The sequence below is a fragment of the Delphinus delphis genome, chromosome 5, assembly GCF_949987515.2.
Source record: "Delphinus delphis chromosome 5, mDelDel1.2, whole genome shotgun sequence".
In the NCBI taxonomy this organism is placed as follows: Eukaryota; Metazoa; Chordata; class Mammalia; order Artiodactyla; family Delphinidae; genus Delphinus; species Delphinus delphis.
In genome coordinates, this window is record NC_082687.1 from 68,496,675 (window position 1) to 68,610,510 (window position 113,836).

Here is a 113,836-nt window from a genome sequence, read left to right on the forward strand (position 1 = left end):
CTGTATTATATGGACAATAAGAAACAACTATCCTTAGTGCAGCACTGCTCAGTCTATTTCCAGGTTCACTTGGCCCCCAGTACAGCACTGTAATCACCCACCATTTGGTAGTGGGCTGGATGGGGACCAGGAAAGATGAGATAAGTCAGCTGGCCTCTGTAACTTTTGCCTTTTGACCTTTTGAGTCTTCTCTTATCTAGACCTAGGTTCAATAGGTCACCAGACAAGGCTACTCAAAACTTTGTAGCCTGCTACAATATCAGTTGGTTGAAAGAAGACACAGTCAAGACTTTAATACAGGTTATCCCTGGGTGCCTTTGTTTCATAGGCAAGGAAGACCTGAGGGCTAAAGTGTTACTTTCTTCTAGAGCTACAAAGCTGCCTGATCCTGGAATAGCTCCAATTCATGATAAGTGGGGAGCCTAGAATGTACCCTTTATTCTGATTGAAGTCAGCCTAGCATTTTTTTCTTCTTTGCTTGTGTTTCTGCTACTCAATTCCCCTTTTACAAAATAAAATTGGGGCTTAAGCTGAGAGTATACGTTGCAGAAGAGAGCATGGTAAGATTTGTTCCTATATAGTAGCTACCCATTTTAGGTACTTTTGAATTGAAATATAATCTACAGGTACTGTTGTCAGGCACACATTTGATTTCTCAAGTAAATGTCAGTCTGATGTTTATTCATGCTAGATTTCTTAAAATTGCAAACAGGCACTAACTTTGTCGTAAACCTATGACAAGATGTGTAATAGGCAATGCGTTCTGATGTATAAATTCCAAAATTGAGGGCTTTAACTAAAGTTTACTAATCTTAGGGCATTAACAAGTATTAGATTGAATTAGATAGTTTTGCTGATTTTGTAGGTAAAATATTGCTGAACATTGGCAATTTCATATGGCTTAACCTAGTAAGGTGAGAATTTCACCAACCTTAAATCACTCTTTGCTCCTTCCTGTAAGGAGTTCATCCTTTTTCTACCCTGATAACTAGGCTGTTTGTTTCTTATTTACTATACCGCTTACCATCCTATCATTTGGTAACTCACAGTCACCTCTGTTCCCTTGATTAAAAATGTTATGAAAGGGTGTATAGAGTAGGCTGGGTAGCCTTAGTAGCCATTTTATATATATATATAAAATATATATTTTTTCAGGCAGAATTTTTTATGATGAAAAAGAGTTTTTAGATCTTTTGGCTAAAATTGCTAGACCATGAAACTGAGATCCATGAGTCTGGTACTCTGATTTGCAACCCTGGGCAGAGAATGTAACTTCTTGGTAGTTTGGGTTTCTCATTGGTAAAACAGTGTTCATTACCTGAACAGTGTCCGTTACCTACTTCAGAATATTGGTGTTCAAGATAAGCAACAAGAATTTGCCGTGTAGCACAGGGAACTATATTCAATCTCTGGTAATAATCTACAGTGGAAAATAATCTGAAAAAATATACCTGAATTACATTGCTGTGTACCTGAAACTAACACAATATTGTAAATCAACTATACTTCAATAAAAAAAAAGAATGTTGGTGTTCAAAGACTGTGTTAAGTTTTTCAAACTTTTAACAATTAGCAGTCAGAGTAAAGAAAAGAGTGTTCTTTTTTTTTTTAAAATAAATTTATTTATTTTTGGCTGTGTTGGGTCTTCGTTGCTGCGTTTGGGCCTTCTCTAGTTGTGGCGGGCAGGGCTACTCTTCATTGCGGTGCGCGGGCTTCTCATTGTGGTGGCTTCTCTTTGTGGTGGAGCACAGGCTCTAGGTGCACAGTCTTCGGTAGTTGTGGCTCACAGGCTTTAGAGCGCAGGCTCAGTAGTTGTGGCGCACGGGCTTAGTTGCTCCACAGCATGTGGGATCTTCCCGGACCAGGGCTTGAACCTGTGTCCCCTGCATTGACAGGCGGATTCTTAACCACTGCGCCACCAGGGAAGTCCCAAGAAGAGAGGGTTCTTGTGTTCACCTTCAAGGAGACACAGAGAAAAGGGGCTTAACTTGCAGCTACGAGTTTTATTTTAAAAAGATATTTTTAACCCAGAGTTGGTTCCTTTGTGATTCTTATTTCTGAATGGGTCAGTTCTTTTCGGTGTGGAAAATGGCTGGGAGAGTGAGCTGGAGGACTCTGAAATTTTGTTTCATCTTCGTTTTCTACTTTAGAGCATCAAGCCTATTATTTCTCCAGTTTTTTAAAAAAATTAATTAATTATGTATGTATGTATTTTTATTGAAGTATTGTTGATTTACAATGTTGTGTTAGTTTCAGATGTACAGCACAATGATTCAGTTATACATACTTATATATATGTATTTTTTCAGATTCTTTTCTCTTATAGGTTATTACAAAATATTGAGTCTAGTTCCCTGTGCTGTACCGTACATCCTTGTTAGTTATGTATTTTATTTATAGCAGTGTGTATATGTTAATCCCAAACTCCTAATTTATCCCCACCACCTTTCCCCTTTGGTAACCATAAGTTTGTTTTCTATGTCTATGGGTCTATTTCTGTTTGAATATAAATTCATTTGCTCTCTTCAGTTTTTGGTATTGAGAGGTTGGTGTCCGTCTTTTTTTTTTTTTTTTTAACATCTTTATTGGAATATAATTGCTTTACAATGGTGTGTTAGTTTCTGCTTTATAACAAAGTGAATCAGTTATACATATACATATGTTCCCATATCTCTTCCCTCTTGCGTCTCCCTCCCTCACACCCTCCCTATCCCACCCCTCTAGATGGTCACAAAGCACCAAGCTGATCTCCCTGTGCTATGCGGCTGCTTCCCACTAGCTATCTATTTTACAATTGGTAGTGTATATATGTCCATGCCACTCTCTCACTTCATCCCAGCTTACCCTTCCCCCTCCCCATATCCTCAAGTCCATCCTCTAGCAGGTCTGTGTCTTTATTCCCGTCTTACCCCTAGGTTCTTCATGACCTTTTTTTTTTCCCTTATATTCCATATATATGTGTTAGCATATGGTATTTGTTTTTCTCTTTCTGACTTCATTCTGTATGACTTAACTTCACTCACTACAAATAACTCAATTTCGTTTCTTTTTATGGCTGAGTAATATTCCATTGTATCTATGTGCCACATCTTCTTTATCCATTCATCTGTTGATGGACACTTAGGTTGCTTCCATGTCCTGGCTATTGGAAATAGTGCTGCAATGAACATTGGGGTGCATGTGTCTTTTTGAATTACGGTTTTCTCTGGGTATATGCCCAGTAGTGGGATTGCTGGGTCGTATGGTAGTTCTATTTGTAGTTGTTTGTTTTTTTTTTCCTGTACGCGGGCCTGTCACTGTTGTGGCCTCTCCCGTTGTGGAGCACAGGCTCCGGACGCGCAGGCTCAGCGGCCATGGCTCACAGGCCCAGCCACTCCGCGGCATGTGGGATCCTTCCGGACTGGGGCACGAACCCGCATCCCCTGCATCGGCAGGCAGACTCTCAACCACTGCACCACCAGGGAAGCCCCTATTTGTAGTTTTTTAAGGAACCTCCATACTGTTCTCCATAGTGGCTGTATCAATTTACATTCCCACCAACAGTGCAAGAGGGTTGCCTTTTCTCCACACCTTCTCCAGCATTTATTGTTTCTAGATTTTTTTGATGATGGCCATTCTGACCGGTGTGAGATGATATCTCATTGTAGTTTTGATTTGCATTTCTCTAATGATTAATGATTGTGTGGTGTTTTCTTAATAAGTTCTCTCCCACATTTCAGTAACCTTGTGGTATTTACCTCCATATTTTATGAATGAAGGAAACTGATGATATTCACAGGTTAAGCTGTTGTAAAGTAACTTTCCAGAAAATGGAGGGCCTGATTGGATGACGGGAGTTCAGTCATAGGGAGTTGCAAGGGTGTTTCCGAGGTGTCGGGTTGGGCGTGAAGATGGTAGACTTCCTCACTGGCAGTATCAAGTTCCCGGCTGTGCTCTTCACATGACTCCTGTTGCCTCTGTGGTTTGATACACAATGACTTCTTGTCAGGGTGTGGTGGAGGGCAGGGAAGAAAGGGCTGTTGTCCATTCAACTTGTCTCAGGTAAGAATGTTCAGGCCTTTTCTGAGTATCTTTGGTTTTCAGAGAGTTAAATTTTGTTGGATTTTAGAAGGCTTATTAGTCTAGGCATGGATAGTCTAGACGTGGGGCTCCAAATATAGGGCTGAGAACCTTATACAGGTGAGCTCTGCCCTGAGGGGCAGCTGTGTAGGGTAGGTTAGCTGAGTAGGATTAGCTGTAACTGGGTGGGTTTCCTTCCTCTTGTGGTTGAGACAGGAGCCATAGGGAAGAGAAATGTGGAGCATGGTAGTGTAGGTATCAGAGAACATCCTCGTGGCTCTGGTGGCGAGGATGCTTGATCAAGATTACATCCTTATTAGAGCTGGAGATTGAATGCTATCCACCACTATGGTAATGCACTTTGTTCACAGTCTACCGTGCCTGTGTGCTTGTCTGTTTTGTGTACCAAGATCCTGAGGCAATTTAAATATCAGCCTAAACCAGCCATGCAGGCGATGAAATGTACTTTTCCTGCTGAGATATTTGTTCCCCTGCAATCAGATAGCAGAAGAGTGTGCCAGCAAGCTAAGGGATGGCAGGGAGGGACAAAGGAGTGAATCATCATCATCATGGCAAACCTTGATTAGGTTTTCTTATGAAATCCAGGGACATGGAGGAACAGGATGGGGCTGGGGAAGAAGAGGAGGTTGAGCTTTCATGCCCTGGGCATTTTTAGTCCAGGTGCATGGAGTAACATTCCTCGGCTCTAGCTGTGGTCAGAGTAAAATCTGTTTTGGTAAATTTGGAATGACAGCCTTCTTGGATAATTAACATGTCGCATTTTATTGCAACTGTTTATTTTCTTCCTTCAGAACCCTGGGATCTTCAATGGCAGGAGAAACAGTGATCAGAAGACCGAGATGAATTTTAACACTCTTCTGGAAGAGATTCTTATTAAAAGGTCACAGCAGAAAAAGAAGACATCACCCTTAAACTACAAAGAGAGACTTTTTGTGCTAACAGAGTCCATGTTAACCTACTATGAGGGTCGGGCAGAGGTAGGAGACAATCAAAGTTTACTTTGTTGCTTTCCATGTTGATACTGTTTTATAATACTGACATTCCGCATACCCTCCAAATCTTATGGAGTAAGCTTTAGGTTAATGAAGTTAAGGTAATGATTTATTATCATTTGGATTGGAAAGATAAAGTTAAGGATATGGATAGACATTTTTCACAAGTCTGGTAATTATGGGGTTAGTATATACATGCGTATACAATTTTATATCGGCCTAGTGAATTAATGTATTAGAGAAAACAGGTCCCTACATCAGTTTTAGATCCTTGTGGAATTCATTAAGTATTTTGTGTACATGGCTCTTTTCCATAAACTATCATATTATGTATAAAAGTCTTCTTTAGCACATATAAACTGTCTATGTTCATCACTTTATATGAATATTTCTTCATTATTAAGTGAAAGTTACTTAAAACTGCTTAGTGATTGGGTGGAGTTGACTGACAACAGAACTGTTCAACTTTTTTTTGTGATAAGCAGCTAGTGCAAAGTTCCTTTGATGGGAGCAGAGGGCAGTGGCTCCCTAAGAACCTGGCCAATGAGCAGGTGGCAGAGGGGGGCCATGTTGTCAGCCAGCTCCTGGCTTTTCAGTTGTTTTAGCCTCTGGTTCTACCACTAGATGAGGTGCATGCATATAGAGTGGCCTCCGACCCATCTTTTTTTCTCCTGCCATCTTGGGAGTGCCTCATCTAGTACTGCAGGCCCAGCCACGTTCCTCCCTTTTAGAAATTTTCTTGGGTTCTAGGGAATGGCTGGGAGACTGTGTTGCCCTTTTTGACCACATGCCATTGTCTACTTGGTTACAGTAGATTGTTGGTGATCTTGATGTTTGATTTTAGTTTATTTTATTCTGCTATTTTCCTAGAGCACCTTCCTCAGAAATGGATTTACTCTTGTTTTTGTTTTGTTTTACTTCCACTAATTTCTCCCACTGATTTCTCTGTATTTTGGTTCCCCCAATACAGACAGAATGGCATTGCTTCTCGCTGGTGGTCCTCAACAGAGTCCTTAACTCTGTCATTTCTGCTCTGGCTTGTCATTGTGACCTAGTCATTGTGGAATTTTGCCTGTTCACGTAATTTAGGACTATAGTCCTTTATCCACCTTCCTAAACCCCAAAATGCTGAAGACCCAAACTTCAAAAACTCTTTCAGTTGCAAAACCTGACCTTAGATGAAGCTATTTTTAGTCTTTATCTTAGTGTGATGTGTGTGTGTGTGTGTGTGTGTGTGTGCGCGCGCGCGCGCGTGTGTGCAGAATTAGTATGTGTTTAATTATGTGGGGCTGTCCAGTTCTTGCTGGGAGTGTATATGGTGTATGTGCTGTATTACATTTATGAAATCTGAAAAATTCAGGATTCCAAAAGGGTTTCAGATAAGACTAGAAATATGAATTATTTTAAAATCTAAAATAAATTTTAAGGGGAAACATTAATAATTTTTTGCTGTATAATAATGATTTGTCATAATTTGAATAATATCATGAGAAAAGAATAGGAATGTAACAGTAAACATGGGAAAGTGTGGTCCTTTACTAACCAAAAAAACCCTCAGAATCCTATATTACCTGCTTAGAAACATGGACCCATACAATTGAAATACATTGCAATTGTTAAGTCACTTTGAAGATGGTAAATGATAATACAAAGATGATACAAAGTTAAAAGTGCCCTAATTGCTTTAGCTTAAGCAGAATAAAGAGAACAGTGGAAACCCTCGTATTTCAGAACCTGACCCACTGTCTTTCCTGGCAGCAGCCTCCGCCACCATGAGAACCAGAAAGGACAGAATGAAGAGGTTGTCGCAACATGTAACAGCCCAGCCTCTGACACTTAGCATTGATTTACTGTGTAGCACAGGGAATTATACCCGATATCTTGTAATAACGTGTAATGGAATATAATCTGCAAGAAACCTGAATCACTGTGCTGTACATCTGAAACTTATACAATATTGTAAATCAACTATACTTCAATTAAAAAAAACAAGAAAAAACAAGAAGAATCCATCTCCTTTCTGGCTACTGCTGACTGGCCCAGGGAGCCTAGTCCCGTTAGCTAGTCCTGCCTGAACCCCCCTCCTCCCATGAGCTGGGCATTCTGATCCCTCCTGGATTCTTTTCTTGGGGACTGATGTTCAGTGGCAAACTTATGACCTTCAGTTGAAAATATGGTTGCAGATTTGTTTGCCTCCCACAGTTAAAAAGAAATAGTTAACTATATTAAAAAGTCAGGAATTTTAAGATAAGAATCTGAATTCTTGAGACAATAAAAGTTCTGATAGTACTAGGCAGAATTCCTTCTTGACAGCTCTCAGCCTAGCTCCTAGGTAAGCCCAGTAGCACTTCGCTGTTATGTTTCTTCCCTGTTTGGGTTAATCTGCCCAGTTCTCTGTTTTCCTTGGGTAAATGTTCTTGTTTTCATCTCCCTCGCCCTAGAAGCTGTGATCTGGAAAGGGCTGTAATGTGGGTAACCCACATTTTTTAGAACAATAAACACCTTTATTATATGAGCTAAGATAGGAGGGAAGAGGATTTATTTGCCTTTCTGGGCCTTGATTTTCCTCAGATAGAACTCCAGCTCCTTTCCCTCTAGCATATAGTGATCTGCTCAGCCACACTGGCCTGCTCTTGAAGTGATGCATGCAAGAAGCTTGTCCTGCTGGAACTGCTCCTATAGAAGACTGCTGATTTTGGCATTCTTTTTCTTTTTTCCTTCATTCATTCATTTATTTTTGCCTGCGTTGGGTCTTCGTTGCTGCCTGAGGGCTTTTCTAGTTGTAGCAAGCAGGGGCTACTCTTCGCTGCAGTGCACGGGCTTCTCATTGCGGTGGCTTCTCTCATTGTGGAGCATGGGCTGTAGACATGCGGGCTCCAGTAGTTGTGGCATGGGGGCTCAGTAGTTGTGGCTTGTGGGCTCTAGAGTGCAGGCTCAGTAGTTGCGGTGCACAGGCTTAGTTCCTCTGCGGCATGTGGGATCTTCCCGGACCAAGGCTTGAACCAGTGCCCCCTCCACTGGCAAGCGGATTCTTAACCACTGTACCACCAGGGAAGTCCTGACATTCTTTTTCCTTTCGTCATATTTCTTTCTGTTTTTTAAAAAATTTATTTATAGCAGTGTATTTTATGTTGAAAGTTTTTTTAAATTAATTAATTAATTACTTTTTGGTTGCTTTGGGTCTTTGTTGCTGTGCGCGGGCTTTCTCTAGTTGCGGTGAGTGGGGGCTACTCTTTGTTGTGGTGCGCGGGCTTCTCACTGCGGTGTCTTCTCTTGTTGTGGAGCATGGGCTCTAGGGCGCGTGGGCTTCAGTAGTTGTGGCACATGGGCTCAGTAGTTGTTGCTTGCGGGCTCTAGAGTGCAGGCTCAGTAGTTGTGGTGCAGGGGCTTAGTTGCTCTGTGGCATGTGGGATCTTCCTGGACCAGGGCTCGAACCCGTGTCCCCTGCATTGGCAGGTGGAGTCTTAACCACTGCGCCATCAGGGAAGCCCCCTTTTATCATATTTCTTCTGAATATTCTTTGATCGTTTTTTGTTTAAAATCTCTTCCTTCTCAGGAGTCAGCTTGGCCCCCTTCTTGTGGCCCAGGGGCAGTGCACAGTGGGACTTGTACCACTACCGGTACGGTGTGCTGTCAGTGAGCATGATGCAGTTCTTCACCAGGGTCTTGGTACGGACCAGTTTGTTGTTGGATGCATTGTAGACAACATCAATGATCCTTGTCTTGCGTGTACAACACTCCGAGCCCCAGGAGAAGTTCCCCACGTCTAGCCTCAAAGCCCGGTAATTCTTGTTGCCCCTCCTTGCACATGGACTGTGTGTATGCGGCGGGGTCCAATCTTGGTGTTGGCAGCAGGGCGTTCCAGCTCATACCTCCACTTCCTGTGGTGAGGCTTTCTCTTGTCCCCGGTCTTGCGGCTCTTGTGCCAATTGTCCCGAGAGATGCCTACGTGTGGAAGCAGGGGGCAGGAGCCTCAGCCAGGGAGCCCTGGGCTGGGCCCTGCCAGCCCAGTGCCCAGAATCAACAGGTATTAAAAGAAAATATTTTGTTAAAAGTGTAAGACTTGTAAGACTCTAAGTGGATTAGAAAAACCATGGGGGCCATTCTGCGGTAGCCCCAGAGATATTTATTTTAGTTGTTCATAGTTCTGTTTTTAAAAGAAATACTGGGTAGGCTACTGATTGATCTAGTAGCTATGATTCCTAGTTTCTTTGTAGCAATTCAGTGACATTCATCCTTTATTAAAACTCTCAGTTAATCACAGAGTCAGACATCAATCTTTTCCTGGTTCTCTGGACCCCAGCTCCTTCGATAGGATGGCAATAAGCTTTTACTGAAAATTTTCCTATTAAGTACAGTTTATCGTACTTTTCAAAGTATGCTAAGAAATTCTGTTCTAGACGATGAGAAATTCAGTCAAGCTGTTTCTTCCAAGTCTCATGTAAAACTTGTGTTTCCGTTTCTGCTGTGGGCCATTCTTTGGTTTGTCCTCCTTGCTCTTTCTCAACTAGCTTATGTTTCTGCATCTTCTAGTGAACCAATAAAAGATCTTACTGACGATTTATATTGTTTGCTCTTCTTATAATAACACAGAATAAAGGAAACTGCGCTCTTGCTTTCTGGTCAGGGAGCTAAATGACACAGGGGTTAGACCACTCGATGTTCTGCTGGGGCCTCCACATGGTTTTGAGATGGAATCCAGGGACGAACAGGACTGGAGTTTAATCAGAAAAAAGGCCTTTTGGGGCTTCCCTGGTGGCGCAGTGGTTGGGAGTCCGCCTGCCGATGCAGGGGACACGGGTTCGTGTCCCAGTCCACATGCCATGGAGCGTCTGGGCCCGTGAGCCGTGGCCGCTGAGCGTGCGCCTCCGGAGCCTGTGCTCCGTCACAACAGTGAGAGGCCCGCGTACCGCAAAAAAAAAAAAAAAAAAAAAAAAAAAAGAAAGAAAAAAGGCCTGTTAAATAATGGTGAGAAAACAAGGAATGGAGAGATTTTTATATGTTTAGATATTTGAATACAAAAATTTCGAGTAGCTTGTAAATCTGCAACTATTGTTAGCTAAGAAATCAGGACATTTTTATAATTGGACTTTGGTATTACCAATTTTGTTGGTTTCTTGTCTGTAACACTCCTCTGTTATGAAAACTGACAATAGTTTATAAGGTTGAGGAATAGGGAGACTAGTTGTGTTAGGGATCCCCAAGGCTACCCCCGGGTTCAGTAATTCACTAGGAGGACTCAGGGGACTGAGCGCTGAGTTTAACTCACTGCTATGATTTATTTCAGTGAAAGAAGAAAAAGCAAAATTAGCAAGGGAAAAGGTGCCTGGGGCAAGTCTGGAGGAAACCAGTCACAAGCTCACAAGAGTCCTTTCTCAGCAGAGCCACAAAGGGGGTATATAATTTCTCCATTACCGGATTGTGACAATTGTGAAATGTTTTCTAACCGGGAACCTCGTTAGAGACTCAGTGGCCAAGGTTTTCATTGGAGGCTGGTCACATAGGCACCCTCTGTCTAAGCATGTACCAAAATTCCAGACTCCAGAAGGAAAGCAGGGGTTCAGCATAAGCCAGGTTGTTTGTACAAACAGGTTAGGCCCAGTGAGCCATTCTTATCAGTGCTGGGAATGGGAGAGCCCTCCCCTCTCAAAGTGCGAGTTCCCAGAACCCAGCCAAGGACCAACCTTGTAGGCAGCATCATAGGCCTGTCATGTTAACTCTTTCGTGCACATTAGTAGTAATTATACAAATTATTGAGTACCCAATACAGGCCAGGCACTGTGCTAAATAAGTACATGCATTATTTTCTTTATTCCTCAAAACAATACTGTATGAAGTCTTATTAGTACCCCCATTTCAAAAATGAGTGATACGAGGCTCAGAAAGTTTAAAAACTTACACAAGGTCAAATACTAATGAGTTGCAGGGCTGTTTCTTCAGAGCCTGTCTTTGAAACAACCTTGATACTCTGGGGAAACTTAGGAAAAAAATCTATTAAATCTCTCTATAATACAGATGAAGTTTTATTTTAAAACTTTTGAGGATATTTTTATTACTTTCAGCTATGATTTTTTAAAAAAATTTCTTTGTGGTAGAAGAAAATTAACGTCAGACAAAACGGGGATTTTTGTCTGATTCTGCCACTATCTAATTGGACTTTAGAAAACAGTGTTCTTCAATTGTTTTTATAGTTTAGAAATTGCTTTCATATAAATATATTGTCTCTTTACACCCTTAACTCCCTTGCCATCACTGTTTCAACCCAGCACACATCCGATCTATTTCGAAGTCCTGTGAATTCTCCTTCCCTTCATTACAACCTTATTGCAGCTCCCAACTCCATTCTCTTGGTGGATTACTGCCCTAGTTGATTTTACTTTTGGATCTTCATCTTTCAACTATAAAACCATAAAAGGGATTTTTAAAACTTGTAGATTTGCATCTGCTCTACGATCAAGTTAAAACTCCTTAGCTTGGAATACAAGGTACTTGATGGCCTTTTTCCTTGTCTTCCCTCTCTCCTTCCTCCATCCCCAGCTGTCTTCTACCTGCAGTTACTCTTTCACATTGTGCCTTTGTTACTATTGTTCAATCAACTTGAAGTGATATATTCCTCTACCTGCCTACCAGGATCTGTCTATCTATCCATATCTATTTTATCCATCAGAAATGTGTTGAGTGCCCAAATAATCACTTACTCATCTTTTCTGACTCAGCTCAATCCCCATCTTCTCTGAAGCCTTTCCTGTATCCCTCCCACCAGTGGTAGAATCCCCAGCCCACCTCAGCCCTTTGTGCCCTGTTCATATTTTTATCATGACATCTTGGTTGCTTGACTCTATCTACATATCTGTGTCCCCCATTGGACTTTAAGCTCTTTGAGGGCAGGGTTCATAGCTTTTCTATCTTCGTATTTCTGAGAGTTTAGTGCAGAGTTGAGTGCTCAATACACGTTGGATGGCTGGATGGGTCCAAAGGAGACATGGGGAGACCTCAACCCTTAGAAGCAGGCAGGGCAGATTTATCCTATGCAAACATCATGAACAACCAGAAAGGTTGTCATGCTGCTAATAAGTAGAAGGGTCAGGATTTGAGCCTTGGTATTCTGACTCTAAGTTCAGTGCTCTTCCTATAATGCCTCCCTTATTGTTTTATTCCAGTTGTACTGAAATCAAACATTCTATGTGATGAGTTGTTTGAAAATTTAACCTTTTACCCAGGTTAACTGTCGGGATAGTGGAGGTAGTTATAAGATGATGGCACGAGTCTCTTGAATATCCTGGGCAACCTCTCATATTTCTATAAGGCCTTCTGGGGCATATAGAGTTGTTTTCTTTACCACCCCTGGAACCTGGAGACTCTAGTGATATAGGCGTAAGAGCTTATTAAGGTTCTGAAATGATCAGATATTTCTCCCTTAGTTGTATCCCTAGACTAGGTGGACTCCCAGTGGGGAACATAGGTTTACAAGACCTTTCTAATTGCTGCCTGAAGATTTATATCTTCTGGCACTTTCTAGGATTCTGGGGGGCGAGTGTGGGGTGGACAAAATAGTTTCTTTTACTATAGGACAATTGGAAGTGTTTGCATCAGACTTTAGAGGTTATCAGACAATTCACTAGCTTGTAAAAAGTGGGACAGCTCTAGATGCTCTGTAGACGGTACAGTGGTTAGTGTACTAGGGCTCTGAAAATTCTCTACTCTATTATCTGATGAAAACTCATTTTCTTTTTGGCAGTTGAGTTTCCTTGTTTCCGAAATAAGGTTGTATCAACTTCCTGTCTTGCGTCTCAGTTTCCTCTCTGGTGTCTCTTTCCCCACTTTTGATTCATATCTGTTTTCTTATTTTACTGACCTGACCTTCCTCATCACTTAAAAGAGCCAAGATGCAGGTCTGAAGTCCTAGGGTCTGATTTACCTTCTTAATTTGACAAATTATCCATTTTCATTTAATAATGTTCACTGTTTTTTTCCTCTAGGAAGCAGAAACCTATTTAAGATAGAAAAGGGGGAGAATACCATTTGTTCCATCCACACTCCAAAAATATTTTTGTAACTTTTAATTTTGCTATAGTTCCAGCCTCACAGAAAAGTTGCAAGAATAGTACAAGGAACTCTCAAGTAACCTTTACTCAGATTCACAAATTACCTATGGTTGCCCCATTTGCTCTGTCATTCTCTTGGTCTCTTCCTCTTCATATGCATGTTTTCCGAACCATTGGAAAGTAAGCTGTAGACAGTCCCCTTTTGCTGTTAAATAATTCATTGTGTATTGTCTAAAAATAAGGACATTCTCTTTTAGAACCACAGTACAATGATCAAAATCAAGACATGTAACGCTGATACAGTAGTATTAAGTGGTCCAGAGTCCATAGTCAGATTTCATTCATCATTCCACTGATGTCTTCATAGCTGTTTCTCAACCTCCCCTCCTTGCCCAAATCCAGGATCTAATCCCTGATCACACATTGCATTTAGTAGGTCAAGACATAAAGTTTGTAAATGTCCATGGTGCAAAGAAGAGAAATGCATGGAGGAAATACTGTCCTTTGTCGTTTCTTGTAAAATGCCAACTACATCATGAATACTCAGTGATTGTATGTCAGAGTCTGCAAACATGAAATTGGATTTGAAAATCATTAGAGTTGTTCTCCTACTCTCATTCTCATGGTCATCATTAGGGGCTGAAGATCACCTTCCTGCGAAATAAGTTATTTTAGCCTGGTCCACTGAGATGAATATTAATCACTTTCTCTCTCCCCCACCTCAATTTTAACTTTTTATTCTTCTGTGTTAAATAATTATGAGTCATGTAAAGCATTTTTTGGAGAACAGTACAGTATGAGTAATTTCTAGTAAATGAAGAGGGAATTTAATCAAAGGTTTGGTCCTCATGCTACTTAAAAGTAGAAATAATAAAAGGATTCTAGATCTCAAAAAATACTCTTGGATCTGGCTGTGATAGTTGTGGTTTATTCAGTGATGATTTGTATCATGATGAGAGAGACAAAGGCCTTAAGAAAAATCAGCATTTCTGTTCATACATGACATTACCTAGTTTATTTTATTCAGAAGACTTAGCTCTCGGCAATTTTTAGTGTTACCAAAAAGGCAAATTTCCATCAGAGTTTTATATAGCTATTTTAGGACTGAATATATTCAAAAAGCTGTGCTGTAGGCACTGAAGGCAATTATGAAAAGAACAATTCCTAGAATGTTTGGGAAATGGCCGTATAGCTGAAATAAACAGCATTTCCTCCCCACCCCCTTTTCCCACCTGCCTCTCTTGAAGGAAACTTGTCTTAAACAGAAGTACGTGTCACTTGTTGATTTTAAAAAAAAAGCACTGTATCTGACATCATGATTTTCGTAAGCTGAGTTTTGTTTTTCTCTGCATCGTGAACTGCTGGGCTGGGGATTCTTAGAAATCTTTGAAGCTAGTTCTGTAATTAGTAGCTTCTATTAAGTGTTTGTTGATGAGGATAGGTATGATAGCACTTACCCTGAGGAACAGTTAAAAAAGAGACCAAATTATATGAGTAGAGGAAGCATTGGTGGTAAAAGTACAGACTATATAGATTTTTGGTGAGGGGTGGGGTTGGGGAGGGATTGGGAAAGGTCTCCATTTGGCTGTGGGTTGGAGTATGAGCAGTGTTGGGCAGAAGGAGCCCATTCATGCCGTGGGAACATCATGTGCAGAGGCCCTGGGGTGGAAGAGGGCTTGGTGTGTCTGTGAAACTGTTCTGTTCTAGACCTCCATAGATTTATATGCTGATAATTACCCATTCATGGGGATGATTATTTGTTAGTAATGAAGAAGTCGTACAATTTTAGAGCTGGAAGGAACTTTAAAGAGTAACCTTCAAGTCTTCCACTTGTGGAAACTGAAGGTAAGGAAATGATTTGCTCCAGGTCACCCAGTAAGCTGGTTGTTAAGCCTGGATCAAAACTCAGATCAGCCTCTCTGATTGCACTGCCTTTGTTTTGGCAAAGATGAGTTTGGGTTGCCCAGGTAGGTGAGGGCACTTACACAGCTTAAATAATATGGTTGTTCACAGAATGGACTCCATCTAGTGACTATTCAGACCCCTTTGCTTGAAATACTTGTCACTTTTTTGCCTTTGAAGCTTTGCTCTTGCTGTGCTTAACAGTTGTCCTTCTGTTCATCCAATTCCCATTTCAAGTCCTCTTTTTTCTTTAAATTTGAAAAAACTTTATTTTTTAAAAAAATTGAAGTATAGATTTACAATGTTGTGTTAGTTGCTGGTGTATAGCAGAGTGATTCAGTCGTGTGTGTATATATGTATCCTTTTTGAAATTCTTTTTCATTATAGGTTATTATAAGATATTGAATATACTTCCCTGTGCTATACAGTAGGACCTTGTTGTTTATCTGTTTTATGTAAAGTAGTGTGTATCTGTTAATCCCAAGCTGTTTCTGTTTTGTAAATAAGTTCATTTGTATCATTCTTTTAGATTCCATATAGAGGTGATATCATATGATGCTTGTTTTTCTCTGTCTGACTTACTCTTAAGTGAGAGACCTTGTTCACCTTCCCACCCCCCAGTTGTAAATGCCAGCCCCTTCAGAATTACTGTTAAATTTATATGTATTATTATTGTTATTGCCTCTTTAAAGTCACCAACTACATAATAATCTCCTTGAAGGCAGAGGTTGTTGCCTCCTAATTTCAACATATCACACAATATCTTGCACCCATTGCCTGCTCAAAAAAGTTTTTGTTGGTAAAAATTACAATAGTGATGATCAGTTAGTATTTCAAGTAAGCAAAAAGATCTTTAGCGACATTGTGATAGTTATTTCCCATGCAGTTTTGTTCCATTTTAGTTGTTGAGAAGATGCCTTATTTAAATTTTGAATCAAAACTGTGTTTTTATTTAGTATTTATTAGTATTAAGCTCTCCCCCAAACTAAAATGTGGACATTATTGTAAACAGCCAGAGTATGAACTGTCAGAAGAAATCACATGGCCATTTGAGAAAGTGAAACTACATTTTGAGTTGTTTCTAAATCCATTTAGAACATGGTTTAGCCACTGGTCAGGTACACGTAGAGAATCACCTATAGAAGGGCACTTAGAAACACCTGGGTTATTCAGTAATTCCATGACTCTCTTAAGAGAACTCTTGATGTTATTAGCCTTTGGGTTTTGTGAATATACTGTACTTCTGAGATAAATATTATCTCATGATGGCTTGATGATTGCTACTTCAGATAATTAAAAACATTGTTATAGTCTTCTTACCAAAGCTCTTCATTTACCTTTTATTTTTAATCATAGTCAACTGCCTATAATATTTGCATGATACCACATTGGTAAACACCTGAATTGAAAAATTGCACAAAATATGTGCAATATAGTTGTTAAATAAAATTAAATGAGTAAGTAAGAGACTTAAATGAAATCTCTAGTGATTTTTAATAGACTGCGAGAAAGGAGTTCCCCCCTGCCCCCCGCCCGCATCATCTTAGTTGTATGTGAAGACTTTTGGAAAAGTTCTGTCTTTATTCCAAGTAATCACATAGGTATAGCTGTTCCTTAATTTTATTTGCCACTGCAAAAAGTAACATGGATAGGTGCAATTCCCTGCTCATTAGATTGTAACATGTGAATTTTTCTCCTTTTAGGGGAATATATATATATGTAAAATATATTTATTTCATGTATATATATTTCCTGGCAAAAGAGAGTCTGTGCACTTACCTGTTTCATGGGACTCAGCTCATTTGTTTTCATTCATTCATCATTTGTACAGAAAAGATTTAGTGAGTATGTACAGTATGGTAGGGATGGAGGAATTAAAAGATGAATGATTCTGGTTTTGTTAAGCTTACAGTCTGATTAAGTTATACTTCTGCCTTTCTGGATTCAAAATGGCAAACTTTCCTATACTGCATCCAGTCTGTTTTGAAGGGGGCCTCTTGAGACCTGGAGTTATCCTTGTGTGCCACTGTTGTTTGCACTCACCCATGTTTTTCTGGATTACCTGGGAGTCTTAACTTTCCTGGCCCTTGTGTTTCCCTCTGTTCTTAGACTTTACATAGCATAGAGTTCACAAAAGTACAGGGGTTTTGCACACCTACTTGCAATGCTCTGTTCTCCATAGCATCTCCATAAAGTGTATCTGTAGATAACCAACACATTTGCCCACCATCTACTTCACAGGTGAAGACACTGGGGAACAAACAACCAAGTCAGGTACCTTCTCTGAAGTGACATCCCATCTGACTAGCTGAACCAAGATGTCTTATCTTTCTGGCTAGCGTGCTGTTAAACCACACTGTGCTAGTTTAAGGAAGGGGGACTGCCTTAAACAGTGTGTTCACTGACCACCTCTATATATACGTTTCCTTCCTCCTTCCATTCTTTAGCTTTATATATAAGACCTTAGAAAGGGTGTTTTTTAGCGCTTGTTGATTTGTGTTTGTTTTTTCCTCACTGCACCCCTGTGAGGTGGTGGGAATTCTATGCATTTCAGTAAATCAGAGTTGTACAGAAAAGAGACCCACGAAAAGAACATATTACTGTGAATGCTTAGATGAAAGAAATTGAAAGCGTTAAACTGAAGTTGTAACTCTTAAAAAACTTTAAAATGGGTTTGGTTAAATAGTTCATTTCATAAATACTTTAAATGATTCTTTGCAGAGAAAACTCACAGGTAACTTAATTAAAGATGAATTGATTCACATTCATAGTCTATCCCAGCAAGTAGAGAACAGTGTCACAGTTGAAGAGAATTCCTAAAATCTACTGCAGTAATTAGTTCAACACTTTTTAAAATAATAAATAAGTAAGTTAAACACTTAAAAAAATAGTAAAGTAAGCTGATTTTTAGGTTAACTCAGTTCTGACTAGGATTGATTACAGTACAATATCAAAAAAAGGGTAGAGACTTGAATTTTCTTGGAAAAAAATGAGTAGCTTGATGCTGAAGATCAAATATGTAATTCAGAAATTACTTTTTTAATATATATTTAAAAATTTTATTTTTTTATTTTTTGGCTGCATTGGGTCTTCGTTGCTCCACGTGGGCTTTCTCTAGTTGTGGCTAGTGGGAGCTACTCTTTATTGCGGTGTGCGGGCTTCTCATTGCGGTGGCTTCTCTTGTTGTGGAGCATGGGGTCTAGGCACGCATGCTTCAGTAGTTGTGGCACAGGGGCTCAGTAGTTGTGGCTCGCGGGCTCTAGAGTGCAGGCTCAGTAGTTGTGGCGCACGGGCTTAGTTGCTCCGCGGCACGTGGGATCTTCCTGGACCAGGGCTCGAACCTGTGTCCCCTGCATTGGCAGGGGGATTCTTAACCACTGTGCCATCAGGGAAGCCCCAGAACTTGTTTTTAAACAGGGTCATTCTTTTATTTTCAGACGTCACACTTAATCACTTTCTAAGGATAGGTGTTATGACTAAAATATGTGTAGGAAACAAGACCAATTTCCATTGGATCAGATAATGTGTTTCTTGAGGTTCTAGAGTGAGCTTACCAGCAGTTTTCTGTTCCTTCTTCATTATAGGGAACTTCTGTTGTGGTCTGAGGTCCATCTCTGAGTTAATCGAATTCCTGTGAGTTAGAGAGTAGACTGTGGACTTTGGAGCCAGATCGTCTGGGTTCAAATCCTAAATTTGTTACTTATTAGCTGTGTGACCTTGGTCAAATTACTTGATCTCTCTGTGCCTTATTTTCCTCATCTTTAAACTGGGGCAAATAATAGTACTTCCTCACAGGTTTTTGTCTGGAGTAAATGGATACCTATATATGAAGTAGTTAGGACAGTTTCTGGCGTACAGTAAGTGCCATTGTAAGTATCAGTGGTTATTAGTATAAGCAGTTTCCATTGTCACCCACTTTTGTCTTTTTTGTATAACGTGTTTCAGAGTTTCTGCTCTTGCATCTGGCTTTTCCCAGATATAGACATTTTTTGCAATAAGCATAACCATTTCATTCTCCTAGTAAGTCACTAATCACAGGTGATTCATTCTTTAAATTGATCTTTGCTGCTTGTGGTCCAGTTACATTGTGGAGCTCTGGTTACTGGTGGAAATGCATACCTTGGGGTAGGGCTAGTTCTCATTCTTGGCACCTCTGAGCCTGTGTTGGTGGAACTCTCATCGGGTCTGCTCTGGATGTTTCTCTCTGGTTGTTTGTCCGTGGGCACATGACAGGGTGCTGATTGCGATAAATGTGTGCTGTTCAGTTTTACATTTTGTAACGTCAGAGGTGGATCTACTGGTAAGCATTAGAGCCTTTCAGTTCCGTAGCCCTTTCTAATGCCCCTGGAAGGGCCCTAGCGCTTTCACATTCATAATTTTGCACTGAAAAAAAGAGAGTCTTCTCCCCAAAGTGTGTAAGCCTCAGGCCACTCAAAACCTGGATCTGTCTCTGCAGAGCATGTGAGACTCTATTTGTTCTAGTATCTGATAATATCTACAAATTCTGCCAGTGAAATACCCCCAGACATCTTCACTGTAAAACATCTAAAATATAAGCATATTTATAGTTTATGTTCTTAAAAGCTTTTTTTCTAGAACAAAGTGGTGTATCTACTTTAATCTGTCAAATTTATTTTCCTTTAATAAAAGTTTCAGCATTGTTGTTATTTTTTATTTATTAATTAATTATTTTATTTTATTTTATTTTTTGGCTGTGTTGGGTCTTCATTGCTTCACGCGAGCTTTCTCCCATTGCTGCAAGCGGGGGCTACTCTTCGTTGTGGTGCATGGGCTTCTCATTTGCGGTGCCTTTTCTGTTGCAGAGCAGGGGCTCTAGGTGCGCGGGCTTCACTAGTTGCAGCATGTGGGCTTCAGTAGTTGCGGCGCACGGGCTTAGTTGCTCTGTCATGTGGGATCTTCCCGGACCAGGGATCAAACCTGTGTTCCCTGCATTGGCAGGTGGAATCCTAACCACTGGGCCACCAGGGAGGTCCTCAGTGTTGTTTTTAAAACTCCAGTACTTTTCTTGTTAAATGTATTCCTGCATATATTATGGTTGTAGTTACTCTTGTGAACAGGTGAATTTTCATGATATGTTGTAATTAGATATAGTTGATATATAATCAAGCTCTAGATTTTTATAAATCTATTTTGTAACCAACCAGTATACTATGCTATTTCTAAGTATTATGTATTTTCTAAGTATTACAATTTTCTATTACCAACTTTGCTGTAAAAGGGTTGTTTTCTATTAAATTTAACCCAAATTATGAGAATAAAATAATTAAAAAAATATAAAGAAAGATAAAAGCATTTTAAATTCTAAATGGGAATACTCGAAAGGCCATGTGGAGGCCTGGGGGAGGGCGTTCCAGCAGGGGAATCCAGGAATGTAACACCCAAAGGGAGACAGGAGCAGCAAAGAGGCTGAGGGGCTGAAGTGGAGTGGGATGGGGCGTAGGGAGGATGTGGCTGGAGACCTGGGCAAGATCCTGCATGGATCACTGCGGACCATGGAAAAGACGTTGGATTTTTTTTTAAAAATTTCTATTAAAAAATTTTTTAAAAAATGTGATACAAAGATTTTGGAGGGTTGGGAGTGGGGAGTGACAAAGTGTGGCTCTTACATTCATGCACGTTAAGATGCTGGGGCACAGTAGAGCATGAATTGGCCATTAGAAGGTATGAGGTTTAAGTTCTGGCTCTGCTAGGCAGTGTAATCTTTTTTTTTTTTTTAACATCTTTATTGGAGTATAATTGCTTTACAATGGTGTGTTAGTTTCTGCTGTATAACAAAGTGAATCAGCTATACATATACATATATCCCCATATCTCCTCCCTCTTGCATCTCCCTCCCACCCTCCCTATGCCACCCCTCTAGGTGGTCACAAAGTACTGAGCTGATCTCCCTGTGCTATGCGGCTGCTTCCTACTAGCTACCTATTTTACATTTGGTGGTGTATATATGTCCATGCCACTCTCTAACTTCGTCACAGCCTACACTTCCCCCTCCCTGTGTCCTCAAGTCCATTCTCTACATCTGCATCTTTATTCCTGTCCTGCCCCTAGGTTCTTCTTAAACATTTTTTTCTTTTAATATTCCATATATATGTGTTAGCATACAGTATTTGCTTTTCTCTTTCTGACTTACTTCACTCTGTATGACAGACTCTAGGTCCATCCATCTCACTACAAATAACTCAATTTCGTCTCTTTTTATGGCTGAGTAATATTCCATTGTATATATGAGCCACATCTTCTTTATCCATTCATCTGTTGATGGACACTTAGGTTGCTTCCATGTCTAGGCTACTGTAAATAGTGCTGCGATGAACATTGTGGTACATGACTCTTTTTGAATTATGGTTTCCTCAGGATATATGCCCAGTACTGGGATTGCTGGGTCATATGGTAGTTCTATTTGTAGTTTTTTAAGGAACCTCCATACTGTTCTCCATAGTGGCTGTATCAATTTACATTCCCACCAACAGTGCAGGAGGGTTCCCTTTTCTCCACACCCTTTCCAGCACTTATTGTTTGTAGATTTTTTGATGATGGCCATCTGACCGGTGTGAGGTGATACCTCATTGTGGTTTTGATTTGCATTTCTCTAATGATTAGTGATGTTGAGCATCCTTTCATGTGTTTGTTGTAAATCTGTATATCTTCTTTGGAGAAATGTCTAGTTAGGTCTTCTGCCCATTTTTGGATTGGGTTGTTTGTTTTTTTTTGATACTGAGCTACATGAGCTGTTTGTGTATTTTGGATATTAATCCTTGTCAGTTATTTCACTTGCAAATATTTTCTCCCATTCTGAGGGTTGTCTTTTTGTCTTCTTTATGGTTTCCTTTGTTGTGCAAAAGCTTTTAAGTTTCTTTAGGTCCCATTTGTTTGTTTTTGTTTTTATTTCCATTTCTCTAGGAGGTGGGTCAAAAAGGATCTTGCTGTGATTTATGTCATAGAATGTTCTGCCTATGTTTCCCTCTAAGAGTTTTATAGTGTCTGGCCTTCCATTTAGGTCTTTAATCCATTTTGAGTTTATTTTTGTGTATGGTGTTAGGGGGTGTTCTAATTTCATTCTTTTACATGTAGCTGTCCAGTTTTCCCAGCACCATTTATTGAAGAGGCTGTCTTTTCTCCACTGTATATTCTTGCCTCCTTTATCAAAGATAAGGTGACCATATGTGCGTGGCTGACCATATCTCCAGGCTTTCTATCATGTTCCATTGATCTGTATTTCTGTTTTTGTGCCAGTACCATACTGTCTTCATCACTGTAGCTTTGTAGTATAGTCTGAAGTCCAGGAGCCTGATTCCTCCAGCTCCATTTTTCTTTCTCAAGATTGCTTTGGCTATTCAGGGTCTTTTGTGTTTCCATACAAATTGAAATTTTTTGTTCTAGTTCTGTGAAAAATGCCATTGGTAGTTTGATAAGGATTGCATTGAATCTGTAGATTGCTTTGAGTAGTATAGTCATTTTCACAATGTTGATTCTTCCAATCCAAGAACATGGTATATCTCTCCATCTGTTGGTATCATCTTTAATTTCCTTCATCAGTGTCTTACAGTTTTCTGCATACAGGTCTTTTGTCTCCTTAGGTAGGTTTATTCCTAGGTATTTTATTCTTTTTGTTGCAGTGGTACATGGGAGTGTTTTGTTAATTTCTCTTTCAAATTTTTCATCATTAGTGTATAGCAATGCAATAGGAATGCAAGAGATTTCTGTGCATTAATTTTGTATCCTGCTACTTTACCAAATTCATTGATTAGCTCTATTAGTTTTCTGGTAGCATCTTTAGGATTCTCTATCTATAGTATCATGTCATCTGCCAACAGTGACAGCTTTAACTTCTTTTCCGATTTGGTTTCCTTTTATTTCTTTTTCTTCTCTGATTGCTGTGGCTAAAACTTCCAAAACTATGTTGAATAATAGTGGTGAGAATGGGCAACCTTGTCTTGTTCCTCATCTTAGTGGAGATAATTTCAGTTTTTCACCATTGAGAATGATGTTGGCTGTGGGTTTGTCATATATGGCCTTTGCTATGTTTAGGTAAGTTCCCTCTATGCCTACTTTCGGGAGGGTTTTTTTCAATCATAAATGGGTGTTGACTTTTGTCAAAAGCTTTTTCTGCATCTATTGAGATGATCATATGGTTTTTTTCCTTCAATTTGCTTATATGGTGTATCACACTGACAGATTTGCGTGTATTGAAGAGTCCTTGCATTCCTGGGATAAACCCTACTTGATCATGGTGTATGATCCTTTTAATGTGCTGTTGGATTCTGTTTGCTAGTTTTTTGTTTTTTTTTTCTGTGGTACGCGGGCCTCTCACTGTTGTGGCCTCTCCCCTTGCGGAGCACAGGCTCCGGGCGCACAGGCTCAGTGGCCATGGCTCATGGGCCCAGCTGCTTCACGGCATGTGGGATCTTCCCGGACCGGGGCATGAACCCGTGTCCCCTGCATTGGTAGTTGGACTCTCAACCGCTGTGCCAGCAGGGAAGCCCTTCTGTTTGCTAGTTTTTGTTGAGGATTTTTGCGTCTTTGTTCATCAGTGATATTGGCCTGTAGTTTTCTTTCTTTGTGACATCTTTGTCTGGTTTTGGTATCAGGGTGATGGTGGTTTCAGACAATGAGTCTGGGAGTGTCCCTCCCTCTGATATATTTTGGAAGAGTTTGAGAAGGATGGGTGTTAGTGCTTCTCTAAATGTTTGATAGAATTTGCCTATGAAGCCATCTGGTCGTGGGGTTTTTTTTGTTGGAAGATTTTTAATCACAGTCTCAATTTCAGTGCTTTTGATTGGTCTGTTTATATTTTCTATTTCTTCCTTGTTCAGCCTTGGAAGGTTGTGCTTTTCTAAGAAATTGTCCATTTCTTCCAGGTTGTCCATTTTTTGGCATATAGCTGCTTGTAGTAATCTCATGATCCTTTGTATTTTTACAGTGTTGATTGTTACTTCTCCTTTTTCATTTCTAATTCTATTGATTTGAGTCTTCTCCCTTTTTTTCTTGATGAGTCTGGCTAATGGTTTATCAATTTTGTTTATCTTCTCAAAGAACCAGCTTTCAGTTTTATTGATCTTTGCTATTGTTTTCTTCATTTCTTTTTCATTTCTTTCTGATCTGATCTTTATGATTTCTTTCCTTCTGCTAACTTTGGGGGTTTTTTGTTCTTCTGTCTCTAATTGCTCTAGGTTATGTTAGGTTGTTTATTGGAGATGTTTCTTGAGGTAGGATTGTATTGCTGTAAACTTCTCTCTTAGAACTGCTTTTGCTGCATCCTGTAGGTTTTGGATTGTCGTATTTTCATTGTCATTTGTTTCTAGGTATTTTTTGATTTCCTCTTTGATTTCTTCAGTGATCTCTTGGTTATTAAATAGTGTATTGTTTAGCCTCCATGTGTTTGTATTTTTTACAGATTTTTTTCCTGTAATTGATATCTAGTGTCATAGCGTTGTGGTCAGAAAAGATACTTGATACGATTTCAATTTTCTTAAATTTGCCAAGGGTTGATTTGTGACCCGATATATGATCTATGCTGGAGAATATTTCGTGAGCACTTGAGAAGAAAGTATATTCTGTTGTTTTTGAATGGAATGTCATATAAATATCAGTTAAGTCCATCTTGTTTAATGAATCATTTAAAGGTTGTGTTTCCTTATTTATTTTCATTTTGGATGATCTGTCCATTGGTGAAAGTGGGTGTTAAAGTCCCCTATGGGGACTATGGGGCTTCCCTGGTGGCGCAGTGGTTGAGAGTCCGCCTGCCGATGCAGGGGACACAAGTTTGTGCCCCGGTTCAGGAAGATCCCACATGCCGTGGAGCAGCTAGGCCCGTGAGCCACGGCCGCTGAGCCTGTGCGTCCGGAGCCTGTGCTTCGCAACGGGAGAGGCCACAACAGTGAGAGGCCCACATACCACCAAAAAAAAAAAGTCCCCTAGTATGATTGTGTTACTGTTGATTTCCCCTTTTATGGCTGTTAGCTTTTGCCTTATACATTGAAGTGCTCCTATGTTGGGTGCATAAATATTTACAGTTGTTATATCTTCTTCTTGGATCAATCCCTTGGTCATTATGTAGTGTCCTTTGTGTCTTGTAATAGTCTTTATTTTAAAGTCTATTTTGTCTGATATGAGAATTGCTACTCTAGCTTTCTTTTGATTTCCATTTGCATGGAAAATCTTTTTCCATCCCCTCACTTTCAGTCTGTATGTGTCTCTAGGTCTGAAGTGGGTGTCTTGTAGACAGTATATATATGCATCTTGTTTTTGTATCCATGCAGCCAGTCTGTGTCTTTTGGTGGGAGCATTTAATCCATTTACATTTAAGGTAAGTATCGATATGTATGTTCCTATTCCCATTTTCTTAAATGTTTTGGGTTTGTTATTGTAGGTCTTTTCCTTCTCCTGTGTTTCCTGCCTAGAGAAGTTCATTTAGCATTTGTTGTAAAGCTGGTTTGGTGGTGCTGAATTCTCTTAGCTTTTGCTTGTCTGTAAAAGTTTTAATTTCTCTGTCAAATCTGAATGAGATCCTTGCTTGGTAGAGTAATCTTGGTTGTAGCTTTTTCCCTTTCATCACTTTAAATATGTCCTGCCACTCCCTTCTGGCTTGCAGAGTTTCTGCTGAATGATCAGCTCTTAACCTTATGGGGGCTCCCTTTTGTGTTATTTGTTGTTTTTCCCTTGCTGCTTTTAATATTTTTTCTTTGTATTTAATTTTTGATAGCTTGATTAATATGTGTCTTGACATGTCTCTCCATGGATTTATCCTGTATGGGACTCTCTGTGCTTCCTGGACTTGATTAACTATTTCCTTTCCCATATTAGGGAAGTTTTCAACTATAATCTCTTCAGATATTTTCTCAGTCCCTTTCTTTCTCTCTTCTTCTTCTGGGACCCCTATAATTCGAATGTTGGTACATTTAATGTTGTCCCAGAGGTCTCTGAGAATGTCCTCAATTCTTTTCATTCTTTTTTCTTTACTTTGCAGTGTAGTAGTTATTTCCACTACTTTATCTTCCAGGTCACTTATCCATCTTGTGCCTCAGTTATTCTACTATTGATTCCTTCTATGGAATTTTTAATTTTATTTATTGTGTTGTACATCATTGTTTGTTTGCTCTTTAGTTCTTCTAGGTCCTTGTTAAATGATTCTTGCATTTTCTCTGTTCTATTTCCAAGATTTTGGATCATCTGTACTATCATTACTCTGAATTCTTTTTCAGGTAGACTGCCAATTCCTCTTCATTTTTTTGGTCTGGTGAGTTTTTACCTTGCTCCTTCATCTGCTGTGTATTTCTCTGTCTTCTCATTTCAGTTAACTTACTGTGTTTGGGGTCTCCTTTTTGCAGGCTGCAGGTTTGTAGTTCCTGTTGTTTTTGGGGTCTGCCCCCAGTGGCTAAGGCTGGTTCAGTGGGTTGTGTAGGCTTCCTGGTGGAGGGGACTAGTGCCTTTATTCTGGTGGATGAGGCTGGATCTTGGTGGGCAGGACGGCGTCCAGTGGTATGTTTTGGGGTGTCTGTGACCTTATTATGATTTTAGGCAGCCTCTGTGCTAATGGGTGGGTTTGTGTTCCTGTCTTGCTAGTTGTCTGGCAAAGGGTGTCCAGCACTGTAGCTTGCTGGTCATTGAGTGGAGCTGGGTCTTAGCGCTGAGATGGAGATCTCTGGGAGAGCTTTCGCCATTTGATATTACATGGAGCCAGGAGGTCTCTGGTGGACCAATGCCCTAAACTCAGCTCTCCCACCTCAGAGGCACAGGCCTGACACCCAATCAGAGCACCAGGACTGTGTCAGCCACATGGCTCAGAAGAAAAGGGAGGAAGAAAAGAAAGAAAGAAAAAATAAAATAAAGTTATTAAAATAAAAAATAATTATTAAAAATTAAAAAAGGTAATAAAAAAAGAAGAGAGCAACCAAACCAAAAAATACCCTACCAGTGATAACAAGCACTAAAAAGTATACTTAAAAAAAAGAAAAACGGACAGACAGAACCCTAGGACAAACTGTAAAAGGGAAACTATACAGACAAAATCACACAAAGAAGCATACACATACACACTCAGAAAAAGAGAAAAGGGAAAAAAAAATATATCGATGCTCCCAAAGTCCACTGCCTCAATTTTGGGATGATTCGTTGTCTATTCAGGTATTCCAGAGATGCAGGGTACATCAAGTTGATTGTGGAGATTTAATCCACTTCTCCTGAGGCTGGTGGGAGAGATTTCCCTTTCTTTGTTTGCACAGCTTCTGGGGTTCAGCTTTGGATTTGGCCCCGTCTCTGCGTGTAGGTCGCCTGAGGGCGTCTATTCCCCCCTCAGACAGGACAGGGTTAAAGGAACAGCTGATTAGGGGCCTCACTCAGGCCGGGAGGAGGGAGTGGTACGGATGTGGGGCGAGCCTGTGGTGGCAGAGGCTGGTGTGACGTTGCACCAGCCTGATGTGCGCCGTGTGTTCTCCCAGGGAAGTTATCCCTGGATCATGGGACCCTGGCAGTGGCGGGCTGCACAGGCTCCTGGGAGGGCAGGTGTGGAGAGTGACCTGTGCTTTCACACAGGCTTCTTGGTGGCTGCAGGAGCAGCCTTAGCGTCTCATGCCCGTCTCTGGGGTCCGCGCTGATCGCCGCAGCTTGCACCCATCTCTGGAGCTCGTTTAGGCGGTGCTCTGAATTCCCTCTCCTCCCGCACCCCCAAACAATGGTCTCTTGCCTCTTAGGCAGTTCCAGACTTTCTCCTGGAGTCCCTCCCGGCTGGCTGTGGCGCACTAGCCCCCTTCAGGTTGTGTTCACGCAGCCAACTCCAGTCCTCTTCCTGGGATCCGACCAAAGCCCGAACCTCAGCTCCCAGCCCCGCCCGCCCCAGCGGGTGAGCAGACAAGCCTCTTGGGCTGGTGAGTGCTGGTCGGCACCGATCCTCTGTGCGGGAATCTCTCTGCTTTGCCCTCCGCACCCCTGTTGCTGCGCTCTCCTCGGTGGCTCTGAAGCTTCCCCCCTCTGCCACCCGCAGTCTCCACCAGTGAAGGGGCTTCCCAGTGTGTAGAAACTTTTCCTCCTTCACAGCTCCCTCCCAGAGGTGCAGGTCCCGTCCCTATTCTTTAGTCTGTGTTTTTTTTTTTCTTTTGCCCTACCCAGGTACGTGGGGAGTTTCTAGCCTTTTAGCAAGTCTGAGGTCTTCTGCCAGCGTTCGGTAGGTGTTCTGTAGGAGTTGTTTCACATGTAGATGTATTTCTGATGTATTTGTGGGGATGAAGGTGATCTCCACGTCTCACTCCTCTGCCACCTTGAAGGTCTCCCCCAGTGTGATCTTGAGGAGGTCAGTTATCCAGTTTCTACCCTAAAATGAGGAAATTGGATTATGTGATCAATAGAATCCCCTTCATGGCTAAATATGATTCTCAAGTCTTCAAATAATTATAAATATTCAACATGTATTAGCAGTGGTTGTTGGCTGTGTGGAATAGGAGACCTACCCACCCCCCCCACCTCCCCCACCTTCTGCTCAGTCCTGAGCTTCACCTCTGTCTCTGGGCGGCCAGGTTTCTGTGTGTGTGTAGTGGTGTCACAGTGTTTTTTTCAACATGCATTTCCCTGATTACTAAAGAGGATGAGCACATCTACCTATTTTCATTGTCTATTGGCATTTACTCTCTGTTGAGAACCCATTTAGATATTTTTCCTCCGTTGTTTTTTAAATTTAATTTAATTTATTTTTATTTTTGGCTGCATTGGGTCTTCGTTGCTGTGCACAGGCTTTCTCTAGTTGCACCAAGCGGGGCTACTCTTGCTTGTGGTGCATGGTCTTCTCATTGAGATGACTTCTCTTGTTTTGGACCACGGGCTCTAGGCATGTGAGCTTCAATAGTTGTAGCACGTGGGCTCAGTAGTTGTGGCTCATGGGCTTTAGAGTGCAGGCTCAGTAGTAGTGGCACACGGGCTTAGTTGCTCTGCGGCATGTGGGATCTTCCCAGACCAGGGCTTGAACCCATGTCCCCTGCATTGGCAGGCGTATTCTTAACCACTGAGCCACCAGGGAAGCCCCCTCCTTTTTAAAAAATTAGGTTTTCTTCCTTTTAAAATTTATTTCTAAAAGATATATATATTCTGAATCAAACTCATTATCTGTATATGATTTGCAAATACTTGTTTGTACTTTGTGGCTTGCCTTAACTCTCTTAATGATATCTTTTTTTCTTACTGTGTTAAATACACATAAAATAAAAGTTACCATTGTAACCATTTTAAAGTGTACAATTCAGTGGCATTACGTATATTAATAATGTGCAAAAACCACACTGTTTAATTCCAGAACTTTTTTTATTACTCTAAACAGAAACTGAGAATGTTCCACGTGCACTGGAGGAGAATGTGTATTCTGTTGCTTTTTGGATGGAATGTTTTGTATATATCTGTTAAGTACATCTTGTATAAAGTATCATTTAAGGCAGATTGTTCCTTATTGATTTTCTGTCTCGATGATCTATCCATTGATGTAAGTGGGGTGTTAAAGTCCCCTACTGTTATTGCATTGTTTTCCTTTTAAGTTGGTTAATATTTGCTTTATATTATTAGTTCCTCCTACGTTGGGTGCATAATTGTTTATGATTCTCCATCTCTTATACAAATCTTTATTTTAAAGTCTATTTTGTATGATACAAGTAAAGCTGCCCAAGTTTTCCTTTAGTTTCCATTTGCATGGAATACCTTTTTCAATCTGTTCACTTTCAGTCTGTGTGTATCCTTACATCTAAAGTGAGTCTCTTGTAAGTAGCATATATTGGGTTGGCCAAAAAGTTCGTTTGGGTTTTTCTGTAACATCTTACAGGAAAACCCAAACGAACTTTTTGGCCAACCCAGTAGATGGGTCTTTTTAAAAAATCCATTCAACCACTGTATGTCTTTTGATTGGTGAATTTAGTCCATTTACATTTAAAGTAATTATTGTTAGGTATGTACTTATTACCATTTTGTTAATTGTTTTCTGGCTGTTTTTTTAATTCGTCTGTGTTCCTTTCTTCTCTTGCTCTCTTCCTTTGTGATTTTATGACTTTCTTTAGTGGTATGCCTAGATTCCTTTCTCATTATCTTCTGTGTATTTACTATAGGTTTTTGCTTTGTGGTTACCATGAGGCTTACATATGACAACTTATATCTATAACAGTCTATTTTAAGTTAATAACAACTTAAGTTTAATTGCATTCTAAAGCTGAAGGTTTTTACTCTCTACCCCAGACTTTTTGTTTGTTGATGTTACATTTTACATTTTTTTATCTTGTGTACCTCTTAACTAGTAATTGCAGTCATAGTTATTTTTACTACTTTTGTCTTTTAACCTTCATACTAACTTTATAAGTGATTAATCCACTACCTTTACTATATATTTACCTCTCCCATGAGATTTATTCTTTCGAGTATTTTCTTGTTGCTCATTAGTGCCCTTTCTTTCAGCTTAAACAAGTCCCTGTAGAATTCTTATACATCTGATTTAGTGGTGGTGACTCCTTTAGCTTTTGTTTGTCTGGAAAACTCTTTATCTCTCCTTCAATTCTGAATAACTGTTGGGTGAAGTATTCTTGGTCGGAAGTTTTTTTTCTTTAAGCACTTTGGCTGTATTGTGTCACTCCCTCGAGGGCTGCAAAGTTTCTACTGAAAAATCTGCTGATAGTCTTATGTGAGGATTCTCTTATACATAACAACTTGCTTTCCTCTTGTTGCTTTTGAGATTCTTTCCTTGTCTTTAACTTTTTTTTTTTTGCGGTACGTGGACCTCTCACTGCTGTGGCCTCTCCCGTTGTGGAGCACAGGCTCCGGACGCGCAGGCTCAGCGTCCACAGCTCATGGGCCCAGCCGCTCCGCGGCATGTGGGATCCTTCTGGACTGGGGCATGAGCCCGTGTCCCCTGCATCGGCAGGCAGACTCTCAACCACTGCACCACCAGGGAAGCCCGTCTTTAACTTTTAGCATTTTAATTATAGTGTGCCTTGGTGTAGGTCTCTTTGAATTCATCTTATTTGGAACTCTCTGAACTTTCTGGATCTGGATGTCTGTTTCCTTCCCCAGGTTAGGGAAGTTTTTAGCCATTATTTCTTCAAATAAGATTTCTGCCCCTTTCTCTCTCTCTTTTCCTTCTGGGAGCCATATAATGTGAATGTTAGACTTTCTGCTATTGTTCCATTCATCCTTAAGTTATCATCATCACATTTTTTCTTTTCTTTTCTTTTTTTTTTTGCTGCTCTGGGTGAGTTTCACTGTTTTGCCTTTGAGTTGACTAATTCTTTCTTCTGCTTCATCTAATTTGCTGTTGAATCCCTTTAGTGTAATTTTCAGTTCAGTTATTGTATTCTTTAGCTCTGTGATATCTATTTGGTACTTTCATATATTTTCCATCTCTTTGTTGAAGTTCACACTGTATTCATCCATTCTTCTCAATTTGGTGAACATCTTTATCACTGTTACTTTGAACTCTTTATCAGGTAAATTACTTATCTCCATTTCATTAAGGTTTCTTTTTCTGAGATTTTATCTTATTCTTTCATTTGGAACATATTCCTGTGTTTCTTCATTTTGCTTGACTCTCTGTATGGATTTCTGTGTAGTAGCTAAAACAACCACCTCTTCCAGTCTTGAAAGAGTGGCCTCGTGTAGGAGATGAACCTTGTCATTCAACTTTGCCCCAGCTCTTGGTTGTTTCTCAAACCTTTGTGCTTGTCCAAGCAGCCTATCATATTTTTAATGGTGCCAGTATTTGAGGATATGCTGAGACCTGTCAGTGTCCCAAAGGGGAGGATATTCAGCACTTAGATTCAGGCTAACTGGAAGCCAGACTCACAGGTAGCAGGTTTTAAAACTATGCAAATATATACAGTTCTATGGACTGCAAGTGTAAGACCTGCTGGCCATCAGAGCCAGGTGGACTGAAGGTGTCCCCTGGGTGGAAGTTGCAAAAATTGGGGCTCCAGATGAGTATATAAGCTATTTTCTGGAGGAAGCCTTTTTCTGGGATAGATCCTCTGTTAGGCCACAAAACAAGTCTTAATAAATTTAAGACGAATGAAATCATATCACGCATCTTTTCCAATCACAGTAGTGTGAACCTAGAAAACAGTTACACAAAGAAAGCTGGAAAATTCACAAATATGTGGAGATTAAACAACATGCTACTGAACAACCAGTGGGTCAAAAAAGAAATCAAAAGAGAAATTGAGAAATGTATTGAGACAAATGAAAATGGCAATATAATATACCAAAATTTATGGAATGCAAAAGCAAAAGCAGTTCTAAGAAGGAAGTTCAGCAATAAATGGCTACCTTAATAAGCAAGAAAAGCCTGAAATAAATAACCTTATTTTATACCTCTAGGAACTAGAAAAAGAAGAACAAATAAAGCCCAAAGTTAGTAGAAGGAAGGAAGTAAAGATTTGAGCAAAAATAAATGAAATAGAGACTAAAATGATAATAGGAAAGATTGATGAAATTAAAGCCAGATCTTTGAAATCCGCCTGCCAATGCAGGGGACATGGGTTCGAGCCCTGGCCTGGGAAGATCCCACATGCTGCGGAGCAACTAAGCCCATGTGCCACAACTACTGAGGCCTGCGTGCCTAGAGCCCGTGCTCCACAATAAAAGAATCCACTGCAGTGAGAAGCCCGCGCACCACAACTAAGAGTGGCCCCCACTTACCGCAACCAGAGAAAGCCCGCACGCAGAAACAAAGACCCAACGCAGCCAAAAATTAAAAAAAAAAAAAAATTTATATAAAAAGAATATATAAACAAAATTGACAAAACCTTAGTTAGACTCATCAAGGAAAGAAGAGAGAGGAGCTCTTACAACTGATACCACAGAAATACATAGAAACATAGAGACTACTACAATCAATTACAGACCAACGAATTGGACAATCTTGAAAAAATGGATAAATTCCTAGAAACATATACCCTACCAAGACTGAATTATGAAGAAATAGAAAACCTGAACAGATTATTAAGAAGGAGATTGAATCATTAATCAAATACCTCCCAACAAACAAAAATCCAGGACCAGATGGCTTCACTGGAAAATTCTACCAAACATTAATAGAAGAATTAATGCTAAACCTTCTCAAACTCTTCCAAAAAATAGAAGAGGAAGGAATTCTTCCAAACTAATTTTACAAGGCCAGCATTACCCCAATATCAAAACCAGACAAGGATGTCAGAAGAAAAGAAAGTTACAGGCCAATATCCCTGATAACTACAGAGGCAAAAATCCTTAGGCTGTAAGCTCATTGACATAGGTCTTGGTGATGATTTTTTAAATCTGACACCAAAAGAAAAGGCAACAAAAGCAAAAATAAACAAATGGGTCTTCATCAAACCAAAAAGCTTCTGTATAGCAGGACTTCCCTGGTGGTTCAATGGTTAAGAGTCCATCTTCCAGTGCAGGAGATATGGGTTCCATCCCCAGTCAGGGAACTAAGATCCCACATGCTGTGGGGCAACTAAGCCCACGTGTCACAGCTACTGAGCCCACACGCTCTAGAACCTGCATGCTCTGGAGCCTGTGCACCACAACTAGAGAGCCCAAGTGCTGCAACTACTGAGCCAGCACGCCACAACTAGAGGAGCCCCCACACCACAATGAAGAGCCCATGCACCGCAACGAAGAGCCCACATGCCGCAACGAAAGATCCCATGTGCTGCAACTAAAACCCAGTGCAGCCAAATAAATAAATAAATATATTTTTTAAAAAGTACCTAAGTTACTTAAAAAAAAAAAACCCAAAAACCTTCCGTATAGCAAAGGAAATCATCAACATAATGAAAAGGCAACATACTAAATGGGAGAAAATATTTGCAAATCATATATCCGATAAAGAGTTAATATCTAAAATATATAAAGAACTCATACAACTCAATAGCAAAAAAGAAAAATCCGGTTAAAAAATGGGCAGAAGGTCTGAATAGACATTTTTCCAAAGAAGACATACAGATGGCCAGCTGGTACATGAAAAGGCATTCAGCATCACTAATCATCAGAGACATGCAAATCAAAACTGCAATGAGATATCATCTCACACCTGTCTGAAAGGCTATTAAAAAAGACAAGAAATAACAAGTATTGGTGAGGGTGTGGAGAAAAGGGAACCCTTGTGAATGTTGGTGGGAATGTAAATTTGTGCAGCAAGTATAGAAAACTATATGGAGGTTCCTCAAAAAATTAAAAATAGAGTTACCATATGATCCAGCAATTCCACTTACGGATATTTATCTGAAGAAAACGAAAACACTAACTCGAAAAGATGTACACCCCTCAGGGTTCATTGCAGCATTATTTACAATAGCCAAGATATAGAAGCAACCTAAATGTCCATAAATGAGTGAATGGATAAAGAGATTGTGATACACACAGAGACACACACACACACACACACACACATACACACACACACAGACACACACACACACACACACACACACTGGACTATTACTCAGCCATAAAAAGGAAATCTTGCCATTTGCAACAACATAGATAGACCTCAAAGGCATTGCTAAGTGAAAGTCAGAGAAAGACATATAGAGTGATTTTTAAAATATGTGGAATCAAAAAATAAAAGTAAAAAAAACAAGTTTATAGATACGGGGAACAGATTGGTGGTTGCCGGAGATAGGGGGTGGAGGGTGGGAGAAATGGGTGCAGAGGTATTTAAATATTTAAAAAATAATAACATAAAGTGATAGGGGCAAAAAAAAAAAAGGAATTACAATAAAACTTAGGATACATAGTTTCCCTTATTTTATATAAAAAAGTAAATCCAGGGCTTCCCTGGTGGCACAGTGGTTGAGAGTCCGCCTGCCGATGCAGGGGACATGGGTTCGTGCCCTGGTCCGGGAAAATCCCACATGCTGTGGAGCGGCTAGGCCCGTGAGCCATGGCTGCTGAGCCTGCGCGTCTGGAGCCTGTGCTCCACAACGGGAGAGGCCACAACAGTGAGAGGCCTGCGTACTGCAAAAAAAAAAACAAAAGTAAATCCATTAAGGCAGTTTTTGAAAGTACAAGTGAGCTACTTTCCATACATTCTGAGATAACCCATTGGTTCCTAAATTGCAATTAAATTTTTTCGGCACTAAGGTTCATGAACATTATACAAAAGAAGCCTAAATGAAGCTGACTTAGTATGTCAGCTTGTAGCTTTCATTTCCTCTATGAGGACACTGACATACCACTAGAAATATTTTTTGATCTGTTTTTATTTAGAAGGAAGTTTAATTACATTCTTTGCTAATAGTTTCTAGTCTATGAATTTAAATTAACTCTACAGATAACATCCTGCACTTCTACCTCTAACTTTTGATAGTCTCTAAGACTGTCAAATATAAGAATGGGGAGTCAGTAAACCCAAGGTCTAGTGTTTATTTGGTCTGTGGAAACAGGGAGTCACATAATTACTCTGAACTTCAGTGATCTTATGCGTAAAAAGGGGAGGGTGCGGTGGGAGGTGTAGCATCTGCCTTACCTATTTCATGCAGTTGTGAACATCTACTTAAAAATTGGTGTTGAAAACAATTTGTATCTTTTAAAAAATTAGCTATCATTATTATTGTGATTCTGAATTGATTGTCATTATAAGTCATCTGAAAAGTCATAAGGTATAATATATTAGGTCGTATAAATCCAGATGGCACAAAATTACGTAATTAACATCTGAAAAACTGCATATAGTTTTGGTCATTCCTCAAGACAAAAAAACTGGAAACTAGCTGGAAACTATCAAGATGGGTCATTAAAATGTTCAGCCGGAAGGACTTCCAGTGTAAAGGAGTAGACTAAACACGATAGAATCCTAAAGACTGATACGAGGAAAGCCAACAAGGGAAAGCAATGGGTCTTTGAAACAAACAAACAAATGAACCAACGAACAACCCTTGTGCTCATTAAGCAGTCCCCCTTCCCCCCTCCTCCCAGCCCCTGGCAACCACTAATTTGCTTCCTGTCTCCATGGATTTGCCTGTTCTGGATATTCCATATAAACAGAGTCATACACTATGTTACCTTTTTTTTGTATATTGCTTTCATTTAGCATAATGTTTTCAAGGTTCATTCATGTTGTAACGTGTATCAGTACCTCATTCCTTTAAAAATTTTTTATTTTAATACAATTTTTAAAGGTTACTTTCCATTTACAGTTATTGCAAAATATTGGCTATATTCCCTGTGTTGTACATCCTTAAGCCTATCTTACATCCAGTAGTTTGTACCTCCCACTTCCCCACCCCTGTACTGCCCCTCCCTGTCTCGTCACTGGTAACCAGTAGTTTGTTCTCTGTATCTGTGAGTCTGATTCTTTTATGTTATATCCACTAGTTTGTTGTATTTTTTAGATTCCACGTATAAGTGATACCATACAGTATTTATCTTTCTCTGTCTGACTTAATTTCAGCATCATGCCATACAAATCTAACCATGTAGCTGCAAATGGCAAAATTTCATTTTTTGTGTGTCTGAATAGTATTCCATTTTATATATAGACCACATCTTCTTTATCCATTCATCTGTTGATGGATACTTAGGTTGTTTCCATGTCTTGGCTATTGTAAATACTGCTACTATGTGCATGTATCTTTTCGAATTAGTGTTTGTGTTGGTTTTTCTTTTTCAGATATATACCCAGGCCTCGTTCCTTTTTAGAACTACATAATGTTACATTATAAGGATATACCACATTTTGTTTATTCACTTCTCTGTTGATGGCTATTTGGGTGGTTTCCACCTTCTGGCTATTTTGAATGGAGCTGCTGTGAATATCCAAGTACAAGTTTTTGTGTAGACATATGTTTTCATTTTTCTTGCTGGGTCATTGGGTAACTATGTTTAACGTTTTGAGGGACTGCTAGACTGTTTTCCAAAGGGGCTGTGACATTTTACCTTCCTACCAGGAATGATTGAGGGTTCCAGTTTCTCCACATCCTCCTTAAGACACTTGTTAAAATCTCTCTTGTTGATTGAAGTCCTCCTAGTTGGTGTGAAGTGGCATCTTATTGTGGTTTTGATTTGTATTTCCCCTATGGCTAATAATGTTGAGCATCATTTCATGTAGCCTATTGGCTTTTTTGTTTTTTTTTTTTTTGTGGTACGCGGGCCTCTCACTGTTGTGGCCTCTCCCGTTGCAGAGCACAGGCTCTGGACGCGCAGGCTCAGTGGCCATGGCTCACAGGCCCAGCCGCTCCGCGGCATGTGGGATCTTCCCGGACCGGGGCACGAACCCACGTCCCCTGCATCAGCAGGCGGACTCTCAACTACTGCGCCACCAGGGAAGCCCAGCCTATTGCTTTTTAAAATGCATATATGCTTGCCGCCTTTGGTTAGGCAATAAAGCTTGTCTGGCAGGAACTTCATTTTTACTTGATTTTTTAATGAAGGGGACAGTGGTGTGATAGTAAATGTTTAGCAACTGGGGGTCAAGGGGGAAGCCCATATTTTTAGTGTTTGCTACTTTCCATGGTTTACGTACTCCTACTGTGGCAGATTTCCAGCCACCAACATGACATTGAAAGTGGAGCACGGAAATGGTGTGCACAGTAGGCTCTCGTGAGCTGGCACAAGCTGACTCCAGCACATTAGTGGAGGGAGGAGTGGGTGAAGTGAAACTCATTAGGGCTGCCTGGTGTGTACAGGCTGGGCCCTGCACATCCGTAGGGGTGCCATTCACATGTTAGTCTAAAGAGAAAAGCATATAATGTTCATTGAGTGTCTACCACATACTTAATCTTCACAACAGTCTTCTGAGGCAGGTTTTACTATCTTATTTTCAGAGAAATCCAAGGCTTAGGGAACTTTATTAACTACCTCAGTGATTCACAGCTAATAAGTATCATCGTTGGGGTTTAAGTCAGGTCTTTCTTACTTCAAAGTTCATTTCAGTTTACCAGCTGTTTTGGAGAGATGGAGGGATCTCTAAGGCCACCCCCCAGGTTTGATTAATTGCTGGGGGGACTCATTGGACTCAGCATATTATCGTACTCATGACTCATTTATTACAGCAAAAGGATACAAAGTAAAATCAGCAAAGGGAAAAGGCACATGAGGCGAAATCCTGAGGAAACCAGGCATGAGCTTGCAAGAGTCCTTTCTCAGCGGAGTCACCTTGAATGTGCTTAAACCTCCAACAGTGAGTTGACAGCACATGTGAAATAGTGCCTACCAGGAAGCTCATTAGAGACTCATTAGGGGACCGGTTGGTTAAATAGGCACCATTTGCCTAGCATGAACCAAAATTCCGGACTCCAGAAGGAAAAGCAGGTGTTCAGCATAAACCAAATTGTCTGTACAAACAGTTTAGGCCCAGTGAGCAGTTCTTATCAGTGCTGGGAATGATGGGACCTTCCCAAAGTCAGAGTTCCTAGATGCCAGCCCAGGCCAACTGCAGAACCGGCAAGTAGGCCTTTCTAAGAGTAGCAGTCTCGAGCCTGCTGTGTTAACTCTTTTCTGTATGCTAACCAAATGCAAAAATAGGAAAGAAAGTTGAGAAAGGGCAGAGACCATGTCTGCTTATCAGTATATCCAGCTTCCCTTCCCAGCGCCTGCGTCAAAGTTGATGTGAGCTGGGTTTCTAATAATGATGCGCTGAGTTGTGCAAATCCTCAGTGATACTCAGCCCCTGTGTGTGTGTGTGTGTGTGTGTGTGTGTGTGTGTGTGTACCATCTGTAAGGCCTCTGTGCTGGAAGGGCTCTCTGGGTTCAGCCAGAACCTCCAAATCACGATTCATTATAACTGCTTAGCCCAGACATCTCTGTGTAGCTTCACAACCCCAACTCTGACTTCTCAGTGACTGTTCTCTCTTGAAAGGCCTTCATTTGAAGTACTGAGGTCTGCTATTTGTATCTCCAATGGAAATATTGGTTCTTTTCTTCCAGTGCCCCAGACACCTTGCCTCCAACTCACTTTTACTTCTGTGAACTTTGACTAAAAGTGGAACAGCTTCCTCCATCTGACTTCCTCTGTGTCATGGTTACATGTTGGGGTCACACCTTCTTTTGTTCTTATGTGCACAGACTGACTGAATTGTCTACATTGTGTCCAGTTGTTATAAGCACATTCCCAGGGGCTCTGCTCTAGAAGAACAGTACTGGAAGAGAGCAGACCAGGCTGACTAAAACCCGGTTCCTTTCATTCTGAGTCACCAGACAGACCAGTCAAAGAAAGAAAACAACTTACCTTTCTTTGGCCATTTCCCTCAGCTCTCAAGTGAAGTAGTTATTATCCTGCTTATGGCTTTACATCATTATGTTTCCACTAATTAATGTTATGGCTGGAAATATTCTTTTCTGGAGTTAAGGAAAGCAAGCTTTCTAACTAAAACAAGAAGCACTGATTCTGATGTTAGATGGCCAGTGTTCCCGTTCCGGGCTCTGTCACTCAGTAGCTCATATGAAGCTGGACAAGTGAACTTAACTGCTCTGTGCCGCAGTTTCCTCATCTGTGAAATGGGCACAATAATAGTTATTACCTCACAGGGTTGTTGTGGGAATCAGTTGAGAGAACGCCTCTAAAACATGCACTAAATGAGTTTAAAACACGATCTGCCATATAGTGAGTCTTGAAGTAAAGTTAGTAACCTTGCTGTTAGTGTTAACCCTCGGTATAGAGAAATCCTTCTTTTTGACTTCTCTTGTTGCTCTGAGTCCATAAGATTCCTGACCCTCAACCCCACACTCCTTTAAAACTTTTAACTGACAGCAGAAAATTTAGGATAATTGAAAGGAGTTCCAGTATAGTGGATGAAGCCTGCCTACCTTCAAACAAGCCATGGTGGGCTGGAGCCAGGCAGCCTGGGGTCCACCTATGACTCTGGCTGTGAGAGGAGGAACACCTACCGGGCTCTTGATTCTCGGGGTGTCGGGGGAAGGGGATGATTCCGCCTCTCCCATCTGCCCAGAATGTAGCCCCTCCAAAGTCCCTCTCCAGTCTCGGAGCTCGCTCCCACCACACCAGACTCTCAGAACATTCTGCTTCTCCTGTTCCTTGCTCCTCTCTCCTTATCCTCTGCCTGGCCCGTCTTTGTCTGTTAGACCCTGCTTCCATGTTCTTACAGTGCCACATGGAAGTGATCTCCCTGCCTCTTTGATGGCCCCTAGCCCTTCTGGTTCATATAATGAGTAATGGCGTTTATCTCCTGGGGTGAACTCCACGGTCTTCCTGCTTCCTTTCTGGCTACTGGTTCTTGTCTCCTTCAAGAATCAGCGTTCCTCAAGGGTCTGTTCTCAGGCCGCTTTTCTCACTCTGCACTTGCCTTAGGAGACACCATCCATTCCAGTGGCTTTGGGTTGGCATCTATGTGCGAATGACGTCTCCACTATGTTTCCCAGCCTGATGTCTATTCTGAGGCCTCAGAGTTTCCATAGGCATCTCAAATTCAGAATGTCTGAAAAGAAACTCAGGATGTCCCTACCATCTCTACCTCAATAACTGTACCGTGGTCTACCCAGCTGCTTGTGCCAGATACCTGGAAGTCAGTCTGACCTTACCCCTCTCCTTCACCCTCTCTCATGTCTGGACTCTCAACAGATTTTGCTGATTCTATCTTCTAAATATAATCTCAGTCCTGCCACTTTTTCCCATGTCTACCACCACCATGATCCAAACCACCCCTGCCTCTTCTTGGATGAATACAGTAACCTCTGTACCAGTTAGGATGGAGTTAGGCTATATATCACACAAACCCCCTAAATAATAGTACAATAGCTTAAATAAAACAGAATTTTTTTTCTCTGTCAAGGTGGAAAAAAGACAAAGACTGGAGGCAGGCTGTCCTAAACTGGTATGGTAGATGCAACCCAGGGATCTTGGAGCCTGTCTTTCCCTTCTATCATCCTAGTTTATATCTTTTATTTTGGCCCAAGACTTTTGCTGGTGCTGCAGCCGTCTTCTCTGAATTGCAGGTTGGAAGAAGGAAGAAAGAAAAGCAAGAGGGTACTTCTCCCACCTGAGTCGATTTTCCTTAACAGCCTTCCCTTACGTTCCATACAGACTTCTGCCTGTATCTCATTGACTAGAACTTGGCCACATGGCCGTACTTCGCTGCAAAGGGAGCCAAGAAATAGTCTTTTATTCTGAATATTAATATACACAACTAAAAGTTAGGGTTCTGTTACTGCTGAGAAGTGGATTGTGGCTAGACAACTAGGGATCTCTGTCACATCCTAATAGGTTCCTCTTTCTACTCTTGTCCTCTCCAGTCTGTGGTCCATAATGGCCACAGTGATCTTTTAAAAACACAAATACAATCATGTTCTTCTCCTGCTTAAAACCCTTCAGAAACTTCTCATTATCCCTTATTTAAACCTCACAAGACCTCAGCAGGCCTTTGGTCCAGTAGCCTGCCCATCCGCCTACATTCATCTGCAATTCCTTCTCTTCCTCACTTGTAACCTTCCAGCTCACCAGTCTTTGTGCTCCTTAGAGGCTCCTTTCCACATTACAGCATGTACTTTAGCTGTGTCCTCTGTCCAGCATCCATGCATCCCCTCCCTTGACTGACTAGCTTCTTCAGGTTTCAGCTTGAATATCACTTGCTCAGTGCAGCCTCTCTGATCTTCCAGGTTAGATTCGTTTTCCATGTATAATATCATCTTGTGCTTTTTACCACGTATCTCTGTTCAATAAATTATTAGTACAATTGTTTTTTCAGTCTCTGACTCTTAACTAATCACAAGGCAGGTGAAAGCATTGCTTAGCCCAGTACTTGACCTGGGGTAGATAATAAATGATTGTTGAATGATTGAATGGGATTTAGGTTCAAGGATGGGTATGGCGAATTTATTCTGTATCATGTTAAAGAGATATAAATGAAAGACATAAAGAGAAGTGTCTTGCTACGTAGTCAGAGATACTGAATCAGGCCCAAGTGAGAAGTTGGGACTAGAGAAGTGAATTTGAAATCATCAGATCTAATCCATTTAATTCTCTTTATCCCAGAAGGAGTTAGCTTCCCAAGGGGATGTGCAGCAGGCTTTAAAGCCAGACAGATTTGCTCTGAATCCTGGATCTTTCATTTACCAGCTGTGACATTGGTCAGTTGATAAAACTCTCTGAGTCTCAGTTTCTTTATCTGTAAATGGAGAAAATACCTACCCTGCAAGGCCATTTGTATGCAAACAGAATATTTCAAACTATTCTGTCTGTTTGGGCCAAAAAAAAATTTAAGAAGGAAGATATTTCTACTTTAAAAACAGAGGCAATGGAAAGCATTATCCTTTTTATCATTTCCTGGTTCCTGAATGCACATCCTTTTTTTTTTTTGCATGTTAAGTTTTATTAAGGTTCAAATACAAACCGAAAAGAGAAAAACCATTCTACCTAAATTCTATATTCAACTACCAGTTAAACAAGAAAAACATGTTATTCTATTATTCTGTTTCTTTTACAACCAGTATAAAGTCAGAAGAATCAAGACAGAGTCTTTTTCCAACAGGAGCAGAATTAAGTCTGCTGGGTCAACGAACTATTTGCCAAACAGCTGTCTGGTCATTAAGCGTTCTTCAATTTAGTATTCATGTTTACTATGATTAATCTCTATGTTCTGCACTGTCTTCAAGGTAACCTAAATAAAATCTCAAGAGCCGAAAGGTCCATGGAAGCATAAACCCAAGTATTTAGATTACAGAATGATTGAGGAAGACAGCAATGTAAGTGCAATGGTTTTTAAAATTTAGTCAGTACTCTGATGACCTGCTGAGTGCACATCCTTTTGCACAGTGAAAATCAAGATTGCCTTCTCGGTTTAGGGGCAGAGGGCTTTGGGACTTTCTTGTAAGCTTTTTTTTTTTCAATTTACCAAATACTTCCAGAGTGCTTACCATATGTCATGGTCTTATGTGCTTTGCAAGTATTAACTTTAATCCTCTGAACTTTATAAGGTAGATGCAGTTATCATTCCCATTTTACAAATGAGGAAACTGAAGGACAGGGAGGTTGAGTACCTTACCCAAGGTTGTAGAGCCAGAACGTGGCAGAGCCAGGAATCCAGCTGAGACTGTCTGAGTCATACTTACATTAGTCTTTATATTCAACAGAAAAAGAATTAGCCCTCAAGAAAGCCTAAGAAACTGGTAGAAGTATTCCTTTGTAATACTACTATTATACTTTGAAGGAAGAGAAATTTTTGGCCAAAGGTGTTCTCTGCTGCTGTGTGTAAAGGCTGTGCGTTACCAGAGATCAACTGTTTCTAACGTAAAAAGGAAGTGCGTATATAGTCAGTTGCTGATTCATTATTGGTTTCATACTGTAAGACAGCTAAAATAGCCTCAAAAGGCAAAAATAGCACAGTCACATGAAGCATCAACCGTCCTTTTTAAAAACAGAATTATCAGACCTATGAAGTAAAGGTTAATCTCTTTTTCTGGATGAAAAGAGTGGATGTTGGTGGATACTGGTCATTTCTAGTATATCCTCCTGTCGTTTTAGGGAATTGATATTTGTCATGACCCAGGGAAGGATCTCATTCATGCCATTTTATTTTCTAAGATACAATCAAATTTGACATCAGTTCTCAGAAGATCTTTCCTAGGGTCTAGAAGGTAGGTGTGAGGGTCTTTCCTTTAACAGAACTAGTGACTTTTCCTTTGTTTTCCCTAAGGACTAATATTTTTTTCAAATAATATTAATAGCTAATTTTATCAGGCATTTACCATTTGTCAGCTTTGTTTTGAGAGCTTAACATGAATTGACTCTTTAATTCTTACAACAAACTTATGAAGTTGTGGTGCTATTAGTCACCCCATGGTATAGCGAAAGGAACTAAAGCACAGAGAGGTTAAGTAGCTTGTCTGACGAGACACAGCAAGTAAGTGACAGAGCTGAGATTCAAACTCAGGCATTCTGGCTCCAGTCTTTGCTCTTAAGCAGTAAGCTCTTGTTAGAGTCCTGCTGGTTCTTAGTCTGAAGAGGTATAAGATATGTAAAACAAAGTAAAAATGGTTTGTCCTTTCATTTTTGTTTTTCAGAAGCTACCCAGGTTTCTTCCTCCAAAGACGAATAGCACACCAAGTAACAGAGCCAGGCTTAGTTTTGTGTTTTTAACCGCCTGGGTCCTTGCATGCCAAAATATAATCATTCCAGGCCATGGTTCCTCATTGCCTTGAAGATTAAGTGCAACCCCTTAGCCCTATATACAGAGCCCTTCATAATGTGGTCCCTTCTCACCCTCCCAGCCTCCTGTCCTGCCTCTTCCACTTTTCCTCCTCAGTACATCTGAACATACAGGTACACTGACATCCCTAGATCTGCCGTGCTCTTTTGTAACCACACACCTTTGCTTATGATGTTCTAGCTGTTGGTGATACTTTTTCTCCTTTCTTTGCTTGGAAAACTCTTGTTCATGATTCAAGGCTCAGTCAGCTCAAAGAGACACCTTCTCCGTGCAGCCTTCTCTGACCATTCTTCTGGAAGAATTAACCTCTTCTTCCTTTGTGTCCCACTGCATTTTGTTCGGGAAAGAACTTTTCACACTGCCTTATGAATAATCATCTCTTCCCAATCAGTTGGAAATTCCTGGGAACAGGAGCAGATACTACGTAAATGTTGACTGTGAGAGCTGGAAGGGTAAGGAGGTGTAGGGGAGATAATAGAAAGGTCTGAGGATATGTGGGTTAATTCCAGACTTTGTTTAATATCCTGTGTATGGAATGTAAGACTTGATTTGGGGACATAAACTATTCATTGTGACCTACTTCCTTTCATAACTAGGAATGAAAAGTTTACAAAGTGCACAATTGTGATATCCATGAAACATGCAACAATGAAATAACTATCAATTTGGCAATTGAAATAGTGTGTGATTTAAAAGAATTGAGCTTACTCTAGATTAACTGTCTGATGCTTTAATTTGGTTAAGTTAAATCTAATTATAATTCCAACATTTTCCTGGGTTGTCCACACCAAATATTGATTGAGTTCTGGCTGTGCTGGGTGCTGGTGGTGAGCACACCAGGTGGGTGCTGTTCCCCTACCCATCTATTATGGACATCAGGTACCCAACAAGAGTTTCACAAATGATAACTGCATTTATGATATGCAGAAGTTAGAAAAAGTACAGGCTGCTTTTATTTCAGAGTGTGAGGTATGTGAGTAGGACCAAAATGTTCTAAGGGTACAAATCTATTAAATGGAACCATCTGAAATTACTAATATTTGATCATTTTTGACAACAAAAATAGCAGTTTCTTCTGGTTTGACCTAATATTACCTTAGTGAATTGATGAGAAAAGCCACCTTTCTTTCTGAATCCACTTAAAAGCCTGTGCTTGGTAATATGGTGGTTTCAGATATACTCACTGGAGTTGCTACAGTAACTCCTACAAGTTCCTTGAAAGCCTTGCGAGGCTGGTTGCCGTCTAGGTGGTGTGATGTGGTCCCTCAGAGAAAATCAACCAGATAATGCCCCATCACAGGTGCTGGTGGGCTCACGGTGAGTATAGCCTGGCTGCTAGGCTGTGAGGATCTTGTATTTGGCATTGGGGAGCATCTCTTGGAATGGCCATGTATTCTGCAACATGGATTAATTTTTACTAGATTATTTGAGGGTTAATTGTATTAGCAGTAGCAAACTAAGAGGGATGAATAGTTTAATTATGGCCCCCAGCTGTGATAGTCAATGAAGAGTAGAGCAGTGCAGCCTAGAGTTCTGTATCTTCTCCATTTGCCCTTGATCAATTGGTTTAACCTCAGTGCCCCATTTACCTAATTGTAAAATGCAGATGCTAAATAACTCGTTACTTGATCAGGATCAGTAGATCTATAATTAAAATTGGAGCACTTAGAGATTGATGGATGCAGGGAGCTGTATAAACATGACCTCTGAGAGCACTGTGTGAACATCAGGGATTGTGTTGATTCTTCTTCTGAATCCAGAGTAACACCGTACCACAAGGATAGCTAAAGCTTTAGTAGTCGTAGTTAAGCAATTTGCCCATCTGTACTTTCTACCCGTTTACAATGGACCCTTTCTATATTCTCACAAAAAATTTTTGTAAGTAGATCCAACTACTGCTTTGATCAGGATTTTTTAAAATGTGATGGGAAGAAGTATTTTTTAGACTTTTCAAACATACTCAAGAGTAGACAGAATAGTGCAGTGACCCCCATGTATCCAGCACTCAGCCAAATAACCCCCAGTCATCCTCCCTCCCCCCACTTCCATTATCTTGTAGCAAATCCTTCCCACTCTCATTATCATATAGAAATCATACCATTTCTTCTACAGATGCTTCAGTATCTACCTCCAGAAGACAGAGTCTCCATCTTAACCTTTATACTATCATTACACCTCAAAACATATCAACAGAACTTCCTTGATGTCATAAAGCATCTTAACCTTTATACTATCATTACACCTCAAAACATATCAACAGAACTTCCTTGATGTCATAAAGCATCTTAACCTTTATACTATCATTACACCTCAAAACGTATCAACAGAACTTCCTTGATGTCATAAAGCATCTTAACGTTTATACTATCATTACACCTCAAAACATATCAACAGAACTTCCTTGATGTCATAAAGCATCTTAACCTTTATACTATCATTACACCTCAAAACATATCAACAGAACTTCCTTGATGTCATAAAGCATCTTAACCTTTATACTATCATTACACCTCAAAACATATCAACAGAACTTCCTTGATGTCATAAAGCACACCCAGTTAGTGGAAGAAATTGTTTTAAAAATAATTTTATCTGTAGAATGTTTGCAATTAAGAGGTCGTTTTACCAAAGTTTTGTTTTGTGTGTTACAAAAAAGCCAAAGTTTTGTAACACAAAGTGAATATCCCTATAGAAACCATAGTAAAAGCAGTGATTGGCACCTGTTAGGCCTCCAGAAACCTGTGGAACTAGGCAATTTTGTATATTTCTCTCTGGATATCTTACTGTGGGGAGAATTGATGGGCAGTTCATCTTTCCTTATGAGAGACCTCAATCCAAGATACACATTTTCTCTTTGTTGCTGCTGTTCTCCTGGTGATTCCTTCTCCCCATGCCCACCTGCTCACCCTCCTCCCATTCACCCCCAGCCCCTAGGCCCCAGTAGAAACAAAAGGAAGGAACTTTTCCTAGGACGACCGATTATCTTTATAGGAAAAAAAGGAGGGATGTCGCTTTCTCAGGGGCAGCAAGCAGTCTAGGGAAGCTACTGTTATAGCCCGTTGAATATTTTAAAGGTATTTAGAAAACAAACTCCAGGGTGATCCCTTTAACACTGGAGAAAACTAGAGAAATATTGTATATGGTCCAGTGGAAGCTTATTTAAAGACCAAGCTAATGCTCTGGTCTTGCAGGACCCTAGCAGAGCTCGGTTCAGTGTTAAAGAAATCACATCTCCAGTTCATACTTGTCTGGAAACACCTTTGTGGTCCACTCACATCAGACAAGCAGACAGATTTTTCTTAGTGGTGGAACTGGTCCGGTGTGGGCAGTGTGGAGGTCAATTTCCCAAGAGGCTATGAGCCTCCCAGCCTTTTCCCTGCCCAGAAACTCAGTCCTGCGTATATATCACGGGTCAGCCTCCTAGTGTGAGGCTGTGTGGGGCAATTGCCACAGGGGTTTCCCACTCCTGGGGCTGTGATTTCTCTGGATTCATCAATCCCTTTGGTCATGATGGGGATACTGGGAGTGGGGATGAGAATCGTACCCCTACTCGTGCTGCAGCTGTGGGTTCATACCACATGCAAAAGCCACAGAGTTTGCCTCGTGTGTTGGCATTACTAATTGCCTCTGCCACCTACCACCCATCCTGGAAATGGAATTTTCTATTTTGCCCTGTTTGCTGTCTGTAATTCTCACCCACCAGAAACTCACAAAGCTTCTGTCTCCCAAGTTCCTCTTGATAAGAGATCACTTTCGTGTGATTCTAGTTATTTCCACTTTCATAAAGATATAAAATGTCATTTAAAAAAAACCCTGAACACACGAAGTGTCTACTGGAGAGCCTCAGAATGCATGCGTGCACACACACACACACACACACACACACACACAGAGGCACACAGAATCCCTAGTACAGAAGCAAAGTTCTACTAGTCACTGTTAACCGTAGAAACTTGAGAACTGAAACCTAGGTTAAAGGACCTTCCTTCTCTCTTTTTTCTCTGTTTCTTCTCTTTTCCTACTTAAACAAACAGACAAACAAAAAAGGCAGAGATTTGCAGAGACATATCCAGGGATTACCATCTCTGTGGTTGAGGAGGGGTCCCTTGATAGAGTTGTGTCTCAGGATTGTAACGTGACAGTTACTCTGTTAATTGGTATTCACACATGCAGCAGTGTGCTTTGATTGAACAGAGGGGCAGAGGAAGGGTCTCTTAGGTCCTGGTGATTTGTGGCATGCCTATGCCCCCCTGGGATGGCATATGTCTGAGAGAGCAGGGGCAGAAATAAAGCTAGCCGAAATTATTCTCTGAAACAGCATAGTCACAGAAAAGTGGTGGCTGTGACTGGATATTGTGAAATCAGACCTAAGGAAGGCCTCCTGTCCACTTAGCTGAATCGCCTCCTGTTCGTTTATGTCCTCATTCATTCATGCACTTATGCAAAAAGTTGTTGGGCACGTGCCAGGTGCTGAGGAGGAGGTGGGTGTGTCTTCATTGACCTTCCAGTTGGTGACCTTTACCACGCCTGCCTCGAAGAAGCAGATGCTGAGAAAGGAAGAAAGAGGAGTGTAGAACCGGGCACCAGCTTTGGGGGAAGGTATTAAATTAATTTTATTTTTTAACCAGAAATTCATTTAGTACTAGATGAATCAGGTGAATGGATAAGTTGTTTCTAAATCAGAATAAATACTAAGGCAGAGCCTTTATTTAATTGAGAGCTGATTGATTGCCTACTTCTGGCCCATTATGAAGTTATGTTGCTTAATTTTTATACCTATTTTTTTCTTTTGTCATTGCGGTTTTCCTTTTTTAAGTCTATGATTTGTAACACTAAATTATTAGCAAAGAATTTCTTAGTTTCCAAATGTTCCCAGATGTCAAGGTCCCTGATGGCCGCAGCCATATTTTTTTCAGCTCTATTGAGGTTATAATCAATATATAGTTAACTGCATGTATTTAAATTATATTATTTGAGGAGGTTTTTTTTATGGTTGTTTAGATTGCCTACCTAGAATTCTCCTTTATATCTCTCAGTGAGGTTTTCTATTTTTCTTCATATATGTTCTACTCATTTCTTATAAAGTTTATTCCCAGGTATTTAACAAATTTTATCAAAATTGTAGAATTTTTGTCCTTTTATAGGACATAAGAAAAAGTAACTTTTCCCTTAACCATTCCTGTTTCTTACTGAAATAAGAAAAATATCCATCAAATTTCTACTGTTTATACTGTAATAGGAATTGCACCAGAGACAGATCATGTAAGGAGACTTATAAGATTTTCAGCAGTTTAGAGTATTGAATTATTCCTCCTGCTGGAACAATGAGTATTGTGCCCAGCACTAGAAATTTTTGGCGTATACACACACACACACACACACACACACACACACATTTATAGTTTGAATATAATTACAAAATTTTTTTTATCCCAAAGTAGAAAATAATTTACAGTAAATATTTTCTGGGGGGAAAAAACCAGATACAAATCTGCCTATGACACTTATGTGACTTTTATTATTTTATATTACTGAACTACTATCATTTTCACGGTATAGCTACCTGTGCCTAAACATGTATATAAGCATCAATATGACTAATATAACATTTGAAACTCACTAACTTCATTGTGTAGTTTGTAACACAAGCAGCAAAGGAAATGCTATTTTTAGTATTTAAGGAGTTTTGATATATGTATACACTTGTGAATCTATCACTACAATAAAATAATGAACATATCCATTACCCCCCAAAATTTCCCCATGCTTTTTGTAATTCATACCTCCTCTTTCATTCCCACTATCCCTAGGTAATCATTGATCTGATTTTTGACACTATAGATTAGTTTGCATGTATGAGAATTTTAGAATAAACTCATATAGCATGTACTCTTTTTTTTTTTGCGGTATGTGGGCCTCTCACTGTTGTAGCCTCTCCCGTTGCGGAGCACAGGCTCCGGACGCGCAGGCTCAGCGGCCGTGGCTCACGGGCCCAGCCGCTCCGCGGCATGTGGGATCTTCCCGGACCAGGGCACAAACCCGTGTCCCCTGTATCGGCAGGTGGACTCTCAACCACTGTGCCACCAGGGGAGCCCTAGAATGTACTCTTTTTAAAAAGCTAACTTCTTTCACCTAGCATATTATTTTGAAATACATTCATCTTTTGTATCAATATTGCATTTCTTTTTATTACTGTGAAGTATTTCATTGTTTGTCCAGTCACCTGTTGATGGACATTTGGGTTGTTTCCAGTTTTCAATTAATACAAATAAAGCTTCTGTGAATATTCTTGTACAAGTCTTTGTGTGGTCAGATGCCTTCATTTCTCTCGGGTAAATACAGTGGCCATATTTTTTAATCTCCATGTCTCTTGTGCTTAGCACATTTTCTAGCAATTATTAGATGCTCAGAAAATATTGTCCTAAGTAGTTGCTGGACTTTTCCTGCATTTCTGTGGTAATCAATAGATAGGGCCTAATTACTTTAAAAAATAGCTTCTTTCTCTCTCTTTTTTTTAACACCTTTATTGGAGTATAATTGCTTTACAATGGTGTGTTACTTTCTGCTTTATAACAAAGTGAGTCAGCTATACATATACATATATCCCCATATCTCCTCCCTCTTGTGTCTCCCTCCCACCCTCCCTATCCCACCCCTCTAGGTGGTCACGGAGCACTGAACTGATCTCCCTGTGCTATGCGGCTGCTTCCCACTAGCTATCTATTTTACATTTGTTAGTATATGTAAGTCCATACCGCTCTCTCACTTTGTCCCAGCTTACCCTTCCCCCTCCCTGTGTCCTCAAGTCCATTCTCTACGTCTGCATCTTTATTCCTGTCCTGCCCCTAGGTTCTTCATAAACATTTTTTTCTTTAGATTCCATATATATATATATATGTATATATATATATATATATATATATATATATATGTTAGCATATGGTATTTGTTTTTCTCTTTCTGACTTACTTCACTCTATATGACAGACTCTAGGTCCATCCATCTCACTACAAATAACTCAATTTCGTTTCTTTTTATGGCTGAGTAATATTCCATTGTATATATGTGCCACATCTTCTTTATCCATTCATCTGTTGATGGACACTTAGGTTGCTTCCATGTCCTGGCTATTGTAAATAGAGCTGCAATGAACATTGTGGTACATGACTCTTAAAAAATAGCTTCTTAAAATATTGTTTTATTTCAAGAGAAAGAGCGCTTCTGCTATGATCCTAGTTCCCTAGTTTGCTCTGCAATATTTTATGCATTATAGCTTAATTGTCTACTCCTAGATTTTTTGAGTTCTTGGAGTGTTTGTTGAATTCCTCTGAGGAGAGAGTAGAGCAGCATTGCTATGTTACCTAAAGACACAATGTAAAAGCCAGTAAAGTATTTAAAATATCTCCATTAAATCCTCTGATATATTTGTGGGAAAAAAGGGTTTAAGTGCTGAAAAATTTTAGAAATCTTTTATCTAAAGGCAAAAAAATTATACTAATAACATATTAGTGATTGCGATGGGCTAGATATTGTGTCGAGTGCTTTATGAGTGTATCACAATTAATCCTCACAATAATCTAGGAGATAAGTTATTTTAATAACCCCATTTTACAAATGAGGAAATAGAGACTAAATGAGATCAATTAATTTGCATTGGGCCACAAAGCTGGCATTTAAATGCAGGTCTGCCTGATAATGAAGGTGTGCTCTCAACCATTATGACACATTGACTCTGCTGTGTTAAAATATTAAACAATACTCAAAATATTTTGGCATGTTCAGTAAGTTAAAAAAAAGTCCATGTAGGTAAGTAAAGAGAGCCTTGAGTCTAGCAATAAAGTCAATTGTTGTACGTATTATTCACATAAATATTTCTAAAAGTTAATTGACTTGACAAGTTTCTTTCCTAATAACTTCAGACTTTGTATTTAAAGTCACTTTTGGGACTTCCCTGGTGGCGCAGTGGTTCAGAATCCACCTGCCAATGCAGGGGACACGGGTTCGAGCCCTGGTCCGGGAAGATCCCACATGCCACGGAGCAGCTAAGCTCATGTGCCACAACTACTGAGCCTGCGCTCTAGAGCCTGCGAGCGACAACTGCTGAGCCCATGTGCCACAACTACTGAAGCCCACGTGCCTAGAGCCCGTGCTCCGCAACAATAAAAGCCACTGCAATGAGAAGGCCACACACCACAGCGAAGAGTAGCCCCCACTCGCCGCAACTAGAGAAAGCCCGCACGCAGCAACGAAGACCCAACGTGGCCAAAAATAAATAAATAAATAAATCTGTGACTCTATTTAAAAAAAAAAAGAACTAAGCTAGGTAAATCAGTTTTAGACTTATTTGAAAATACTTACATTAGTAAGTTTTGCTTTCAACTATAATAAAACATACCTGGTATTAGTTTTTAAAAGTTCCCTTGGGTCGCAGAAGGGAGTTGGCATGAGGGTTGCCAGAAGTATAGAAAAATCGTAAGAGTAAGTGATCACTCAGGGGGGAATAAAAACTCTAACTTTGAATACAGTGAAAAACTATCTCCAGAAACCTTATAATTACCTATATCAGCACAATCTTATATGAAGATTATTGTGTGATTTTGAAAATGAAATTTTTTGCCTTCAGATTCCTTATAATTTATCCTGTTTTTATTCTGGATGTTATCTTAGAAACCATAATCTTCATAATTAAGCCATGCTTATGTATGTAACTACTGGCTTCTTAATGTTAAAGTACCCTTTTTATGTGTTTGTTTAGTGTAAAATCACTTTATAAAATGTAAAGCCACTATGTCAGTTATTATTATGAGCTGATTAAAAGGGAGGAAAACAATACTAGGATGCCACGTTTTTGGTTTTGCTTTCTTCCGCTTTTCACTAGAATTTCGTACTTAGCAAAGAGGGGATGTTTCATCATAGAATCACCAAGTTGGAAATGCCTTTATTTTATTTATTCTACTTCTCCTGATACCAGAAAGATCTACATCAAAATTATTCCCAGTATCCTCAAAAAAAAAAAAAAGTCATATCCATCTTGAGGTTTTCTTTCTTTCTCATGATTAATGTGTCCTGCTGCCCTTGAGGCCCATTCTTTTAACTCTTTCTTTTAACTCTGTTCTGAGTAGAAAGGGAAAAGAACCTTCGTGTATAAAATAGACCTTTGGCTCATTGGAGATTTTTGGTAGAATACATCATTTTCTTTCTTTTTTCAAGGGTTGACTAGAACTCTTTTAAGTCTGTATCATAGTTCTTTGGTACCTCTGTGCCTCGCTGATGGTAGAAGAAAGGAAGCCAGAATCAATCTTTAATCAATGCGGCTGAGTGAAGAAATGATCATGATGGAATACAGTGAATGGCAGTAGTAAGCTTTGGTGCTGTCCGTCTGCTGAGGACTGCAAGATCTAGGAATTCTATTTTATATTTTATTGTATATAACATATCTTTTGTCTGTATTCTCTGGATGGTCCCTTGTCACTAAACATGCCACGTCAGCAGCCATATTTGTGTTTGTATTTATGGTCTGTTTTTTTTTTTTTTTTTTTTTTTGCGATACGCGGGCCTCTCGCTGCTGTGGCCTCTCCCGTTGCGGGGCACAGGCTCTGGACGCGCAGGCTCAGCGGCCATGGCTCACGGGCCCAGCCGCCCCGCGGCATGTGGGATCTTCCCAGACCGGGGCACGAACCTGCGTCCCCTGCATCAGCAGGCGGACTCTCAACCACTGCGCCACCAGGGAAGCCCTATGGTCTGTTTCAATTGTTGTGTCCTATGGAGAAAGAACAGAGGCTGACTAAACAATTTAGTGGGACCAAATGGAGGCCTAATGATAGGCTGACAGCGTGTGTGCAAACAGATGTGCGTACTTCGATAGTTGGAAGTAAGAGAGGGGAGGAAGAGGCCGTCACATGGCACACAGTATTGCAAGCCTGAGGACGCCAGACGAACTGGTTTGGGGAGAGGGATTCAATTCCAGCAAACACCCCAGCCGTCACATTCAATCAAGTAAGCTGTTAGTTTAAATCTTATTTATTGTCCAGTTTGTTTGCACTTAACTTGTGAACTCTTAACATTCTTATAGTTGTTAAGAGTTATAAGCATGAGAAATTTCCACTGAGTTTATGTTTGTACTTAGTTAAGTGGTATCAAGTTACTAAAGTGTGCGTGGCACTTAAGAATTCAGGGTTGGAATTAAGAGTTCAGGTCCTGGTTTGTTGTATGACTTTCAGCCAGTTAATTATACCCTTTAAGTCTTGATTTCTTCATCTGTAAAATGGGGTGACAAGAGTTCCCATAATTATGTGAAGATTCATTGAGTGACCATGTGAGAGGTGCGTATAATGCCTGGCTCAGAGTGAATGCTCTGTAGTTGTTAGGTTTTGACATAAAATAATTTTCTTTTTCTAAAATAAGAGTCCAGAAATATTCAGGCTTGAGAGACCGGGAGTCAGGTAAAAGCTTTTGCGATTTTGAGAGATCTGGGTTCAGTTCTGGCTCAGCCTCTTAGCCAGTCTTGTTACCTCTCAGACGCTCAGTTTCCTAACAATTTCCCAGGGTTGCTGTGAAGACTAATTAATAGTAAATGCTGCCATTTAGGGAGTGACTTCCCTGTGCCAGACACTGTACTGAGCACCTACGTACCTTATCTTTATTCCTGCTTATAGCTTAATGAAGTGAGGAGTATTATCCTATTCCTGAAGACAGAGGAACTGAGAGAAGGCAGAGCGTGGCTGGGCTCAGGATCTGCCTGCCTCCAAAGCCCATGCGCCTGACCTGAGGTCCCTTTGCAATGCACAGGTGATTCATCCAGTAGATTCCTTCTGTGGCAGGCAGCTGGGAATAGCCACATTAGGAACAAAAGTTGTGATATAAGGGAAAGGGAGGGATCCTTGTAATACTGGAGGGAAACTCTTACTGCGTGTAATGGGTCTCAGGATGCCTTGGGAGAGGGGTGTAGAAAGGAGGACCTGAGTCTGGGTGTTCTGTAGATACACCTGGGGCCAGCCCTGGATATTTGTATACAATTATAAAAAATTAGTTTAATTTAGGATTGTTATTGATATTTTAAAACGTATTTTAATTCTGGAAATTAAAGGAAAACTGTGTATCTTGTAAGACTTGCCCAGGGGCAGGATCTCTTTCACCTAAATCCCAGTTCTGCCGTTCAGTTGATGTGTGGTTTTAAGCAAGTCATATTTCATCTCTTTGTCTAGTTTCCCCATTTAAGCTGGTTTACAAATGGGTGAAATGGCCATTACTTACCTCTTCCTAATTTGGTCTCAAATAACCATTTTGGTGTCCTTTCCTACACTTCCCCTGAACCACCCTGAACTTCAGCCATAATGCATTTCTTCCTGTTCCCTAAATCAGTGCTTTGTTGTTTTTGCTGCCTGAATTCTCTTCTCCACTTTCTCTAAAGAAAAACTCCTACTTATCCTTTCAAAACCAAAATATCAGTTTTCCTCCCAAAAGCTTCCCCAGCTTTTCCTGGCCCAATCACTGTCTCACTCCGTAGTATACCATGAGCGCATGACTTCGTCTTTATTGGATGATGAATCACTTCCCTCTTCCCCTTCCACCTACCATATGGTTGTGAATTCCTCTTGAGGAAACCCTCAGCCCCCTTGCATAACGTTGAAGCTGCAGCACACAGTGCTGTGCTTCGTGTCTGATCAGTGTTTGCTGGCAGGATAGGTAAAATAATGAATGGCCAACTTAAGCGTGAACCTTTATCTGCAAACTTCATAGCAAAGTATTTGGATTAATAAGCCAAAATATTAGCATAATACAATATATGATATATCATGGAACATGTATTTAGGGGGCATAAGCCAGCCCAGCATACCAGTCATCTCAAATTTTCCTGTGTGGATTGACTGACATCTGACAGCTGCTTTTAGTCACAGGGGCAAGTGGTGAGTGGAGACAGGCATCTCAGAAGCCGACCACAGTCTGCTGCTCAAGAAAGAGAGCCAGTAGGTGATAAATGACCCCAGAGCAGTGTCTGGAAAAACTCCATGATGTCAACAGGGATTTTCTCCAGAGTTGGGGGATTCAAGGTCATTTGATTTTCTTTGTGCTGTTAGTATTTTCTAAGGTTTCTACGGTGAACCCGTGTGACTTATTAATAGGAGGATGGCGCTCTGGAAGTTTCTTTTGCACACTAACTGGCATAGGCCCAGGAGCAGGGTAGGTGGCCCTGTCTGACCAGACCCTTTGGTACTGTGCAGCAGGTTCTTTACAAGCTGGTCCCTGCTCACCTTTCCATCCTGCCTCATGTACCCTGTCCTTCAGCCACACTGACCTTTTTTTTCCACTTATTTATTTTATGTGGCAAACACTCATAGATATGATACTACAGGTCACTCTTCTAAGCACTTTGCAAATACTAACTCATTTAACTCTCATAACTATCTAATAGTATCCATGAAGTGGATACTATTATTATTTCTGTTTTATAGATGAGGCAACCTAGGTCATTCTGGAATATGTGTTTCATCCCACGTGCTGTGCTGTTCATTCCCTCCCTATGATATTATCGGAATTTCTTTTCTGAAATTATCGTGTAAGTCTTGGTTCCTCTATGTTCTCTTAGCATCTTTTTAATATTCAGTACTTACTACGTTGGATGATAAAGTTGCTGTGTATGTCTCTCCCACAGGTAAACTTGGGCAAGTGACTTAATTTTTGTTTCTTCCGTCTGTCAGATGTGTCTAATAACACTTATCTCACAGAGGATCTGAGGATTAAATGGCTCCATATTTGGACCGTATGCTCAGGAAATGAGCTTTTCCTATAGGGGCTTGATATATTCCTTGACACAGTTGCTGGCACAGAACAGGTGTTGTCCTGTGGGAAACTGAGTGGAAGGGGCAGAAGGAAAGCCTGGGTGACCCAAAGTCAAGGCCACTGCAGGAGAAGAGAGCGGAGCACCCCCAAATGCCTCGTTAACAGCTTGAGCGGAAGACAGCTGAGCGAAGGCTCTTGGGTTTGGTCATAGGTGGTGTTTTTGAGAACAGCTTTAGCAGGTGTGACGAGAGGGGAGGCAGATCGCAAGTGGTTAAGGAGGAGTGGGTGGGAAGGAAATGAAGACTGGTGGTGTAATAATCTCTCTTTCAGCAAGGGAAGAACAGAGTTAGGGCAGTAGCAGGGCCAGAAGAAGGTTCTTGGTATGGATGGCAGAGGCCTGAAGGTGTCTATAAGCAGGAGAAGTAAAATCTCAGGCCATGCTCAGAATCCAGGTTGCCCCCTCAGGGACTTGGCTCCATTAATTTTGTCACCTGTTTGCAGCTGGGACATCCAAGGTCTGGGGAGCTTTAGGACCCCAGCTTTCAGTTGGGATCCTTGGGTAATGTGTTTAACCTGTCTGAGCTGCAGTTTCATCATCTGTAAAATGAGAATTTTGTGAGCATGAAAGGAAATGACATCTGTTAAGTGCTACTACAGCGTCCTTAGCTGTTGTGTCCTTTTAACCTTCTCATAGAGGCAGGATGACAGAGAAGAAAAAAGGGTAAATCTTAGGGTGCTTTAGACCTGCAGAAGGAAGAAGTTGGGGGTGTGCTCCTGGGACAGCTGTTCTCTTCTCCATGAAGTAGGGGAATGGGAAGGGTTTGTAGCTCTGATCAGACTGGTGGGCTCCATAGAGGCCACCAGGTTCTCTCCACTAGAGATACACAGAAGACCTGAGGACAGCAGCGAAGGCCTGGCTAAGCACAAAGAGGACAGTTAGGATTGTTTTGTGACCTTCTGCAGCCAGGCACGCATGAGTCGAAAAAGGTGTGCATAGAACTGGGGGCTGACGGAAATGCCGGGGTACGGGGATTCGTGTGCTGGGGGGTAGGTGGCAGGGGGAGAGAGGGAGGGTGGGAGGATACACTGGTGAAATGACAGCCAGACGTCACATGGGAGCTGATGGCCTGGGAGGGTTGGCAGGTCTGAAGGTCACATGGTCACAGTGAGGATGCAGCGCTGGTTACTGGGAGCAGGGTAGGGACCCCAAAGATTGTGGCCAGAGGGGAGTTTCAGAGTATTAGATGAAGCAATTTTGAATGACTAGGGCCAGGGGAGGGCTGGGTCACCCAAAATAATCCAATGTTCTTCATCTTCATTTCTCTACTTTTCTTCTGTTCTTTGTCATATGACTATCTACACCCCCTCCTAAAATAACCTTAGTCTTTATACAGCTTTTTGTGTGGGATGTATCAGTTAATATAATTCAGTAAACATTTTTTATTTCTTCATTGTATTTGTAATAATTTTTCACGGATACGGTATATCAAGTTATCTTTGCACATACTACTTTGTATCTTCCGGATTTTTCCCTGGGATAAATTCTCAGATGTGAGATTACTGTGCTCAAGACTGAATGATTCGGAGGAGGGAGTCTTGGTATGTCATTAGTTACTTGCTGTAGGGAGATTTGCATTGAGCAGGGAGGAAGGGCAATAGGGAAGGAAAAAAAAAAAAGAAAAAGAAAAAGAAAATTCAAATATAGACTCTGAATGGAGGCTTTGTGTGAGCGCCCTGTGTCCATCTCACATCCTCCTGAGTTCTGTGTGCTGGAGTGGAAGATGTAACTGGTGGAGTTTGCATTTGTGATTGAGTGTTTGGTTTGGTCTCTGATGCTTTCATTTTCGGGGGAGAGGGGGTGGCTGTCATCAAGAAGTTGAAGAAGTTGCAGTGTGTGTCTGAGAGGAAGGCACAATCAAAGGGACTCTCTTTCTAAACAGATCTAGAGCTTTTGGAGGAGGGCAAGGACAGCAATTTCATCTTTGGAAATTAAAGAACTTAATTATTTTGATTACAATCCTCAGTGTTAGTATTTTGAATAATTTTAACAATATAGGGAGACATGATTTAGATAATTATTAAGGAAATCGTAATATTTTGAATCAGTGATTTTTTTAAAACAAATATTATTATTAATAACATTTTTTCCTTAACTTATGATTGGAATGGTTCTCCTTTTTTTTTTCTTTTAACAGAAAAAGTACAGAAAGGGATTTATTGATGTGTCAAAAATCAGATGTGTGGAAATAGTGAAGAATGATGATGGTGTCATTCCCTGTCAAAATAAATATCCATTTCAGGTGAGCTGGCATATTTTTGTGACAGTGAAATTCTGGGCTTTTAGTCATGCTTACTATTTGACGTTAGTGTTTCCTGTCATTGCTTTGTTGATTGATTTCTTTCAGCTTTGTTGAAGTATAATTGACACATAAGAATTATATATATTTAAGGTGTATGATTTGATGTTTTGGTATATGTAAACATTGTGAAATGATTGCTACAATCAAGCCAATTGACATATCCATCACTTCACATAGTTGCCATTTTCTTTTCTTCCCTTCTTTTTTTGTTTTCTTTTTTTGGTGGTGAGAATACTTAGCTACCTTCTTAGCAAATTTCATATATGCAGTGTTGTTAACTGTAGTCCCTATGCTGTACTTTAGATCTCCAGAACTCATTCATCTTGCATAACTGAAACTTTGTACCCTTTGACCAACATCTCCCCATTGCCCCCCTTCACCTGCCCCTGGCAACCACTTTTTTGCTCTCTATTTCTAAGAGTTTGTTTAAAATTCTACATCTGAGGTCATGTAATATTTCTCTTTCTGGTTTATTTTGCTTAGCATAATGTCCTCCAGGTTTACCATGTTGTTGCAAGTGGATGGATTTTCTTTTTTAAAGCTGAGTAATATTCCACTGTGTGTGTGTGTGTATGTGCGTGTGTATCAATTGTCTTTATTTATTCATCTGTCCGCGGACATCTCCTCATGTTTACCCACCTGAGGCTCTCAGAACCCGCTCCCTTTTGGGTTTTCATAGAGGCTTCATTACATGGGCATGATGGTTCACATCATTGGCCATTGATGATTGAACTCAATCTCCAGCTCCTCTCCCCTCCTCAGAGGTGGGGGGTAGTGGGACTGAAAGTTCCAACCCTCTAATCATGGGGTTGGCTTCACTGGCAACCAGCTCCCATCCCTAGGGGCTCTCCAGTAGTCACTTTATTAGTATAACAAAAGACACCCGTATCATTCTCAGCACAGGAAATTCCAAGAGTTTTCTAGGAGCTCTGTGCTGGGAACCAGGGGAGAGACCAAATATATATTTCTTATTGTGAATCACAGTATCACAGGTATGAAAGTCATGGGCCAAATGAGGCAACCACAGCCCCACGTCCCTCTTAGAGCTTTATCTTTACTTCTTTATCACATCTCATTTTCTGTCTTGTAGCAAGGTATTTGATTTATTTTTGTATCTCATGTAGTCCCAGCAAAGTGCTAGTTGGATGAGTTAATCACTGAGCAGAATATAGCAGTATTTGTTCTATGGTGTTCCCATTGCTGTTTGACCGCACTTATTTGATTAAAGTGAATGAGAAGGGATTGTCAACAAAAAATTAATCAGTTGATCTAAGAAAGAAATGGAAAATTCTATTCAAGCCAAATTTGAGGATTATAACCTGGGGAGAGAATCTCAGAAAGCTCTGAGAACTATTCTGCCCATTAGAAGTCAAGACACAGTTATGTAAGTTTCTTGAGGCAGAGGGCTGGACATCGTATGACGTATTATTGACAGTTTACATATTCCAGATCTAAGTGGCATCACAGTGGGTCACGTGACCCCTTACAAGATCAGGAAGGAATGCTATCTTTTTTTTTTTTTTTTTTTTTTTGCGGTACGCGGGCCTCTCACTGTTGTGGCCTCTCGCATTGCGGAGCACAGGCTCCGGACGCACAGGTTCAGCAGCCATGGCTCACGGGCCCAGCCGCTCCGCGGCATGTGGGATCTTCCCGGACCGGGGCACAAACCCGTGTCCCCTGCATCGGCAGGCAGACTCTCAACCACTGCGCCACCAGGGAAGCCCCAGGAATGCTATCTTTAAGGAGTTGTCTTTTTGCTGCTAGGAGAATGTTGCTCTTTAGGGTTGAGCAGGTATTTCTGCTGATGGGGGGGTTTGGTGATGCATAATAGAGTTATACAATGCACAGTGCAGGGAGAGAGGAGGCCAAAGGGCAGAGAAGAATTTTTTGTTTAAATTTCTCTTGTCTTGCCATAAAAATATGACTTTTATTCCACAGGATTATCTATTGAATATGGTCAGGAACAGCCAATTATTGATGAAAGAGCTATGTGTGTTCAATCCAGTGACATGGTAAAAGGAGGTTTCTAGCCAGATTTGTGTTTTGTTTTGTTTTTGTTTTTGGCCGCAAGCAGCTTGTGGGATCTTACAGGACCTTAGTTCCCTGGCCAGGGATCCAACCCAGCACCCCCAGCAGTGGAGGCATGGAGTCCTAACCACTGGACCACCAGGGAAGTCCCCAGATATTTTTTTAGTCAATTGGGGTGTTTCTGCCTTGTGACTGACCATCAAGGATAAAGTGATAGACCAAAGACAAAATTCTTGGATTGGTTTCCCATGCTTAATTTTATTCTGAATATTAAGAATAAGACTGTTTAATTGCTTACCTGGAGGTACCTCTGAAAGAGGTACTGTGGTTAAAAGTTTGGGCTCTGGAGCCAGAATCCTGGCTTTCTGGATGACCAGCCAAATGCTGATGGACAGGTAACTTAAGGGACACCATTTGCAGTGCATTCTATGTGAATACTGCCTCTGGGAGTGATCTAGAATTGGGGTGTCTTGCATAGACCTTAGTCTCCTCCTCTGTAAAATGGAAATACTGATACCTTGATGGTAGGATTAGTTGAGTTAATGTCTGTAAAGCACAAAGTATAGAGTTTGGGTGGTCAGCGCTTAATTAAGCTACCTACTGCAGTTATTTATAGTGGCAAAAGGAAGGTATAGGAGTGATGTTGAAACAGTAGTCCATTCATCTCAAATATTATTCAGAAAAATATTCGATTGGAGTAGTCCCTGTTATACCAAGTTTACTTAAGGAACTTTAGTTTATTAGATCGCAAGAAATAACAAGATTGGCAAGGCATCCTGGCCTCTGTATATATATTTTTTCTGTAGAAGCACAGTCCTTTGTAAAATGTGTATCCCACTGGATGGAGACATGAAGAAATAGATGTGTTTTTGTAAGAAGGGAATCTAGGTTCTTTGGATCGGAAGTAATTGACTTTTGGTCAGTCATTTCAGAATCCTTTATTGATGCCTGTGGTGCCAAGGGCTCTGTGCTAGGCAAGATGCTGTGTCTAAGCTTTTCTCACCTGTTCCATCTTTTGTCTTATTTCAGGTTGTGCATGATGCCAACACACTTTACATTTTTGCACCCAGTGCACAAAGCAGGGACCGGTGGGTGAAGAAGTTAAAAGAAGGTAAAACTCATATAATGAAATATTAATCTGTACATAATTTCAGAATATAACATTGTTGTCACTAAAAAAGAGATACGGCTAGTGTATCTTGCATTTATAATCTTTTAATCTACAATAAGTGTTTCTCCAAGAACGTTCTCTGTTACTGTAAGTGACACATGTTGAAGTTAACTTCCTTTTTTATAATCTGGTTCCTTCTAGTGGCATATACATAGTTTTTAAGAAGAACATGCTTTCATTTAATGTGTAATACATTTGGAGGTGACTAAGCACTGGGCTTTTATGGTAACAGGATTTGGTATTTTCTAAGAAATTGCCTATGTAGTCAACATTTGATGCGGATGAATTGACTTGTATGTAAAGTATATTAATCAGTGATTTGACCTGCATAATCCTCATTGCTTTTTCTGCAGAACAAAATGGTGGTGGGCTGACTTTTGTGTTTATCCATCACGGTGTAGCAGAGGTCACTTCTGTTACCAAGGGTGCCTCACCCTTTCACCTTGTGAAAGAGAACTCTATGGATTTTCTGAATGCTGGATTATATGTTATGAAGGTTTCCTCATAATAAACGTAGTATTTGAGAAAGAATGATCAACCGGAAACATTCTGTTATCTCTGTACATTTCACTCATCATTTAATGTGTCTATGAATTACAGAAATACAGAACAACAATAATATTATGATTAAATATCATCCTAAATTTTGGGCAGACGGAAGTTATCAGTGTTGCAGACAAACTGAAAAACTAGCGCCTGGATGTGAAAGATATAATCTGTTTGAAAGTAGTAAGTATTAATTTTATTCTGTAGTTATATTGTGCTCAGGATGTACATACTGTTGGTATTATTGGGAGAAAGTGACATGATTTTGATTTTGATGTTGGTTAAATATGGCCTTCACACTTTCTAGCATGGTGTAAACATAGTGTAGGTGTATTTTTGTAAGAATACTTTTATTTAGTGAGCAGTAGGACCATCTCATGGAATCAGAAGGTCTGTTTTTGGGAGTTTTGTTTTTTTTTTTTTTTTTTTTTTTTTTTTTGGCGGTATGCGGGCCTCTCAGTGTTGTGGCCTCTCCCGTTGCAGAGCACAGGCTCAGGATGCACAGGCTTAGTGGCCATGGCTCACGGGCCCAGCCGCTCCGTGGCATGCGGGATCTTCCCGGACCGGGGCACGAACCCGCATCCCCTGCATCGGCAGGCGGACTCTCAACCACTGCGCCACCAGGGAAGCCCTGTTTTGGGAGTTTCTATCACAATATGAAAGCCTACTAAAAATGACTCTGTTAAAACTGTGAGCCTAATGTAGCACCATCAGCAGCTTTTCTCTTCTCTTTTTTTTAAGCTTTACTGAGATATAATTAACAAAATTGTAACATACTTAAATTTTACAATGAGGTGACTGGATATACTTATCTATCCATTGGAAAGGGTTCCTCCCATTGAGTTAATAAACACATCCATCACCTTGCATGTTTACGTGTGTGTGTGTGTGTGTGTGTGTGTGTGTGTGAAAACATTTAAGTTCTACTCTCTTGGTAAACTTCAGTTATACACTACAGTGCTGTCAGCTATAGTCATCATGTTATACGTTAGATCCTCAGACCTTATTTATCTTTTTTTCTTGCTCTCTATATATTTTAATTGAGTTGTAATTAACATACCTTATTCATCTTATAACTGAAAGCTTGTACCCTTTTACTAGCATCTCTATTTCCTCCACCCCCCATCCCCGGCAACCATTTTTCTACTCTCTATTTCTATGAGTTTGACTTTTTTTTTTTTTTAAGCTTCCCCATGTAAGTGATACCATGTGGCATTTGTCCTTCTTGGTCTGGCTTATTTCACTTACCATAATGCCCTCCAACTTTATCCATGTTGTCACAAATGATAGGATTTCCTTCTCTTTCCAAGGCTGAATAATATTCCATTCTCTCTCTCTATATGCCACATTTTCTTTATCTAGTCATCTGTTGATGGGTGCTTAGGTTGTTTCTATATCTTGGCTATCGTGAATAATGCTACTGTGAACATGAGAGTGCAGATATCTCTTTAAGGTATTGATTTTGTTTCTTTTGTGTATATACCCAGAAGTGGGATGGCTGGATCATATGGTAGTTGTATTTTTAATTTTGGGGGGAACCTCTATATTATTTTCCATAGTGGCTGCATCAGTTTACATTCCCACCAGCAGTGCACAAGCATCCCCTTTTCTCTACATCCTTACCAGCATTTGTTATCATGTGTGGTTTTTATAATTGCTATCCTAATATGTATAAGGTGGTATCTTATTGTGGTTTGACTTGCATTTCCCTAATGATTAGTTATGTCGAGCACCTTTTAAGGTACCTGTTGGCCATTTGTATGTCTTCTTTAAAAAAAAGTGTCTGGGGCTTCCCTGGTGGCGCAGTGGTTGAGAGTCCGCTGCCGATGCAGGGGACATGGGTTCGTGCCCCGGTCCGGGAAGATCCCACATGCTGTGAAGCGGCTGGGCCCGTGAGCCATGACCGCTGAGCCTGCGCTTCCGGAGCCTGTGCTCCGCAACGGGAGAGGCCACAACAGTGAGAGGCCCGCATACCGCAAAAAAAAAAAAAATAATAATAATAAAAAAAATTTTTAAAGTGTCTGTTTAGGTCCTTTGTCCACTTTTAAATGAGTTATTATTATTATTTGTTTTAACTATTGAGTTGTGTGCATTCCTTGTATATTTTGGATGTTAACCCCTTCTCAGATATGTGGGATGAAAATATTTTCTCCCCTTCTGTTGGCTGCCTTTTCATTTTGTTGATGGTTTCCTTTGCTGAGCAGAAGCTTTTTGGTTCTGATGTAGTCCCATTTGTTTACAGTGAACAAGGCATGGCCCCAATCCCTGTGGCATTTACAGTCTGTTCAAGAAGGCAGAAATACAAACCGGCTTTAACAGCATTTAAAAAAATCTGTTCTAAAATAGTATTACAAGCAAAATGCACCAGAGTGAGAGAGTCTGAGTGGACTTCTTGTTAGGGGTTCATTTTTACTTAAAACTATCAATCATTGGTAGATGGCATTTTGACCTGTTTTTGTCGTTGTCATTTTCAGGTATAAGAAAAGCACTACCTCGAGCACCAGCACCAGAAACAAAGACGGTAAGCTGGTCTTTAACGTTCGGAAACATTTGCAGTTTATTAAGTATGTTTATGTTCATTCCTGTGATGCTGCTCCCTGCAAGGATCACATCGGAAATGGATAGACTATGGCTCACTTGATTTTTTTTTTTTTTTTGGTGTCAAATAATGTCAATTTAATTGTATCAGATATTACCATCTGGCATTCTGCCTGTATTTTGGCTTCAAGAATTATACAAGAGGCATGGGACTTTAAAGGAATATTTCAGTCTTAAGACCACAGTATTATGACGAAGGAGTGACTGTGAATAGTGGAGTATGGTAGAAAACACATGCACTTTGGACTCCCGAGGAGCCTTGATCCAGCATGAATCTGATATGAGTGCCTTTGGGTGGGATACTTCAGCCATTGCTTCCTCAGCTGTAAAATGGAAGTTATATACTCTACGTCATGGGATTAGGATTAAGAATAAATGAGAATGCAGGTGAACTTATTTACAAAACAGAAACAGACTCACAGATGTAGAAAACAAACGTATGGTTACCAGAGGGGGAGGGGGATAAATTAGGAGTTTGGGATGAGCAGCTACAAACTACTATATATAAAACAGATAAACAACAAGGTCCTACTGTATAGCACAGGGAACTATATTCAATATCCTGTGATACACCCTAATGAAAAACAATATGTAAAAGAATATATACTGAATCACTTGGCCGTACATGAGAAACTCACACATTGTAAATCAACTATACTTCAATTAAAAAGAAATGAGAAACCGTATGCTAGCTAGGTACTAAGAGTGTGCCTTGCACACAGCAGGCACAAAGCAGTGCAGATTCCTTTGAGTGGGAGGAGACCTGACAGAAGTAGTTCTGCTTTTCCCCCCTTCAGGCCGTTAAATGGTGGGTCTGCCTTTAGTCCTCCTGGTTTCTACTCACGTTACCCTTGCCTCTCCCTGGAAAGCTAGTCCTGACACTGAGCAGAAGCCGTTTGATGTTTAAAGACAGCTTTTGCTCTTGTCCTAAATTCTGAAGCCCATGAGAGGTCCAGTAGCATCAATATCATCGAACTCATGGTGCGGGTTCACCAGGTTATCTAAAGCAGACTTTATACTGTGGGGACGTGCGCATTGCTTGGTGTTTTACTGCACACCCAGTTTCAAACAGAAGACTAAACTTTTATATGTTACCTCCTTTTCTTAGCGAAGGCCTCCCCCACCAATTCCACCTGAAGAAGAAGATAATAGTGAAGAAATAGTTGTAGCCATGTATGATTTCCAAGCGACAGAAGCACATGATCTCAGATTAGAGAGAGGCCAGGAGTATATCATATTGGAAAAGAATGATGTTCATTGGTGGAAAGCAAGAGATAAATATGGGTAGGTATTCCCTCTCTGTGGATGATACACAGTGGGTGGCTGGGAGTGAAATACTGAGTGAGAAGAGGATAACCTGTAACTGTCATGTAATGAGGCTAGTTCAGCGGCCATAAATGAAAATATATGTTATTACTTTGCAGTAACACAATGTATTCTTAGTAGTGACTCCATAAATATAAATGAATCAACCACTCCTTTCCAGAAATTAGAATCCATTACACGGGTCTCTTTCTCATCCATTATATGTCTAATTGGATTGTTTGCTCTTGGGGGAAATTACATTTTAGGTCCCTTCCCCCCGCACCCCACCCCCAAGGTAAAGTAATCTTAGATTTGTCTAAGAGAGAGAGAATGTGTGTGTGTGTGTGTGTGTGTGTGTGTGTGTGTGTGTGTATGTGTGTGTCTTTCTGTCTATATGTATGTGCATATGCGTCTATGTCTAAAATACATACATTCAAGAAATTTAAAAACAAACATTATTTATACAAAATAATTTAGGATTTAAAGAGAATAGTCCTTTCAATCTTATTATTGGTAAATAATGGGTAAATGTGGATAAACGTAGGGGATGAGCCTTCGGCTTCATTAAGAAAGCTCTGCATCCTGAGCTTACCTCTGAAATATAATCCTGTTTATATTCTGGGTTCCTGTGGATAGGAAGAGGAGGACCTTTTTGTCCTGGTTAGAGCATGTCCTCCCTCCAAGTCTGCTTTCTCACCTCCTGTCCCACCCCCAGTTCTAGTTCTGTGTTCCTCAGGTCACTTCTGGAGAAGCAGTGGAAGCCTCTGGGTTGGGCAGGGTCCATGTCTTCTGCTCACTTCTCAGCAGTGGTAGATCTCCTGAGTGCTAGTTTGCTGTGCATTATTACCTTTTTGGAAACCTTTTAATCCAAGTTTACAAGAAGGTCATCACTGATTTTTTTTGCCAAACACTGTAGAATATTGAGTTTTATTTTTTATTATAGACATTTTCAGATATCCAAAAAGTACATCATAGTATAATGGAGCCTCTTGTCACTTGACTTCAGAAATTACCAACATTTGGCCAGTCTTGATTTTAAAATCTTCCCAACTGTTTTTTCTCAAGTATTTAAAACTAAATTCAAATCATGTCATTTCACCCCTAAGTCTAACTGCTAAAGATTTTTTTAAACAACTGCTGTGTCATTATCATACTTAATAATAAGTTAAAAAACATCATCTGTAGGCTTTCCTGCAACATTTTCAGGACTAGAAGAAGAGTACAAATAAAAACCCAGATATCATATGGTTAAATATTTAGAAGTTATAAGTCAAGCTAACAAACTGGTAAATAAGATATAACTTATCCTCCAGCTTGACAAACATACCTTCAAAATGACAAGGAAGGCAAGGTTTGGATTGGAGTTCCACGCCAGAATGTGTTAGTGCACAGAGAGCCAGCTCCCTGAGGTGTCTCCCTTCTCTCTTCCCTTCTGCCCTGGGCTCCATCTCACGTGTACCATGTAAATCTCCCAGCCGTACATCCAAACTCTGTCCACATGGTTTGCAAAAGCCACCCCCCAACTTGGTCACTCCTTGGACCTGGGCTGGAGTGGGTGCACACAATCAGCATCATTTGCTTTTCAAAGGATGAAACCCATTGGGAAGGCCCATGTAGGGCTTGGTAGTGGGCAGAGAATTCTGGGACCCTAGTTACACAGATGATGGTCCAGAGGAGGGCTGAGGGATCATGGGCTTTAGCATCCTCTCGAAAGTGTGAGGTCAGAGCAAGGGCCCTCTGGCCCAGGTCTAAGGATAGTACCAACTCTGTAATTCTGGTTTCCCTTGATTAGCTCTAATCTGTATTTTACAGTTTAATCAAGGTTAAAACAAGGTCCACACATTGCATTTTGGCTGATAGGTCTCACGTCTTTCTTTTATTCTGTAACAATCCCTAGCCTTTTTTTTTCTCATTTTTGATTTATTGATAAAACCAGCTTATTTCTCTATGAAATGAGCCACAATCTAGATTAAGCTGTTTGCTTCCATATGGTGTCACTTAATATGCATCTCTGTCCTGTATATCTGGTTGTTCCGCTTCTGATGATGCCAGGATTACTCATTGGTTCAGGTGTCAACATTATTCCTCTATCACAAAGTTCTTTATCAGTGTTTCACCTAATGATTTTGGCATCCATTGATGATTATTGCTTAGATCCATTAGGGATAGCAAAATGGTGATTTTTCTAATTCTGTCATTCCATCTGCATTTATTAAATCTCTAAAGAAGAACGGCCTCATGAACCAGTTCATTTAGTTCATGCAGGAAAGGCAAGATACATTTTGGATTCTTATCTTTTACCAACTTTTCAGAAATAATGAGTTGATGACCAAGCTTCCTCTGTTGATAGCAATGGTAACCAATAATGTTTTGTGTTATTATAGATGCTTATATATTTGGTTTCAGTCTATTGCAGTCATTATTCTTTTTACTTGAATTGTCCCATCATGGGTCAGTGGTAGCTATTTTTGATTGGGGACGCTTTTAGTCTTTCTCAGCTACCCTGCTTTCTGAATAAAATAAAATAGCTCAAGTTCATCTTGTATTTTTCCTGGCCAAACCTGCAGTTTGCCATTTCCCCAAGGAGTTCTGGCTCCTTGTAGTAAGAAGCAATATTTAGAGACAACAGTTGGGGTGCTTGGATTCTAATGGCTCCTGGACTGGTGTTGCTTCTAGGTCTTTCTCAGTGCAACAGAGCTACATGTATGCACTGGTACGTGTGTGTGTGTGTGTGTGTGTGTGTGTTATGAGTTCTTACTAATAGTTCAAATTTAAGATTATGAGGTTTTTACTCAACTTAGAAATTTTATACATGTATCTCTTTTATGCTGAAATTCTTGGCTCTAACCAAGATTTTACCTGATATGATCGCTCCTTAAACTGTAATGTGCATAGGAGATAGGAGTCATCTGGGGTAAAATCATAGATTCCGTAGGCCCACATAGGCCTTCTCAGTTCAGATCTCTTGGGGTATGACCCAGGAATTTGCTTTTTTGTTGTTGTTTTTGGTTGTGCACCACGCGGCTTGCAGGATCTCAGTTCCCTGACCAGGGATCGAACCCGCACCCAGTGCATTGGAAGCACAGAGCCTTAACCACTGGATCGCCAGGGAAGTCCCAGAATTTGCCTTTTTAACAAGTGACCTGATGATACTGATGTAGATGTCAGGCATGACCCTCTGTGAAACAATGCACTACACAGACTGTTGAGGTATTGGAGTGATGGGTGTTTTTATCCAACACTTCAACTTTTCTGAAGTAGTGGTTTCGTTAAAACATCCCAAGAAATTGTGAATTCAAAAGAAGCATCATGGAATATTAGGAAGGGCTCTGAAACTAGTCACAAGTTCAGAATTCAACGTATGGCCCTGTTGCTGGCTAGCTTTGAGACCTGAGAAAGTCTCTCAACCTTTCTAAGCCTTAGTTTTAGTTTCCCCGCCAAAAAGTGGGTACAATAATGCTTGCCTACCTCAGAATTTTTGTAAGGATCAAATGAGGAAGTCCTTTGTAAAGCATCAAATACTGTAGCTATATTTACTTACTGGGGGTCAGCTAGTCTTTCTTATAAGCTTTAGGCAGTTTTATACTTTATTCCGGAAAGGCAGTAATTTTTCTTTTAGTACTCTCTCAGTAAAATAATTTCAGTTTATCTAAAGTATTTTTCTTATTTCTAGGAGTGAAGGATATATCCCAAGTAATTACGTGACAGGAAAGAAATCAAACAACTTAGATCAGTATGAGTAAGTAAAAGATTATTTTGTGAATGTGGAGGACTAGAAAATGTTTTTATTTTCCTACTTATGTAAGACATTTTGGAGATTAATGGTTATCTTTCATTATCTTTAGAAGGACGCACTAACTTAACTCAGTTGTCTAGGATGGTAAATAGACGTTGTGAGAATTAGTTTCTATAATACACTTTACCTGAAGGTACTATGTGTGAATAGAATTACAGAAGTGAATATAATTGAATTGATTTTAAACGAATCATAGCTTTAGCTGACTTTGAAATACAGCTCATTGTTCATTCATTCAAGAAATCAAAATACAGTTTCCCCGAGTGGCCTTTAAAAAAACATTTGATTGTTTCTTTTTTCTAATTATAATAACAATATGTGATTATTGTTTTAAAATTCTTTGAAAATATGAAAAATGTTAGTAAGAGAAATTATTCAGAAATCAACTAAAGTTGACCTCTGTCAACATTCATATATTTCCTTTCAATCTTTAGAATCATGCTGTATATACTGTTTTACATCCTGTTTAATTCACTTAATAGTATGAGTGTGAGTATTTCCTCATGCCATTAAATGTACTTCGAAAACATTTTAATAATTGCATTATATTTCATTCAGTCGTGAATTCTTCAAATGTTTACTGAGACCTTAGTGTGTATCAGGCACTGTGTGAGGCCTTAAGGAGTACAACCAGACATACAGCACATGGATGTGCAATAATTTATATAATCATTTCCTTATTTGTGTGGCATTATGTTGTTTAGGCATCTTTACTATGTAAAAATACTGGGATACCTCTTCCTGTTTATTGTCTTAAACTAGATCTCTAAAAATCTACATACTGAGCTAAAAGCTAGTTATGAACGTCTTAAGACTCCTAATCATGCTGTCAGATTACTTTTCAGAGAAACAATGGGCTGCTGTTTATATGCTCACTAGCAGTGCATGGCCAGGTTTTAGTGAGAGGCTCATATATACCAAATATATATGAGCCTTTTGTGGTCATTCTGAGGTGGTATACTGATGCTTCATTCACTTGTTTAAAAACAACACTGTCAAAAAAAAAAAAAAAACACTGTCACCACCACCACCACCACCACCAAGCTGTTTCCTCTGTCCATGTTACTTCCTGTAATGTGAGTGTACCTTAAAAGTCTAGAAAAGGATTAACAGATTCAAAAGTCCTAGCACTCGGTGGTGTGACCCCTCAAAGTTGTTTTAGAAGTAGGTAAGGGTATGAAAAGCATGTAACTAAAAAAAAAAAAAAAGTTGTTTTAGAAGTAGGTAAGGGTATGAAAAGCATGTAACTAAAAAAAAAAAAAAAAAAGTTGTTTTAGAAGTAGGTAAGGGTATAAAAAGCATGTACCTAAAATAGTGGTTTTGTTCTTGAAGAAATTTTAGGAAAATAGAGTAAATCCTTAGAATTAGGGAAGATGCTAAAAGGTAAAAACTTGGACCTGATTTTAAAGGGATCTGACCAAGAAGTAACTGGTGATTTCAGGAGGGATGTGCTTGGAAACCAGATAATCCTTATCTAAATGGGAGAACTCCCCTTATGACTCATGGGATTACAAATAAGGGTTTTAGGAAGTTTATGATTCACTGCCATGCCATTTTTGGGTGCCTGACTCCACCTCGGCATGACCGAGTGAACTTGCCGTGGGAGTCCCCTCAGCCAGCTGCCCAGGGACTGGGGATTCCATGTGGCGAGGTGCCAGCCCTGACTGGATGAGAAAGGAAAAACCTGTTCTCGGTGCTGACAGTCACTCCTGCTGTCTTTCCACTCCACTGTTTGTGTTAGATTTTGCTAAAGCCCATCCTGTAACACGTCTTAAATGTCTCCAGGGTTAAAAAGCCTTTTGCCAGCTGCTGAATCAAGAGCCCTTCTGCTGTTTGTTTGTGGGCAGGAGGCGTCCGGGCAATAACTGTCCACTGGGCTGGGCTCAGGACTGGCAGCCTGCAGCTCCCAGGGCCATCAGTACCCTAGTTCCCACCCCCTCACCCAGGTCCCGGCGGGGGGAAGACAGGACCATCGGAAGTGCTGCAGGAAAGAAACTGGGCTCGTTGTGGTCAGTAAGATGTTCTTGATGGAAGTATGCTAGAGGAGGAAGGTGACAGGAATGCAAGGACCCTTAGAACAGGAAAAGTCTAGGACAAGGCTTTGCGTGGGTGACCCAGGAGGCAAGGGCCAAAGTGAGAACCGGCAAAGATTATATAGCTCGTTGGTTGGTTGTTTTCAATTTTTTGTTAGTTCATACCTGTTGCCTCCATTTTCTAATTTACCCAACCCACCCTCTCCAAGAATCTTGGCCAGGATCCATCCTTTCCAGAAGGTTGTCCCCAAAGCTGCTTTCCCCTCTATTCAGACAGCACTATGAAGTCCTGTCCCTCTGGAGTGTTTGAAGTGACTAGCCAATCTGAAACCCTCATTCCCATTAGGGTTTTGATATCTAAGAATGGAATGACAAGTTACTTACAAATCCTGGGTATTCTTTCTAGAAGTATATAGTTCCTTCGTCAGGGGACGCTAACTAACCTCCAACAGGCATTTCTGGGCCGGGCTCGTGGGCGACGCACGTGGGCTGGCATCTCGGCGGCAGCTCTCCGGCTCACCACGTGTGCATCGTTCTTCCCGACAGGATGCGTTCAGCAGAGCCACTCTTGTCTTTCCCTCCTTGCCTGGTGATAGGTATCATGGAAGAGGAAGAGAAGCCACAAAGAACCGTTAGGAAATACTCACCACGAGATGAGTCATTTTTTTTTTTTTTTTTTTTTGCGGTACGCGGGCCTCTCACTGTCGTGGCCTCTCCCGTTGCGGAGCACAGGCTCCGGACGCGCAGGCTCAGCAGCCATGGCTCACGGGCGCAGCCGCTCCGCGGCATGTGGGATCTTCCCAGACCGGGGCACGAACATGTGTCCCCTGCATCGGCAGGCGGACTCTCAACCACTGCGCCACGAGGGAAGCCCGATGACTCATCTTTTGATTTGTACATCACTCCTTCCTCCTTTCCTTCCTTCAACGTACCCTTCAGGGTCTGAGTTTATATCCTAGGGAGGAAAACATCCTTTCTGGGGAAACTGCAAATACCATACAAATGACCACTTAGAATAGGATTTGTGCTGTGGATTTTTTTTTCTTTCCTTATTTCTTTTATCCCTTCCCAGGAGCTTGAATATACCAAGTGAGGAAAGGACCTTTTTCTTTCTCTGAGTATCTTATATCGAATTTCTCTTGAGAGCCACAATCTAGCTTTACTGATTTCTTGCATCTGAACGTGAGCCTGAGCCTCCATCACTTACTCTCACTGTGAAGATGTGGGCTTGGATCTCCTGTGATTAATAAAGAGAATTTTTTGTTTTCAATCTTTCAGGTCCTGCTGGTTTATAATGCATAATGAGAGCTGCAGCTACCTTTTCTAATTAACTTTTATGGTTGTTTTTGGTATCCTGACAAATATTTCTCCTATCAGTGGGAAAGCTTTAGGGACAGAATCCATTCTGTTCTCCTCATTTATTTTATCCCTCAGTTGCGTTCAGAAATTGATCAGAATTTAAATTTGTAATTTTGTTGAACTTGGTCTCAGTTCATAAAGTGGGGTCCACAACAATGAGATTTTAATACCCACAATTCTGAGGCCTGGTTAATCACTTCAGGCTCCAAATAAAATAACAGTTTTTGGCTTGTGTTGAGATTATAATTTGTGTTTGTCCCCTCCAACTGCATGAAAGAATCCAGACCAAAAATGATCTTGTATTTTTTTCTTTGTATTTTTCCCTTCCTCAGTCAGGGAAGGCCTTTGTATTCGCTTGTCTCGGGGTGTTTGCTGGGCCAAAAGCAGGTGCTGTTTCTTTTATAAAAGGCTGAGGCAGTGGTGGAAACTTCACGGGTTTAGAGGGGCCAAGCTGATTTCATAACATTGGAATCCTTGGGAAATAGGACTGGATGGAGGATTCTCTGCCCACTAAAGTCCATCTAGAACAAACAACACAACACAACACAAAAATCCAAGTTTAAAGCTGACAGTCTGCGTTCATCTTCTTTGGCCAACTTGCTCATAATCCCCTGGAGAGCATGGGCTAGGGGAAGCAGGGAGAGGGGAGTACCTCTGAGGATGAGGTGGGAGATGGCAGTATCCATCTTTCCTTAGGAAAGATTTCTCAAAGGTTAAGCAGGGGCACTGATATGCAGGGGCTTGGCACAGAGTGGTGGCAGGGCAAGTGCCACTGCTTGGCCCTGGTGGGATTCCTACAGTAGACCTTCGGAGGGCTGCCAGGGGTCGGGGCTGTGCTGGAACCAGAAAGTCTGGAAGACCCAGGAGGCCTGCTCTTCTGTTTTGCTCTGTTTCTTTCAATACTTGGGACCTTCGTGAAATTTGCGGGGGAGGCTTCATGATGATTGGAGTTGAAATCTCCTGCCTGTTGGGGGCTTGGGATTAGATTTAATTGGAATCCAAGACAATAACGTGGTGACATTTCCTGCGTATTTGAGTCAGTGGGGTAAAATTCATTCTTGCTATTATTATAATAGTTAAAACTTGGAAATGATTTTTATGTTAAATAATGAAGAGTCGCTTAAATAAATGATGGTGCATCCAGACCGTGATGCACAGGACTACATTGCTTTGCAAAGATGTGTATCGTGTACCGTTATATGAAAGATTCAGGTTCTGATAGAGCAAGTGTAGCTTGACCTCACTTTAATACAGCAAATAAGAATGTTGGCATACCTATGTGTCTTCATAAAAATATAGGTAGAAAAAGTCTGCATGTATGTGTATCCAAATGTTACTAGTGGTTGTCTATATTATTGAGATTATGAATGAGGCCTTGTTCTTATTTATTGTTTGTTATTGATGAGTAATATTATCAATACCTTGCTAATCCTAAAAAGAAAAAAGAACACTTTTAAAAACCTGAGGCCTTAAACATACCTTTTTCTCTTCAGATGGTATTGCAGAAATATGAATAGAAGCAAAGCAGAGCAACTCCTTAGAAGTGAAGTAAGTGTTTGTACTTGTCTTGTGGGTTTGGTTTCAGCACAAAATCAATGGTAACGAATCCCTGATGAGTAATTCCACCTACCTCTGTTTCTAAAGCCCAAAAAATACTATGGCGTAAGTACAAGTTTTGGTTTTTTGAAATCATTTAAAAGTGAAAACTGCTCTATTAGTTTCCTGGGGCTGCTGTAACAAGGTACCACAGACTGAGTGGCTTAAACAGCTCAAGTTTGTTGTTTCATGGACCTAGAGGTTAGAAGCCTGCAGTCCAGATGTCAGTGGGCGTGGCTCCTTCTGGGGGCTGTGAGGGAGGGATCTGTCCCAGGCCCCTCTCCTTTTCTCCCCATGGTTCTTCCCTCTATGCATGCCTGGCTCTGTGTCCAAATTTCCCTTTTATAAGGACTCCAGTCATATAGGATGAGCCCCCCACCCCACCCCATGACCTCATTTTCACTTGATTCCCTCTGTAAATCTCCGCAGAAGGTCACATTCTGAAGTACCAGGGGTTAGAACTCCAAAGTATGTTTTTTGAGGGGGAAAGAATTAAACTGATAACAATAGGTAATAGCTATACATGGGCAACATTTCTTTACTGTTTCTTACTGATATATCATTTGCTACCTTGATATTAGTACTTGACATGTGTTTTTCCTTTTTGCTTGAAGTTCTTTGTTTTAAAATAGTTTACATCAGTGTTACGTGCTATCTTTTATAAATTAAGTTTTAATACAATATATAGTTGCCTTAAGAAATGTGCTAAAATTCTTACACTTTACAAACAAATAAAGTGGAAGGATGAAATCTACTATAGAGGAAACTAAGTGGACTTAATGAGGAGACAACCTGAGTCTAGCTGTGACTTTTCTAGTGTTTTTTGCATCTGTAAGACAGAGAGGTTGGATTAGAAGATGACCTCTGCAGTTCTCTGCATTTATGATCTAGTTATTCTATTTAGTAATTGCTCCCAGTCTTTTTTTTTTTATGTCTTTATTGGAGTATAATTGCTTTACAATGGTGTGTTAGTTTCCGCTTTACAACAAAGTGAATCAGTTATACATATACATATGTTCCCATATCTCTTCCCTCTTGCGTCTCCCTCCCTCCCACCCTCCCCAGCCCACCCCTCCAGGCGGTCACAAAGCACTGAGCTGATCTCTCTGTGCTATGCGGCTGCTTTCCACTAGCTATTTACCTTACGCTTGGTAGTGTATATATGTCCATGCCACTCTCTCGCTTTGTCACAGCTTACCCTTCCCCCTCCCCACATCCTCAAGTCCATTCTCCAGCAGGTCTGCGTCCTTATTCCTTTCTTTTTTTTTTTTTTTTTTTGCGGTACGCGGGCCTCTCACTGTTGTGGCCTCTCCCGTTGTGGAGCACAGGCTCCGGATGCGCAGGCCCAGCGGCCATGGCCCACGGGCCCAGCCACTCTGCGGCATGTGGGATCTTCCCGGACCGGGGCACGAACCCGTGTCCCCTACATCGGCAGGTGGACTCTCAACCACTGCGCCACCAGGGAAGCCCCTTATTCCTGTCTTACCCCTAGGTTCTTCATGACATATTTTTTCTTAAATTCCATATATATGTGTCAGCATATGGTATTTGTCTTTCTCTTTCTGACTTACTTCACTCTGTATGACAGACTCTAGGTCCATCCACCTCACTACAAATAGCTCAACCTCGTTTCTTTTTATGGCTGCGTAATATTCCATTGTATATATGTGCCACATCTTCTTTATCCATTCGTCTGATGATGGACACTTAGGTTGTTTCCATCTCCAGGCTATTGTAAATAGAACTGCAATGAACATTTTGGTACATGACTCTTTTTGAATTATGATTTTCACAGGGTCTATGCCCAGTAGTGGGATTTCTGGGTCATATGGTAGTTCTATTTGTAGTTGTTTAAGGAACCTCCATACTGTTCTCCATAGTGGCTGTACCAATTCACATTTCCACCAGCAGTGCAAGAGGGTTCCCTTTTCTACAAACCCACTCCAGCATTCATTGTTTGTAGATTTTTTGATGATGGCCATTCTGACCGGTGTGAGATGATATCTCATTGTAGTTTTGATTTGCATTTCTCTAATGATTAATGATGTTGAGCATTCTTTCATGTGTTTGTTGGCAGTCTGTATATCTTCTTTGGAGAAATGTCTATTTAGGTCTTCTGCCCATTTTTGGATTGGGTTGTTTGTTTTTTTGTTATTGAGCTGCATGAGCTGCTTATAAATTTTGGAGATTAATCCTTTGTCAGTTGCTTCATTTGCAAATATTTTCTCCCATTCTGAGGGTTCCATATCTCTTCCCTCTTGCGTCTCCCTCCCACCCTCCCTATCCCACCCCTCTAGGTGGTCACAAAGCACCGAGCTGATCTCCCTGTGCTATGTGGCTGCTTCCCACTAGCTATCTACATTACGTTTGGTAGTGTATATATGTCCATGCCTCTCTCTCTCTCTTTGTCACAGCTTACCCTTCCCCCTCCCCGCGTCCTCAAGTCCATTCTCTAGTAGGTCTGTGTCTTTATTCCCGTCTTACCCCTAGGTTCTTCATGATATTTTTTTTTCTTAGATTCCATATATATGTGTTAGCATACGGTATTTGTCTTTCTCTTTCTGACTTACTTCACTCTGTATGACAGACTCTAGGTCCATCCACCTCACTACAAATAACTCAATTTCGTTTCTTTTTATGGCTGAGTAATATTCCATTGTATATATGTGCCACATCTTCTTTATCCATTCGTCTGATGATGGACACTTAGGTTGCTTCCGTGTCCTGGCTATTGTAAATAGAGCTGCAATGAACATTTTGGTACATGACTCTATTTGAATTATGGTTTTCTCAGGGTATATGCCCAGTATATGCCCAGTTTTCTCAGGGTATAACTTCTTTCTGTAGTTTATGTTACGAGAGCAATAGTAGGTGACTTTGCTTGCTTCAGATGACACGTCACTGCCCCTCCCTGCCCCTCCTCCTCTACAGGATTTTTACACGCCTCCCTGGTGACCTCACAATGAGAGGCAGCTCTAGGGAAGTGGGTAGCTAGAAGGCCTGGGGTCCAAATCCTGGCTCTGCTACTTACTAGCTGTTTGAGTTGGGGCAAATGTCCAACTTTTCTGTGCCCCATTTCCTTACCTGTAAAGCAAACAGGCAAGGAGGTAACAATAGTACCTGCCTCATAGGACTGTTTTGAGGACTGAGTAGATCCACATATTAGAACATGTTAAAACAGAGTAAGTGTTCAATAACCATGTTTTATTGATCGATTAACTGTTATCATTGTCCCTAATTGTTCTTATCAGATTTATTTGTGGGCCTTTATTTCATTCCATTGTCTTTCCTAGGAATAAGAAGAAAATTTATTTTGTTCTGTTAAACACACTTTCATTTTAAAGCAATTTCAGTGCTAGAGATTGACTGTGACATTAATGGTGGAGAGGTATTTGAGGTTCTTAGCTTCTGTTTCTTGCTCTTAGGCTAAGAACCTGATGAGGATTTAGCTTTTGGTCATTCATCATGTTGCTGCCTTTTGGGTTTCTCTGCTTAAGTTGCTTGTGCCTCTGTCTCTCCTTTCATAAAGAGTGATATTTAACATCGATTTCCAGGGGAATTGAGGATTTAAAAAAAAATCTTCCTGTAAAGAGCACTGAGGTATTTACAGGCAAAATGCTGTGTGGATAGAAGATGATATTGAGTCGGGATTCAAGCCTTATAGCAAATATGAAAAATGTATGAAATGAAACCCAGTCATTAAGAAATACATTTTTCAGTAACTGTTTCCCCACATGTCCAGGACATAAGGGAATTGCAAAATTTTGTCTGTTAGTTCTGGAAGGGCCCTGAGAGGTTGTCTTGTTGAGATGTCTCGTACTAGTGTGTGTGAGGAGTTGTGATTGTGGGGAATTAGGAGTGTGCTTTCTTTAACTAATCTCACGGTTCAGTAATGTGAAGTGGAAGGTCACATGGATGGGAGACGGTCACGTGGATGACTTACCTGTTGGTAAGTTGCGCTTCTCCCAAGCAGATTTTCTCGGCAGAGGATAATAATCATAAAATTATAAGATTGGGCTCTTGGATCTTCTCTGTGGCATTGGTATTATTGGATTGAAAAAAATTTTCTTCTTGGATTTTAGGATAAAGAAGGTGGTTTTATGGTAAGAGATTCCAGTCAACCAGGCATGTACACAGTCTCCCTTTATACAAAGTTTGGAGGGTAAGTAATCTCTCTCTCTCTCTCTCTCTCTCTGCTTAAAATCAGAGTTTTTATATGAAGTTCTTATATAGTGTATATGGATTCCTAATTTTCAGAAAATAAGCTACAATTGAGCATTAAAAAAATCTGAACTTGATTTCTAAAGTCTGTACCATTTTTATATTCATATCTAGTAATTTTCCTCATTTTCCATATATATATTTGTTCTGAATGACTACAGAAACTTTAGCAACATTCCGCAGATAATTACTTTGCACTATGCTAGGTACTAAGGATACCACACTGAGCCAAGTAGACACAGACCCAGCCCTCCAGTAGCTTAGCGAGGGCTTCTTTCAGACAGGCAAACAGGCAGTGATGGTATATGTGAGTGACTGCTATGCAGGGAGGGCAACGTGTGTGTGTGTGTGTGTGTTTGTGTGTCGGGGTGGGGGTGGGTGGGACTTAGCCCAGACACATCTGAGTTAGGCATTAACGTTGTCTACTGACATCCAATGTGAGACCTGACGGGTGAGGCAGGCAAAAGTTGGAGAGAGGGAAATGTGTTTCTGACACAGGAAATTGCCTGGACCTGGAAGTGAGCGAGCACTTCGTGAGCTGACAACAGTGTATTGTAGCTGGATTGTAGAATGGGAGGGGCAGGGGGAAGGGAGGAGAGAGAAGCCAGAGAGGTAGAAGTGGAAGACACATCACGTCCATGTCAAGGAGTTTGAACTTTATCTTCACAGCGGCAAGAGTTCTCTGGAAAGGATTTTCAGCAAGAGATGACTCAGGAAGATCTAAGATACCTAAAATAGAATGTGTACATGATTTGTACGTCTAGTTTATTAACTTTTAGAGGTCTTCTGGACATTTGCAACACCAACAGCAGGGACAAAAAGCAGTATCCAGCTAATAGCTATTTTAAGACTTTTAATTGTTGGTAAATGGAGTTTTGGTAAATGTTCTCTTTCACGATCTCATGCAAGGGACCAAGTATCAGTTATCAGTCCCACTTTATAACTTCCATCCGTTAATTTGAAAGGTGAAGCTAAGAAGAACATGGGGGAAAATAAAATTTGTGTAGAGAATAGAGGGGGCCATATGTAGGGACCCTGGTAGAAAACACCTTAAGGGTGAAGTTACATTATTCCAACTTGGTTCTAACACATTCTGATTTTTGTTACAGAGAAGGTTCATCAGGTTTCAGGCATTATCACATAAAGGAGACAATGACATCTCCAAAGAAGTATTATCTGGCAGAAAAACATGCTTTTGGTTCAATTCCTGAGATTATTGAATATCATAAGCACAATGCAGCAGGTAAGTGAGCTGTTAAAACCTATTTCAAATATAAAGTAGTGATTAAAATGATTAGACATGGTGATGAATTCTAATTCATAAAGGTTAATTCATAAACCTTGAGCAGGTTTATGTTGTAGTTAATTGTAGAAAGTGATTGATTTAAAATTACTGCCTATTAAGGAAATGATATATACAAAGAGAAATCAGAAATAATAACTCAAAAGAAGCCCCGTCTCGACCTTAAAACACAAGTTATCCTTATCGTGTGTGGCAAACGTTCACATCTGCCACATACAATACAAGGTCTACATCCTTGGTACTGACAAAGGTTCTTTGCTTGATGCAACTTTAGTCAGGCTCCTGGACCATCTCCTGGGCCCATCTGTACACTTTCTTATAAAATCCAGTTTTGGCAATAACCCTGCTAAGTCACTTTAACCAGAACCCCTTACCCTTGAGATTTGATGTCTAATCACCCTCAATAACTGGTCGGGTTCCTCGCCTTCCACCATCCCCCCGGGTAATGTCTGGGTACCCTGCCTTATTTCAGCAAGAATCTTGTTCGATTAGTTTGGCCAGAACCACTCTAAGCCCTCCCTGCATTGATGTTTCGTTTAGTAATTTTCCATCCACTGATTCCCCACCCTTCTCCTTGGCTGTGAGTTCTCATTTGTCCAGGTTGTGTTCAGAGTCGGGCCCATCTCTTTCCCCCACTTTAAAATCCCATTGCAGTGGTCCTTATACCTATCACAGTGGTCCTGAATAAAGCCTGCTGGACCATCTTTAAAGGCGTCATTGAATATTTCATTTAGTACCGAACTAAACTCCAATGTATGTCTATGTCGCAGCTGTCACAGAAGCTGCCAGATGAGCAGCTTAGGTTTAGGCCTGTGTTAGAGGCTTCCAAAGACTAGCGTAAGAATGTCCCAGACACGTCTTCCATCTTCCCAAATCTTTGCTACACTTAACCACCAGAATGGGAATAAACCAAACATCAAAAACAAAACCAGAAACCACATTTGTGCCCTTGGAAGCTCCAGAGGATGAGATAGAAAGATTTCTAGCCTTTGACTTCAAAGATGTAACTGAGCAGGAGTTAGCCAAGTGTCCAGCCCAATCTATGGAAAATTAACTTTTGAAATTTTATCGAAGGCCTTTGCCAAGTCTGTTGCTATTTGTGACTCTCTTCACGTCTCTCAGATAATGATAGGAATGGTTATTGAGATATAATTTACACACCATAAAGTTCACCCACATGATGTGTACAACTCAGTGGTCTGTAAATTAGTATATTTTCAGACTTGTGCCAACTGTCACCATAATCTGAGGTCATTTTCAGCATCCCCCGTGCATTAGCAGTCACCCCTTAACCCCTTCCACCAGTCCTGCCCTAGGCACCCACTAATCTACTTTCTATCTCTATAGATTTGCCTATTCTGGACATTTCATGTAAATGGTATCATACCATATGCAGTCTGTTCTGACTAGCTTCTTTGAGCGTAATATTTTTGCCATTCCTCCATGTCGTAGCCTGTATAAGTACTCCACTCCTTTTTAGCGATGAATAATAATCCATCGTGTGGATTTTGTTTATCCATTTTGTATCATTCCTCAGTTGATGGACATTTGGTCTGTTTCCACCTTTTGGCCATTATGAGTAATGCTGCTGGAAACATCTGTGTACAAGTTTTTGCATGAACCATGTTTCATTTCTTTTGGGTACTAACCTAGGAATGGATTTGCTGGATCATGTAATAACTCTGTGTTTAACATTTGAGGAACTGATTTCATATCAATTTATCCCCTGAAGAACTTTTGCTTATCTTTTATTCTAGTCTTTTTCAGCATTCACATTCCCCTATTCCTTTCTTCTTGTTCTTGTGTGAATTGTTACGCTTCACCGTTATCTCAAGTCACTCATTTCAGAAACATGTATTAAGTGCCTACTGCATGCCAGGAACGGTGCCGGACGGTAGGGATACTATGGGGAAACTAGATGGCTATTGATCTTGTCTCTCCCAGATCTTACCATCTGGTAGGGGAGACAGAGAAGTACATAACAATATTAGATTACTATGAGATACGCTGTATTAGAAGAAATACATAGGGCTACACGTGTTTATAGGAGAAATACCTGGGATTTCTTATTTAGTATTGTAAGCAACTTAAGTTAAAGGATTTAAGGTACCTCACCTATTTCCAGTAGTTGTGTTATTCCCAGTCGTTAATATTGTAGAGTCCAGTTTTTATGCTAAGATTACAAATGCTGAGTTATGTCAGGTGCATCACTCTAATTTTAGCAGACTACTGTAATTCCATTTCATAATTCAAATCTCATACTGGAAAAGAACATGAAATAATACTTGATAATAATTGTTGGAAACCTTTGAACATCCTTTAAAGTGTTTGCAAGACACCATGCTAGCATAGTGCCTGACAAACACTGCATTTAAAAAAAAAATGTTGAATGAATAAAAACGTATATTTTAAAAATATGGAATTGTTGGCTCAGAGAGTAGTGAAACCAAGCAGGACCCTGTGGGGGCCTTCCTGGGTAAAAAAGCTCCTCTGTGTTTCCCGTTTCTTGTTTGGAAAAAAAAAAAAAAAAGGCTTAGTCTCCTAAGCCTTCCGCAAGCTCCAAAGAGCAGGCTGAAGCAGTTAACGATTAGTCACAGGACTCCTAGTTCCTCCTGAAGGGATGTAGATAATGATCTGATGCGTATCTTTGAGTCGCTCTGCAGAAGCTAAGACCCCCATCCAGGTGGAGGAGGGTGACTACATGCTGACCACAAGCAAGTAGACCCCAGGCTGGTTGGAACCAGAAGGTTGATGATTGAGATTCCTGAAACATCACCCTGTTACCTACCGTCAGCCAATCAGAAGAAGGTCCAGGAGCTGATCACTTGTCTTACTACCCTCTCCCCTAACAATGTCTTTAAAAACCCTTGTCGAAGGCCACTGGGGAGTTGGGGTCTTTTGAGTACAAGCCCCCCGTTCTTCTTGCTTGGCCCTGCAATAAACCTTTTTCTGCTCCAGACTCCGACATTTTGGTTTGTTTGGCCTCACTGTGCATCAGGCACACAGGCTTGGTTTTGACAACAGTAGGATCATCGTCCTTCCTGCCTTCCTTTAGTTTTTGCTAGCATATAGCAGAGGGCTATATATACACAAGGACGATGAGCACTAAGTGAATAAATGAATGAATTTTGTAAGTGAGTTTCTAGTTTAGTGCTTTACCATGCAGAATGAGTGAGTGAATTCAACTGTAATACTCTTTTTGATTTCTAGGACTTGTCACAAGGCTGCGGTACCCAGTTAGCACAAAGAATGCACCAACCACTGCAGGATTCAGCTACGGTAACTCCTTTTTTAGTTGCATGGCAAATTTTTCTTGAACCCGTTATGACAAGACCAGTTTAGATGTGTAGAATTCCACATAGCGGAACTGTTTTTATATAAGTTTACCGTGTGAGATGTTAGATGATTACACTTATAGCTGTAGTAACCCTAGGTTTTCTGTTTTCATCATTATTCATTATTATTTGGTAGAAAACTGTCCGTCAGTGAAAAATAAGCATTACCATGTTACTTCTAAAATAAATCAAAGCCTTTCCTGCTTCTCACTGGGCTTGGTTGGCTACTCACAGGAAAGTAAAGATGGAGGTAATAGAGAAGACATGCAACTTGATTGTCTTTGTGCTACTGGTGAAAGCCTTTTAAACAGGTTAAACTCTTTCCAACTTGATGGAATTGAAACAGAAAAAAAAAACTTCAGGGGGAGGAATGGTAAAGGAGGAAGTATTTGTTTAAAAAAGAAAAAAGTACCTTTAAGTTTCAAGCTCCATTATTATTAGCCTATTGTGTAGCATCTTCTTGCCTTCTTCAGTTCACTTTGCTTTTACTGTGACAGCTGAGAAGGGATCCCTCCTCCCCAGAGGGAGGAAAGCCACCTTCTGTCGCTTATGGGCAGGTTGCAAGTCTGCTCTGTGTTGGTAATTGTATTACCTTGTAAGTTTTAGATTGACCTTGGTTATAGTTTCTTTGTTTTCCACTGATTCCTACTGTATTCTCCTGATTAAATTTTATCACTTTCCCCCTCTGTCTCACAGAAAAATGGGAGATTAACCCTTCAGAGCTGACCTTTATGAGGGAGTTGGGGAGTGGACTCTTTGGAGTAGTAAGGCTTGGCAAGTGGCGAGCTCAGTACAAAGTAGCCATCAAAGCTATTAGGGAAGGTGCCATGTGTGAGGAAGATTTCATAGAAGAAGCTAAAGTAATGATGTAAGTTTCTACATTTTTTCTGGTTCCTCTTTTTGTATTAAAAAGTGGCCCCTTGCCAGCTAACACCCCTGGTGGTTTCTTTCCCTGCAGTAACTCTGTGTATGCATGACTTCCCTCTCAGGAAACTGACACACCCGAAGTTAGTACAGCTTTATGGTGTATGCACCCAGCAGAAACCCATTTACATCGTTACCGAGTTCATGGAAAGGGGATGCCTTCTGAATTTCCTCCGACAGAGACAAGGCCATTTTAGTAGAGATGTGCTGCTGAGCATGTGTCAAGATGTGTGTGAAGCGATGGAGTACCTGGAGAGAAACAGCTTCATCCACAGAGACCTGGTAATCGCAAACCACCTGCCTTCCCATCGCCAGCCAAATTCCTTTGTAATCTGGGTCAACAAATGAGGAATGACGTGTTCATACCCAAGTTTTGTTCTCAACAATATATCACTGTTACTTTTAAATGTGGTAAATTTAACTTGCCCCATAGTTTTAACAGAAAGATCTTTATTAAATCTAATACATGTAGTATATAATTACATAGGTACCTGCTTATTAAATCATACATAATTACATAGGTAATATTTCCAGGTTAGTTACCATGCATTACATTTGGTCTTCATAAGAATCCCATGAGATAGCTAATCATAACAGCTTTTCTGACCACCATTGTCTTATAGATAAGAAAATTAGCATCAGAGAAGTGAAATGACATGCATAAATGGTGATAAATGGGAAGTTAAGGGTTGGTGATAAATGGGAAGTTAAGGGTTGACTCATCCTTTGACTAAGTCCTAAGCTGTTTTCCATCTCACACACTAGAAGCTGAAATTATAACAGAAATCCTTTCGTTCATTTTCTTCACTGGAAAGAGATGGAGTCGACGTTAACTCCAGAAAATACCAGAAAAAATAATCTGTTACTGGTTCTAAATTATTGTGCTGGAGACGCTTCTTAATTTTTCCTCTCTCTTACTCTGTCTCCCTCTCTTCTCCACTCATTTATTCTTTCTCTTTTTCTTCTCTGCCTATTCTTCCCAAATGTGTCTATTTTCAGTATGTTGGTAGAACCCTTAGTCCCTGTTAAAGTATACAATACTCTATTATTAACTATAGTCATCATGCTATATCTTAGATCCTCAAAACTTATCTTGTAACTGAAAGTTCGTACCCTTTGACCAACATCTCCATTCCCCCTAACCCCCCAACCCCTGGCAATCACCAGTATAGTCTTCCTTTCTGTGAGTTCCATTTTTTTTCCCCTTAGATTCCATATATAAGTGATAGCATATAGTATTTGTCTTTCTCTGTCTGGTCTGTTTCACTTAACATAGTGTCCTCCAGGTTCATCCATGTTGTTGCAACTGATGAGATTTCCTTCTTCTTTTTATGGTTGAATAATGTTCCATTCTGTCTGTGTATATATATACACACCACATTGTCTTTATTCATTCACCCATTGATGGACACTTGGGTTGTTTCCATATCTTGGCTATTGTGAATAATGCTGCTATGAATATGGGAGTGCAGATATTTCTTTAAGGTACTGATTTTGTTTCCTTCAGCTACATACTAGGAAGTGGGACTGCTGGATCATATATATGGTAGTTCTGTTTTTAATTTCTTGAGGAACCTCCATACTGCTTTCCATAGTGGCTATACCAATTTGCATTCCCACCAACAGTATACAAGGGTTCCTCTTTCTCCACCTTTTCTTTTTTGGTTATTTCTGAGATACACATTTTAAAGTAATAACTAGAATTATGACTTATAACATTATACCAGAACATGTAAGATTTTTAGGAATTTCATGTAATGTCGGAAACATTTATATTAATATATTCCATACAAATAACCCAAAGAAAGTTTAGTATTAGTTGTTTATTTTTTTTAATTTCTGAATTTTATTTTTTTATTCAGCAGGTTCTTATTAGTCATCAATTTTATACACATCAGTGTATACATGTCAATCCCAATCGCCCAATTCAGCATACCACCACCCCGTGGCTTTCTCCCATTGGTGTCCATACGTTTGTTCTCTACATCTGTGTCTCAACTTCTGCCCTGCAAACTGGTTCATCTGTACCATTTTTCTAGGTTCCACATACATGCATTAATATATGATATTTGTTTTTCTCTTTCTGACTTACTTCACTCTGTATGACAGTCTCTAGATCCATCCACGTCTCAACAAATGACTAAATTTCGTTCCTTTTTATGGATGAGTAATATTCCATTGCATATATGTATAAACTTCTTTATCCATTCGTCTGTCAATGGGCATTTAGGGTGCTTCCATGACCTGGCTATTGTAAATAGTGCTGCAATGAATATTGGGGTGCATGTGTCTTTTTCAATTATGGTTTTCTCTGGGTATATGCCCAGTAGTGGCATTGCTGGGTCATGTGGTAATTCTATTTTTAGTTTTTTAAGGGACCTCCGTACTGTTCTCCATAGTGGCTGTATCAATTTACATTCCCACCAACAGTGCAAGAGGGTTCCCTTTTCTCCACACCCTCTCTAGCATTTGTTGTTTGTAGATTTTCTGATGATGCCCATTCTGACTAGTGTGAGGTGATATCTCATTGTAGTTTTGATTTGCATTTCTCTAATAATTAGTGATGTTGAGCAGTTTTTCATGTGCTTCTTGGCCATCTGTATGTCTTCTTTGGAGAAATGTCTATTTAGGTCTTCTGCCCATTTTTGGATTGGGTTGTTTGTTTCTCTAGTATTGAGCTGCATGAGCTGTTTATATATTTTGGAGATTAATCCTTTGTCTGTTGATTTGTCTGAAAATATTTTCTCCCATTCTGAGGATTGTCTTTCGTCTTGTTTATGGTTTGCTTTGCTGTGCAAAACCTTTTAAGTTTCATTAGGTCCCATTTGTTTATTTTTGGCTTGATTTCCATTACTCTAGGAGGTGGATCAAAAAAGATCTTGCTGGAATTTATGTCAAAGAGTGTTCTTCCTATGTTTTCCTTGAAGAGTTTTATAGTGTCCAGTCTTACATTTAGGTCTCGAATCCATTTTGAGTTTATTTTTGTGTATGGTGTTAGGGAGTGTTCTAATTTCATTCTTTTACATGTAGCTGTCCAGTTTTCCCAGCACCACTTATTGAAGAGACTGTCTTTTCTCCATTGTATATCCTTGCCTCCTCTGTCACAGACTAGTTGACCACAGGTGCGTGGGTTTATCTCTGGGCTTTCTATCCTGTTCCATTGATCTATATTTCTGTTTTTTTGCCAGTACCATATTGTCTTGATTACTGTAGCTTTGTAGTATAGTCTGAAGTCAGGAAGTCTGATTCCTCCAGCTCCGTTGTTTTCCCCTCAAGACTGCTTTGGCTATTCGGGGTCTTTTGTGTCTCCATACAAATCTTAAGATTTTTTGTTCTAGTTCCATAAAAAATGCCATTGGTAATTTGATAGAGATTGCATTGAATCTGTAGATTGCTTTGGGTAGTATAGTCATTTTCACAATATTGATTCTTCCAATCCAAGAACATGGTATATCTCTCCATCTGTGGGTATCATCTTTAATTTCTTTCATCAGTGTCTTATAGTTTTTTGCATACAGGTCTTTTGTTGCAATGGTAAATGGGAGTGTTTCCTTAATTTCACTTTCAGATTTTTCATCATTAGTGTATAGGAATGCAAGAGATTTCTGTGCATTAATTTTGTATCCTGTGCAACTTTACCAAATTCATTGATTAGCTCTAGTAGTTTTCTGGTGGCATTTTTAGGATTCTCTGTGTATAGTATCATGTCATCTGCAAACAGTGACAGTTTTACTTCTTCTTTTCCAATTTGTATTCCTTTTATTTCTTTTTCTTCTCTGATTCCCGTGGCTGGGACTTCCAAAACTATGTTGAATAATAGAGGTGAGAGTGGACATCCTTGTCTTGTTCCTGATCTTAGAGGAAATGCTTTCAGTTTTTCGCCATTGAGAATGATGTTTGCTCTGGGTTTGTCATATATGGTCTTTATTATGTTGAGATAGGTTCCCTCTATGCCCACTGGAGACTTTTTTTTTTTCTGGAGACTTTTTTTATCATAAGTGGGTGTTGAATTTTGTCAAAAGCTTTTTCTGCATCTATTGAGATGATCATATGGCTTTTATTCTTCAGTTTGTTAATTTGGTGTATCACATGGATTGATTTGCATATATTGAAGAATCCTTGCATCCCTGGGATAAATCCCACTTGATCATGGTGTATGATCCTTTTAATGTGTTGCTGGATTCTGTTTGCCAGTATTTTGTTGAGGATTTTTGCATCTATAGTCATCAGTGATATCGGTCTGTAGTTTTCTTTCTTTGTGACATCCTTGTCTGGTTTTGGTATCTGGGTGATGGTGGCCTCATAGAATGAGTTTGGGAGTGTTCCTTCCTCTGCAATTTTTTGGAAGAGTTTGAGAAGGATGGGTCTTACCTCTTCTCTAAATGTTTGATAGAATTCACCTGTGAAGCCTTCTGGTCCTGGACTTTTGTTTGTTGGAAGATTTTTAATCACAGTTTCAATTTCATTACTTGTGATTGATCTGTTCATATTTTCTATTTCTTCCTGGTTCAGTCTTGGAAGGTTATACCTTTCTAAGAATTTGTCCATTTCTTCCAGGTTGTCCATTTTACTTGTAGTAGTCTCTTAGGATGCTTTGTGTTTCTGCGGTGTCTATTGTAACTTCTCCTTTTTCATTTCTAATTTTATTGATTTGAGTCCTCTCCCTCTTTTTCTTGATGAGTCTGGCTAGTGGTTTATCAATTTCGTTTATCTTCTCAAAGAACCAGGTTTTAGTTTTATTGATCTTTGCTCTTGTTTTCTTTGTTTCTGTTTCATTTATTTCTGCTCTCATCTTTATGATTTCTTTCCTTCTGCTAACTTTGGGTTTTGTTTGTTCTTCTTTCTCTAGTTCCTTTAGGTGTAAGGTTAGATTGTTTATTTGAGATTTTTCTTGTTTCTTGAAGTAGGCTTGTATTGCTATAAACTTCCCTCTTAGCACCACTTTTGCTGCATCCCATAGGTTTTGGATCGTCGTGTTTTCATTGTCATTTGTCTCTAGGTATTTTTTGATTTTCTCTTTGATTTCTTCTGTGATCTCTTGGTTATTCAGTAATGTATTGTTTAGCCTCCATGTGTTTGTGCTTTTTACATTTTTTTCCCTGTAATTCATTTCTAATCTTATAGCATTGTGGTCAGAAAAGATGCTTGATATGATTTCAATTTTCTTAAATTTACTGAGGCTTGATTTGTGATCCAAGATGTGACCTATCCTGGAGAGTGTTCCATGTGCACTTGAGAAGAAAGTGTAATCTGCTGTTTTTAGATGGAATGTCCTATAAATATCAATTAAATCTATCTGCTCTGTCGTGTCATTTAAAGCTTCTGTTTGCTTAGTTATTTTCATTCTGGGTGATCTGTCCATTGGTGTAAGTGAGGTGTTAAAGTCCCCCACTATTATTGTGTTACTGTCCATTTCCTCTTTTATAGCTGTTAGCAGTTGCCTTATGTATTGAGTTGCTTCTACATTGGGTGCATATATATTTATATAATTGTTATAGCTTCTTGGATTGATCCCTTGATCATTATGTAGTGTCCTTCCTTGTCTCTTGTAACATTCTTTCTTTTAGAGTCTATTATATCTGATATGAGGATTGCTACTCCAGCTTTCTTTTGATTTCCATTTGCACAGAATATCTTTTTCCATCCCCTCACTTTCAGTCTGTATGTGTCTCTAGGTCTGATGTGGGTCTCTTGTAGACAGCATATATATGGGTCTTGTTTTTGTATCCATTCAGCAAGCCTGTGTCTTTTGGTTGTAGCATTTAATCCATTCACATTTAAGGTGATTATCGATATGTATATTCCTGTGATCATTTTCTTAATTGTTTTGGGTTTGTTTTTGTAAGTCCTTTTCTTCTGTTGTGTTTCCCACTTAGAGAAGTTCCTTTAGCATTTGTTGTAGAGCTGGTTTGGTGGGGCTGAATTCTCTCAGCTTTTGCTTGTGTGTAACGCTTTTGATTTCTCCATTGAATCTGAATGAGATCCTTGCCGGGTAGAGTAATCTTGGTTGTGGGTTCTTCCCTTTCATCACTTTAACTATATCATGCCACTCCCTTCTGGCTTGTAGAGTTTCTGCTGAGAAATCAGCTGTTAACCTTATGGGAGTTCCCTTGTATATTATTTGTCATTTTTCCCTTGCTGCTTTCAATAATTTTTCTTTGTTTTTAATTTTGTCAATTTGATTACTGTGTGTCTAGGTGTGTTTCTCCTTGGATTTATCCTGTATGGGGCTCTCTGTGCTTCCTGGACTTGGGTGGCTGTTTCCTTTCCCACGTTATGGAAGTTTTCAACTATAATCTCTTCAGATATTTTCTCGGGTCCTTTCTCTCTCTCTTCTCCTTCTGGGACCCCTATAATGCAAATGTTGTTGCATTTAATGTTGTCGCAGAGGTCTCTTAGGCTGTCTTCATTTCTTTTCATTCTTTTTTCTTTATTCTGTTCTGCAGCAGTGAATTCCACCATTCTGTCTTCCAGGTCACTTATCCATTCTTCTGCCTCAGTTATTCTGCTGTTGATCCCTTCTAGTGTAGTTTTCATTTCATTTATTTTATTGTTCATCTCTGTTTGTTTGTTCTTTAATTCTTCTAGGTCTTTGTTAAACATTTCTTGCATCTTCTCGATCTTTGCCTCCATTCTTTTTTCGAGGTCCTGGATCATCTTCACTATCATTATTTTGAATTCTTTTTCTGGAAGGTTGCCTATCTCCACTTCATTTAGTTGTTTTTCTGGGGTTTTATCTTGTTCCTTCATCTTGTACATAGCCCTCTGCCTTTTCATCTTGTCTATCTTTCTGTGAATGTGGTTTTTGTTCCACAGGCTGCAGGATTGTAGTTCTTCTTGCTTCTGCTCTCTGCCTTTTCTTTTTTGCCAGCTGTTGTCATCTCGTGTTTTTGTTGATAATCGTTCTGAGAAGTGAGAGGTTATATCTCATTGTGGTTTTTATTTGCATTTCCCTGATGATTAGTGGTGTTGAGCCCCTTTTCACGTACCTATTGGCCATTTGTGTGTCTTCTTTTTTTTTTGGCCCTGCCACACGGCTTGCGGGATCTTAGTTCCCCAACCAGGATTGAACCCCTGCCCCCTGCAGTGGAAGTGTGGAGTCCTAACCACTGGACCGCCAGGTAATTCCCTTGTGTGTCTTTTTTGATCAAGTGTGTATTCAATCCTCTGCTCATTTTTCAATCGAATATTTGCTTTTTTGCTGTTGAGTTGAATGAGTTCCTTATATATTTTAGATATTAACCCTTTATCAGATATATGTTTTACAAATATTTTTTTTCCCATTCTATAGTTAGCCTTTTCATTTTGTTGATTGTTTCCTTTGCTGTGAAAAAACTTTTTACTTTGTTGTAGCCCTAGTTATTTATTTTTGCTTTTTTTGCCCGTGTTTTGTTGTCAGATCCAAAAAATCATTGCCAAGACCATGTCAAAGAGTTTTTCCCCTATGTTTTCTTCTAGGAGTTGTATAGTTTCAGGTGTTACATTTAAGTCTTTAATCTATTTCAAGTTAATTTTTTGCATGGTGTAAGAGTAGGGTCCAATTTCATTATTTTACATATGGATTTTTGAATTTGCCAGCACCATTTATGGAAGAGATTATCCCTTCCCTTTGTGTGTTCTTGGTGCCCATGTTAAAGATTAGTTGACCATATATACATGGGTTTATTTCTGGATTCTCTGTTCTGTTCCATTGGTCTATGTCTCTGTTTCTGTGCCAGTACCATACAGTTTTGATTACTATATTTCTGTAATCTAGTTCAAAATCAGGAAGTGTGATGCCTCCAGCTTTATTCATTTTCAAGATTGTTTTGGCTATTCAAGGTCTTTTTAGTTTCATATGAAATTTAGATTGTGTTTTATATTTCTCTGAAAAATGCAGTGGAATTTTGTTATGGTTGCGTTAAATGTGTAGATCCTTTTGGGTAGTATGGACATTTTAGCAATATTAATTCTTCCACTCTGTGAACACAGGATATCTTGCTGTTTATTTGTGTCTTCTTCAGTTTTTTTCATCAGTGTCTTATAGTTTTAAGTGTACAGGTCTTTCACCTCCTTGGTGAAATTTATGCCTACATATGTTAATGTTTTTGATGCCATTGAAATTCACTTGCTTTCTTAATTTCTCTCAGTTCATTGTTAGTGTATAGAAACAAAACTGATTTTTCTATGTTTATTTTGTATCCTTCAATTTTACTGAGTTCTTTTATTACTTCTAACAGTTTTTTAGTGGAGTCTTTAGAGTTTTACATATATAAGATCATGTCATCTGCAAACAGAGACAATCTTACTTTTCTATTCCAATTTGGATGCCTTTTATTTCTTTTTCTCACCTAGTTGCTCTGGCTAGGACTTTCAGTACTATGTTCAATAGAAGTGACAAGAGTGGGCATCCTTGTCTTGTTCCTGACCTTGGAGGAAAAACTTTTAGCTTTTCACCATTGAGTATGTTGTTAGCTGTGGGCTTGTAATATATGACTTGTATTATGTTGAGGTACATTCCTTCTATACCTAACTTGTTGAGAGTTTTTAATCATGAAATGAAAGGATTTTGAATTTTGTCAAATGCTTTTTCTGTATCTGTTGAGATGATCATGTGATTTTTATCCTTCCTTCTGTTAGTGTGGTGTATCATGTTTTTGATTTGCATATGTCAAACCATCCTTGTATCCCAGGGATAAATACCATTGGATCATGGTGTATGATCCTTTTTTTTTGTGGTATGTGGGCCTCTCACTGTTGTGGCCTCTCCCCTTGCGGAGCACAGGCTCCGGACGTGCAGGCTCAGCAGCCGTGGCTCATGGGCCCAGCCGCTCCGTGGCATGTGGAATCTTCCCAGACCGGGGCATGAACCCGTGTCCCCTGCATCGGCAGGCGGACTCTCAACCACTGCGCCACCAGGGACGCCCATATGATCCTTTTAATGTGCTGTTGAATTCTGTTTGCTAATATTTTGTTGAGGATTTTTTCATCTATGTTCATCAGGCATATTGGCCTATATTTTTATTTTCTTGTCGTGTCCTTATCTTGCTTTGGAGTTAGGGTAACATTGACCTTATAAAATGAGATTGGAAGTGAACCTTTTAAAATTTTTTGGAAGAGTTTGAGAACTTAGGATTGGTGTTAATTCTTCTTTAAATATTTGGTAGAATTCACCAGTGAAGCCATCCAGTCCTGGGCTTTTCTTTCACAAAACTTTTAAAGATCACATTTTATGATTGGGGCAAAGGACTTTGCAAAATAGAAGATGATGTGATATGTGTAACGTTAGTTATTATTATGCTCAGTGATGATAAAGAACAGCTCTTTGTCATATTGAAACTTGTGAATTTAGCATCTTCCTCTTTTTTGACTTTTAAAACTGATGGAAATCTGTTGTCTACGTGAGTATGACAGGTTACATACACCTCTCTACACATACCTCACTGTGGTGAAGGCAATTTTGATATGTCTGTGCCTATGATACTGACATCATTAGGGTAGGTTTTTGTCATCCCTTAAGGGAAGATTTTGATGCTTCTGTCTCCTGGGTGAAGAATCCTGGTGACTATCAAGTAAAGGCGTGATAAGGTATCTTTATAGGAAGGCGGAGATAATCCAGGGAACGGGTATTAACTCATTCTTTAAAAGAGACTCTTAAAACGCATTCAACAGGAAATAACCTCGTGTAAATGGAATTTGCGTCGTACAGAGAATAAAATTCTGAAGCATAAGGAAGAAAAATACATTCTTAGTCTATGGGTTATAGCATGTGAAAAGATTGTCATCATGTCTTCCTTCTGAGAAATACTATGTCTTTTTCCAAACTATTTTCTTGAACCTTGTAACCTTAAAGAATGGGGAAGAAAGTATAAGTAATCTAGAATTGTGTTTGCCATAAATGACAAAGCAAACTATGTTACATATGGCTGTTCTTTTGACTCTTTGGGTTAGAGAAGACCAATCATTGAGCAAAGCCACTGGGTAAAAGATTGTTCACCCATCACTCTGATGCTTGTGTGTTATAAAGCTTGCCTAGTAAGAACCTGAATTAAGGACTTTAAGAGATGTTGTCACTATCAATAAGAAAATCAGATAGTTTAATAAGAATAGAAATGGGTGGGCAAGAAGCTGATTGACCCTCCTCTTAGTCCTCATATAGATATGACAGTTGGCAAAGATTATGTAATAATGCCTTTTTTCACGTGAGACTTTTGACCTGTCTTTCTATCCATTCTTTCATATAAATGTTGAAGACGTTTCCATAGGGGTAAAAAAAAAATTTATAAGAGACACCACCTCTGCAAATGTTGACTGGGTTACACTAAATTTAATATAAACAGAACTTATATTTTTCTACTTTTATTGTGGAACTTTGCAACTAATATACCTTTATAATGTTGTTTTCCAGGCTGCCAGAAATTGTCTAGTAAATGAGGCAGGGATTGTGAAAGTTTCTGATTTTGGAATGGCTAGGTAAGGCTGAGTATATGTGAACATTTTCTATACATTTTGGATTAAATTAATGTAAGACTGTGGCCTTTCCCTTGAAAGTACTTGACTTTTCCTTTGCAGTTTGTGTCAGCTTCTTCCTCTGATGCCTGTTTAAGAGCTACTTTGAAACATCTTTTGTTCCTTTAACAAAACATTAGAAGTACCCATCATTTTTTTTTAAGTCCCCATCATTTTTGTACAGATTGATTTTTCTGCTTCTTATTGTTTTTTGTATAAGGTTAGAAAATAGATTATCTATATTTTGAAAGATTTCTTTGCTGAATTTGTCTTTTTACTGTTAGCTTTGGCTTTTTCTCAGGTAAACTGTTGAGAAGTTATGATTACTTAATACTTCATTATGTGGCTTTAGTTGATATTCACATTAGCTTATAGAATTGATAAGCATGGAAATAATCTGCATTGATAAAGCAAAAAGGAAACCCTATTAGGTGTCCTGAGATAAAATAAATATATTAAAATAACACAGTATACATTGTGTTAATTATTGTTAATCATTCTCTCCACTAGGTGGTAGTATAGCCCGTTAAATACACTACTTTCCTTTCTCCCTGGTGTGGATTAAATTTCTAGAATCTTTTGTTTTGATAGAAATGTGTTTGGGGTAAGTTTTTAGAATACGCAAATCTGTAATGTTTTTATTCTCTTAATTTTTGTAATCCTAATAGGGTGTTAGAAAAGTCCTTTAAAGAGTATTTCATTTGTCCTTTCTTTCCCTCCTTCCTTCATCCATTCATTTATCTGTACACCCATCCATACAAAATTAGGTGCCTGCTCTGTGCCAGGCACAACAGTAGAGATTGAACCCTAGAAGAGGATGACATTATCCATGTGAGTCCCTGCCCACGTGCAGCTTAAATTCAGGAGGAGAGAGAAACATAAGACCTTAGAACCACTAAGAGGGGAGAGCACAGAGTGAGGTGACAGAGCAGGGGTCTGCCAACCTCGGCTTCTGGACCACATCTGACCCAACACTTACGTTTGTATGGCCCGTGAGCCAACCACGGTGTTCACATTGTTTAATGGTTGGGGAAAAAAAAAACTTTAAAAATATTATGACATGTGAAAATTATCTGAAAGTCAAAAGCCAGTGTCCATAAATGAAGTGTTAATAGGACATAGACTCATTCACAGATGTGTTGTCTGGCTGCTTTCACTCTACAAAGGCCTGCAAAATCTAAAACACTCATTGTCTGGCCTTTTACAGAAAAAGTTTGCCGACCCCTGTGATAGCGATAACTTGGGGTTGGTGGGGCGGGCGGGTACTGAGTGATGGCGCGGGGCAGGGGTGACGGTAGCGACTTCAAATCTGGTGCCTCTCGAAGGCCTCTTTGAGACCAGGATATCTGAAAAGAGACCCAAAAGGCAGGAAGTAGCCAATTAGGTGAAAGTCTGAGGATAAAATATTCCAGGTGGCAGAACACCGAGTCCAAAAGCTTGAAATTTGGGATGAGCTTGGCCTGCTCAAGAATCGAAAGGGGGTCAGGGTGGTCAGCCCGTGGCCAGCATGAGGGCGGTTATAAAGGCAGGCCAGGCCTCCGTCCTGAGAAACTCGGGCCGAGGGAGGTTAGAAAGCCATTACTGTCCGAAATGGGACCAGAGCTGCTGGCTGTCAGGGCAGTAAGGACCCAGTGCTCTTTGTTTGTTTTCTGTGAAGGTATTCTGTATCTAACAGGCAGGCCTCCAATTTCAGGTTTGATTTTCATATATTTGGCTTTCAAGAAGCCTGTGCTTTTGCATCAGCTCCTTTGAAACACTCATTCTACACTCAGTTCAGACTCCCCTGACTGACAAACGCCCGTGGTGGCATTGTCACCATCTTTGTCTGTACAGCGAAGGAAGTTTGTGCAAAAAGTCATTTGAATATTTTCCCATGGAGCTTGCAGAAATTAACCTGGTATGTTCCTATAATACATGAACACCTTCCTCTTGTAAATACATACTGAACACATTACAGAAAGGGCTGAAGAACCTGTATTTAGCACCCCAATTAAGATCCTCCCCAGGGGTAACCAGTGTTACCAGTTGGTGTGTGTCCTTCCAGAAGGACCTAAGTATGCTCCCATAGAGAAACTACATAGTGTTGTTCTGAGTGTGTGTGTGTAGAGGATGAACATCATGGTATATACATATATACACCACCATGTGCGTACATCATTTTGCAGTTTGCCCTTTTTATTTGCTATAGTTTTAAGTTGTGCTCTGTGGAATCACGGGGGCAAAAGCACATGTGCTCCAAGCGCTTTGCACCACTTCCTTTAGAGCAGCTCTGCTTTAGATGTTTTACATGTGGGGCCTTCGGGTAAACTTTTTGTTTAAAGAACAGAACTGCTTCTTAAAAAGAAAGTTTGCAAACTCTTTTCTTGTATGCTGCCTCCAATGCCTTATAAAAAAGAAAAACAGAAAAGTGAAAGCGCAGTTAGAATGTTACAGTGCACACATCTCTAGCTCTTAGAGGAAGAGGGCAATTGCAGAGGCGTGGCTGCAGAGGCAAACAGCCAGCTTCAACCGGATGCCTGTTGGACTTCAGTCAACTGTGCTTTTGATTTTAAGGGGGAAAGAAAATTAAAGAACATGTACAAAATACAGACCGTAACTCAGTGTCTTCCTCTAGGTATGTTCTGGACGATCAGTACACGAGTTCTTCCGGTGCTAAATTTCCCGTGAAGTGGTGTCCACCTGAGGTGTTTAATTACAGCCGCTTTAGCAGCAAATCAGATGTCTGGTCATTTGGTAAGAGTCACGCTCCACTTCCCCTCAACTCTGCCCTGAAGAGGCACTGGGTGCATCGTTTGGCAATCCTTCTCCTCTTCCAGGTGTCTTAATGTGGGAAATATTCACTGAAGGCAGAATGCCCTTTGAGAAAAACACCAACTATGAAGTGGTAACCATGGTTACTCACGGCCACCGACTCCATCAGCCGAAGTTGGCGTCCAGATATGTATACGAGGTGATGCTGAGATGCTGGCAGGAGGTATAACATTTTTCGGGTGCTTTTTTCTTCAATCTCTAAAGCATTCAGGGATCCGGGCTTGGTAGATTCAAACTGTGTGGTCTTTATAGCCTAGTGAATGAGTGCATGTTTTATATGATTTCAAACTCCCAAGTAGGAAGCCGGTCTTCTCAACTCAGTCTGAATAATGGGAAGAAGATGTGAAGAAGTGGAAAACACTAATAATTAAGATAGTAAATTCAGGCTGCCGCTCCCTTCCCAAGTGGGGCTCCCGCCACAGTCGCCTGAGCTGGGGGCTCTGGGGATAAGCCCAGAGAAGTAGCTCTTCTTTCAGTGGATCTCTAGTGTTGTCGAAATATTACTCTTTCACCAGAGAAGTTTTTTTTCTCCAAGCCTCAGCTTCCTCAGGTCATTTACTCTCAGTCTTCGGAAGTTTTCCTTCGCCCCATGTTAAAATGTCACCTCATAGAAGAGATTAGACACCAAAATGACTTTTGAAAGATACCAGTAACATTAGCTCAGAGGTATGATGTGCTAGGCACTGTGCTAAGTGCTTTCAATTTAGTTCTCGAAATAACCCTTCAAAGTGTGCCTACTTTTACTGTGACCACTCTGTGGATGAGGATATCACGTTGTCGCTTGCCTCAGGCCACTTAACTACAGAGAAGCAGAGTCCTGTCTGACTCCAAAGCCCATGCCCTGGTCACTTGCTATCATGCCTCCCAAGAGCACTGATTGGGATGGACGGAGGCCTTCTGGCCAAGAAGTGGTGCTAGGGGGAGTGCGGACAATGTGAGCAAAGGTAGGGTGGTGGTAGTGAACTTGGTGTGTGTATACAAGGGTAGAGAGTGTTCTCATTGAGCATAGGGCCCATGTGAGGGTTTTTGTGGGAAATAAAACTGGGTAGCAAGGGCCTGTGGGAGGGGCAGGTTATAGAGGGCCCTGTGAGTTAGCAGGACTTGATTTTGCAGGCAGTTAGGATCTCTGTTAGGTTCTGGAATGGGATGCCAAAGCCATGTGGCAGAAAGGTTAGTGTAGCAGCAGCACGTGCAGGATCGATGAGACCTGTCTGGAGATGCATGTGTGTTCCGGCCCCGAAGCAAGGAGTCCCTTACTCTGGTATGCATTGCTATCTGAGTTGGAGCGGTGAAAAATCATTCTGGGGATGGATTCTGGAACCCACAGCTTCTACTTGATTTTGAATTGTAGAAACCAGAGGGAAGGCCTTCCTTTGAAGATTTGCTGCGCACGATAGATGAACTAGTCGAATGTACAGAAACTTTTGGAAGATGAGTGCTGTGACCGGATGATGCGATGGCTTCCAGATTCCAAAGCACGAGGAAGAAATGGCACTTTGTGGCAAACTTTTAATTTATTTAGCACTTGGACGTGTAGATTGTTTTACTTATAAAGGGGAAACACCTAAAACATTTGCTTCTCCACCAGCCGTAGCTCTGTGACCGAATCTTCTGGATTATGGAAATGCTGCCTTAGACACGATGGTTAAAAGCACCCGCTTTTATTCATTCCACAAGTACTGGAGTGCCCACTACGTGCCAGGCACTGTGCCCAGGCCCCAGGGTCTGCCCATTTTAGGGGTGCATGTGGGGTCGCGTTAGCCGGTGCCGGTGGAAGGCCAGGGTAATTGGGAGGGGGAAGGGTATCCGAGCCACATTGCAGCCACCCCTCTCTTCTCTGTGACTTCTGCAGAAATCTGGGCTGGGGCATTGTCTAGAATATGGGTTCCGGATGGATCAGGAACCCACCTTGGCTAAGTACCCATCGTTTGTTTTGAAACATCTGTTTTCAAGACCGCCATTAGTATTACATTAGAACATATTTGTATGCTGTACATATTGTAAATATATACAATATATAAAGTTATATATTTATAAGAAACATGAGTCGTCTCTTTTGTAATTTGATTTTTACTGGGGTATAGTTGATTTTATGAGTTGTCTTTTAATTGAAATGTTTAATTCTGTAATATATGAGCCAACCCTCTTAGGACTAGGGATTTTACCTTACAGCTGTCAGTTCCTTTTCCCCTGAGGATCTAACATTCCCTACTGAAGAGAAAAATGTCTGGACCCTTCTATCGCTAATGCCCCCTCCTCACTTGGGTAGCCATGTTTGAGGTGCCTGTCCAGCTTAAGCCCCCAGCAGGGGCTGTGTTTGGGCTAAGTGGACCTGCCCACGGTATCCACAGCTAATTGGAGTTGGATGGAAAATTGAGCCTAGGGGCAATCCATCAGTTTCTGTGTCTTAAGAATCTGTCCCTGGACATAAATGTGAAAGTGAGCTCTGGAGCAGAAGGAACAGATGATGTTCACCACAAAGGCTGTGTCCCAACCGCACGCAAGACCCAGGAGCAGGCCGAGTTCTGGCAGAATTCAGGAAGCAGCCAGGAAAAATGGAGAGCGTGGCGTCTGAGCTCTCTCCCAGATACGCTTCAGGAGGCCAGGCTGGACTTGGGTTCCTGCATCAGAGAGATTGTCTGTTATAGCTTCATAGTAGACCCTGCAATTGAGTTTACTTGAGTGGGTTTCTGACCCTTATAATTTCTGACCAGGACACCATCTGAGTTAGAGCCTCATTTACTCATGAGCCCAGGGTAAAGAACGACAGTCTCCATCATGATGAAAGCAAGGCCATGTGTTGCCCCACAGTGTATTGTTGGTTTTGTGGGCATTGAAAGCCCAGCAAGGCACAGGGCCTTTCTTCAGGAGTTCGTCTGCTCTGGGGGGCCGTGGTCTCCCCCCACGCTGTGGAGCATTGTGTGAACACTCTTTACGTAGCGTTCACATAAGTAGTTCTTATGTGAAGAAGCTACTTAATGCCCAGCGACGAGTTGTCTCAGTCAACAGCATCCCACAGGACATTCTCCAGGAACAGCTGACGAGGTTCAACCACAGTGTTGCCAAGGAAACAGCTCACAGGTGGGCCATGCTGGGTTCAGGAGTTTACCCCCCTGGCTTCCCAAGCAAGTGATGGGCCAGAAGTTGTGCCCATGGCCTCAGAATAACACAAATACTATTCTCTGGCTGCCTGTTTCCTCCAGGACTCCCTGTAGACCTTGGGACATGAAAAAGGCATCTCTGTGGTTTGTGTTTGAAGCACTAAGAAGCCTTATCCATTCACGTGGGGCCCAAAGGAACCTGTGTACGGCCGGACTCAGGATCCCAGAGGATTTATTATGGCTCTTGCTTCCAAGAATGAGCTGAGGCCTCTACATTTGATTTTCTTTAAGCTACATACTCAAGGCCCACTTCCTCTACCATCTTCAAGTCTCATTAACAAGGGAGTGGCTTCTTTTGTCACATGCCAGGTCGTTGGGACTCGGATAGCATGTCCTCTGCGTGTGACTTCTCATTTCCCTGTGTTTCCACTAAGGATCTAGAGGCAAGAGCAGGCAGTCGAGGTGAATGACCCATCTACCCTCTTCTGTTGATTGCACTGGCTTGAATATTATAGCAGTGGTACTAGAACCATTTAACTCACTAAGTGCTTTAATGGTTAAAAAAATTATTATACATGGCTGCGTTTATGGAAAATCAAGACCTTTTAAGGAACACAGGCTGTGGCTGGCTACTCTGAGTAGCACCTTCATATGACCATGGAGAATCATCTTTCCATTCTGGTCAGTTCATCCCCTGAAGGCTGTCTTCTATCCTTCCCTGTCCCCCTTATAATGGAAAAAAATAAAATATTTATCCTAAGTCTTGTCACAGTCTGTTTGCCACCTTCCTTCTCATCTTCCTATTTACCTGTACCCCCATCACAAAAATATACACACCTGTTAACTGAATTGTAGCTCATTCAAGAGGTTGGCTGTATGCGCGCCGTGCCCTACTGTCATTGTCATACCTTCCTCCTCCCTCCTTCCTTCGTCTCTCACCTGGAGTCCTCTCGTCCCTCCCAGCCCCATCCCATACTTCCCTTTTGACCTTGAGGAACTGTGTTTAGAGCGCTAGGTCGCTTTGAAGAGAGAGGAGAAAGTATAGCCCTTAACCTAATAGTTATGTATATTTTTGATGGGAAAACAAGATTTGGCAACATTTGGGAATATTTTCTTCAAAAATCTTTAAATATTTCACTAGAACTTAAAAAAAGTTTTTATATAAAACCATAGCTATGGCTAAAGGAGAAGTAAAAATAGAAGAATCCACCCAGAATGTGTAAAGAGATCTTAATCTAGAAAGCAGGGAATAGGAAGGGCAACGTGAATCTGCTATGTCTTCAGTGCAGTGGTTCCCTTTGGTTTTAGTTACTTTTTGGTTATTTTTCCGTGGGATGAAGTGCAACTCCTAAGTGCGTTTTTATTGTTGATGTTGTTGTGTTTGTAGTTCTCGGCCATGCCCCAGTCACCTGGGGATGGGTTAGTGTTTTCCCTCCTGCCCCGCAAAATAAACTCTCCTCGTACGGTGCCTAAAGTGTTAGTACTGAGTAGGAGGACAGAATATTCTAGACGTGGTACTTCACAACTTACAATCTAATTCTGTTTCTACCCCTAACGGTGTCCCTTATCCTATCTGTGCCTCCAATTCTTTCTCTGTCCAGAGAGAGCAATTTGAATTCATGCCCTTTTTAAGGTCCCTTTTACCCAAATCTTGTGATTTCTTGAAAATGGTGTTTGCTGGACTCACCCACACACTCGGGAATGAAGAACTGATAGCAGCTACCCTCAGAGATCTGGATGTAGATTATCAAGCTTTCTCTTATATAGGCCATCGGGTTGTCATTCACACACTTCTCTGAGGTTTTTAGAACAGGAAAATAGGTGGGGTTAACTTTGCCTGTGAGAAACGTCTTGGGTGAGCTATGATTTCAGTTAAAAGATGTGTTTTTGTGACAGGAGCATCGCTGAAGACCTGAAGGCTGTTTTGTTTGCTCCCCGCACAAGTGCAGCCATGATTCTTTCCACCTGTAAGTAAGATGGCTTTGTCCTTTATCTTCAGGGCTTGTTCTGGGCATGGTGGTTAGTCTTGAATGCCAGAAATTGTGAAGTGTGGAAGATAATTTCCCCAGATGTTGTGACAGGGTTTTGTTTGTTATTTAAATACCCATGGTGGTGATGTAATTTTAGAAAATGTTTAGCATTAAGCACACAAAAAAAACCAAAATAGTGTCCTTAAGTCTACCTGTGTGTGTAGAAATGCAATCCGTTTGAACAGTGTTTGTATTTAGAATATTTAGTGTAAAGAACTGAGAGCAAAAGTCTAGGAGACCAAGTTCCACTTCAGGATTTGCTGCAACATTAGTGGGTCACCTTTGGTAAGTTCTTTAGATTAGGTCCCCGTCTGTACAATGGGCACTCTCTTTTTGCCTGCCTCCCAGCAAAATACTAGAGAGAAACAGTCGATTAAAATGACAGGTTCTTCATGAACTTAATTTTGGAGTTGCTTTGGAAGACTGTTCAGTCCCATGTACAAGTTTTGGAAATGCTCGTTGATTTACCTCGAAGACTCAGAGAGCCTTATCATGCAAATAATTAAAAATCTGGAAGAAAAAGACTGATTTTAATCCTGGATGACTATGGAAACAAGCTTCAACGAAGCTCAGTCACCTCAGAATAAAGCAGTCAAGGCTGCTGACAACAGTTTTTGCACTTCTGAGTTTTAAGTGGCATTAGGAAACATTTTTTGCCATTTTTAAATGTCATGTGTTTAAACCAAATCACCTCATTAGGACCCAACACTTGTGGGTAGGATTCGTAAAAAATAAACCAGGCTACTCCACTTGTACCTACCTGAATTATAACTTACAGTCTGGGTCCACGCATAGATCAAGACGGGGTGCCCATGATCAGAAACACAGGCCAAGCAGAGCGAAGCAGAAAGAGCTAAGAAGCAGTAACCCATGTCCCCACTTCCCCCAATGGCAGGACAAAGGTGAGCAGTGACTTAGTAAGAACCTTTTCATTAAAAGCCATGTGGGCATCTGTTCTTCGTTTCTCCTGAGGTCAGAACTCGAGAGAAGGCTGTAAATGATAACAGGCAGGATTCAGTTATATATAAAATAAACAGTGAGGGTTGAGACAAGGATTAGATTGCCCAAAGGATTGAATAAGAGACCACCTATTAGTGGGGATATTTTGAGGATCATTCTATCTGGCCTGGGAGGGCATGGGTTTGATGAACTATCACTGTCCTTTCCAGCTTCTGATCATTTGATTCAACGGTAAGACTCACCCGTTTATTTCTTCCACAGATTGCACTTAGATGTGGCTCCATTTTCTTTCTTTCTTTTTAAATTAATTAATTAATTTAATTTATTTTTTATTTTTGGCTGCGTTTGGGTCTTTGTTGTTGCACACGGGCTGTCTCTAGTTGCAGTGAGCGGGCGCTACTCTTCATTGTGGTGCATGGGCTTCTCATTGCGTTGGCTTCTCTTGTTGCAGAGCACGGGCTTTAGGTGTGCAGGCTTCAGTAGTTGTGGCTCACAGGCTGTAGAGCACAGGCTCAGTAGTTGTGGTGCACAGGCTTAGTTGCTCCACGGCATGTGGGATCTTCCCGGACCAGGGCTCGAACCCATGTCCCTTGCATTGGCAGGCAGATTCTTAACCACTGCGCCACCAGGGAAGCCATGGCTCCATTTTCTTCTGGGTAAAACAATGAGTGTTTACTGTTGACCAGAGAAAGCTTAAGAGGTGCCCCAGGGTGTGTTACTACTAATCAAAAAAATGTTTATAGGTGTTTTTTGGGCCAGAGTCATTTGGGAAATACATTGGTTGTTTTAAGGGCTGTCATAGAAGTCTGGCCTCATAGGCTGCTGTAGGGCAGGAGGAGATCCTTGTGGAAGGTGCGATATTGATCTTAGTGACTGGTGGGCAGAGCCTGGGAGTGGTACCTGGGCACTGCTCCTATGAGGGTTAGTTTGTGAAACACAAGTGGTCGTTTCTCCCAACTAACCCCTGCTCTGAGGACAGACCCAGCCCAGGAGAATCGTTTAGGGGACGGGGACCAGGGAGATGTGCTGGGGGTTCGAAAAGCTAACCACCTCCCTTCCCTCCATCTCATCATCACCTAATTTCTCTGTCTTTTCTTCCCAATTTATAAAGTAGAAGGAAAAATAATAATTGGGTGGTTCTTAAGTGTTGGTGTGCCTGAAGTGTGCTTTAGGATACTGTTAAAATGCAGTTTTCTGGACGCATAATTTGATCTGGAGGGTGAGGTAAGGACCCCTTGGTCACTCTGCTTTTCTTGGGTCTCCGCTTTCAAAGCCCTCTCTTATTCCTCGTTGTGTTTGAGTCCCACGCCAACCCATTTAAGTTAGTATCTTCTGTTATTTCTTTTACAATTAATACAGAGATAACGAGGGTGGCTGCACAGGCATCTCTAAGGTGGCCCCAGTGATGTCCCCCCTCCAGCTGTTCACACGATCCTTCTCCTTGGGGAAAGATGGAGTATGGTAACAGGGGTGGATGGAGTGTTACTGGGAGGTTAGGTTACGGCAGACTGTGGCTTCTTAGTGCTCTTGGGCTCCCTGTCTCTTGGGTGACCTGCTGCCATGCTGTGAGCATTCTCAGGCAGCCTGTGGAGAATCCCCATCACCAGGAGCCGTGCCACCAAGGCCAGCGACAGCCATGTGACTGAACTGGAAAGTAGATTCTCCAGCAAATCCCAACTCCCCTTTACTACAATTTCATGAGCTTCATGAACTTCTCAATTTGATTCAGAGGCGCCCAGTTAAGCAGTGCCTGGACCCCAGACCCACAGAAACTGTGAGATAGTAAACAGTTTCTGCCTCTAGGTTTGGAGCTAATTTGTTTCCAACAATAGATACCTAATTCAGTGGCAAAAGCTAGGAGAGCCATGGACCAAAAAAAGACTTGGCCACTTTTACTGCCACTTTGCCTCAGGCTGGAGTTGGTCCCCTTTCTCAAAAATAGGTTCAGTGTTAATATGGACACTAGTATATGTGTCTTTCCTTTTGTTTCTAAACCACTTCACTTCTATCCTCCTGCAACTGCCTGAAACCTGTAGCAATAATGCTAACAGCAGTCACCATCTGGAACTGCGTCTGTGAGGTTTCCACGCCTTCTTGTGTATGACCGGCAGATGCCCTTTCTGTGTAGTGAAGCCCACTGGCTGGCATCTGTCCCCTTCCTGCCCTCGGGGGGTGGGGTGCTGCCCAGTGCTGGCTGCCAGCGGGTCTGGTGGCCAAGCACCTACATCCCAAGCTGGCCAGGTGTCTTGGTTGTGATGTCTGTGAGCTGCTCATGAACTTGGAGCTCACGGGCCACAGTCTCCTAGGAAACACTGCTCTGAGACCAGGGGATGGAGGAGATGTGGGCAAGATGCCTGCAAAGTCCGCCTCACGCCAGCTCAGGACTGGGAAAGAATAAAATTCCTGTGTGGAACAAACAAGGGCTTCTGGTGCTGGAATGTTTGGTGCCTGGGGCTTTGCTGGCTGAAGCTGTGAACAGAGGAGCGATCAGTCTTCAGGGAAACTCTGCCTTTCCCTTCAGCATCTTTGCCCCTGGGACCCTGTCTCCCCTAGTGCCCAGCGCCCCATGCAGCTCCCCAGGCTTCCAGAGTCTCTGCACCCCTTCCCCACACACAGCACCCCTCAGGCTCAGCCAGGCCAGCACCGTTCTTCTCCTCCACCCAGATTATCAGTTACTGTCCCATGAGCTAGCTGCCTGTTTTCTGTTAGGAACCAACAAATCCCTAATGGAGTTGTTCCCCTTACTTGAAGGTTTCACAGACAGGATAATGTCCAGAAACCAGTTTGTGATCTAATAATGGGTTGCTAACTTATTTTGTCAATACATTCAAAAACGCTAACATCTCTGGTGACTATCATCTCTTAGAAGAACGGACATTTTAATATCAAAAGGAAACAGTGTTCTTTCAGTAATTCTGTTGAAAGGAGTGCCCTTTTAATATCAAAGGGGGCACACACACAAAGCAGGGATAATGTAATGCTTCAAATATATAAAGAGCATAAATTCAGAATCAAGGATATCTTTAAAAATTTTTTTAATTTAAATTTTATTTTATATTGGAGTATAGTTGATTTATAATGTTGTGTTAGTTTCAGGTGTACAGCAAAGTGATTCAGTTATACATATACATATATCAACTCTTCTTCAGATTCTTTTCCCCTGTAGGTTATTACAGAATATTGAGTAGAGTTCCCTGTGCTATACAGTAGGTCCTTGTTGATGATCTGTTTTATATATAGTAGTGTGTATATGTTAATCCCAAGCTCCTAATTTATCCCCCTCCCACCTTTCCCCTTTGGTAACCATAAATTTGTATCAAGGATAACTTCTTAAATTGAATAATGTTTCCGTGAAAAACTCAGTGTATTTCTCTCTCTCTCTCTGTCTTGCCCTCCCCGTCCTTCCCTCTCTCCCCCTCTCCCTCTGTTTCTATTTTCTTTTCTTTCTTTCCCTCATTGGTGTGGATTCTTGGTTTGGTGTCTTTTCAGAAAGTCTTTTCTGGTGCCTGCTTAGAGGCAGAAATTCAGGTTAAAAAAAAAGCTAGCTATGTGTCACACCTCCCAGATGATAAGGGTTAAGTCCATTAACATGTATTTGGTCTTCAGAAGTCCCTTAAATAGATCTAGTGGTGGGAATTTATTACAGTCATGAGGAGGTTTGACCTTTCTGTAAATTTCTGGAAAAAAAATAAGGCGCTTCCTGTAGTGAACTTAGAGGATCAGTTCCAATTGCCCAGAGCCATTTATCCAAAGCCACAGGTTTTCCACACTTCCCAGTTCCCCGAGCCCTTCAGCTGTGAGCGCAGCTGCCCTGGAATTCCTCGTCCTAAAACCGCAACCTGGATTGTGTGCGTTGGGCCACTAGCCTAGTCTTTGGCTCAAGGCACTTCTTGAAACGAGCCAGTTATTCATGTTTTCAAACAAAAATCGCCAGCCTTCTGCCAGTTATTCTAAGCAAATTCAGGAGGACTGAATTTCGCCTGAAGCACTGATTCATAACGAAACTCTGCCATCGTAAATACGTGAGGTTACATAGATATAAATCTGAAGACATTCGAAACGGAGGGAACGCCACCAGCTTCGCTTCCCAGACGGCGGTGACCCAGCAGCCCTTCAGCTACCGTTCATCTGCTGGACTGTGAGCGGCGGGGAGCTGTTCGAAGTGGTGCTTCTCCCACTCGCTCCCTTCCAGCGCCCCCTGGTGGAAACCCGTCCCCAAGCCGAGCCCTGCTGCAGCCACGCACACAAGCAGAAGGCTGTTAGGAGACCTGCATGGGTGGGAGAAGGGGGAAGCAAGCCTTCCCAGGAGAGTAAGCCAACACTAAATAAAATAAGAGGTTCGACTCCCTCACCCATGAGGGACGTGCCAGTTCCTAAAGGTCACGGAGATTACGCCGGGATGTGATGCCCTTTTCCTGATTTGCTGGTACAAGATAGATAATTAAAGGTATTTGCTGGGGAATAAGAAGCAGATGAAAAGAATAGCGCAGATGTAAGCCTGGGAGGGGAAGCTCTGGCTTCTTCCTGCGTTAATCCTCAACACCGAATATAACCTTCTAGCAGGCAAATAGTCATTGCCCGTCTCTGGGGCATTTTAGATTGTCTCTGGCAAAGACCAGATATGCATGAGTTTCTGCCTTCATTGGGGATTTTATAAAGGCGAAAAAGGGCTTTCTCTCTTCAGGTTACTGAGAAAAGCAATTCAAAGAATGGCTTCTGTAACCACAGCAGGCGTGTGGCAGTGACTCTCCATTTACCCACTCACCTGGAAGACCTGTGATGCTGTAAATAGAAAATGACCACAAATCTAATAATCATTGCTATCTGCTTTGGCATGAATCATTACTTCAGTCTGTAAATAAAGAGGCCTAGTGTCTTGAAGAGTCAAGCCAAGCAAGGAACACCAGGAAGCTGTTTGGCTTTCCCAACTTGTTTTTTACTCACTCATCAATTATTTATTGGGCAGCGACTAGTTGCTAGCAACTGTGCTGGGCAGAACTGAACCATAAACAAGGCAGAGGTTGTCCTCGCTGCTCACAGCTATTCTTGGTCTTCAGGGGAGATAGAACAAAACCGTGTCATAATTGAAGCTGTGGCAGACTAGTACCCTTATTTGAAGGCAGCTGTCTTTGCTACTGAGTGAGGACAAATAAATACTTCTGAAAAAACTTCCTCCTACATTCCAGGCTGCAGAAGAGAGTAAAGATAACCGAGAGATTGCTGTTGGATTTGTAGTCCACTCTGTTGGTGTGTAGTCATGGATGGTAAATTCAGTGAAGGCGGGGGGGAGCCTTTTCCTAGTCTCCAGATATCATTCCTGCTGACAAATACCAGCAGTTTCTCTTTGAAAGTTCTATATGTTTAATTTAAGGTATAATAATGGTTAATTTTATGGGTCAACTTGGCTGGGCCATGATGCCTAGGTAGTGGGTTAAATGTTCCTGTGGATGTTTCAGTGAAGATATTTTTTGTGTGAGATTAACACTTAAATCAGTGGATCTTTAGGAAAGCAGATTACCAAGACATAATGTGGGTGGGCCTCATCTAATCAGTTGAAGGCCTTAATAAACCAAAGACTGACCTCCACTAAGCAAGAAAACATTCGGCCAGCAGACTGCCTTTGGACTCAAACTGCAGCTCTTCCCTGAGTCGCCAGCCCACCCCGTCAGAGTTTGGACTCACCAGCCCTCACAATTGTGTGAGCCAATTCCTTAAGTCAGGTTATCTTGCTCTCTCTCTGATCACGCTGACAAATACAGTTGTCATGCTTACAGATATGAAAACGCCTTTAAAAGAAGCACTGCCGTACATGTTTACTGTTATATCAGTTTACTATCATATCATTTTCACCTTGCCAAGACTAAGCTTCAGAGCACCTCCGGAGAGCTGTGTTGATAGTGGAGAGAGGACCCCTTAGAGTCCTGAGCGGGGTGAACAGGGGTAGAGAATGGGCTCAGAACACAGGAGTTGTGGGGTTGAAGGTCAGCTTTGGTTTACTTGACCTTCTTCCCATTTTGTCTTCAGAGGGAGGACCATAGTGTGCTTCTATCTGTTTACCTCAAATCTGCTCTTTGAATACACAATACATACTTGCTGAATGAATTCTAGGGAACTGAGTGAGGGAAAAGGTTGGACATTAAATGAGCAACTGCTCTGTCCTAGACATTTCATCTCTGCTGTCTTACGCAATCTTCTCATCCACAAGGACTGTCTCATTATTATGCTCGTGGACTCAGCCAAGCTCTGTGGACTTAAATTCAATCTCAGCTGCTTTTTTAGGTATGTAGCTTTGGACAAATGACTGAACCTGTCTGTTACTCAATTTCTTCATCTGTGAAATGGGGATAATTACAGGACCTATTTCAGTGTGTAGGGAGTGAGTTAGTATAGGATAGTAAGATCTTCCTGTAGTCCCGCCATATGGTAAATGCTTTGTTGGTAGCAGTGGGGAACTGCCTTTCCTAGAAGGTAGGTTTTATTTCTATCATTTTCCAGATGAGGCTCCTGAGTAATTGCCCCAAATCATATTGTCGCTACAAGAAAATGGAGTCGTGATTTGACTTCAGGTTACCCTGACCCTAGTGACTGCTCAACCCCACATGCTGTCCTTATACAGAAAAAAGAACATTTGAACACCGGGTTTTAACCATTTCATTTAGCATCTCGTGGATTGATGCTTTATTTTGGATAAGCTGCCACTGCTTTTTCTCCTTCCCACCTCCTCCTCCTCCTCCCTCTCTTCCTTCTTTTTTTTTTTTTTTTTTTTGCGGTACACGGGCCTCTCACTGTTGTGGCCTCTCCCGTTGCAGAGCACAGGCTCTGGACGCGCAGGCTCAGCGGCCATGGCTCACGGGCCCAGCCGCTCCGTGGCATGTGGGATCTTTCCGGACCGGGGCACGAACCCGCATCCCCTGCATCGGCACGCAGACTCTCAGCCACTGCGCCACCAGGGAAGCCCCCTTCTTCTTTTTTTACTATACCTGGAACAAAAGGTTAGACTTATGACCTACTACAAGCTCCGGAAGCTGTCTTCTTCAACTTTACTGTTCTACTTAGTCAAAAGGACGTGGTCAACCTAGCTTGCTCTGCGGCCGGCCAGCGTCGAGCTGTGAGATTGCATGTGGCAGAATGAGTTACTGACAAATAGAGCCTAAGTGTAATGTGATGGTGTAGATATTGGGGAGGCGTTACTTAACAGCTATCTATTGAGTTCTTGCTCTGTACCAGGCTCTCATGCTGGATGCTATGGACAAGACAAAAAACCATGAGACTCAGACCGTGAAACTGAAGAGTTCACAATCTAGCTCAGTGGTTCTTAACAAGGGGTGATTTTTGCCCACAGGGGACATCTGACAATTCCTGGAAACATTTTGGTCTTCACACCTGGGTGTGGGAGGTGGGTATCAGAGGAGTGAGGTGCTGTTGGTACTGACATCTAGTGCACAGGGGCCAGGGATGTTGCTCAACATACTGTAATACACAGGACAGCTCCCGCAGCAAAGCACTCATCACTCTAAGGTGTCAGTAGTGGTGAGATTGAGAAGCCCTGTGAGAGATGAAGGCTACACAAGGAAAAGTAAATAACCATTGAAGATGGTACCTAATTATGAGCCACAGAGCAAGACAGATAACAGTGCTTTGGGAGCCGAAGGAAGATTAGGTGGGAGTGGATTGCAGTGGAAGCCATTTTTAAGCTGGGGACAGAAATGTGCAAGGTGTCTGTGAGAACAGTGAACAGAAGAATAGAAGCTGGTGTAATAGGAATTGGTGAACACTAAGCGTCAGGGTGGGGCTGGCCAGATTACGGAAGGCCTCGGAAATAAGGAAAGATATAATCTTGTTGCCATATGTAATTGAGAGTCTATTTTATTTTATTAATTTAATTAAAGGAGTGAAGGAGTGGAGAGAGTAGGGAGGGCTGACAGCTGGGGGAAGAATGGTCCAGGCAGAACAAAAGCGAAGAGCCTTGGGTGAGAGCAGTCCTGGTCCAGAAGCACTGCGCGGGCGGTGTGGATGGGGTGAAATGAGCACAAGCACATTGGAGAGAAGGTGAGAGGTACCAGGAGGACAGGTCGTGGACGGTTTAAGGACGATTGTGAGAAAATTGGCTGTAACGCACAGTGAAATGGAGAGCCATTGTGGGTTTGTGAGACAAGGAGTAGCATGATCTGACCTAGGTTCTAAATTAATTACTGTGGCAGCTGAAAAATAAGCCATAAAGGGTGGGGGGGATGGGATTAAGTGTAGAAGCAGAAAGAAGTTAGGAGGCTATTGGTACCAGATAATGGAGACTTAGACCTTGGTAGTCACAGAAGGGTGGGGAAAAGCAGTAACATTCTGTGTGTGTGTGAGTTTTGTGGTGAAATGTAATTAACATAAAATTTACCATTTTAACCATTTGTAAATGGAGAGTCCAGGAGCATGAAGTCCAAGCACATTATTGTACACTCATCACCATTACTCATCTCCAGAACTTTTTCGTCTTCTCAAGCAGAAACTCTTGGATACGTTTTTTGTGTGTGTGGTACGTGGGCCTCTCACTGCTGTGGCCTCTCCCGTTGCGGAGCACAGGCTCCAGACGCGCAGGCTCAGCGGCCATGGCTCACGGGCCCAGCCGCTTCGCGGCACGTGGGATCTTCCCGGACCGGGGCACGAACCTGTGTCCCCTGCATCGGCAGGCAGACTCTCAACCACTGCACCACCAGGGAAGCCCTTGGATACATTTTTAAGGAAGAGTCAGCATGCTCTCCTGATGGATTGGACTGGGTGTGAGAGAAAGAGAGGAGTCAAAGATAACTCCAAGATCATTGGCCTGAGCAACTGGAAAAATGGAGTTGCTCTTGACAAGATGGAGAAGAGTAGATAGACGAGTTTGGGGAGGAAGAAGAGAGGAGTTCAGATTTCTTCCTGTGAATTCGAGGTGTCCACTAGACATCCAAGTGGAGAATTTGAGAG

At 40.9% G+C, this 113,836-nt stretch overlaps 1 protein-coding gene and 1 pseudogene across 1 annotated transcript; one reads left to right on the top strand and one right to left on the bottom strand.

Moving 5' to 3' along the window:
* Nucleotides 1–4,904: 4,904 nt before the first annotated feature.
* On the top strand, nucleotides 4,905–100,776 carry TEC (tec protein tyrosine kinase). The gene is made up of 17 exons (XM_060012596.1): nucleotides 4,905–5,057; nucleotides 59,112–59,216; nucleotides 62,334–62,415; nucleotides 63,076–63,204; nucleotides 65,496–65,542; nucleotides 66,728–66,903; nucleotides 70,598–70,663; nucleotides 75,606–75,660; nucleotides 79,791–79,870; nucleotides 81,039–81,172; nucleotides 84,443–84,511; nucleotides 85,264–85,435; nucleotides 85,557–85,773; nucleotides 95,879–95,943; nucleotides 98,594–98,712; nucleotides 98,796–98,953; nucleotides 100,142–100,776. Exons 1-17 carry the CDS (start codon nucleotides 4,920–4,922, stop codon nucleotides 100,223–100,225), a joined length of 1,896 nt encoding a protein of 631 aa, XP_059868579.1. The 5' UTR covers nucleotides 4,905–4,919; the 3' UTR covers nucleotides 100,226–100,776.
* LOC132425651 (small ribosomal subunit protein eS8 pseudogene) lies at nucleotides 7,611–10,484 on the bottom strand (annotated as a pseudogene).
* Nucleotides 100,777–113,836: the final 13,060 nt, after the last annotated feature.

What these genes read in the sequence shown, in the direction of transcription:
- TEC (XM_060012596.1), top strand. Translation starts at nt 4,920, where the DNA reads ATGAATTTTAACACTCTTCTGGAAGAGATTCTTATTAAAAGGTCACAG. An exon ending in CACTGCAGGATTCAGCTACG is followed by an intron (nt 84,512 to 85,263) that starts GTAACTCCTTTT and finishes TCTGTCTCACAG; the next exon opens with AAAAATGGGAGATTAACCCT. An exon ending in TCTGATTTTGGAATGGCTAG is followed by an intron (nt 95,944 to 98,593) that starts GTAAGGCTGAGT and finishes GTCTTCCTCTAG; the next exon opens with GTATGTTCTGGACGATCAGT.